The 118,056-nt window shown below is 34.1% G+C and overlaps 3 protein-coding genes across 6 annotated transcripts; 2 read left to right on the top strand and 1 right to left on the bottom strand.

Moving 5' to 3' along the window:
• Positions 1-16,870: 16,870 nt before the first annotated feature.
• LOC150101530 (cytochrome P450 2J2-like) lies at positions 16,871-44,724 on the bottom strand. 2 transcript variants are annotated; one of them, XM_090400422.1, is made up of 8 exons: positions 44,584-44,724; positions 33,031-33,158; positions 31,781-31,887; positions 29,183-29,484; positions 28,944-29,062; positions 20,311-20,566; positions 19,240-19,427; positions 16,871-19,015 (listed from the first exon to the last, which is right to left on the bottom strand). In XM_090400422.1, the coding sequence occupies exons 2-8, from the start codon at positions 33,098-33,100 to the stop codon at positions 18,840-18,842; spliced, it is 1,218 nt and encodes a 405-aa protein (XP_090256548.1). In that variant the 5' UTR covers positions 33,101-33,158; positions 44,584-44,724; the 3' UTR covers positions 16,871-18,839. The 2 variants fall into 2 exon arrangements, with proteins under 2 accessions (XP_090256548.1, XP_090256547.1); XM_090400421.1 differs by lacking the exon at positions 44,584-44,724 and adding an exon at positions 35,048-35,328 and having other exon boundaries at positions 16,873-19,015.
• Positions 44,725-48,494: 3,770 nt separating this feature from the next.
• On the top strand, positions 48,495-62,149 carry LOC150101529 (cytochrome P450 2J6-like). 2 transcript variants are annotated; one of them, XR_016549024.1, is made up of 6 exons: positions 48,495-48,727; positions 48,853-48,965; positions 54,546-54,801; positions 58,986-59,173; positions 59,480-59,776; positions 60,560-62,149. XR_016549024.1 is itself a non-coding variant. In XM_090400428.1 (5 exons), the coding sequence occupies exons 1-5, from the start codon at positions 48,621-48,623 to the stop codon at positions 59,653-59,655; spliced, it is 840 nt and encodes a 279-aa protein (XP_090256554.1). In that variant the 5' UTR covers positions 48,495-48,620; the 3' UTR covers positions 59,656-62,149. The 2 variants fall into 2 exon arrangements, 1 of the variants encoding a protein (XP_090256554.1); XM_090400428.1 differs by having other exon boundaries at positions 59,480-62,149.
• Positions 62,150-66,110: 3,961 nt separating this feature from the next.
• Positions 66,111-81,485, top strand: LOC150101528 (cytochrome P450 2J4-like). Of its 2 annotated transcripts, XM_090400425.1 has the most exons (8): positions 66,111-66,662; positions 67,025-67,149; positions 70,530-70,636; positions 70,911-71,212; positions 71,338-71,450; positions 78,744-78,999; positions 80,029-80,216; positions 80,519-81,485. In XM_090400425.1, exons 1-8 carry the CDS (start codon positions 66,454-66,456, stop codon positions 80,692-80,694), a joined length of 1,476 nt encoding a protein of 491 aa, XP_090256551.1. In that variant the 5' UTR covers positions 66,111-66,453; the 3' UTR covers positions 80,695-81,485. The 2 variants fall into 2 exon arrangements, with proteins under 2 accessions (XP_090256551.1, XP_090256552.1); XM_090400426.1 differs by lacking the exon at positions 67,025-67,149 and having other exon boundaries at positions 66,510-66,662.
• The last annotated feature ends 36,571 nt before the right edge of the window (positions 81,486-118,056 follow it).

The following is a 118,056-nucleotide window of genomic DNA, read 5'->3' as shown; positions in this document are numbered from 1 at the left end:
ACACGATTATTTCATTATCTAACACTGTTGAATTATTTACTTTTCTCCTTTTTTTTTTGAGCGTTATTTTATTTTACTTGACATATTTGTATATTATGTGTATACATTTTTGTGGATTTATGTTGATTTTAATCTTTTTTTTTTTTTTTTTTGTAATCAATAACGGTCACGTGTGCTTCCTTTTGAAATTCTCTCCAATTTTCAGTGATTCATTTCAAAACAAACTGTCAATGCAAGGCTGGTTCTTTCTGGAATCCATTTTATTCTTCTAGTAGATTTGTTATTTATAATGCTCTTCGTCTTATATTTTAATATCCCTTCCTACTGCATTTAGAAAATTCATTCACCTAAGCTACTCCAGTCATCTTTATTTCCTTATCTTTGTAAATTCGAATAATCAGTTAGATATTTTTGTGATGGACTTTACCTATTATTAAAAAATAAATAAATATCAATAAAATAGAGACTGTCTTTAAATTATTTGTAGAGTTACATGAATTTTGTCTTTTTCTGGTGTTTCTTATTTTTTGTATAACTCATTTTATTTTTTAGTTTTAGCATTCTGATATTTTCTGTTTGTTCATTCATTGTTTTTATATTTTTACTTTGTTGTTTTCAGTCCAGAGATTGTGAAAATAGGCTACGCATTGTTCAAATGCTATTGTTTGTAATTTTACATTTTCATTTGTGTCTTTACTCATTTGTTGAATTATATGTTTTCGTTTGTGACTTTGATCCAGTTCAGGTCCTATTAATAAACTGTTCCATAATTCTAATATTTCTTTGACGTGTTTTAGCAATGCCACTATTTCTTTTTTATTCTGTATTTCTCCTTCACTTGTCTTGAATTTACCCAGTTCTGGTAAATGCCTTTTTTGTGGATTTAATTATGCTTTCTGTTTCTGTGTTACAATATGTTTCAGATTTTCCCATTTTTACTGTGCCGCTTGATTCCTTTTCAATTATTTTTGCAATTTCTTTTTTTTAATGCATTTTTGATATTTCTGATAAACACTGGAATCTTGAAATAAAGCATTTTTGTAACTTAATTGTTATATATTTTCTTTTTATTAGTTATTTTTGGTTATCTTGTTTTAAATCTGATTTTTGTCATTGTGACTAATGATTAAATTTAATTCAAAATTCTGTTCTTCTCTTATATCTCGTTTTAAACAATTATTGATTTAAATCCTCAAGCTGACCAACAATCTAAAAGTTGACATATTTTGTAGATGTATCGGCTTGAAGCCTCGAATATAGACATTCTACGATAACCCTCTTCTGCGTCCTTGGTATCCCGAGCAAACAAAACGCATGTCACTCTGACTTAGCCCTCTAAAGAAGGTATGCACTTATAAATCGCTTCTAAAATTCTGGTGCTTTGTAGATGTGGCCACGCATAAATTTGTGGATGTTTGCACGAAGTAAATTTCGCAATAGAACGATAATTATCTCCATGATAGGCTATGGAGATTCCTGACCTTTCCTCAGCAACTAGCTTCCAATAGGTGTTTTATTTACTTATTTATTTATCTATTTTTGAAGACATTTCCCTGGGCTCTAATGTTACTCTATTCGGAAAGATACCTCTCTTAGCATTCTATATCCGAGACGGCAAATAATTACTAATTATTTAGTAGAAATTATAAAATCAAAATAACCGAAATGCGAGCACCTTAAAATGACTGCATTTATCTTTGGTTTCATTATGTAAACGTCCGTGTTAAAGGAGAAAATTTAATAATATGCACCTAATATATTTTTCACTTTTGATTACAAGGAATTTAGATGATACCCATCTTAATTTATATATTTGCCACCTCCCACAGTAAGTAGTATAGCAGTATCCAAGTTTCTCAGTTCAATAGGCTGGAGGATATGAATCTCAGTTCATTGTAAACTGGTATAATATACTCTATCATACGGCAATTATACAACAAAGTTATTTAATTATCAAATAATTAAATATAGGTGGCGCTTTTTTTCCTTATAGAATGCATGCTGAAATGCAATATTAACACTTGTACAGGGCAGCCAGAATCAGTGAGTACAAACATCAACTGGATGATTCTTTTAATGGCAAAATATTCCGATATTCAGAAAAAAATTCAGGAAGAGCTGCATTAAGTCATCGGAAGACAGACCTTTTTTTCATGGTGTGATCGTGAGCTACTGCCTTATACATATAACCTTTATTGAGGTCTCGAAACCGGTCTCGGTAGTGGCCCCTTGCCTTTAATACATAGCATCATACATCTCCTCCAGGAGATGTGCTTTGCATGAAGGGTAAATATTAAGAATAGTGATCAGAGCTTATTCTACCTTTACCACGAGTTGCCTTGACTTGCACTACCTGCAGGGTCAGCTAGATTTGACTGACTTGTCTGCTTACTTAGGAAATGGGATAAAAAGCCAAGTTTATTTTAAAATAGCTTGGTATCTCTAACACACACACACACACACACCACACACACACACACACACACACACACACACACACACACACACACACACACACACACACACACACACACACACACACACACACACACACACACACACACACACATATATATCGTCTTTTTCCGTGTATAAGACGATACTTTTTTCTAAAATTTTTAGACCAAAAATTGTGGATCGTCTTATACACAGGGGTAACCGATTGAGAGCCCATGATTGCCGTGGCGAAACTGCCGGTATCTTGTCTCCGCGACCAGGCTTCCCCCACCCCACTCAAAAGCCTTTGTTAACTTCGTCGATTGACGTCATTAACGGCTGATTATGAATAAACCAATCAGAACTCTGAAAGCATTCGTACGTCTGCAAGTTGTTGGCGGGGCAATTTAATGCATTAACAATATTTTGAGTATTATCTCATAAAATGTCCGAAAATAAAAAACGGTTGTTATATTCTTCAAAATTCAAAAGTCATCAGTTACGCAAAAGAACATAGAAATAAAGCTTCAGAGATACAGTTTGGTCTTCCTCCCACTGAGTGTGTGTGATAGACATTCGAGAAAACATTCGGAACAACTACTCAAGATGCCAAAAAAGAAGAGGGCTTTAAGAGGAAAACCAGCAAAATGACCAAACTTGGAGCAGAGGCTTAAGACTTGGATTATGGAGCAGCGCCAGAGTGGGATATGTGAATCAAACAAGCTTATTCAATATGAGGCTAAAAAGGTTTGCAAGAGAAATGAATATTGTTGATTTCAAAGAAAAGCAAGAGGTGATTGAAAAGTCCTTCAAGAAATGTGGAATCAACAACGCCATGGATGGATCTGAAGATGATCTCATATATATATATAGACAGTGACTCAGAACGCAGTGATGCAGTAAAGGTTGAAGAAAGTGATATGTCTGGAACTAATAGTGATGAACAAAATTTCTGATGAGCATAATTTCTTAGTGTGTATCTTAAAAATAATACTTAATTATTAAATATATTTTGTATATTTTAAAAAATATCAAATGTGTTCTATGTTTAAAATATTGATTTAATATTTGGTTCGAAAAGGTAGTGTTCGTCTTATGCATGAGGACGTCTTATACACGGAAATATATATATATATATATATTATTATTATTATTATTATTTAAGTATAAAGAGCTAATAAGCTTCATTTCGGCAATGAAAACATTACTTAAATTAAGGGGATATTAAATCCCACATAGTTTTAAAACCGAATAAGAAACTCAAAGATTAGAATCAGAGAGTTTCTTGCCGAATATAGTAAACTATATAAAGTGCCGGCGACACTAGCGTTAGCAAATGCAAGTGATCCTAGTACGTAGTACAATACCGGGCAGCTCGTAGCAACGGTTGTAAAGTTCTGATCTCTATTCTTAGGTATTTTCCATAATGTAAAAACACATTTCCTAGGAAATGTATGCTGTTATTACATTATGGAGGGAGGTCACTACCCAGACCGGTTTCAGCCTTATGAATAAGTAAAGCCGTCTCTAAAAATACGGACGATCCCTAGGCCACTCAATCGTGGGCGAAAGACCGTCCATCTCAGCGTTGGCTCCACTCAGTGATGGCCTTCCACCCACACGCCACAACCGAGCAGAACCGCTCAAATTCTGAAGAAAATCATTCACCGACAAAGCCCCTCAGCGGGCCGGGCCGGAGAACAATTTCCCCGGAGACTCAAATTGCTCCCTTAAGGCAAAAAGCCCTAAGGAAGCGAACTCATAATAGCTCCCACCGGTTTCAGCCTTTTTTGAGGCTTCATCAGTGAGTAGAATGGGAGTTAACGTCTTTCATCAATCGGCCTTTGGAGTATAAAGATTGCTGAGGGTCAGCAGGCAGTAATAGGGGAGATTAAAGAAAGGTAGAGTAGGATAGTAGTAGATAAAAAGAGGCCTCAGTCAAACCGTTTAGCTGTATAACCCAGAGGTTGTGGCTAAAAGGTCTATAAAACATCATCTCCTTACACCTGTTCTAAAAAAAAAACTTTGAAATAAACTTTTCTTAAATGTGCTCGTAAAATACTTTTAAATTAACAATTTAACTGACCAGGTGTCTTTGGAGATCATCTTCTAACACCTGTTTCAGTATAAAACTTAAATTAAATTCATTAAATTTTTTTTTGAAAAATAACAGGTTTTTTTTTTTCGGAAAAAGAAGAATGCCTAAGTTTCTTTTAAAACTTCATTTAATTTTATTGAAAAATAACAGTTTTTTTTTTATATTTTTTTTTTTAATATATATATATATATAAACAGTAAGAGAACTGGCCAACCTTACACCACGGGAAGAGCAAGATTTGGGGGAAGAATCTGGCCCGAGAGATGCCGCTCACAAGGAGCAGCACCGCCTCGCTGTAAGCCTTCGCAGCCCGGGTTCTCAGATCTGCCCCCTCCTATATGAACTGTAAGAACTCATGAAGAGAGAAAAAGAGAAGGAAAAAAAAACAAAAACAGATATTTCTTTTTAAAGGAAGAGACACGGTATGATTAAGCCCTGTCTCAGGACATAGAGGATAGGAGGTTTGCACCATTTATGTACAAACCTCCCATCCCCTAGTATATGTCTTTCTTGTGCGAAGAACCTAGGTAGGTAGAAATAGATCCCACTGAGTATTTTGGCTTGTATAGTGTTTTCATTGCTGATTTGGGACTTTTTCCGCGTAGGTGTTACTTCGTTTACGAACTTCCTGGATTTCTGTTGTATTTTTATCCTCCATGTTGCTGTCTTAGAATTTCATATCGTCGTCAGAGTCGTCTTCACTGGAGATCTGGGATTCCAGTTCCCCTGGTTCCCCCATTGTTGTTAGATTTTCCTTTGCTGGTGTTGGAGTTTCACTATTATTTTCTGTTGGATTTGGGCTGCTGGCTTTTGTCCTTTTATTTTCTTCCGTGTCCGAGTCTCTCGTGCGTTTTGCGGCACTGTTTGCTTCCATTTTTTCTTCTCTTGTTTCTGTTTTGCTAGTAGGGGTTTCTACCTTTGAGGAGCGCTGCTTCTTCTTTTCTGGTTTTCTTAGTGTGGTTTGTTTCAACACTTTAGGATCTGCTATCAACATTGTGTCGGGTGTTGGCTGTACGGATGGAGCTGCTTCTTGCTCTGCAATCGCAGGGTTTTCTGTAGGTACTGCGGAGTCAGGGGTTATATTACCTCCTGTGATTTCCGCAGCTGTTCTACGCGGGCATGCATTTACTTTGTGTTTTGTGTCCCCGCATTTTAAACATGCTTGATCGCATTTATCCAGGCCATGACCTGCTCTCAAGCAGTTTTGGCATTTGCCTTTGGGGCAGTCTGCCCCCATATGTTCGAAGGATCCACATCTGAAGCACTGCTTCTTGACACCAGGGTAATTGATCATTACCCTGGCTGAACCGATAAAGACGAAGTTAGGAACGGGTGTTTTCATCTCCATGGAGACGTATACCACCCCCGACTTCCATTCTGGGAAGTCACTGTCCTGCATTATTCTGACCTCTTTAACTGTTCCCCATTTGGAAAAAAGATTCTTAATTAGAGCGTCCCCGCTTTCTAAATATTCGACTGGGAATCTGTCTATTCTGATCGTTTTTAACATACTCCCTATTAAAGTAGGGAGGTATTTTTGTCCTTCGCATTGAATTCCTAAAGAGCGTTTTTCTCTCGTTGCTTCGTCTTTTACAACGACCTGGAACCTCCCTCCCCCGTACGGGGTAAAACCGAATATATTATTTATCCCTACCGTATCTATTAAAGCTTTCGCGAACGTCCGCTTTTCGATGCTAGATTTTACCTCGAAACCGAGAGTTTTCACTCTAGGTAAGAAGGAAGTCATATCAGAAAGTTAAGAGTATCCTTATAATTTCCCGAAAAAAAAAAAGGAAGGATCCAGTGGACCTTCCAGGGGAGGGGAAAAAAGAGAAACGCCAAGCGTTCCTCGTCCGCAGAAATCTCCTACTAACAGGCGGAAGACTGACCGACAGGCAAGATCAAAAAATATCAAAAATACCAGAGAAAAACAGGAAAATAACAAGATAAGGATCTTACCAAGTTGACTTGCAGTTATCATACAGCAGGGCTCGCACAGGATTCTCAGGCTCTCGATCTCAGGAAAAAACAGCGGCTGGACTTCACAGTAGGTGGACATCAGTGAGTAGTTCATCAGTGAGTAGGCAGACCTAGTTCAGACCTAGTGAGTAGCTAGACCTAATACCAAAGTGTATAGTGAAAAGAACTTATATACTCTGCGAACGAGTTATCCAAACAGGTGCAACCATTAAGTTACTTAAGTATAAAGAGCTAATAAGCTTCATTTCGGCAATGAAAACTTTACTTAAATTAAGGGGATATTAAATCCCACATAGTTTTAAAACCGAATAAGAAACTCAAAGATTGGAATCAGAGAGTTTCTTGCCGAATATAGTAAACTATATAAAGTATCGGCGACACTAGCGTTAGCAAATGCAAGTGATACTAGTAGGTAGTACAATACCGGGCAGCTCGTAGCAAAGGTGGTAAAGTTCTGATCTCTATTCTTAGGTATTTTCCATAATGTAAAAACACATTTCCTAGGAAATGTATGCTGTTATTACATTATGGAGGGAGGTCACTACCCAGACCGGTTTCAGCCATTATTATTATTATTATTATTATTATTATTATTATTATTATTATTATTATTATTATTAAGAAAGACCTCCAGGGAGTCAGAGACTCATCGAGGGAGGACACACACACACACATACACACACACCAGCTATCATACTTATTCTTGAATTCATTCACACTGCTTGCACTCACAACATCCAAAGGCAATCCATTCCAATCACGCACCACCCCCTCTTAGAGAAAAATCTAACCCTTACACCCTTCTTGCAAGCCTTCCTTCTCAGCTTCCAAGGATGCCCGCTCGTCCTTTCTCCACCGTCCATAAATTGAAAAATCCCATCGACTGAAATCCTTTATGACCCATTCAGCAGTTTGTAAGTCTCAATCATATCACCCCCCCTTTCTCCTGTTTGCTAGTGTCTGCAATCTACACATTCTCAACCTGTCTCCATAATCAGTATTCCACAATCCTGATATCATTTTTAACACTCGTTTTGGTACTCTCTCCAATATATCAGAATCACATCGGAAAGCAGGATACCAGACCTGCGCACAATAGTCCAAGTGAGGTCTTATCAAGGCCTTGTAAAGAGGCAAAATAACAATCTTATCTTTACATGTGAACGTTCGTTTGAGCATTACAATTTTTTTGCCACATGGCCCCTGAACTTTAATTTCCTATCTATTAACACTCCAAGATCCCTAACCCCATTAGTTTCTTCTAGCATAATCCCACCAATATAATACGACATTGGATAGGTAATCATGCCGAAGTGAATGATTTTACATTTTATGACACCCATTTTCCCATGCCCACAATTCCAGCTTATTCAAGTCATTCTGCAAGGACTGCATATCAGCAGCATTCACGATTACCCTGCCTATCTTTGCATCATCAGCAAATAACTGCATTTCGCTTGTCAAATTCTTCCCAATATCATAAATGTACAGATTGAATAACAGTGGACCAAGCACTGATCCTTGTGGTACACCACTTGTTACCCAAAACCTTGCAGACTCAGATCCCGCGTATACCACTTTTTGATATCTGTCAGTCAGCCATCCTCTTATCCATGCTAATGTTGTATATCCCAAACCCATTTTCTCCAATTTATGCAGCAGTTTGTCATGTTGTATTCTGCGAAAAGCCTTAGCAAAATCCAAATCATGGTATATCCATTCTCTTTGTCTAGTTCAATGGTAACATTTTCGTAGAATCTGAGCGAGTTGCTAAAACATGACCTTCCATTAGTAAACCCATGTTGTTCATTGCAAAGTAGAGATTTACTGTCAACCCATTTCTGAATGCGGGTCCTAAATAATTTTTATATTTAGGGCCTAAATAAATTCGTGCTTTTTAGTTCAGCATGTAACCTTCTCTGAATGGAACATTCATAAACTTAGTCACTTCCCAAGTGAGTACCGCATGATCGCTGTCACCAACTGGAGGCAGAATAGTTACGTGTTTAACTGAAATGCCCTCTGACACTATAATCAAATCTAGCACTCTTTGATCTCATGTTCCTTCTGTCACATGATACGTGAGGAAGTGTTCCCGCAACAGCTCAATAAATGCATTTTCATTCTTCTCATGAGATTCTACTAGTGCCCAGTCAATATTTGTATAATTAAAGTCTCCCATTATGATTACTCTTTTCGCGCTCACCTTTTCTATTTGATGATGCATTTCTTCATCATCAGCAACCGATCCACCAGGTCTGTAACAACACCCCCACTTTGTAATTTGTCTTATTAGATTCCACTTTACACCAGATAGCTTCAATCTCACTGCCACGTGAAATATCTTTAGTAGTATTACTACATTGATAGGTCTCAAGTCTAACTGGATTTAAGTCATCCAATGTCATTAGCAGCACGCTCTCTCCTCTCCTATCTACGCTATCCTTCCTAAAATACTCTACCCATGAGACTTGATACCAGTTAATAGGTCTGATTCTCATAGCCAGGTCTCACTAATTCCTACAATCCGAGTTTGCAAGATATTAACTAAGGCAACAAACTCTACCCCTTTGTTTCTGATACTCCTAGCATTCGTGTACAGAATTAATAATCTACCTTCATGTTCTTTAGCATACCCTTGCTTGCAGTCTTCCTGACCCTACTGGACAACTTGCAGATCTCTTCTTCTCTAATGCTTTACACATGTACAGATCTTTGCATACATATGATTGGTCCAAACCGGATGAACACAAACCCGAAATCGTTCTCACCTCGTCAACAATCCCATGACAAATCCCATTCCCATCATTAACACAGTTATATACCATTTTCGTTCTTACACTCACATTCACATCATTTCTTCCTTTATAATTTAGTTTCCCTGACTCTCTGTGTTAGGTCTCATACCAGTTGTTAGTTTTTCCAGACTCCTGATACCAAATGAATTCAAGTGTAGGCCATCCCTCTTATACAAATCCAATCTTCTTTCAAACTCACTCCACACATCCAAAAACCTCTATATAGCCACACATCCATTCCTTCTACATAGCCTACGCGTTGAACCGTTTGCCATCATAGCCCTTCTTTTGATTCATTTTTGTCATAGCGAGGTAAAATACTAACGATTTCCACTTTCTCACTCTTGACTCCCGCCTCTTCCAGCAACCCTTTCATGTCCTCTCTCATACTAAACTTATCATTAGCTAAATCTTTCGTACCTACTACAACTACCATTTCATTTACTTTTCTTTTCTGTTTTTGAATTGCTTGCGTTATATTTTTAATTTTCGCTCCAAGAAAACTCGATGTTATAACTCTCTCATCTATAGGATATTTTATTATAGAGTCACCATATATATCTTTAACATATATAAATATATATGTATATATATATATATATATATATATATATATATATGTTAAAGATACCAAGCAATTTTATACCTGGTTTTACTATATATATATATATATATATATATATATATTAAAGATACCAAAAAATTCAGTCAAAACCAATTATATACTTAATTTTAATCCATTATCGAAGGAAGGAAAGCAATGTTTTGCGCTTGAAATATATTCGAGTCTGAGCTACTTGTACTCGCACAGAGAGGCTGATGACTTTACATCAACTGCCTTCCTATGTATCCCATAACTCAAACATCCTTTCGGGCATGTAAAAGATTCTATGCATAATTGGAGGGGCCCACTGCCCTGACACGCGCAAATCATTGTTTTACTTCATAATTTAATTTAAATTTATCTGAAGAAAAATATGGAAAAATATTAGCCTGTAGAAGAGGTAGACATTAATTTTCTATTAATTGAACTTAAATTAAAATAAAACTTGTACTTTATTATTTGAACAGCTAATAAGCAAACACTAACTACAAATCAAAACAATGATTTGCTCCAACTGCCGAAATTCTTTCAGTAATCTGTAGTTCTACAAAACTGGTTCTAAGATTACTCAGGTGCCAGAATAATGTTTTAATAATGTATTTTTTAAATTATTTTATGTTTTAGAAAATCCACTTCATATAAATACAGATAGACTTCAGAACAAAGGCAAATTAAAAGAGGAATTTTTAAAATCTGGAATTTATTTTACGAGAAACTTGATGAACAAAGCGAGAATCCTTTGCCTCTAACGCAGTGGATAACTGTTCGTGGAAGAAGCGCATCACTCCATTTCTATTTGGAAAAAATTTCGTATTTAGAGGTTGTAGACAAATTCTCATAAGAGAAACGTTCATCGAAAAGCTCAGCAATTTCTCACTGTTTTCAATTGGGCCGTTCTTCTCATTTTTACATAAACATGTTTGAAACGAAAGCGTTTGGTTTGAGAGAATGCATGAAATACAGTGCCAATTAATTCAACTGATTAAGACAGTATAATTTCTTCCTAAATTGAATTATTTATTGCATTTAAATTAGAAGTGAATTATTTGTTATTTACAGGAAGATACATTTGTTTAAAGCTATATGAGAAAGTGATTTTTTAAAGATTACATTCATTGTTAAAGTCAGGTGACCAAGCTAGCAGTGATTGTTTCCAAGAGTTTTTTTATTTATTTATTTTTTACGCGATTCTCATCCACGAAAGCCTTATGGAAATCTTTAATACCTTCGTAGCGTGGATCAAGTAAGGATATTTTCATCTATTTTTACTGATTTCCTAAATTTATTTGTATTTTTATTTATTTGTTCATTTTACATCTTCAAAAATTTCGGTTCTGGAGACCAAACTTAGAACTTTCTTCGAGAAGAACCTAGAAAAAATTAATTTTATTTGTGTTTCACACAGAATTCTATACTATAGTTATTATGAAAATAATTATAGTGTAGAATCTTAACTTAAAAATTCCTCCATGCTAATTACGAATTAGTTAATTAAGGTATTATCAAGACGCCAGTTTTTTTATGGCATGCATGAATCGGCTTCTCTTCAAAGATATCCGTGATTACTCATGAATATAAAAAGAATTATTATTAATAAAATACCAAAAAAGCAATACAAAAATTATGAAATATGTGCCTCAAGAATTTTAAGAAAATTAACAATCAGCAACAGCATAAAATATCTTTTACGTTGTATTTCACAATATTCGTAGACTCAACATTAATGATGTGAACTGCCATTTTTTGAATGAATCAAAATCTGATCTGATATTTCTAAACTATCCATATTATATTCTGCATGATTTCCTCCTTTAACAACAGATTAATCTGCATTTGCCGGATTTTATATTCCATGCGACAACTTTTGTTGTCGTAGCCATAAAAAAGAAAATTCAAGGTATAAACCTTGAATTTTCTTTATATGGCTGCTCAGTTTTAAACTTTTTTTAAACATATTGTTGTTTACATTTATGATTTTACCGCTATCTTAACACGATTCTGTCTTCTTTGATTATTGATCTCAGAAGGCTAATTTTCTACAGCCTAATTACGTAAATAATGAGATCATCATCCTCTTAAAACTCAATGTTCATAAACTAAACTGGTTGCACCCTCTTCTATAAATTCAGAGATCAAGCTGGAAAAGATGTGGAAATATTTGCAGTCAGTAATAATCTACCATAGATTATACATGTTCCAACCAGAATACCAGATAATCTTTATCTTTGTCCCAAAATGAGAGTGGAGAATCGACATATATGTCGATTCTCCTCTTGTAACTGGAATCAGTATAAAGAAAAATAATATATTTTTAAAGGCTTTGATTTTGCTTTAGTGATTTTATGCTTTTATTTACTGTGAAATTACTTTAGGAAATGCCCTCATCTTTTCTCAGAGAACAGACATAAAAATAAGAAAACAATGGGTTTTTTGCGAAGGTAAGTTACATGATATCTAATCTTCTGAATGGGGTCTTAATTTCTACATTTTTAGTACCGTTCACTAGAAGTTAGCATACAATTTCTCAATCGAATCTCTGCAACTCAAGAAGCGTGGCTATGCATCGTTTATTTAACACTGGTATGATAAGTAATGGCATCTAGTATTTATGAAACAATGATAATTTTTTGTTTGCGTTTAAATAATTAACTAAAGGTAGTATTTGTTTTTTTCTTGTACAATGGAGGCTGAAACACTATGTACGGAATCAGTGAGTACAACTATCAGATGGATGGTTCTATAAATGGCTAAATATCCCAACTTTCAAAGAAAACTTCAGGAAGAACTCGATGAAGTCATCGGAAGACAGATCTTTCCTCCATAGTGCAAGCGTGAGAGAGGGCCTTATATATACCCTTCTGTAATGGAAATTCAGAGATTTTCTGCTGTTGCTTGTTCAGCCTAATTAGAATGTGAATCAAAACTCCTTAGCTCTACCCATTAGATTTAAAATTCAAATATAAAAACTAAAATTCTTCCCGTTTTTGTAATAATTCCGTTGTTCAAATTTCAACAACTGACACAGGTGACAATTGACACTGGTGTCCAGGCTAGCAGGTGAAAAGACTTAATGTCAGAGAGCTCCTGAAAGATTTGTTATTTTTGTTGATTTATGAAGTGGTTTCTTAGATTTAATTGTATATTTTAGTATATTATTGTAGATGTTAGCGTAGTTATTGTACTAAAGCAATTTATAACATAATTTCAGAAATATTATTAGTTTTTACTACTTTTAAAAATTGCACCAAAAACTCGTCGTAACAAGCAGTGACTGAAGCTGAAGTTGCTATTGAGGAGAACGTTTGTCCTGAACAAAAGTGATGATAATAATTTATCTGAGCATACGTTGACATTAGAAATAGCTCAGTTAAAAGAAACTATTAGGAAATCGACCAGGGAATTTGAAAAGGTGGAAAAACGTTTGTTTAAACTTCGACAGGTTGAGGAAAAGGATCCGAACAAGAACAGGGAGGAAAATACAGAACATGGAAATCAAAATATTAATAACAACAAGGTAAGTCAATTAATATATACGAAAAAAGAGGTAATATGGTATGATGACTCAATTTTAAAATTTGCGCTTGCCGAGGGAGTTTCAGTTTCCGGGGAGCGAAAATTAAAAATATGACAAACGTAATTGAAAACAAAAAAAAAACCTAAAAGAAAAGGTTCTGGTAGGTACTAATAATTTAAGTGGAGACAAAATAATATGAGAGAAAAATGAAAGGTCTGTTGGAAAAAGCGAGGAAGAAATATGAAAGAGTAAAAATTGTATGATTACTACCTAGATATGATAGTACTGAGTTAAGAAGAAGGGCGATGATAGCAAATGATTTCTCGCACAGGTTATGTAGAAGATATGGATGTGAGTTTTTAGATGTGTGGGGTATGTTTGATGGCAGAAAAGATTTGTATAAGAATGATGGCTTGCAATTGAATTCATTTGGTATCAGAAGCCTGGAGAAATTACTTCTTGGTTATAATAGGAAAAATGTGTGAAGGTTCAGTTACTGTATGCAAACGTGATAAAGATATGAATGCCTTTGAACATGGTTATGTATGTGGCGAAGGAGTGGAAAAATATGCCTTGGGTTCGGACCTTTTAAGTATGTTTTGGGAGGGAAAAGAGAAAATTCTAGAACAAGATCAAATAGATTGCATATTTAATTATAAGAAGAGGCTAGGTCGTAATTTATTATATCTGTAACAAAAGGGATTGAGTTTCTTGCTTAATTGAATACGATGTGGCCTAAGATTGTTGGCATTAGTGAAACCTGGCTATCAGAATCAGATATGGTAAGTGGGATCGAGTGTAACGAATATACTGTTTTTAGGAATGACAGAAGATATAGGAGTGGATGAGGAGTGCTACTAATACATCAGGTGACTTAAGTCCAGTTAGGGGAGAAATACAAGAAAATAATGTCCCATGCAGCGATGAGTTTGAGTCTATCTGGTTTGAAGTGTAGGTTAACAGAATGAAATACTGTACATGGTGGGGTGTTGCTACAGACCTGGCGGCTCCGTTGTAGGGTACGAAAATATGCATCGCCAATTTAGCATTATGGGTACCAAGCGAATGATCATTATGTATGACTTTAATTTTCCAAACATTACTTGGGTTGAAGAGAAATATCATGATAAGAAAGAACAGGAATTTATCGAATCGTTGCCAGACAACTTTCTCAAGCAGCATGTGAAAGAAGGAACTCGAGGTCAAAGAGTGTTGGATTTGCTGATAGCGTCAGAAGGGATCTCTGTCAAGAATATGACTATTTGACCATCAATTGGTGAGAGTGATCATGCTATTCTTTCTTGGGAAGTATCTGCTTGTACTGAAGCTCCGATTAAAACAAGCTACATGCTGAACTACAAAGCTGGAAATTATGATCAACTTAGAAGAATATTATCTTTGGTCCCATGGTATCAGTTACTGAATGGAAAAAATGTCAGCGATGCAATGGAATCTTTGAAAAAGCACTTGAATGAGGCGGTATATCTCAGTGTATCCCTAGTGTTCGAAGAATAAATAGGCATGGAGTAAAATGGATGTGAAATCTTATTAAGTAAGAGATCCACAAGAAGATGAGGTGGAAAGGATATCGCGAGAATAAGAGTGAGAGGAGTTATGAAATATATAAAACTCAGGGTCAAAAAAGTAACGAATATTGTGAGAAAAGCTAAAACAAAGTATGAAAAGAAATTGGCCATGCAAACTAAAGGTAATCGAAAAGAAGTTTATCGTTATGCCGCAAGCAAAAGAAAGAATGAAGGTGGAAAAATAACTGTGTTGAATGAAGGAGGTACACGAGTCTCTGAAGCTAAGGAGATTGTTCAGTTAATGAGTAATCACTTTGCTAAGATATATCAATCAGGTGTATGTAATGTGGTGCACAGTGCTTCGGCTACATTGGATTAAGAGGCAGAGGTTCATGAAAGTTAGGTTGAAGAAATCTTGCATAACTTGGATAAGATTTTGTCACAGGGACAGATGGAATATTAGCCCGTTTGCTTAACGAATGTTCAGCTGAATTGGCTAGGCCTTTCACACATTTGTATAACTTTAGTCTCAGCTTAGGAATGATACACAGGAATGTATGACAGTTCTATTGCACAAGAGTGGTGAATAATCTGATATGTCTAACTATCGACCTATTAGTATCTCTGATGTGGTAGTGAAGGTTTTAGAGAAGTTGGTAAGAACTCGCATACAGAAATGGAACAGCACGGGTTTACTAAAGGAAGGTCATGTTTTAGCAATTTTCTCATATTTTATAACAATGTTACGACCGAGGTGGATAAATGGAATTTATACACTACGATAATGTTTGCTTTTTCTAAGTCATTTGATAGGATACCACTCAAAAGGCTGTTGGTTAACTGGAGAATATTGGATTGGAATATAATCTATTGACTTCCATCATGGGATGGTTGACAGACAGATATCAAAACATGGTATACAGCGGGTGTGATTCTGCCAGATTTAAGGTAACCAGTGGTGTACCTCAGGGTTCAGTCCTTGGACCATTATTGTTCACTCTATACATTCATGACATCAAGCAGGGTCTATCATCAGATGTGCAATTGTTTGCTGATGATGCGAAGATAAGCAAGGCAATCAGGGATACTACTGATATTCAGCAATTAAAAAATGATTTGAATATACTGGAAATCTGAGCATACGAAAATGGCTAGCACTATAATGTTAGTAAGTGTAAAGTTATGCACTTTTGCGTGATTAGAGTTCCAGCGGCATATTACATTGGCGAGATTATGCTACAAGAAACTGAAGAGACAAGGGATTGTGGTGTGTTGGTGGATAAGAATTTAAAGTTCAAAGGTCCCATAGCAAAAGTTGCAAATACAACTCAGAGGATAATTGGTATGTTGAAGCGAACCTTGGCATGTAAGGATAAGGAAATAATTTTGCCTCTTAATAAGGCTTTGATAAGACCACACCTGGATTATTGTGCAGAATTGGTCTCCCGAGTTCTAAGGGGATAAAGAAGCTGTGGAAAAGGTGCAAAGAAAATTTACAAAGATTATATCCGGATTTGCGAGTATGTGGATTGCAGACTCTGGTTAACAGGGGAAAGAGGGGTGATATGATTGAGGTCTATAAACTTTTGAATGGGTGTTATAGCATTTCAACTGATGAAATTTTTCGTTATATGGAAGGCGGGAGAGAGAGAGAGAGAGCACGTGGACATCCATGGAAGTTAAGGTTGTTCACAGTCAATTAAAAGAGTAAGGGCTATGTTTTTCTCTCAGAGAGCAGTGAGTGTGTGGAATAATTTGCCCTTAGGGGTAATGAATGCATCTAGTGTAAATGAATTTAAGGGAAGGTATGATAGCTGGTTGGGATGATTTATAGCCTCCTTCTATGTCATTGACTCCCTGGGGGTCTGAGATAATAATAATAATAATAATAATAATATATTTTTGAACTGTAATAACATTTTATTTATCATTATGTAAATACAGTATTTACATTTACTGTATACAATAAAGAATAATATTACATTTTCTGTTCAGTATACAAAACGTACAGGACCCTAAATTTTTTTTTAAATGTAAATGTACATTTGTTTTCAAAATCAATATCATAGCTTATTATTATACAGCTTATTTACGTATAAATAATTTATTATATCAGTATCTTCATTATTAATTACACCGTGCTGACTGTTTTGTTACATAATTTGCAGTCTTTGATTATGAGGATTACGTGTAGTTGAATGAGGCGAATTAATCCCACCTACAATAATAATAATAAAATTATGACCATTCTTCTCTTATTGATAATAGCAAAGTTAGCGTGTAGTTAGCAAGGTGTATGTCTCTGTGGGAAAAATTTAGTTTCAAATTCTCTAAGAATGAAACTCGTATGGGTTTCTCACCTCTTCTGTGATCAGTTTGGTACGATTGCGATTGTGACTGAAAAAAACTAAATTTATGAGCCCTTGTTATTTCTTTGAGTTGTCTCTATTCTTCAAGAAGATTGTCTGGTTTGCGATATGAGAAACTGTGCCGCTTATAAGGCCGGGTAACTCACCATTATTCGGAAAAAAAAATCATAAAGGCTCTTTACGTCCTAGATGAACATTAATTCAGTTTTTTCCAACCAAATGGGGTTCAGCAAAATTTTTACTTTCCTTTGATGTTCAAAAATATCTATCAATAGGTTTACATTAAATTAAGAAAATGCAAGGTGTTTGTTCTTAAAGTAATTTTAAATTTATTTCTACACCCAAATTAAAAGCCGTAAACAATTATCACGTATATCGTAGTCATTTATTGAACACTCATTTGATCTCAAACACCTACAGATATTCACACATGTATTTATGCCTTTTCGTTTCTGTTAATACGTATTTAAGTTAAAATTCAGAAACTGTATTTTAACCCGAACAGAACCAGTGTTGATTTTATTCTTGCTAATCTCGGATCTGTTTAGAAGGAGCCTGATCAGTGGATGAATCTAGAAAGATTTCAAATAGGAAGATTTCTTTCTGGAGATAAACAGCAACTGTTTAAGACAAACGCTCAGCGGCTTAAGATCGACAAAATCCGGAAACCAACCGTACAAGATATAGATAAAGTTCCTTTAAAATATGCTGACAAATTTCCTATTTAAAGACTACTTCCAATGATTATATAAATAATTACCACGTTATATAATAATTAACCGAAAAATGTCTTTTTTTTTTCACAGTCTGAATGGGTGTTTATTATTTCGTATATTCAGGAAAAAGATTCTGTCCCGGAGAAATTATGGTTATTTTCTTGGCGTCTAAGTCAGTGGCATTGACTTAGACACCAAGGATATATTTGGCATCGTACGTTATCCATTTTAATTATACATTAAAGCTTTCTCTTATAACATGTTTTTTTTGTTTTATTTTAAACTCAATTATAATTTTTGTAAGAAATATTAATACTTTCTTATTGTTATTTAATATCAGTATGATTCTATCTTACATATACATCGTTGACAATGCATTATCCTGACGCCATTTTTAACAGAGCTTGTCTATAAAATTACATTCATTTAAATGAAACAGATTACGTTTAGTTTTAGTTCATAGATTTTATTTATTTATTTATTTATGAATGTACATGTACAACAATGACTTTATTTACAAATGAAATTAGATATTGTTTGTAATATGCTATCTGAAAGATATAATTTTAATTGTTGCTCTAATTCTACTTTACAACCACTGAAATAATACTGCTTGTTTTATTATAAAATTAATACTATAAAATGTTTAATAAAGATTACTGTTATTCAAATATTTACTGAAAATATAAACTCTTTATCTAATTTAATTAAAATGTATTGCATCCATAAAGCTTAATAAGAAATATATTGTATACTGTGCAATAAGGTACAAAAATTCAATATTTTTTATATCCTTATTCATTCTCTTCTTAAAAAGCATATGTTTTGTTTCTCTGGAGATGCTAATATATTGCTTGTGGTGAATTGCACGTGTTTACCATTTTCCGGCACAAGTTTAAATTTCTGCAGTATTCCGGTGAGAAAGATAAAGGATTCCATGTGCGCCATTGCTTCTCCTGGACAATTTCGTTTACCTATACGAAAACATAATATAATGAACAAAAATACATTAATTAAACTGCATGAATATTTTGTTTATACGTTATCCCCACTTACTACAAAAGCACCTACAAAAATTAGACATGGGATAATACCACGAGTTTAGTGTGAATCTTCCTCTGTTCGAAATCATTTTCGACAAATATGTTTAGTGTTATTACATATAATAAACTATGATAAACGTTTTACTTCAACTTACCCAGAGAAAATGGCATATACGCTTCGGGTTTAACGATACTTTTCTGATCTTTTGAAAGAAATCGTTCTGGTCTAAATTCTTCAGGAGAATCCCAGAAATCTGGGTCATTGTGAAGAGCCCAGAGATTTGGTATAATGTATGTTCCTTTAGGTATCACGTACTTTCCCACTTTGGTTGTCGTGTTGCAGCTGTTTTCACAAAATATTAACACAAAATCAATTAGTATTGACATTATCGATATGCTTATTAAATATTTTAATGGGTGTCAAGATTTCAATTAAATGTGTGCTTGAAAAATGTTAACTTTCGGTAATAACAATTTTAAAGTGATTTTTATGAAATCAACTTAAAAACTCCAGGTTTTGTAGTCAAACCTTTTACTTATTCTTATTATATCTCTGAATAGGTGTCAACATTTGAATTAATTTTCTTAAATCTCTGAATAGCTCTCACCATTTGAATGTCTCATTAAATCACTGAATACGCGTCAAATTTTAAATTAGCATTACAAAACTAAATGTAATAATAATAGGAAAAATAATAATCAACACAGTCTTTTTTTTATTTGAAATATAGTTTAAATATTTCTTAAAATTACATCAAATCCAATTTGTTTGAGAATCAACAGATGAAATTTCGCTTTAGTCTTTTTTAAAGTTCTTAAAAGAACTAGCAGATGGACTGAGTCCTTGACTTTTTATCCCGTCATCTGAATGAAGAAAATCTGTGTGGATGGGGTGTCATTGAGCTACAGCTCTAGGGGTAACAGCAATAGCCGAGCCTCAGTTAAAACTTCATTGGCTACAGCATTGCCTTTCGTTACCCTGGAAGCCCTAAAAAGGACTGTTTTACCTCATTCAGTCTTATCTTATATTTAATCTTATCAACATCCTAATGAAATCTATTAATAGGTGTGAAAAATTCGATTAACGTTTTGAATCACAAATAAATTAATACACTTTAAATTTTTATGAAATAAATATGGTTTTAGTTCTTTTGAAATAAAAAAAAAATATAGTAATAAAGAAATATTTTTATCTTAAATTATCGATTAAATATTTATCCAATTACATTCTAAAATCGCTTAAAGTAGCGACTGTTTTCCAACGCTGAATCTCGTGCAAAGTAGCCATAGTATAAGGGGTGTTCTTCCTATCTTCCCAACAGGGACATCTTGTATTTCCAGTAACAGTCTCTATTTCTTTAAATATTCGTTCTTGTACTTCTTGAAATCCAGCCATTGAAAGGAACAACCATTTTAAGGACATGCAGTAAGTGTGGAGTCCACCGAGGAAAAGGATATTTACATTTCCAATTAGCATATCCACTAAAATATAGAATATTTGATTATTAAAGAGAGGAGCATAAATATTACAATAATTATTAAAATTTTTCATGCATTTATAAAATCATAAACATGCATATGCATGGAAGAGGCTGTAAAAGTATCTGAAATGTATTGTATAAGTGTGCGAATTTGTATCTAGGTACATGAAAAATTAACTGCCTGAATGATAACTCTACTGCCTACTCCACCCTGGAAGTAGAACAAATTTGTGTGTGTGTGTGTGTGTGTGTGTGTGTGTGTGTGTGTGCGTGCGTGCGTGTCATCACATTGATATGGAAGTAAAGGTGTTGCATGTTCAAGCTTGGCCTTGGTTGTTTGGAATTATAGCCAAAGCATCGAAGTTATTAAGGAACCTTTGGCAAGCATTAAGCATTGACAAAACCAATTGTACATTGGTAACAGGTTTTTTGAATCGATATCACGAGAAAAGATATCCTTGCTAACAATAAAGAAATATGGTTCCACTACTGCTAACTGGATACAAAATAAAGAATTTGGAACGTAAATACACAACTTCCCATTTCGATGAAACGTTGTAACCAAGACAGGGGGAAAAGTAAGTCTTCTTATATTGCTAAGAGTCGTAAGGACCAATAATTGAACGTTATGTGAACTGGATACGATGATGAATTAACAACATGCCAGGAATTCAGAAAAAATACGAGGATAATTGCACAAGATGTCTTGTTGCATAACAAGATGATCCAGAATATATTTTTTAGAATAATCCAGAATAAATGTTGTCTCTGATAAATTGCATACATATGGTATAGAATTTAAGCAATGATCTTACATTTTCTTTCATTTGTTTCGAGAACAATTTCTAATTAATATCATAATTTTCATAAGGTACGATTCTATGACAGGATAACGGATGTATTATTAGTTACAATTATAATATCACCATAATTTACATGTAATATTGTTACAGTTAACATTGCAATGTAGAACTGTAACAATGCGTGTTGAAATTTAAAGTTTTGTTTTTTTGAAAGTTTGAAAAATATGATCATATATATACATATATACATAATATAGTCATTCATATGAATAATATATAAATATGTTTAATACCAATAATTTTTTAACTGTAATAACATTTTGTTTATCATCATACAGGGTATTTACATAAATACAATAAAACAAACTATCACAATTTCTATTCAGTACAAAACGTAGAGTACAGTGATATTTTTTTTAATATAAATGTACATTTTTTTTCAGTATGAGTATCATAGCTTATTTTTATACAGACTATATACATATACACAATTAATAATAATATTTTTAAATAATTTATATTTTTATTCATTGCTAAAATATTTATACACATATATAATAGTTATCTTGAAAATAATTTTACTAAATTTTTCTACATTGGATTTCAGTTAAGAATTTTAATAACTCTTTACCTCTGTATTATGCATTTACAACACGTTATAATATTAACAGTGATGATTATACATATTTCTTTTTTTTTTTAGTGAATATCCAATATAGTAATAATAATTTGGGAGGCATTTCTGATTGCTTCCTCAAAGCTTTGCAGACCTTATCTGAGGAAGGTAATAGATGGTGGTGGTTTCGTCGTTATGTTTCTATACTGGTCGCAAGCCAGGTGATCGTTTTACTGTTTGTTGGTACGTGCTTGGAAGACTTCAACTGCTATTGCACAGTTTAATTTGTTTTTGCAAATAGGGTTGGATATGGACATGGTGTGTTTGTTTGTGTTCTTGTAATGGTGTTTTTTCAGAGGGGTTTGTCATAGGTTTTTTTTTTTTGTGTGTGTGTGTGAGAGAGAGAGAGAGAGAGAGAGAGAGAAACAGGAATTTCTCTCATTTTCATTCTCGCTATAATATTTATATAGCACCTGTTTCAGCTCTGTGTATGTCCGAAGGTTTTTCTCGTCGAATGGAAGTTTGTTTATCATATCAGGTACGTAGAGGTTTCGGTTGACTTTGCCGTAGTGATTGTTGTACTTATATGTTATGTAGTTTGTTTACTGTGGTCTTGTTATCTGATATGTTGTTCTGGATACTCTATAAGTTGGGCTATAGTAATGTTTTAACATGACTGTGTAGTGGCATAAGTGTTTCACCTTAAATATTTTGTGTTTTGTCCGTGCTTACTGCATAAGAGTGGGTTGTTCCGAGAATATCAGTTTTACCATTTTATCTTGCAACCATTGTAACCTGTTAAGTCTGTAGTGTGCGCATCACAATGAAAATGATGTGATTTCGTATCTTAAAATATTTTCACATAATGCTTTATAGATTAGTAATTTTATGTGTTTTGGGGAATGTCTTTTAATTGGTATAGTATGCTTGCTATTATCCTAAGCTTGGGGTGTAGGTAGTTTATATGGCTATTTCAACTTTGATCGAAGTGAAGTCCGAGATAGCGTGTTGTTTTCACCTGTGTGATGGTTCTGGTTTTAGGTTCAGCGCTTTGTGTATAGGAGGGTGAATATCGGATAGTGAGATATGTAATTTCCATGGACAGGGTTTGGAGATTTTTGAATACCATTAGCTTTTTTTTCTCAGGGTTTATATATATGCCGTTTTCGTTTAATCGGTTAGTGATTTGATTGATGTCGTGTTGCGTATTTGTGTAATCGATCTTTGCGTTCTTGTGAATGGATGCTATCGCCGTGTCGTCTGCGTACTGGAAGATTTTACTTTTTATGGGAAGGTGCTTATGTCGTGTGTGTATATGTTAAATAGAATGGGAGATAGGACAGCTCCTTGAGGTACTCTGCAGGTTACCTTAATAATAATAATAATAATAATAATAATAATAATAATAATAATAATAATAATAATAATAATAATTGTCAGATGTTGTATCAGATAATAATAATGCGTGAGATGTTGGGGATCGTGGGAATCAGGTGACAAATGGGCTACAGAACCGAGCTCTACTTGCTGGCCAATCAGGGCAGGAAGCTGAAAAGCGATTAGAAGAAATCTAACGTAAAAAATGGATTGTAGAAGGAAACAGAGAAGTTATGATATCTTTTTACAGATCAATACCAGAAAAACGAGGTTTCGGAAAGCGTATGCATTTATTTTGGAAACAAAAATTCCAAGAATCTCCAATAAGAGAACAAAGACTTATGGAACAAAAGAATTTCATTTGCCGTAGCTAAATATTTACTGAATTCAACTCAGTAAACATCAAGCTGACGACATACATCAGAATCTTTTGACAGAAGTGTAGTGTAAAATGAAGTCAGGGATATTAGAACATATGAACTGCATAAATGAACGTATAAGACTACCACCATTAAAATCTTTACAACAATCTAAGCTAAAACAGTTCCTCTTAGACGCAAATGTTGTAACTGAAACTTTCAGGACCAACAGTATAAAGGAAACAAATCAGCTCCTATACAGCACAGTCTATATTATTTCAGTGACGCTTGGTTGCAAACCGAAAGAGCAAAAGCCGAAGAAAAAACAATCTGCACCATGGAAAATCCGGTTAGAACGAAAAGTCAACAAACTGCGAGCTGATCTAAGCAACTTAAAGAGTTTTAACGAAGAACGGTTTAAAAATATTAACATCAAAAACAAACTGATTGAGACATATAATTTGGCCAACAAAACAATTGCTGAAGTTACCGAAGATTGCGCATTTTAGATAAATGCGCAATATTTCTAAACCAAACCAATTTATCTAAACCAAACCAATTTATCTAAACCAAACCTCGTTTATCTATTAAACTAGGAAAGATTAAACATTAAATAGTTTTAATATTGATCAAGAGAAATATATAAAAATCAATTTCAGCTGGCCAACACTATAAATACCTAGGAATATTAGAAGCCAATGATATTCTCTACTCGAAAGTTAAATAACAGGCAGCATCAGAATACATCAAAAGAGTTAGACATATTCTGAAAACTAAGCTAAATGGATTAAACACAGTGTGAATTCTTGGGTTATACCAGTGATCCGATACACAGCTGGCATAATAAATCGGACAAAAGAAGACCTGGAAAAATTGTACCGCAAAACTAGAAAACTAATGACTATGCATCATGCATTACATCCACGAAGTGATGTTGACCGATTGTACTTACCGAGGACGGGGTCTGCTGCAAGCGAGACAGACTGTGGAAGAATAATAAATTAGTTTAAGAAGTTACATCGACAATAGCTGTGAGCCAATGCTTCAAGCAGTTACACAAGAGTGCCTTCTAAAAGCAACAGGAAACAAATTCGATTACAAAAAGGAACAACAAAATAACCGATATATGCGATGGAAAAATAAACCCTTGCATGGCCAATTTCTTCGAGATACTGAGGACAAAATTGACGTGAACAAGACGTGGCAATGGCTACAATAAGGATATATTAAAAGAGAAAAAGAACGATTTATTCTAGCAACTCAAGAGCAGTCATTACAAAATAATGCAATCAAAGCAAACATTTCCAACATCAATAATAACAGCAAATGCAGATTATGCGATCAGAAAGATGATTCTGTAGAACATCTAATCAATGCCTGCAGCACAATAGCTCAAAGTGACTATAAATACTGCCATAATCAGCATAAAATAGAGACAGTATTGGAAAACGAAACGGCAAAAATTCTCTAAGACATTAGAATCCAAACTGATCGGCATTTGGAACACAACGGACCTGATATCATAATTAACGAACATTGACAGCTTTCGATTATTGATATCGCAGTACCCAATGATAACAATATTAACAACAAAAAACTGGAAAAAAATTACTAAAGATCGTGATCTTGCAATCGAAGTTGGCCGACTGTGGCTTAAACACACCAAAGTCATTCCGATATTATCTGTGCGCTTGGTGCAACTTCAAAGAAGGTATCCAATTATTTAAAACAATTAAACATAATCGAAGTGACTCCATATGACCTACAAAAAAACAGCATTACTTGGAATAGCCCGTATTTTATAACGCTAGTTGATGGACTTTTCTTAGATTATTGGGTAGAATCTGAATTGTTTCTGTATCACCAGTCAAATTGTTGTTTATATGATATCTTATTTTGACTGTGTATAAATTATGTGAATAATATTAGTAATAATAATAATGATAAATGATAATATATATATATATATATATATATATATATATATGTATTTCAATTTATCATGTCTTGCATGCATATAATAATTACATCATTAAATTATAAAAATTACAAAATTTAAAAATTACATACATATGTTAATATTATTATTATTATTATTTTAATTAAAGTTATGATTGCATATTATGCATTTACAAAACACGTTGTGTAGTTTGTTTGTTTTTTTACAGTGAATTTCATACAATTTTTTCTATTTTTCGTATAATGTGTTAATGATATTTAATATAGATGGTAATATTCACAGTTTGCAATTGGATAAGATTACATTTTTAGAGCATTCATAGTATAACAGTGAGTTATATATATATATATATATATATATATATATATATATATATATATATATATATATAACTCACTGTTATATATATATATATATATATATTTTTTTTTTTTTTTTTTTTGCTTTTAATGTTTTTAACCGCTGCACTTCTATGTAATAAATAATTCTTTTTTTTTTCTGTTAATCTCGGGTGAGATATAATGTCTCTGCTTGCATCCTCAAAGCTTTTTAATAAGCTTATCTGAGGGTGACACCGGTTATATATATATATATATATATATATATATATATATATATATATATATATATATATATATATATATATATATATATATATATATATATATATATAATATAATATATAATATAGTATTTATATATAATATACTATATAATATATAATATAGTATTGTCTTCCAATGCGTTCAAGTCCTTGGCAACTGGTTTTTTCTATCTGCTGGCTTTTAAGAGATTGTCTCTTGTAGACTTGCTTGTAAGACGAACTATGACTGGTGCAGGTCAGGGCAAGCCTTGTTTTTTGGTCTTTCTAGGAATTCAATTTACGGTCTGAATGCAGTTAAGCTGTATTTAAGCTGTAGATATCAATTGCATGGCCTAATTTTAAAACTACGTCTCTGAGGTTTTCTGTAGGTGCAGTTTCAGGAAGACCGTTTTTGACAAGATCTTATTTATGTTGTTGATGATTTAAACCTTCGTATATTAGTTTTAGAGAATCAAGGTCTTGACGGGGTTCGGATGTCTCTTTCATCACTTTGTTTTGTTGTAAATTAGTGTACTAATGCTGATTTTAATGTCTTTTACCGTTTGCAACACGTCTATCACTGCTACATTATTATGTTTGACCAAATCCGCATATTCGCTAGATTTTTTTGTTATTTGTTCGTTCGTTTGTCAAAGTTCTTCCACAAGATCTACTAAGCTGGCTTTTATAGTCTACACACCGTTTTCTATTAGTATATTTAAACAGTTGAAATTATTGGACTCACCTGCATTTCTTTATCTGTTCAGTCGTTGTCTGATTTTGTCTCCAGTGTAATCGGCTGCGTCGTAGGTGCCTGCCTTTAGTGCGTTTCCGTGTTCTAACTGCAGAGTATGCACTTCCATTCCTCGTGCGTTGCACTGGATTTGCGTTGCCAGGTTTTTCTGAAAATCCGGCATATTTTAAGTGTAGAATTCTACTGCATTTCGTACAAGTTATATTATTTCCGTCGGACCATAAATCCTCCAGGTATTTGATACACTTCATGACTCACATTTCTTCCCTTAAGCAACTGTGGCGTGATTGCAAAGATGGCGACGTTCTTTGTTCTTCGCTCGTTGTTGATCGCGGTCCTCTTTGTTCACTTTTCAACACTTTAAAATTGAGTTTCTTCTTAACCGATTTCGGTGAATTTAATATCACTGTCTTCGGCGTGACAAGTAGAGTTACTTTTGAACACCTTCAATTAAAACAGGAGTTGCAACCACTTTAAAACTATTAAACAAGGGAGCAGGGATATACCGTGAGCCCGTTCGTATGCCTACACAGCAGCGCCCTCTCCTAATAATAATAATAATAATAATAATAATAATAATAATAATAATAATAATAATAATAATAGTAATTTTCAAATGTCTATGGACAAATATCATAGAGCAAACTTTAAACAACCAGAAGGTTCATGTGCTTTTTTTGAGCAATAGTGACTGCTCGTTTTGAAGACGTATATCGCAAAAGTTCAACTTTGGTTCCAATTTAATGTTCGCGGTGCACAAAGGGAACAAATAAACCTTGGAATTCTTGTTAGTGTTCCTTGCACTACGCCCAATTAATTCAAGTTTGGCTTTGATCAGATTATTTTATTAACAAAATTTGCAAAACGATTCAATGAGAGATTAAAGACTTCTGACTGGCTTGATGGTATTTAGTGAAATTTGCTATTTGGTTGTTTAAATAAAAATATGAGGTAACAAATCTCTGAGAAAATATTAACTCGAAGTGTCTTTATCATAATTGTAGGGTGCCATGCCCCTATTTCAACCTGCGATTGACTGTAAAGAACCTTCTAAGAAGAACAGAAAAAAACTCTCTAATACTGATTATAATAAAAAAGTAACGTAATTTTAATTTCATTAAATTACGCTTGACTGATTTTTTTTTAAATCTGGAAAGTGATAGATATTATGAGCAAAGTGATATATTTAGACCCTCCGAAACTCAATCGGTATAGACGAAACCCTTTGGTCGGAAAGACCTGGATTCGATTGCCGTCATTGATGTGAGGAACCTTTATCTGGTCTCTTTCGACTAAAGGGTGAGTTACTCAGTCTCTTACGGAAGTAGAGGATTTTTTTCACCCGAAAACTCGAGTTTTTTTTTTTTTCAGCCACGATGAGGCAAACCGGCCCAGTGAACACACACGGATTACGGTCATGAATACGTCCCAGCCATATGCCGGTCACGAGCCGGGATAAAATTGAGGAGTTGGGAAAAGCAAATGGCGAACTAAAAATCTCACCAGGAGTACTTTGTGGACAAAGTCGCATACGGTCGGAAACGACTGAAAGCGAAAAACAGTGAAAAATTTAAATACAAAAATGTGATGAGAGCATAATTATTATAAATGATAATCCGATGATATAATTAGTCATTCTATTTTTGTACTAGGCCGAGCACTGTTTCCTACGAGATAGTGGATCAGTATTTAGCAGGAACAAGCTATTACTACAGTTTGTGTAAAAGCCATTAAATCAAACGATGAAGCTTCACAACTACAAAATGGAAAGTTATCTATCTGGTGAATCAACAAAATAATTTTTGCATATTTCATTTTATTCTTCTTTTTATTAAACTCAACTGTTTAATAAAATCAAAAATCCAACAATGTGCACACGTATATTGTTAATAAATGATAATAATTTTCATTAAAAAAAAAACTTACCGGAAGTTGAGGATACTTTATTTTTCTCAGTACAATCATTTATCTCATTCAAATAGACTGTCAGAAAATCTTTCGTGTCTGTCGATTCCGAATTTTTTTGACGAACGGATATTTCTTTTCTGAAAATTCGTCACAGAAGAATATCATCAATAATATTTTCGAAATAAAAATAAAATAGTATAAATAACTAAACTTAATAGTGTCATATGATTCATACATTATAAAATATACACAGCTACCTAATAATATCATCTAGTTCTTTAAAACAATTCATATTCTTCGCATACTCTGCTGATCGAAACAATCTGTGAATTTTCCACAGCCATGGAATGTGTCCTATTGTGACGGTGTCGTCGAAAAAACTCTGCATGGAATCAAGATAGCGTAGTAATAACTCCAATATGGGATCATCGTGGTGTAGCCTGTTACCGAACGCCATGCTCCATATCATATTTGAAGCAGCTTTATCGAAGTGGTCACAAATTTCACACGGTTTTCCGTTGTAATTATCGAATATTTCAATAAGTTCTTCGGTTTCTTTCTGAAATAAAAAAAAAACGCTAGATGTAATTACATGTACAGATATGTTACAAACATATTCGTATGTTTCGTAGTAAGGTCTAAATGTATCCAAGTTAATTTATTACGTGCATTTTATCGAAACTCTTTTCTTACTATATTTTTAATGCGTTCTTTTTGATTTCTTAAAAATTTATTTTCAATTTGTTTATCCAGGGAAACCTTACAAGTGCTTGTGATTCCCCTGGATATAAAGATATTGAAAATAGATTACGACATAGTCTCTATTTAATTTAGAAGTTTCAAAACTACGTTAGGTCACCCACAAATTAATAAAGGTTTGAATATTAAGGTGTGGCTTTTGCGACAGAATGGCAAAAGTGCATAATATTACATATACTACTTTGTAAGTGGAGGGGTTTGAAAAAGGCTATCGAAATCCGGAACGTACAACTCAGTCCTATCCTTTCTATCAGAGCGTCAAAATATAGCTAAGAAAACCAATCGATATTGTATCTCATTTCTTGTATGATGCTAATGTATTCGAATTGTTTGGGTATAATGCTACTACAATATGACACAATAAACAGTACTGTATAATTACAACGTTATATATTATGGAGTAAACGGATTTATCAACAAAGAAATATATGTTTACACATGATGATATGTACATTCACAACTATCGGTGGAATGTTGGTCGAAAAAAAGCATTAACGAATGTAGATTAGGTGCTCTAAATGAGCACCGTGTCTTTCAAGATAGGTTTCGTACACAGTTTTCTATTACTTTGGAGAACAAGAGTTGGGACTTCCATTGAGCATATCGTGTAATTTTATCCTGAGGTACATCAAGGATTGAAAGCGGGTCATGATGGAATACCATTCCTTCAACATACCCGAAATGAAGGCATCAAGTGATGTGAGATCAGAAGAGCGTGAAGAATACGATAATTGAGTGAACTTCGAAATAGGCCTCTTGGAGAAGTGGAGAAGTGTTCTGATAAATAGGCTCTAGAACCACGCGAAGTGTCACAGTTTGCTAAGTTTTGTTGGAATACCTGTGCACGAAATGGAATGTTTTTGTACAAAACATTCTCGATGTAGCGTCTACTATTCAAATTCACGGTTACACCGCCCTCTTTAATAAATTAGGACTAAAAGTATGTCAAGGCGGAAATCGAACACTGTGCCGTGGCCTTCTCACTGTGAACAGCTTTCTCTTGGACAAATTCAGGTCTCGAGAAACGAAGAAACCTGTAGGTTCATCTGTTTACATGACCGATCTATGGAAACAAGCTTCGTTTGAGAACCAGACATTATGCAAGAACGAAGATCTTCGTAGACATTAGGCAACATTGACCCACCTAACGTACGAAAAGGTACCCAACTCCTTAAGGATTGTCTGTAGTGACCGCTATGTATTCCAGGATTTACCGCTGTTCAGAGTTGATTGGGTTTCAGAGACTGTAATACACTCCAGGAAACGCCCGTGATTCTCATTTGTATTAACTGTTCCTTGTCTCCCCGAATGCCCTTTGCATTGCGACAGAACATTCCCTGTACGCCGGAACCTCTTGATTAAGGAAATGACGATACGATTGCTTGGGGACGATTGAGGAAAAGACCAAGAAACTGCTCACAAGCATGTTGACCCTTTCCATGGACCGTTTGATCTAGCAACTCCGTATGAACGAAAATAATGCCCAACAATAAACGCATTTCCGTGTGCATTCAGGTGTACGGCATATCTCATAGTGCGTGTACTGAAGGTGGAGCTGAATTTCAGTACTGTGTTTTTTATTTTTATTTATTTATTTATTTTTTCTGCCCATACCATATATTTGAATTAACTGGGCTAGGTTTTTATGGCTTTCTTCATTTAACTCTCTCTGTTAAGGACAATCTCAGCTTCCTTGGATTGTTTTAATATTTTACAACAAATGTATTTAATTTCTGATGGACTCAGTGCGCTGGTGTCTTAATTCTTTCTAAATTTAGCGAATCGTTTTAATTAAAATGATATATAGATATATCCATAGATAGCCATTAGACTGGGAAAAAAGTTTCTTGAATATGAGCATTCTATCTAGAATAAAATGACTCATGTAATAAATTAAAGGAAATATACTTTAGTTTATAAAGTATGTTCAAAGATGTTGAACTCTGTGTGTGTGTGTGTGTGTGTGTGTGTGTGTGTGTGTGTGTGTGTGTGTGTGTGTGTGTGTGTGTGTGTGTGTGTGTGTGTGTGTGTGTGTGTGTGTGTGTGTGTGTGTGTGTGTGTGTGTGTGTGTGTGTGTGTGTGATTGTTTTACTTACTAGCAGTTCCTTTTCCAAAAGAGATTTTCCCATACCAAGCGTTTTTAAAATCGACACAAACAATCTTCTTTGTTCAGTCCATACTTTTCCACTTACGGTAAACATTCCTGAAAAGAGAATGTTTTAGGTGGATGTTGTGCAGTATAGAGTAAATAGAAACGTATGTTATTAAACATATAAACATAAATAAGGAAATCGAGAGAGAGAGAGAGAGAGAGAGAGAGAGAGAGAGAGAGAGAGAGAGAGAGAGAGAGAATATTTGACGAGTATAGTAGAGTTTAAACTAAAATGAATTACTTTATTAATTTATTTATTAATGAATTACTTATTTGGTGACGTCATAGTCACTATCAGAATAGAACGAATATTTAAATAGAACTGTTTTTGACATGTGCTATACACACAAGTCCCAGTAGTTCAGTTTATTGACGAAGCTGTTTGGTTGGAAACACCAGGTTCTAATCCCGTTTAGTATGCGAACAACGTTTATAAGATCTTTTCACCTAAATGTGGGTTAGTCGGTGTCATAGGCAGGTGATAGGTCCTTCCGCGAAAACTAGAGTTCTTTTTTTCACCCCTCAAAATAGGCAATACGATCCTCTTTACACACATATCCTACAAACTTAAAATCCTAACTATATGGTGGTCAATAGGAGAATGTCGAGTCAGCTACATTAAAATGTCGTCCAGTTTGCGTCCCTGCAATATTGGAGAGACGAAAACTGGTTGGATGGATAGACATAATTTAGTTGGTATAATTTTCCTTGTAAGAAGCGCTAATGCGTTTTGCAATGTATGTGATCCACTGCATTAGATATTTCAACGTTAATAATAAACAATTAAATTTAGAAATATTAAATTAATCATTGACGGTGTAGAATCAACTCCATGCGAATCTTTTTATAAATAAAATGAATTTCATATTTGATCTTGAAAAATTAGCAAATAATTAAACTTTTTGAAAATATGATCCAAAGATGATCAATTGCAAAATATAAATTTAACAGTAAAATAAATTACTCAAATAAGACTGAATATTAATATTAATATTCCTTATTGACCTATTAACATATACTATTTACAAGTTATTTGTATTATCTTATGCATTATAAAGGTTATAATTCTGTTCTATTTTCCGTGTTAGGTTTCAAAATCATTATGTGCTATATTCACACCAGTATTAATTATTTTAATTGTTCTTTTAAATATATATATGATGCATGATTATAAAATAAATTTTTTCTACTCACCAAAACCTCCAGGATAGAAATCGGCTGGCATTATAGGACGATCAATGAAATTGGACGAACTGAGAAACATTTCTCTGAGAATGTTCGGCTCCGATGTAACCACGGCAGGATGAGAACCCCATCTGATCCTAGAAAGAAAGTGTTTCTATTCTTCAAAGAACTTTGTTCAAGTTGAATGGACCATATTTATTGAAACACATTTATTCATATATATATATATATATATATATATATATATATATATATATATATACATGTATATATATATATATATATATATGTGTGTGTGTGTGTGTGTGTGTGTATGTGTATTATTTATGTATTATTTACTCATATAATATGTGTATATGTGTATTATGGAATATGTGTATTATCTACTCATATATATATATATATATATATATATATATATATATATATATATGAGTAAATAATACACATATTCCATATATATTCTGTATTTATTATATATAACAAATATTGAATATATATATGGATAAATTTAGTTTGTTAAAGATTTTCAACATGTGTGTGTGTGTGCGTGCAAGCACAAAAAAAAGACTCACTATCTTGCAGATGAGTGATGTAAGCTGAAAGAAGAAATTGTGACTGGTGGTACAAAATCTGTAGTAAAAATGAAATAACAGATTTAAATTAGTATTGTCACATCTTCTACTTTTGTTAATTAGCACTGGCTTTGTGGAGAAAAGTGTCAACCTTTAGCATACCACCGCTTTCCAAGAAATCTATAATAAAATTTGTCTCTTCTTCCAGTTAAGTAGATCAATATTGTTTAAATTAAGGGGATATTAAATCCCACATAGTTTTAAAACCGAATAAGAAACTCAAAGATTGGAATCAGAGAGTTTCTTGCCGAATATAGTAAACTATAAAGTATCGGCGACACTAGCGTTAGCAAAAAAAATAGTGTCGCCGATACTTTATAGTTTACTATATTCGGCAAGAAACTCTCTGATTCCAATCTTTGAGTTTCTTATTCGGTTTTAAAACTATGTGGGATTTAATATCCCCTTAATTTAAATAATGTTTTCATTGCCGAAATGAAGCTTATTAGCTCTTTATATTTAAGATCAATATTGTTTTTATCTAATCTCATTGAGTTAAGATGAACAAAAATTTTCATGAAAGATCTCTGTTTTATTTTGCCATATTTTATAATTTTTATTATTTTATTTTGCACTTGAAAATGGAGAGTTTCCACGCAGACAGCGCCAGGCAAAATTCTTGTGCTTTCTTTGGAATAATTAATATTGAAATTTTAATATTAACTAAGACAGAATATGAATACTTATAGTCTGAGACAATTGTATCCGTTTTTTGATAATTTATTAATTTTATTATACTATTTAATTTATGAAATTAAAGACCAGTTGCAATAAATAAGCCATGTTGAGTATAGAAATAACAGTAATAATACGTAATACGAATTAGTAATTGAGTGTTCCAATTAATCATAACAGGGATAATATCCGGACAAATGATGATAAATATAATACGATGATGAATGAGGACTCAAATTTCCTTCGAAGTATATAATCGACGTGTCAAAGTAATAATAAAGCTTATTACTTAAAACTTAAAATTATATTTACTTTTAAAAAATATATTATAAAAATTATATTTACTTTTAAAAAATATATTATAAAAATTATATTTACTAAAAATTATAATTACTTAAAATTATATTATAAAAATTATATCTTCTAAAATTATAATTACTTAAAAATAATTACTGGGACACATCTTGTAAAATAATCATAATAATTTAAAATTAATACATTATATTTTGTTATTTAAATTGAAAGAAAAATTCTTATTACATAAATTATAAATAAACTGTTATGCATGGTTTATTTATGAAATGCAGAATTAGAGAAAATATAAACTGAGAGAACAACAACAAATTTAACAAAAAGAATTAGAGTTGATTAAGCACTACATTCACAATATTTCTTTAATCAGACAATGTGCTACTATATAATATTGATTTAATTACCAAAATGTCTTTCCATATTTCTTTGAAAGATTATACAGAGTCATATGCGGTTCTTGACCAATAAAAGGGATGTATCCAAACAGAGGTAGACAGACGGGACCCGGAGGTAAGTCCTGACACTTTGCCCTTCTTATAACAGACATAATAGCCAGAATAATCACACCTATTACTAGGCTCACCAGTGTAGAACTATTCAAAATATCCAGTATCATTGTCGCAATATACCAACTAACTACTGCTAACTGCTAACTGCTACTAACGTTTGGAAATGTAGAGTACCCTTCACATATCAACATTTACGTCTGGCGTATTAATCGAGATCTGATAGCGGCGTTCCTGTAAACAGAAATAACATTCGGGGGATGTCGCAACTGCTTACACTACCACTACATGGCATATTAACCGGGATATTTCGTAACATTTGCCATTCATGCAAACTACATTAGTTTTATATACTTTCGATAATAGAACCAAGCGTTTAGCAGAATAAATCTTATTGGTTGCCGTGTATATTTTATCTAGTAAACAAAGTAAAGTACAAAGATGAAGAATTTATACATGCACAGACTGTCTACTTATTACTTGGACACATATTTTAAATGCACATATATTTCGGATTTTTTACAGCCTTCTTCAGGTGTTTTTATAAAAGAAAAAACCTTAACCATTGAAGATAAAAAACTGTGAATAGCACAGGAAAGTCACTATAATTATTTAACGTGAAAACGTTGAAGTTCACATATTCAAAGTAGTTCCTTCGTTGATCAGATTGTTGGGTGAGTGCTTGCGTATGGCATCTCGTGTATTTGATCACAGCAGAATGGCAGTCTGGGAGGTTATAGCTTAAATTATTATTTAAATGTACAGGGTTGAGGATGATTTCTATAGATTCTACAACTTTTCTCTCCAATTCGTCATGGCAATGGAAAATGTTGTTAATCTATCCCAAAGGATTGTATGACCATGGTTTTCATCATAGAATCGGCCGAAAAAAGGACATGGCTGGATAAAGCACTGGCACGTGTTCGCTTTTAAGCGATGTCCCTCCTGTGCTCCTTTATACGCAATTCAATAGACTTGTCCGTCTGGCCAAAGTAAGGGATGTCGTAGTCACACCATATCTTATACACACCAGGATATTTTAGATTGTGATGACTAGGCTTTGGACGGCTCACTAGGGATCGGATCTTAGGAAGAGGAGTAAATAAAGTTCTAATGTTATATTTTTTTGAGAACCTTGGCTAATTTTTGAGAAACTGTGCTTAAGTATGGAATAGATATATTGCTTTTAACATTATTCACTTCTTGAGTATGGCGACTAGGAGGATTAAAAACGAATTTTTTAGTAATTTTTTGAGAATAACCATTCAATGTGAAGGTAGATGTAAGAAAATTGATTTCTTTACGAAGTTTATCAGCGTTATCAAGAAGAGAGCGAGCTCTTTGTGCCAAAGTAAAATAATTCCAAGTTTCTGAGGAGGGAAATGATGGGACTGACTATGGAAATATCTATTAGTGTGTGTGTAGGTTTTCTGTACATTGAAATTTTAAGTTTTTCAGAAGAACGGGTTAGTTTCATGGTCAAGAAAGGCAGAGAACCATTAATTTCAAACTCAGCCGTGAAGTGGATATTCGGGTGTTGACTACTGAGATGTTCAAGGAAATCCAGAAGAGAATTACGTCCATGGCTCCAAATGAGGAAAAGGTTGTCCACATATCGTTTCCAAATTCTAGGTGCTAAGGAATAGGAAGAGATAACTTTGACTTCAAAATCTTCCAGATAAATGTTGGCATGTACAGGAGATAAAGGATTACCCATTGTTAGACCATGATTTTGCTTGTAGATGGTTTCTTGAAATCTAAAGTATTCAGATTTGACGCAATGAGTAAGTAAGGCTAACATTTGTTTGGATAACTTGTCTTTGAGAAGTGTCAGGACTTCGTCTGTAGGAATATTTGTGAACAAGGATACTATGTCAAAGCTAGCCATGATTTCATTTTCTTTAACAGTAATATCCTTAATGTATGATACAAAATCCGTACAGTTATTAATAAAAGACGAAGATTTGCCCGAAAAACATTTGAGGTATATGGAGAGATGTTTCGAAAGGTTGTATGTTGGTGAATCAATTCCTTAAACGATGGGACGAAGTGGGGTATTTTCCTCGTGGCTCTTGGGAACTCCATATATGTGTGAATAAATGGATGCAGAGAGCGAAGAGAAAGGCGAATGTTTGTAGTCATTTCAGACATCGCTTACAAGAGAACACGTGCCAGTGCTTTATCCAGCCATGTCCTTTTTTCGGCCGATCCTGATGATGAAAACTATGGTCATACAATCCTTTGGGATAGATCTAACAACACTTTCCATTGCGATGACGAATTGGAGAGAAAAGTTGCAGAATCTAGAGAAATCATCCTCAACTCTGTACATTTAAATAATAATTTAAGCTATAACCTCCCAGACTGTCATTCTGCTGTGATCAAATACTGGCGCTCACGAGATGCTATACGCACGCACTCACCCAACAATCTGATCAACGAAGGAACTACTTTGAATACGTTAACTACAACGTTTTCACGTTACATATGTATAGTGAGTTTCCTGTGCTATTCACAGTTTTTTATCTTCAATGCTTAAGGTTTTTTCTTTTATAAAAACACCTGAAGAAGTCTGTAAAAAGCCGAAACTAGTCGTGTGATACTATTAAAGCTTTTTCCTTTTTTCTCGGTTTTTTCATTCAATTATTTTATATATATATATATATATATATAAACACTGAAGTTGATTTTATTGCTGTTTCCTTCAACTAAACAATTTCAGTGTTTTTATTACTGTTTCCTATTTTTAAAAGACACCTGAAGAAGGCTGTCAAAAGCCGAAACTACTTGTGTTATAGAATTAAAACCTTACAATTATTCTCGGTTTCAGTCATTACGTTCTCATTATATATATATATATATATATATATATATATATATATATATATATATATATATATATATATATATATATATATATATATATATATATAAAGTTCTAAGAAAATACAATATCAGAACCTTGTTCACTCCACTTCCAAAGATCCGTTTCTTAATTAGCCACCCAAAACCTTGTCATCATCAACTCAAATACCCTGGTGTATATAAAATATTATGTGACTGCGATATTCCTTATTTTGGGTAGACAGACAAATCTGTCGAATTGCGTATCGAAGAACACATGAGGGACATTACTTAAAAGAGACAGCGAGCGAGTGCATTATCAAGTCATATCCTTTGTTCGGCTAAACCTAATGATGAAAGCCAAAGTCACAAAGTCTGCTGGGAAAAATCTACTGACATCTTCCGTTGCAATGATGAACTAGAGAGAAAAATCGTAGAATCTAGGGAAATCATCTTCAGTCCTATTCATCTAAATAATAAATTGTGCTACAACCTCCCAGATAGTCATTCAGCTGCATTCATGTACTGGCGTTTACGAGATACTACTAGCAAGTACTTTCCCAACAAACGAAAGAACAGCTTTAAATACAACCACAACGATTTAATGTGAATTATGTATAGAGACTCTCTATGTTGTTCATAGTTTATTTAAACTTCAGTGTTTAATGTTTTTCTTTTTTTTTTCTTTTATAATGTCACCTGATGAAGGCTGTTACAAGCCGAAGCTAGTCGTGTTTTATATGAAAACCTTTTTACTTAAATCTCGGTTCTAGTCATTCAATTATTTTTAAAAAATATGTATGATATCCGAGTTAATGATCATTCTTTCATATATATATATATATATATATATATAATAAAGCATATAATAACGAAATGTGTTGTGAATAGTAATAATATCTGTTCATTGATTATGTAGAATCCCTGAAATAAGCTTAAAACTATTAAATGAATTTTAGCATCAGGAGCCAGCATTCATCTGTCAGAATGACATTTTAATGCTGATATTTGGGAATGTCTTTTATGTAACAGATGACATTCATTTGTCCCGTGTGAGACCTAAGCTTATTATAGTGACCCCACCAGTGCCAAAATTTCCCCTATCGGCGACGTTTGGTACTAAATCTTTTTTTCTGCGGAAATCATCTCCTCATGCCTTCAAAAGTCTCAATACAAAATTTGGTCTCATTGCGTTTATTGGTTTTAGCTACAGATGCCTCCAAAGAGGGATAGTTATTTTATGACACCCTGTATTAAGAAAATTCGTTTTCCTTCTTTAAAAATTTCCTTCTTTAAAAACTCACATCATGATGTGAATTAACATCAGAACTTGAGATGAACGGCGTACTCGCCTTTTTGGATTTAAAGATCACTAGGTTACCTGATTATCTCAAATTTTAGATTTTTCGTAAAACTACTCACAGAGACAGGTACTTACATGCCTCCTCTCATCAAATTGGTATTATCTCCACTCTGGCCCATCGGGCGAGATCTCTTATTTCAGAAGAGGAAGATCTTCAAATAGAATTTGATCACCTCAAAAGCACATTCTTGAACAACAGCTATTCATCTCGAAGCATAACTAAACGTGTATACACGTCTACAACCTCGGCAAGAAAATAACTCCAATCCTATTACATATACTCAATTTGCCGTTTATAAGCTCTCTGTCACCGAAACTGGCGAAAATTATGAAGAAATTTAACATTAAAACTAACTTCACCACTCTACCAAAACTTCGTTCTTTCCTGAGTCAACCCAAACAAAACCACAACCAACTTCAGTTTCCAGGAGTTTACAAAATCATCTGCAGTTGCGGTAAACCTTATTATGGACAAACCGATAAGTCTGTCACACTAAGGCGTGAAGAACATCAGCGTAACATCTCTTACAAGAGAACCCGTGCGAGCTCCCTTTTCAGTCATGTTCTTTTCTCCGCTAACTGCAATCTAGAAGAAGGCCAACATCAGATCGACTGGAATCTTACGTCCACTATCCATAAATGCGGTGACGAACTAGAGAGACGTATCTTAGAATCCAAAGAAATAGTTCTGGACCCATCACACATAAATAATGATTTAAGCTACAGCTTACCTGACTCCCACAATGCAACGCTTCAGTTCTGACGCTATTCCCAATTTGTTTACATGAGAAGACCATGTTTTTTAACTTGTTATTTTTTCCAGTTTGTTTTGTAATTATTTACACACCTGAAGAAGTCAGCATTCAGACGAAACTAGTCATGTTTTATTAAAGTTTTGATCATACCTTTCTCGGTGTTCCTAGTCAGTATAATTAATTTTTAAAATGTCTACGAACTACGAACCGAGTGAATAGAAGCTATAATATATATATATATATATATATATATATATATATATATATATATATATTTTTTTTTTTTTTTTTAAATAATAAAATCATAATTACTTGGACACAACTTTTAAAATAATAACAATAATAATAACAATAATTTAAAATTAGATATAAATTCTATTTTGTTATTTAAATAGAAAGAATAGTTCTTATTATGTAAATCATAATGGAATTTATGAAGAAGAAAATGGATAGAAACCTAAAGAAAAGACTAATAAAATATTATGTGTGTAGTGTTGCCCTCTATGCAGCTGAAACTTGGACATTGAAGAAAGAAGAAACAAAGATTATTTTGGCAAGCTTTGAGATGTGGATTTGAAGAAGGATAGAAAAAATCAAGTGGAAAACATAACTAATGAAGAGGTCTTAAAAAGAGTAGAAGAAGAAAGAGGTCTGTTAAGGAGTATAAAAAGAAGAAAGAGAAAGTGGATCGGACATATCTGAAAGGGAATGGAATCATCAGAGATGCCATTGAAGAAAAAATAGACGGGAAAAGACCCAGAGGAAGAGTAAGGAAAACAATGCTAGATGACGTGCTGAATGGAGACGGGTACACAACCTTGAAAGAGAAGGCTCAGAACAGAAGAGAGTGGAAGGAAAGTTTCTACTACTAAAAGAAGAACCTGCTCAATTGCGAATACTCAAGACGAAGAAGATAAGCGCTATATTTACAATATTTACAATGTCATCATCATCATCATCATCATCATGCATAACAAGGATTCAGGCCTAGCGTGGCCTGTTGCGGCCTTAGAAGCCATCGTTGAATATTTTAAGAGGACGTCCAGGTTTTCTTTTTCCTAATGGCTGTACTTGAAGGCTTGTTTTGGTTATCTTTCTGTTTTCATTCTTTGAACGTGTTCCATCCATTTATGTTTATATTTTTTAATTTTTTGTATTACTGGTTCTTGATTTAACTCTTTCATAATTTCTTCGTTTCTTCTGTGATCAAATAGGGTACACTTTGCAGTTTTTCTCACAAACTTCATTTCTGCTGTTGTTAATCTTTGTTTGTCTTTTTGTTTTATTGTCCAGATTTCGCTTCCATACATTAAGACACTGGTAGGGCTAATGTATTGTATACTTTTAGCCTGGTTTGTTTTTGAACTAGGTTTGGTTTAAATATAGAATTAATTACACCTGTTATTTTTAAATATTTTGCAATTTTTACGTTTATATCTTTTTAATTTTCATATGTGGTCGTACATCCTAGGTAGTTAAATGAATTTACCTGTTCTAAGTTCTTGTTATATATTACTATTTTAGTTCTTGCTGGATCTTGTCCTTTAAAGGCCATAGTTTTTGACTTTTCTGTTGATATTATCATACCATAATCTTTGGATAACTCATTTAGATCTAAAATAGCTTTCTGTAGTTTATCTTCAGAATTTGTAATTATTATTTGATTGTTGGCAAAGAGGAGTGTGTTTAAGTTTACTGTAGAAGAAAGTTTAATTCCTTGATGTAAATTTTTATTCCATTTTATTATTATTTCATTTAAGTAGATATTAAAAAGAGTTGCTGAGAGGGGACATCCCTGTCGGACCCCTTGGTTTATCTCTCTCGTATATGATAGCTCGTGATTTAATCTTATTTGTATTTGATTATTTTCATATATACTTGTGACAGCTTTTAGAATATTATTTGGTATTTGTCTTTCTTTTAATATGTTAAATAATATGTTTCTTTTAACTTTGTCAAATGCTTTTTCAAAGTCAATAAATGCAATATGTGTTTCTAAATTATATTCTCTTCTTTTCTCTATTATTAATTTTAGGCAAAAGGCCGGGTCTATACATAATAGTCCTTTTCTAAATCCATTCTGTACTTCTAATCTAAAGTTTTCGGAATATTTCATTAGCTTGTCATTTAAGATTCTGCTATATATTTTGTAACAGGAATTTAGTATACTGATACTTCTATAGTTTTTAGGGTCATCTATATTTCCTTTTTTAAAGATAGGAATCACAATTGCTTTTTTCAATTCTATTGGGGGGATACCAGTTGAGCAAATTTTATTTAGAAATAATAAGAATATTTCTTTGAATCTAGTTCCTGCATATTTATATAGTTCTGAACCTAGTTTATCTTCTCCAGGTGATTTTCCGTTTCTTGTTTCTTTCAGGCTGATTTCTAATTCTTCTTCAGTTATTTCCTTTTCATTTTCATTAATTGTTTGCCAGTTGTCTTTTTTAAAATGTTTGTCTATCCACAATTCTGTGTAGTAATTTAGAAATTCTTATAATTTCAATTCAGTGTTTAATTTTATGTTTTCTTTGGTATCTGGATTTAAGTGTTTCAGAATTTTATATACATTGGGTCTTATTTTATATAAATCATGTTCTAAATTAAAAAGAAATTTGTTCCATGATTCTCTATGTCTTTTTCTGACTTCTCTTTTAGCTATGGCTCTTATTCTTTTATATTCTATTTCATCTTCTAATCTTTTACTGCTTAACCATTTGTGATAGGCTTGTGTATGGCCAGTGTAGAACTGTTTAAAATATTCAGTATCATAGCAGAACATCAGTACACTGATAACTGCTGCTAACTGCTACTAACTTTTGGAAATGTGGAGTACCCCCCACATATCAATATTTACTTCTTGTGTTTTAGTTCATATCTGATACCGGCGTTCCTGAAACAGAAAAATTATTCGGGGGATGTCGCCACTGCTTACTCTACCACTACATGGTATATTATCCGGGAGAATTTCGTAATATTTGACATTCATTCAAACTACATCAGTTTTGTTTACTTTCGGTAAGAGAAACAAGTGTTTTGCAGAATAAATCTTACTGGTTGTCGCCTGCATTTTATCTACTATACAAAGTACAACGATCAAGCATTTATATATGCATATTCTGTCTACTGCACTAAATTTTGAAGAAAAAAAAAAGACTTTCAATGACGTGACAAACAATGTTTGGTGTTCATTTCCGTACATTCCTGTCTCCAGCAAGGGGGACCTTTATGTTTTCATTATGTTGGCTGTCTTTTCTAATGATTTTCTTTACTAAAGATCCGCCCTTAGAATCTTCTGTAGGATTAATAAGCCACAAATAAATCACTTGTTAAAATTCCCGCTTTGATATTCCAAGAAAGTTATCTTATTATTTTATCATGATATTTCATAATATTTCTTCAGAAGAATCCCATTTGTTTTTGACTTCTTTGTTTCGGTTTTTTCACCATTATTTTCACTTGGTTCTCTAGTTCTTCTGATAGCCGTTACGTTTCCGTTCATATTTCTTAGATTAACGGTGCTTATCCGCAGTATTGATGATGTTGACTTGGGATTTACTTCAGTAGCGTTTTTCATTGTTTGCCCTAGTTTCCTGATGAACGAGAAAGAAAGAATAAAGTCGGGACTTTCCGGACTACCATTGTCTTTCAATATAAGGTGGCTAGGGCGGCTCTTGCATAGGCACTGCGGAACTGCAGCACCAGCAGTTGTTCTCGATTTTTAATATATTTATTAATTTATTTATATTTGCTTGTAATATTTAATTTTATCATCAGCAATCCTATACAATTATCTTATTTTGTATAAAAAATAATAAAAATCCCTCTTGTAGTACTTAGGAGGGCGAAAGACGTTAGCGACACTGTGATTACCACAGTGCCATATTGCTACGATCGCAAGCATATGCACGTCATAGTGAGATGCGAGCTATTAGCGTAATGCGGCACTGTCCGTCGCGCGGTTCCACTGTTGTTTATATGCAGATTGCCCCAGTAGAAGAGTGTTCGTAGTGCTTATCGTGTTTACTCCGTCTCTTTAAATATTTGGACATTACAATTAAAGACATAACATTTGTTATAGTAATTTTAAAGTAATTTTGAATTATACCAAACTGTATAATTTTATCTATAATAAACAAAATTTTTTCATGTTTAATTTTTTTTTTAATTTTTTACCATAATTTTGATATTTTATCCAAACGCGTATACACTGTACTTACAGTGTGTATGTATATTTCGAAAGTTGCACCACTCCCACGATTTCAACACACGAGCCGCTACTGTAAGGTAGTATGACATACAGTTGTGTAGGTTAAATCATAATCCATCAGCATAAACCTGTTAGTTTAGTATCGAGATCTAACGGATTGCAACAGGAGAAGTTAAGGATTAAAAATAAAGTCAAAAGACATTATTCATTCTCCGCATAGATGAGGAGTTCAACTTTAATATATGAAAACGACACTTACCACTCAGTGTCGAATAACTTTATTCTTTTCTTTTCTTTTTTTTTTTAATCTTTCTAGAGAAATAGTTGCTCATCTTAGGGGGCACTGCGAACAGGCAGGAGGTGACATATTTTGTTATTTCCGTTTCCTCGTATTCAAGTGTTGCATGTGAAGTACTTAACGAGTTTGAGCTCTTACTGAAATGCAGCTCATCGGAGCTAGTAGGATGTATTGCGAAAGAACAGATCACGTGATTAATACGACCTTCTGTTTATGTTTGAAGTGCGTGGAAACGTGGACCGAGTTTATTATGTAGTTCGGTCTGTGTCAACTGCATGTGCTTGTGTGACGAATCTCACCACGTGACTTAGCTGGAAGAAGACAGTTATACACGAGTAATGCGAATAGTGATTTTTTTTCTACGCAGGGTACACGTGAGCAGACTGCAGAATGGAGGTCTTGGATATATCGACGAATACCCTTCTGTTAATACTCGGTGCATTACTGACAGTATTGATGTTACAGAGGCTAATTAAACAACGTAGAAATCTTCCTCCCGGTCCTTGGAATTTACCAATAGTAGGATACCTTCCTTTTCTAGGTGTGGAAGGGCACTTGACTATTGATCGGCTCTCAAAGAAATATGGGAATATTATTAGGTAAATATATATTTTCTCTTGTTACTGTATTACATATTATAAAGGGTTTAATCAATTTCTATGAAACAATTTTTTTTAACTTGTATAATTCTTGTGTAAGGATTGAACATATATCCCAAAAGCTTTGTTAGTATATGAGCTCTCGTTGTATTTTTTTAAAAATAAAAAAGGACATCGTGTATAATAATTTATTTAATGTATTGCATTGTTTAAATAAAGTTCTTTGTTACGCAATTGCGCAAAAAGATTATTTTCCGCAGCGTAACGTGTACTTCATTGAAAAAAAAAGTAATAAAATATATTTAAACTACCTAAATAATAAACAGTAACAAATTTTCCTTTTTTTTATATTATTTTGATACGCAAATGGTGTTTTATATTTAAATAGCATCCAATACGGATCTTTTAATGCCGTCGTTGTTGGTGATCCTAATACTTTAAAGGAGGTTTTTGACAGTCGAAACTTCATTGATCGACCTCCCATGCCTCACGATATAATTCCTGGAGGAACCGGTAAGTCAGTTTCTCTGTTTCTTGAATATTATGTGGGGGGGGGGGGGGGGACGAGGATACGAGAAGTTCTCTTAACACTTAATCATTTCATTGCATAACTTACATAAAAGTGTAATTATGGAATTAATTTGAAATGTATCTAGAAAATTCCTTTTCTTCTTTAAAATAACGCTGGAGTTTGTTTAAATCATTGTTTATTTTGCTATTTAAGAAGGGAATCTCAAATTACGAATCATAACTTTGTTGGAAAGATAAGGTATCAAGAAACTTTAAAGTGTTGTAATATTAAAATTATTTAGTTGTTTACTTTACCCACTAAGGCAGACATTGTGCAGTGTTTATTATTATTATTATTAGTATTATTATTATTATTTTATTATTTCATTTTATCAGTCTAAACTGAGAATAAATTATACACCGAATTAACTTTTATGATTTTAGGTATTTTGTGATTTTCCTGTTTCTTTTCATGTTCTTTTTCATTCCAAAATAAATAAAAGAAATAATTTCTTCCAAAATCTTAATATTTATTGTTATTTAGTTCGGTCTGAAATATAATTTTTTTATTTTTATCTCGTTGTCATGGATATGGATTAGAACTGTTTTTTTTTTTTTTTTTTTCTTCATTAAAAAAAAAGGATTTTTGTTTGACATGATCGGTGACAATTTACGTAGTAATTTGTCACTGATCAATTTTTTTCTTATTATTATCGATAAAAGACATCGATATATACGCCAAAACAGCTTGAAAGCAAAAGGAATAGGTGCATGAGAATGTTGAGATCATAACCTTCGATCTTCCTAACGAGATGTCGGCAAAATATTTGGTGACTCATAAAACACCACTCATAAACCAGTGCAGAAAAGGCATAAACACTCGCAAACTAATTTTGGTGGGGATGGGATGAATAATTCTCCAATTGAAAGCCACAATCCTATATGTATATACATAAAGCTGTGGTATACCTGATAAACCAACAATCACTACTGCACTACCCACCTGTTTATTATATATACAGGGTGTTCGGGATAAATTTGACAGTTTCGTAAGGAAAAAGAAAATCTTCTTTGTATCTATTAAATTTAATGAATTGACAAAAAAACATTACCGGCAGAGTTAATTACAATACTATCAACAAGATTTACTCAAAATAACCACCATTAGCATCGATCACAGCTTCAATTCTGCTTCGGAACCTCGAACAAGCTGATGCTACAGTCTCCCTGGGAAGGGCCGCAAAAACTGTTTTAATTTTATCCATTAACTGGGCTTTTGTATTACTGAAAGTGCGATTGGTGTCTTTTTCAACTGCGCCCCATACAAAATAATCCATGGGGTTAAGGTCTGGGGAGTTTGGAGGCCAAACATTTGGACTGGTGAAGTCGTAGAAATTTTCAGACAACCATTTTTGACTTTTCCCAGAGGTGTGGCAAGGGGCCGAATCCTGCTGCCATACATACGGCCTACCATTGGCTACCCTTGTTATCCAGGGCTTGACTACAGTTAGCAACTCCACGAACAAAGCCCGAATTCCAATGCCAGGGTTCTTCAACACCTGTTCCTGCAGATTTGCGAGGAATTCTGCTGTACGAACGCAATCAGATCGTCTGCTAGGGATCTTTCTTCTTGCTACATCCTCGTAGTCACCATTGCAAGTCTCTAGTTCATGCCTGATTGTTTTTACTGTATTCAGGGAGCATTGGGCAGCAGTCGTAATATCCTTATTTTGATGGCGGGCACGAATCATCATGATACAAGTTATTCTCTTCCATGATTCAGGTGGGTTCCAGCTATCCATCCTTTCTGACATCTTGTATATGAATGAAGAAGGGTCCAAACTTTTAAATGAAGAGAAGTGCGTGTTAATACATGTAACTTACGGAAAAATATAATTAATTATAAATATGTCAAATTTATCCCGAACACCCTGTATATATCCTGCGTGCATTTGGAAACGCCGATGAACTCTGTGGGATGTGTGTGAAACGTCCGAATAAATACTCCACTGTAAAACGTTGCATGTGTAGTTGATTTTTATTTTTTTATTTGTATGGTCTATATCCTTGTTTCGTTAAAAATGTAATGAACAGATAACACGCATATTCTCTTCTATTTTAGATTCATATTAAGTTGTTTCCAATTCACCTTAAGTTTACGTGTTTGAGTAATTGGTGACTAACATTTGACTTAATCAGATGACTCAAATTTGAGAGTCTCTGACTTGCATTGGTAAGGCACTTGCTGACATCTTGGCCATTGACATTGGCATTTTTTTTTTTATTAAAGTTCATATAATGAAAGTGACATCATGCCTATGATGTTTCTTATTCATCTTTGAAAGGTTTTCTTTTCTTTTTAGGTATATTTACCTTAAATGGAAAGGAATGGGATGAAGAAAGAAGAATTTTTTTTTCAGTTTTAAAGACAGCTGGGATGGGAAAATCCTTTTTCGAAGAACAACTGCAGGTCAGTTTTATTATAAAATCCACGTATTTTTTGATCTAATTATGAAACTCACTTTAAGAAAATGTTTAAGATTATTTCAAGATAATAAATAACATAGAATGATTTCTCAATTATGAATCCTTTTAAAATTTTGTTTAGAAAATGAGAGAGAAAGACTTGAAATATTCTTTTTATACTTTCTTCGTCAATTGATATAATATTTTTTATTATTTGTTTCAGGACGAAATTCACGAACTTCTAACGGAGTATGACAGTTACAAAGGACAATCTGTTGACTTTACTGATCCTCTTGTTAAAGTAATTATGAACATGTTCTGGCGACTGAATTTTGGCAGGAGGTTAAGCGAGGAGCAGGACATGTATCATTGCTTAGAAAGAATACGCAAATCTTTCGTTCCATTTTTTTTTTTGATGAGGTCATGACTGTTGGCTATATTCCATGGCTGTGGAAAATCCTTCGGTTTTTTAATCTGTCAAGTTTTTGTAAATATCGCAAAGATTATCAAAGAGTATATGACTATATTAAGTAAGATTTCTTTTTAAATTTGTTGTATTCATTATTTTAAAACAAAAATATGATCCCTATTTTATGGTATAAAATAATAAGTTTTATTAATATATGATTTTGATTACTATTCCTTTATTCTTAAGAGCTGAGGTTCATCAACGTTCGATGAATACAGACGTGGAGGAAGAATCTACTTTCATAAGTGCTTATCTCAAAGAAATTCAAAAATCTAAGAACAAGAATCCATTTCTATCAAGTAGGTCTTTAATAAGTTACAAGTACCGTTTACTTTATTAAAATAATAATAGAAGTTATTCTCCACTAAATTAATTATTATTTTAATTATAAAAATTATTTAAAAGATTTTATTATGAAATAAAGTAAAACTGAGTTTTTTGATATGTGCATGTAATATTATTATTTATAAACACACCAAACCTTTTTATTTCATATATTCACTATTAGAATATGTAGAGTCATAATAAAGTTTAAGATTCCCGTGTGGTGGCCGGTATAAGAATAGCCCCAATGTAGCTCATGCGTGTCGTACGAGGCGACTAAAATGGGTACTCAGGGAGGGTAGTGGATGGCAATGCTGTAGCCAATGAAGTTTTAACTCAGGCTCGGCTATTGCTGTTACGCTCCTGCTATATGATCAGAGCTTTATATAGCTCAATAACACCCTATCCTTACACTGTCCTCTACAGATAACGGGGAATATGAAAAGCATTCTTGCTTCGCCCATCTAGCCAGTCCTTTTAAGAACTATAAAGTTTAAGATATTAGATTCCCAATTGTGAGTGGTGGGTGTATGATTTTTAGGCAGGTGTGTAATTTCGAGGTGAGCCAAATACGGTTCACGGTTTCTTCCCACAGCACTACAACATTTATTGCTTTCTTTCTCAATCTCTGCTAGTAGACCCCCCCCTCAGTCTACAGGATTTTCTGCTGGCATTGCCTAGACCTGTGGGATTTTATCAACTGTGATGAATAGTGCTGTCATCACCATGAGCGAGGAAGAAGATGACGCCAATATTGAATCACTCAACAAAGGACAGGCTCTAAGCATTCTCAACGATTGTAAGAAAATTCGAACACGAATGGCCCGGCATTCATAATTTCTACTCCTTGCCAGGAGAGGTTGAGAAGGGCAAAGACGCTGTCCAGATGGAGGAGAAGCTAGGTTTGGTATCAACTCCCACCATACTTTGAAGAGGTCCGTGCGCGCAAGAAGCGCAAAACCACCTACACAGAACCTCCCATGGATTCCGGTATGGAAGATGACACTCCCAGGTCCAATTCCTCGGCCTCCTCCCCCCGATTATCCTCGGAAAAGAAAAATGGACACCCTTAAGGTCCACCAAGACAAACCTCCAAATACAATACATGCCAGCTAAGAATATGGGTGATAGAATTAAAATCCAGCCATGATGGATAGAAATTTCCTACCATGATGGATAGAAAACTGATCAAAGCGTCAGATTCAAGTGACACTCAATACCACACTTTCTCTCTTGGCTCGGAGAAGAATCTGAAGGTGGTCCTCTGAGGTGTTACAGAGGACGTAACTACAGATGAAATAGAGGCCCACCTCCGTTACCAGCACCTACCGCCTATTAAGGTCAGTAGGGTGACTAGAGCTGACAAAAGCGCGATGCATCTGGTTTTGGTGGAGATCCACAGAGCTTACAAAAATATTTATGACCTAAGATAAGTCTCTGGACTCCGGATGACAACTGATCCTCTGAGGAAGAAAGCTTCAACTGGCCAGTGCCATAGGTGTCAAGTATTTGGCCATGCTCAGAGACTTTGCGAGGCAGAGTATAAATGTCTGAAATGTGCTGCGAACCACCCCACTAACACCAGCACAAAGCCAGAAACCACCACGGCTAGTTGCGCATATTGTGATAGCCCTTACCCAGTTAACTGTAGAGGATGTATTCAACCCCTGAATAATAGACTGCCCGAAACAAACAGACAATCTTCCGCCTCTATCAGCTCATGAACACCCACCTCTGGCTCCTAAATCTCACAGTGTTCAATAATATGTGACAAAAGTCCCACCGCCACAGTTTGCGGCCCCTAAGAGAACAAACTACCAATGGTAGGCAAGGACCTATGCAGACGTGGCCGTACCAAAACGCAGAAACAGAATCAATCAGAAGCGCAGTCAAACCAGACAACTGTCATTTCTGCCTCCCTGGCGAATATGCTACAGGGTTTCAACAGGTCGAATCCTTCACTATATGCTACAAAAGATTCCTATATGAAACACTCAATTCTCTTAGCACTTATTGGTGAACAGGAATAAACTAACTCCAGACACTCTACAGATTGTGGCGTCGAATGCCAATGGCCTCAAACACAAGATTATGAGCTCCAAGAGTTCACTTAGAGACTTCAACCAGCGTTGTTTTGATAAGTGAAACACACCTGAGGCCATCTGACAGCCCCAAAATTAGGGGATAACATCTCTACCGAACTGACAAGCCAAATTACAGAGGTGGTGGCACTTCCGTCTTCATTAAAAATTATAATGTATAACACCATACAGTACCCCCCCCCCCCCCAAAGCACTAATTGCGAGGTGACTGGCGTGAAGGTTCTTACTAGCTCGGCTGGCAGACTGAAACTTTATGCTGCATAAAACCCACCGCAAAAAACATTACTGCACACCGATCCGGATGCCATCCTAGATGCTAGAGAGCCCATCATTATTGCTGGGGACTTAAACTCCGAACACCCGGCATGGAATTGTAGAACCACAAACAACAACTGACGCATTCTCACCAACTACACAGGATTAAATTACGCTGTCGTCGCAGGTCTCACTGATACTATTCATCACAGCCCGAATGGTACCTCTGACATCTTGGAAATAGCCATCGTGCAAAATATTAAATTTCGATATAATTTAAGAACATTAAATGAGCTTTCACCAGACCATGATCCAGAACTATTACAGCTGGGAGCGAACACAACCTGTCTCTCCCCTCACGCTCATTCACATCTTGGAAAAAATGAGCAAAATCACTCCCTGAATTCAGTGGTCCTGTTCAGCCTTTAAATTCCAAGCAAGAAATTAAAACTGCAGTCAAAAATGTTACTCAGCAAATTAATTCAGCCATAACGGAAGTTACCTCTTCTAAAACTCGCTCCACACCCAATCGGTTACCGGAGGGTATTATGAACCCGATCAGAGATAAAAATAAAGCTAGAAAAATAATTCGCAATACTCGCCCGCCTCAAGACAAAGGAATCCTTAACAGATTAAATAGAGCTGTGAGAGACGCCCTCAAAGTCCACAGGGATCGGTTGTGGGAAGAAAAGTCGGCTTCCTTCTCACCTGCAGATCGCTCTATTTGGGGACTCTTGAGGAATCTCAGAACAAAAACAGATGTCTTCTCTACTACAATAGGACTTGGGCCTAGTGCAGACGGATGCAGAGAAGGCAGAAACCATTGCAAAAATTTAGAAGGGCAGCGTAGATCTACTTATGAAAACTTAAACTTTTTAACGACTTGTATAATATTCACCATCATGTCAGACTCGTACTAAAACTTCTTGATGCCTGTACTAATCAAATCAATCATAATCTTATCAATCTTCTTCATCATCAGAAATATACAAGATCATTAAGAACGTCAACTAAAAATCTTCTGTCCAGATGGCATCACCAACAAAGTCATTACTACTACCCAGCATAGCCATTGTGCACTTTACAAACATCATCAACGCGATTATGTGATTCTGATATTTCCTTTCCCTCTGGAAAAACTGCTTATGTAACCCCCATTCATAAACCAGGTAAAGACCCAGATCTACCACAAAATTATCATCGCATTAGCCTGATTTCAATCCTGGGAAAGATTGCCGATATGGGGCACCATCACCAGGCTCGAATCCAAATTATTCCTTTGGATCTATTGAGTGGATCATAGCACCACTCAACAGATCCATAGACTAACTGAATATATTACCACAGCAACAATTGGTATCAACTTACCAGAGCTGTGTTTCTGGACATGGCCAAGGCCTTCGATAATGCTCCACAAGCTCATCGCCTTTCACATCCCGCTACAGATGGTACGGTTGATCCAATCATAGCTCAGCAACTGATTTATGCAGGTCAAGATAACCCAACTATATCTACCAAGCGACGCATTCTGGCTGAAGTTCCGCAAGGATCCTTACTAGCCGCAATTCTGTTCTCGATATTTATGGCAGATATTCCCCACAACCCAGTGTTATCTATCTTGGCCCTTTACGCTGATGACACAGCGATACTAATCAGAGCTCTTCACCCAGTCACCAAAAAAAAAAAAAAAAAAAAAAAAACTTCAAGAAAACTTACAAATGTTAGAAAAATGATTCTCAATGAAATTACAAGTGAACCCCTTGAAAAGCATAGCCGTGCTCTTCTTCAGAAGAACAGTATCTCCTACAGGGGACATCTTGTTTAACGCCAAAACTTGTTGGAAAACAGAAGTCAGATACCTTGGCGTACTACTGGACAAAAGACTAACCTTCAACCACCACATCAAGGACTCGTGTGCGAAGGCATCAAAAGCCATCGCTCAGCTTTGTCCCCTAATTAACAGAAACAGTAAATTACACACCGGAATCAAACTGCTCTTCTACAAACTGATGACTCGTCCTATAATCACATATGCTTGCTTCGCTAGCATGGAGCCATACCGTCCGTTATATATACTCTTCGTATATATAACGGAGCGTCCGTTATATATACTCTTTCCTTCGGTCTCTTGCAGCAAAGTATTTCTTAAAAGCGTCTACACATCCCAATCTACTGATGCAACAATCGAATGACTGATGAAACGGATTTCTATAAACACAAAAGACCTAAATCCATCCTAATTTCAAGATATGATCTATAATCCCCTTGCCCTCTCAGAGCCAACATATTGCTCATAAACGTTTTCCTTCACTGTATCCATTTCAGATATCGTGGAATATGAAAAGCATCTACCTTCACTCTTGGATTCAGTAAAGTAGTTAAAATTTAAGAGATGATAGCCAAATCGATTCCAGAGGGTAAGAGATGGCAATGCTGTACCCAATGAAGTTTTAATTGAGGCTCAAGTATTGCCTCAACCCCGCCATGACCAGAGCTTATAGCTCAATAACACCCTATCCATACATTTTCTTCTACAGATAACGGGGAATATAAAAAGCATTCTTGCTTCACTCGTCTAGCCAAAAAAAAAATAAGAATAAAAAAATATAAATAAAGTTTAAGATGCGTGAATGTGATTTTATGAGTTAGCTGGATTTCTCATTTCTCACAGTTGTTGCTATTATTTCAGGTACACTCATTACGTGTAATTAACGCAATAAATACGTTATGTAGAGTAAGCCCCCATGAAAGACAATGTAATCCTAATAATAATAATAAAATTGAAATATGAACAGAAGTAATCAAAGATAATTTTTTAATTTTATTCAAACAAAAATGAAACACGAAGATAATTTAAATGCTGTCTTTACCATTGCAAGTACATTTCTATATCTTGAATTTATCTAAATTTCCAAAAATTAGAAAAGAAATTTGCAAAAGTACAATTAAAATTATTTGTATACAACAATTTGTAAATTAAAATGTTAACCATAATACATCTAAGATACACCTGAGTTTTTGAATAGAAATTTCAAACGATACATTCAACAAGAATTCTAAAATATCTTGTTATATACTGTTTGAATTTGAAAGTATCGATTTTTGTATTATTTTTTATGATATTCGGCATATTTGTTTAAATATTTATTAAACAAAATCGAACCTCCTGAATGTATTTTTTTTTGGTTTTCTTTTAAGTTCCGATGTTAATAGCAGACACTCAAAGTGTGATATATGCAGGCATGGAAACAACATTAATGGCTATCTATTGGGTAATATTTGCTGTTGTTGCTTATCCTCAAGTCCAGGAACGTATATACAACGAGATAGCTGCTGTTACCGGTACTTCTCGTAAAGTGTATTGGGAAGATCGCAAAAATATGCCCTACACGATGGCAACTATCAATGAAACTCACCGATGGAAAACATTAATTACATTAAGTGACTTCAGAATGTAGGTATATGAAATCCATTTATATTTAACTGTATACAATTTCTGACGGAAAAAAATTGTGAGAGGCAACAGTGAAAGAAAAGTGTTAACGAAAGAAGAATGTAACCGATTATAAGAATACTCTGGCATAATATTTAATCGAAATTACATCCAAACTCATAGTTTTAGTCACCTACAATGTATATTAAATAATGTCTTTTCTTTCTATATTATATTTTCTTGGTTAAAATAGTTATTTATATTCCAATTTTGAAAAGATATCGGAACAACAACATCATTCCCAAGTTTCTATCTTTAAAGGAACAATTCCATTCCAGATGATCTGAACAAATTTATTTTAAAATATCGTTGGCAAATTTACGTTAACGGATACAACACACTAGATTTCTATTAAACAAAATAGATTTAAATTTTATCAGTTTTTTGAAGATATCTCTAGTACTTCAGAACAAGATATATGGTCTTCTAGACAGAATGATCAATATTAGCTTTGAGAAAGCTTTTATAACAAGTAAACGGAATCAAATAAAAAAAATCCAACGATCTTTATGTAAAATGTTTTAAATCTAAACCTTCTCTGCCAGACAACAAAGTTCTTTTTAACCTATCAGATTACGTATTAACAACACCAGAGACCTCTATACTCAAGAAAGGTTTTAACTTTGTGATAACACCTGATCATATTCCTAAAGTGCATATCATTTGTAATATAGAAAAGGCAGTCTCGTTGTTACCGGAACCCACAACTAATGAACTAATGAACTAGATTAAAAAGTAGTATTATCCTCTCATCTTCAAGAACTCCTAACACAAACATCACCCCTCTGTAAAAAAGAACAATGTGTAGTTTAAAGAAAAATATTATTATATTAAAAGCAGATAAGGGCAACTGCTCGGTGATTTTAAACATCGGGAATTACGAAGATGAAATTAGCAACTTACTATCAGATACGTCCACTTACCGTGTCCTAGTCACAGATCCAACATTAAAGAATCACAATGATACCAACGGTTTATTGCGTCGCATGGTGAACTGGCCTACAGATTTAAAACGAAGACTGAAGTCTATGCATCCACTAACACCAAGACTATATGGCGCTCCAAAAGTACACAAAGATGGAATACCATTACGCCCTATGGTAGACGGTATCAACTCGTCCACCTATCTGTTATCAAAATACCTTGCAAGCCTCCTCAAACAACACATCCATATTTCGGATACTTCCATACGAAATGTGTAACATTTCGTAGAGAAATTGAACACCATATCCATCTCCAATACGGACCTACTCGCAAGCCTCGATGTTACATCTCTATTCACTAACATTCCTGTGGAAGAAGTTTTAGGAAGGTTGTTTCCGCATGATATCACTTCCCTGTTCCGCCATTGTTTAACATCAGACTTTTTCTTATGGAATAAAACCTATATCAGCAATTGACTGACCTTGCAATGGGTAACCCTCTCTCACCATCTAATGCTGATCTTTTTATGGAGGATCTTGAAAGTAAAATTTTATCTCAAGTTACCCTAAACCCACAGTATGGTGGAGATACGTAGAAGATATTTTCATTGCTTGGAACCACACAAAAAAGGACCTGTTTGATTTTCTAAACAAGATCAACTCATTACACCATACAGTCAAATTCACTCTAGATCTTGAAAAAGATAACCAATTATCATTTCTGGACACCCTAATTAAGAAGCAAATGAATGGTCGTCTCAACCTCTTAGTTTATCGAAAACTCACAAAAACCGGACGTTATTTGCACTTTACCTCCTCCCACCACATTTCTCAGAAACCCAGCGTTGTACACATGCTAAAAAGCGAGCTTTCCGCATTACAACAGATCAACAAGATCTCCAAGATGAATTATCACTCTTATCTAACAACCTCACCATGAATGGCTACCCTCGGAGACTCGTCCACAAGATACTTTTCTCTGACCCTCCACAAAGACAACGAGACGACACATAGTATATTTCCTACAAACGTCATTCCATACGTGGGGACAGTTTTTAATAAGGTTGCAAGACTCCTCAAACCCCATAGAATAAGAGACTTTTAAACCTACAGAAACGATTAGGCAACTCTTAAGATCTCCAAAAGATAGCCATCCTTTCTTCAAATATGCTGAAGTTTACAACATACCCTGCTCGTGCGGTTTAAATTATATCGGAGACACTTCAAGAAGCCTTGAAATTAGACAAAGTGAGTACATTGGAGACATTAATAACAATAGAAAAGAAAAATCGGGTTTATCCTTTCATTTCTCAAGAATTATCTATATCATAGAGTGGGATAAAAGCTCCATTCCTTACATAGAGGAGGATTTCCGCTCTCAAATTATTAAAGAAGCCACAACAGTCGCCCTTTCTGTACAAAAACCTTAACAGGATCCAAGGATTAATCTTGCCCGAGATCTGGAAGATCTTATTAGATCTCTAAACATAGAAGAACTGAATTATAATGCCAATTATAGAACGTTCCTAAATAACAACAAGTGAGATCATTGATGCGCTATGCATGTATTGTACGCGTACTGTTTTGTTAAATATAATTGAAATCGGTTGATTTATAGTCTGTAACAGTTTTTAGCTTTAAGTGCCTTATATCAGTTATGTACCCTGAATATGCCAACAGCCTGAGTTGGTGAAACTAATTGATAAAACATAGTTGTTCTAAAAAATACTTGATCAATAAATCCCAATAGAAGTCATATCCATAGTTTTCATGGTCAAGAAAATAACGTTTTAACATGATATAATTAAAGATGCTGTTAAATGACGAATAACGAATAACATTTCTGGCTAGATGGGTGAAGCAAAATAGCTTTTCCTATTCCCCTTTGTCTGTAATGAAAGAACTTTGAATGGAGTGTTTATGAGCTATATGTTCGCCCAATGATGGCAGTGAAATTAGCTATGTTCAGCTGAACTTAAGATAGACTTAGGCCTTTTGTATTTGTAGCTTTCCGCTTCATTATATTCCGAAGCTTCCTTGATCAACGGGTTTGGGTGGTTACTTGCCTTGGTAAAGAACCTTGTCAGCTAGATCTAGGTGAAGGAAAGAGATGGAAGGGATGTTGACTTCTCTATGGATCGGAGAGTTTCTAATAAACCAAGGGGCATCTAGAATCATCCTCAGGCACTTATTATCTAATCTCAGTAGTTTTAGAATATTTGTATTCGCGGTGTGGCTCCATGCAGGGTATTCTTAAGTGATGATCGGCGTATTACCATCTTGTAAATTGTTAATTTTGTTTGTTTATCCAGTTTACTTTTTTTCTGTTGATCACAGGTTAGAGCTGTGCTATGACGTTGGATGTCTCAGAGGTAATGTGTCTTATATGATTGCTGAATAGGAGTTTTCTATCAAGAATCACTCCGAGATATTTGAATTTCAGTCTGCCATGGAATCTTAACTCCCAAAAGATGAATGTCCTCCATACTATAGATTTTCTTTCATGTAAACAGTATGGCTGAGCTCATCTGGTTTACTTGGATCCTCCAGTCTGCCGGCCACCTCTCTATGTATACTGGTTTGAAGTCTTCAAGTTGCCAGTTTTCGGCTCAGAGATCTTACCATTAATGCGGTATCATTTGCATATAATGCTGTTAAATTGAACTTGAACTTAATTGGTTGATGGACTGAGTCCTTGAATCTTTATCCCTTCATCTGGATTTTAGATTGTGTGTGATGAGATTATTGTGGGTAATTTACCCGCTCATTGTGAGCATTGTGGCTGAATCAGCTTTCTCTTGCAAAGGAGGATTTCGGTTTTCTATGTTTGAAAAGATCTGAGGGCTTATAGTCCGCTGTTTGTCGAACTAGCTGATTTGGGTGATTATCCGTGATTGTGAAGAATTTCTCCCCAATGCCTGTCATGTAGGGCTTAATATCTGGAAGATTGGCTTCTAATTTTCTAACATATTCAGAATTGTACGTAGCTTATGCAATATATTTTAAGGTGTTTTGTTTTGATATATAAATTAATGATTAAAATTCTTAAGAAACTACCTCTTACTAAAATACTGTGAAATTATTTTAAATCATTCTATCTTTCTGATTAAACTGTTGCTCTTTATTAATTAACTAGTGATTATTTAAAACATAAAAGGGTCTAGAGAGTAAACCATCTTTCAAAACACCATATAATGAACACTTTGTTACTTTCTTCTATAGTGCCATATCAGACTGCCATCCTGGAGGATATTTTATTCCTAAAGGAACTTACATAATTCCAAATCTTTGGGCTTCTCACAACAATCTAGATACATGGGATAGCCCGGGAAAGTTTCGCCCTGAACGTTTCCTCACAGAAGATGGGAAAGACGTTTTGAAACTCGATGCCTTCATGCCGTTTACTAGAGGTAAGTTAAACAGCATAGCACATTGAAACGAGATAGTTCTATACTTACATTTAACAATCAGAGAAGCAAATATTAAATGTAAATATAGAGACAAAATAAACTGGTAGGTTTGGACTTTAAATCGCAAACATTTATTGCTAATGAAAATTAATTTACAATGTATTAATAAAAGAACAGAAACTTTGTTACAATCAACTACGTAATAAGTAGTGGAATTGTGAGCACAATATTAAAAATTCAATAGTAATTTGCAATTTATATATATATAATGGACGCAAATATATCACAGTTTTTATTCTTTTATAGGTAAGAGGAAGTGTCCAGGAGAAACCCTAGCAACGCTGTTCACTTATATATATCTGACTGCAGTGATTCAGCAGTTTGAGATTACGTTCCCTGAAGGGATGAAGATGTCACAGAGAGAAACAGAATTAGCGTCTTCCCCATACGAACATAAAATCCTTTTCGTAAAAAGAATGTGAAGATGTCATTTAAAGGCAGAGAGGAATTAGCATAACATTTTTTAAGAAACGATACAAAAGTTAAGGAGAATATAATGGTGTGGTCTGGCTTTTTTTTTTTACATGACCGTCACTAATCAAGGTATCAGCATAATATATGATGCTTTTTTTAAACAGAATGCGAAATAATTTATTATATAAATTTAAGTATTCTCTAATCCGCTCTTTGTATGTGTTCATGTTGGTTTCATTTCGCATTAAGAGAGGCAAGTCATTAAAGATTTTTGAAGCCATTTTTTTTCTGTGTTATTTATTTTGACTTTTGAAAATAAATATTTAAAGCCCGGTTTTCTGCAGAAGTATGTTTTCTAATGCTTACGTACTAACTATGAGACTTTAGGAAGAGTAGCATCCTTTAAATATATAATTGTCTATTTGGCGTTCACTGTAATGTCTCTATTTCTACTCTAAGATAAAATGCGTATTAATTTATTTTGTAATGAGATTAGTGGTGTCATTGTGGTGTGGTTTGATATCTTCCCAGCTTAACATAATTTTTAACAGTCTGTATCTAGACGAAATAAAATGTTTTTAACATTCTCGCAGTTAAGAATCTTTTTAAAGAGAAGATAGGAGATAGCATCAATATTATTCTGTTGCATACTTTTGTAATATATGGTTTCTATCTTCAATTGCTATCGGTTTTTAATCCTGGATAAGTCATAGTAGTCACGTCCTATATTAGATGTATTTACAACTTAGATTACCTTTATAATTCCAGTTATGGAGGAATGTATGGATGAAAAAAATGGGTTTAAAAATTATAAATTTTGTTTTCTCAGCATTGAGAGTACTTTTATTTACATGAATCAGTTTCACACTATTTTTGGATCTGTATTAACTATGTTTTGCATTTCAATTACAGAATTCGCAGTGAAAATGAATCCGATATCATCTCCAAAGATGTTTACATTACTTGATAACTGTGGATCACAGAAGCCGTTGATGTAAATTATAAATTCTACTGGCCCAAGCACAGAATCTTGGGGAACATCGCAATTTAGCTTTATGAAATTGCCATAACTTTGTTAATTTTTAATGCGTGTTATCTAGCCGTTAAATAACTTATAAACCAGCCATGAGCACAACCTCTAATTCCCATGGTCTCCATTTTTTTTTATATATACAAAATATCATGGGATGCTGTGTCAAAAGCCTTCTGGAGGTCTAGAAAAAATGCTTAAGTTAATTTGTATCGATCTTGTGATGAATAAATCAGTTTTATGAAGTTCAATAGCGCGTGTTCGGTACTTACTTTCTGTTTACATTCATACTGGTTACATGGAAATTGTTACTTTGTGAATATTTAGTGACAATTAAATATTGGTAACCTGAAGTGGATAATTTATGCCTTAATTACGTACTCTTTTTCTTTTTCTCTCTCTAGGCATCATAAGCGAAAACACTGCCCATCCAGCACAGTTTCCCACCAAAAAGACTGTGTGGGTGGCTGAAAAGGCAGATGCTATACTGATATAAGGACTGCTCTCATGGATATCATTTCGTCTTCTCATTGGATCACTGCTACCGCTAATTCTTACATAGGAATTGTGTCGAACCAGGTATTAAGAATATAGTACAATGGATCGGAATACTTCCAAGAAGACAAAGTCTAGTGTCTCAGCAAGAATGGTTCGAAAAGTATTCTGAAATTAATGAAAAATGAATCCGATATCATCTCCAAAGATGTTTACATTACTTGATAACTGTGGATCACAGAAGCCGTTGATGTAAATTATAAATTCTACTGGCCCAAGCACAGAATCTTGGGGAACATCGCAATTTAGCCTTAAAGACGTACTCTTTTTCTTTTTCTCTCTCTAGGCATCATAAGCGAAAACACTGCCCATCCAGCACAGTTTCCCACCAAAAAGACTGTGTGGGTGGCTGAAAAGGCAGATGCTATACTGATATAAGGACTGCTCTCATGGATATCATTTCGTCTTCTCATTGGATCACTGCTACCGCTAATTCTTACATAGGAATTGTGTCGAACCAGGTATTAAGAATATAGTACAATGGATCGGAATACTTCCAAGAAGACAAAGTCTAGTGTCTCAGCAAGAATGGTTCGAAAAGTATTCTGAAATTAATGAAAAATGAATCCGATATCATCTCCAAAGATGTTTACATTACTTGATAACTGTGGATCACAGAAGCCGTTGATGTAAATTATAAATTCTACTGGCCCAAGCACAGAATCTTGGGGAACATCGCAATTTAGCTTTATGAAATTGCCATAACTTTGTTAATTTTTAATGCGTGTTATCTAGCCGTTAAATAACTTATAAACCAGCCATGAGCACAACCTCTAATTCCCATGGTCTCCATTTTTTTTTTATATATACAAAATATCATGGGATGCTGTGTCAAAAGCCTTCTGGAGGTCTAGAAAAAATGCTTAAGTTAATTTGTATCGATCTTGTGATGAATAAATCAGTTTTATGAAGTTCAATAGCGCGTGTTCGGTACTTACTTTCTGTTTACATTCATACTGGTTACATGGAAATTGTTACTTTGTGAATATTTAGTGACAATTAAATATTGGTAACCTGAAGTGGATAATTTATGCCTTAATTATGCCAATTAAAATTAATTAATTCACATTATAATCATTGACAAAGAGATTTAATGCCCTTTGACTGTAGAACATGAAAAAGGTAGAATTTTCAGATTTTATCATGTACATTATTTTATCAGTCCTATTACGATCCAAATATGTGTTTATATGATATCGTAAAACTTTAAGGAGGACTGTTTGTCAAATCGATACACACACAAAAAAAAAACATATATAACTATATCGTCGCAATATTTGGATATGTCTCTGAGATTTGACGTGTAATTCTTTGTATAAAATAATTTCCTTAGCTTGTACTAAGAGAGAGCGAATTTAAGCACGTATGGACGTACTCTTTTTCTTTTTCTCTCTCTAGGCATCATAAGCGAAAACACTGCCCATCCAGCACAGTTTCCCACCAAAAAGACTGTGTGGGTGGCTGAAAAGGCAGATGCTATACTGATATAAGGACTGCTCTCATGGATATCATTTCGTCTTCTCATTGGATCACTGCTACCGCTAATTCTTACATAGGAATTGTGTCGAACCAGGTATTAAGAATATAGTACAATGGATCGGAATACTTCCAAGAAGACAAAGTCTAGTGTCTCAGCAAGAATGGTTCGAAAAGTATTCTGTGAAGTCTCGTTACTACTGAATTCTCCTGGTTTCAATTCCATTGAGCATTTGTGGGATCATTAGAACGAACGGGTGCCAGCAATTATCTCGGCCAAAGGAAACCCAACACGCTATTAAGTACTTACTTTTATGTTTCACCTCATGAATATATATAAATATTATGAAACCTGATTCTCAGAATCAGATGTAATTCAAATGGAATTTAAAGGGTATATTACTTTTCAGATATTTTAGAAGAGGTAAAGAAGGTGGTAGAATAACTAATGATATCAAATGATTTCAGTTAAGGTTGTTGTTGACAATGTGATATCCATTATATAGTATATTTTGGCATAGTTTCATCTGGGATCTAAATGCCAATACTGGCATTTAGATCCGAGATGAGTACTAGTCAGATATTACTACTTCCTAGACGGGGATCAGTTTAGACTTGGAATCAATCCCCGAATGGTTACCTGTCTGTAGAGCTGTATTCACGGGGCTTTTAATGAAAAACCCGTTTCAATAAAAATCTGGAAATTATGGTAAACTCTTCGGCGCATTATCGTGAAAACTTTTATATCAGTGAATGGTAAGAATATCAGCAGTGCATGGGAAGCAGTAAAAGGATGCTTAAGGATGCAATATCTGGACGTGTCCATAGAGTTCGAAGAACAAATGCAGTGAGAGTGAAATGGATATGCAACCTTATTAAGCAAGAGATCCATAAGAACATGATGATGTGGAATGTCGAGAAGCGTTACAAAATATATAAAGTATAGGTTAGAGTACAAGTCACGAATATCGCACGAATTATGTAAAGACATTTATCATGCAGGTTGAAGGCAACACAAAATAATTTTATGTCGTTATACCGCAAGTGAAAGAAAGAATTAGCGTGTGGAACAATAACTTTCCTGCATGTAGATGATGTGCTTGTTCAAGAAGCAGATGCGAATGTTCAAAGATCAACCTGGCCTCTCTTCTTTATCCAAGATAGTACTGTCACTTACTTGGATCAAGAGATAGAGCTGCATGAGAAAGACGTTCAAGAACCGTTGCGTAACCTGTATGAGAATTCTGCAGGGTCAGATAGTATATTAGCACACATGATAAAGGAATGGTTTTGAACTGTTATAGCCCTTACCTTGTATAACATGAGTCTTAGCTCCGGAAATGTCCAATTAAGAATGTACGATAGTCCCATTGTATAAAGACTGTTATGTCTACTTGCCGACTTATTATTATCTTTAGAGTAACGGTGAATATTTAAAAACAATAGTAAGAACTCGCTTAGAGAATGCGGTTGACACATAAGCTATATATTGAAAAGAACGGCATGAGTTCATTAAAGTGATATCATGTCTGGAGTAAGTTACTCATGTTTTGTAATAATGATAGTGTTTACTTTCTGAATAACTGTGCCAGTTAGATGGGATTGCAATATAAGCTATTAACTTGGATAAGAGAAGGATGAACACGTATCAAAAAGTGTTATACTGGACAAGTGAGGATTCCAGGTATGACCAGTTTTGTTCCCCACAGATAAGTCCTTGGAACACCAATATTGCTCAATCTATTCATTAATGATACTGGTAACAGAAGACTGTTGATAATTTGTTTTCTGTGGAATATTTCAGTTTTTCTTTTTTGAAGATACAAAGATAGACAGGGCAATTCTGGATGCTGTGATATCCAGCACTTACAGAATTGTTGTTATGGGATGGACCTGTGAACAAATCAAAATAATGGCTATCGGTTCTTTGTAAGTGTAAATTTATGCACTTTGGTGTGATGAGATATACAACAGCACATTGTGTTGGTGTTCAGAGATCAGTTAGCTAAAATGCAAACACAACTCAGAAGATAAGTGGATTCCTACAATAAAGAATGTAATATTAAGATAAGAATGCATTTTCGTCTTTAATGAAAATATTTCGATTACTGTTTGCATGTTTTGTCTCCCGAGTTCCAGGAGGTGATAAAAACTATGTAAAGAGTATAATAAAGAGTAAAGACGATATCAGAATTATGGAATGTAGACTATGAGAACAGATTGAGGCTGTGTGGACTGCAAGCTCTGGAGAAAGAGAGGTGATTCAATAGAGGTCTATAAACTTCTGATTGGGTGTCATGCAATATCGTCTGATTGAAATCTTTCGTTATATGGAAGGGTGGAAGTGAACAGGGAATATCCAATGGGAGATAAGTTTGTTCGCGTTTAAGAAACATTTTTTCTTTCTTAGAACCATGAGTGAGTGGAATAGTTTGCCTGTTGAAGTATTGAGTGTATGTATTGTAAATGAGTGTAAAAAAGGTGTCAGCGCGTATGGGTGGTGGCATGTAGCTTCCTTTGTTAATTCCTTGATTCTCTGAAGGTGCCTTTTAAAATTAATTCATTTATTTGATAAATCCGATTTATGACTCCTGAATACGGCTAAATGTTTCAGTTCAACAAGGGGCGGCTCGTGCATAGGCACTATGGAACTGCAGCATCCCCAATCTTTCTCGATATATAAATATATTTATTAATTTATTTATATTTGCTATGCCACAGTGTCATATTGCTACGCGGGCAAACATATGTACGTGAGAGTGAGATGCGAGCTATTAGCGTAAGGCGGCACTGTCCGTCGCGCAGTTCCATTGTTGTTTATATGCAGTTTGCCCCAGTAGAAGAGTGTTCGTAGTGCTTATCGCGTTTACTCCGTCTCTTTAAATATTTGGACATTACAATTAAAGCCATAACATTTGTTATAGTAATTTTAAAGTAATTTTGAATTATACCAAACTGTATAATTTTATCGATAATAAACAATATTTTTTATGTTAAATTTTTTTTAATTTTTTACCATAATTTTGATATTTTATCCAAACACGTATACCCTGTACTTACAGTGTGTATGTGTATTTCGAAAGTTGCACCACCCCCCACGATTTCAAGCCAGGAGCGGCTACTGTAAGGTAGTATTACATACAATTGTGTAGGTTAAATCATAATCCATCAGCATAAACCCGTTAGTTTAGTATCGAGATCTAACGGATTGCAACAGGAGAAGTTAAAGATTAAAAATAAAGTCAAAAGACATTATTATTCATTCTCTGCATAGATGAGGAGTTCAAGTTTAATATATTAAAACGACACTTACCTCTCAGTGTCGAATGACATTATTCTTTTCTTTTCTTTTTTTTTTTTTTAATCTTTACAGAGAAATAGTTGCTCATCTCAGGGGGCACTGCGAATAGGCAGGATGTGACATATGTTGCTATTTCCGTTTTCTCGTATTCAAGTGTTGCATGTGAAGTACTTAACGAGTCTGAGCTCTTACTGAAGTGCAGCTCATCCGAGCTAGTAGGACGTATTGCGAAAGAACAGATCACGTGATTAATATGACCTTCTGTTTATGTTTGAAGTGCGTGAAAACGTGGAACCGAGTTTATTATGTAGCTCGGTCTGTGTCAACTGTATGTGCTTGTGTGACGAATCTCACCACGTGACTTAGCTGGAAGAGGACAGTTATACACGCGAATGCGAACGGTGATTTTTTTCTGCCAGAGTGCACACGTGAGCAGACTGCAGAATGGAGGTCTTGGATATATCTACGAATACCCTTCTGTTAATACTCGGTGCATTACTGACAGTATTGATGTTACAGAGGCTAATTAAACAACGTAGAAATCTTCCTCCCGGTCCTTGGAATTTACCAATAGTAGGATACCTTCCTTTTCTAGGTGTGGAAGGGCACTTGACTATTGATCGGCTCTCAAAGAAATATGGGAATATTATTAGGTAAATATATATTTTCTCTTGTTACTGTATTACATATTATAAAGGGTTTAATCAATTTCTATGAAACAATTTTTTTTAACTTGTATAATTATTGTGTAAGGATTGAACATATATCCCAAAAGCTTTGTTAGTATATGAGCTTTTGTAGTATTTTTTTAAAAATAAAAAAGAACATCGTGTACTTTAAATTTATTTAATGTATTGCATTGTTTAAATAAAGTCCTTTGTTGCACAATGGTTAATAGATTATTCACCTCAGTGCACTGTGTACATCTTTGAAAAAAATAAGTAATAAAATGTGTTTAAACTACGTAAATAATAAGCAGTAACAAATGCTTCGATGCTGTTTTATATTTAAATAGCATCCAATATGGATCTTTTAATGCCGTCGTTGTTGGTGATCCTAATACTTTAAAGGAGGTTTTTGACAGTCGAAACTTTATTGATCGACCTCCAATGCCTCACGATATACTTCCTGGAGGAACTGGTAAGTCAGTTTCTCTGTTCTTTAACATTATTATTATTATTATGTGGGAACAGTGATCGGGATACAAGGAGTTCTCTTAATATTTAATCATTGCATCACTTACATACTGAATTAATTATGGAAATGTATTTAGAAAATTCCTTACCTTCTTTAAAATAACGCTTAAGTTTCTTTCAATCGTTGTTTATTTTGCTATTTAAGAAGGGAGATCTCAAAGTATGTATCGCAACTTTGTTGAAGAGATCAGGTATTAAGAATCTTTAAAGTGCTGTAATATTAAAATTATTTAGTTTGTTTGCTTTACCCGCTAAGGCAGACATTGTGCAGTGTTTATTATTATTATTATTATTATTATTATTATTATTATTATTATTATTATTATTATTATTATTATTTCTTTTTATGAGTCTAAACTGAGACTAAATTATACACAGAAATAACTTTTATTATTTTAGGTATTTTATGATTTTCCTGTTTCTTTTCATGTTCATATGCATCCTAAATAAATAAAAGAAATAATTTCTTCCAAAATCTTAATATTTATTATTATTTAGTTCGGTCTGAAATATAATTTTTTTATTTTTATCTCGTTGTCATGGATATGTATTAGAACTGTGTTTTTTTTATGACCCTGATCAGTGACAAATTACATAGTTGAGATAACGTCATCTCACTGAAAGAAAAAAAGAGAAAACTTCTCATAAACATAGAAGAGAAACTGAAAAACATACACGTGAAAGTAGAACAGCGTGTATCTCACAGAATCGTGACAAATAAACTGTAGTTTGTGTTGTCACGGCAGTTACATGGTAGTTTCTTTAAACACACACACACACACACACACACACACACACACACTAGTTTAGATGAGTGGATGGATGGCGAAAACAGCAACGATTATACGTGATTAGAATAGACTTTAAAAATGAATAAAATATATTGCTGTATTGGAAGCAACTTTTTTTAATCATTAATCCATTGAAACAATAATCCAGGAAATTGACTTAACAGTTCCTCAAAATAGAAAGATCAGAAAGTAGAGAATATACCGAAATCTTGGATCACATCAATCACATTAGAAAGCGATATAAATATTAGTTACAGTAGATCTAAAGTTTCTCATAATTAATGACCAAAATTATGTAGAATATAGGAGGTTAAATAACTGTTCTAGGAATCAAAATTTATCTTCATGTATAATCATATCATCGAAATTTCTTTTCATATCCCAAAACATTATTTCATATTCTTTCTCTGGTCACAATGACTAAGAATGTTCTTACTGTTAGTTATAACAGACATCGATATATACGCAAAAACAGCATGAAACCAAAAGGAATAGCGGCATGAGAATGTTGGGATCATAACCTTCGACCCTCGTAACGGGATGTGGCTTTCAAGCAAGATATTTGGTGACTCATAAAATATCACTCGTAAACCAGTGCAGAAAAGAGATAAACTACTCTCAGATATCAAAGTTTAGGTTCAAATACAGAGTTAGCTTCTCTGAATGAAATGTGCACACTAATGTTGGTGGCGATGGGATGAACAGTTCTCCAATTGAAAGCCACAATCCTATATGTATATACATAAAGTTATAGTATACCTGATAAACCAACATTTACTCCTTGACTACACACCTGGGTGTGCCAAAATTCACGCAAGATTTAAATTTACGCCATTTGTGAGGTAAAGTGTAGCCAACGAGAAAAAAAAGACAGCGTGACAGCTGACAGTTCAGGATTATTAAAAATGGAGCGCTACACGAAAGAACAACGCATTTTCATTGTTGAGCAATATTTTAAAAATAATAAAGGATTGGCAGCTACAGTTCGCAATTTTCGTACAAAATATGATCGGAATAGTGATTTAACTTCATCAACTGTTAAAAGATTAATTAAAAAATTCAAGGAAATTGGATCAATTAGTCTTATACACTCCGGCCGTCCTTCAACAAGTCGTTCAACAGAAAACATCGAAGCAGTTCCTGAGAATGTTGCTGAGAGTCCAGGAACATCAATTCGGCACCGTGGTCTTGAATTGGGCATTTCGAGAAGCTTTCTACAGCGTATTCTCACGAAAGATTTGCATCTTTATGCTTACAAAGTTCAATTGACTCAAGAACTGAAGTCCACTGACCACACACACAGCGAAGAGAGTTCGTTGAATGGATTATGGAACAACAACAACAAGTGGATGCTTATTTTTCGAACAAAATCATCTTCAGTGATGAGCCTCATTTTCATCTTGATGGCTTCGTTAATCGACAAAATTGTCGCATTTGGGGTTCAGAAAATCCATGAGTGATTGCTGAGAAACAAATGCATCCACAACGTGTCACTGTTTGGTGCGGATTTTGGCCTGGAGGCATCATCGATCCATTCTTCTTCGAAAATGCGGCTGGCAAGGCAATAACAGTTAATGGTGCTCGCTATCGCGACATGATAATCCAGTTTTTTTGTGCCTAAGTTGCAAGATATGGATGTGGACCACATGTGGTTTCAACAAGACGGTGCCACATGCCATACAGCCCCCAGAAACAATTCATTTACTGCATGAATCATTTCCTGGTCGTGTAATTTCTCGTTTTGGTGATCAGAATTGGCCGCCCAGATCATGTGATTTAACGCCGTTGAACGTTTTCCTTTGGGGTTTTTTGAAGTCTAAGGTTTATGCCAACAAGCCTACGACCACCCACGCCTTGAAGGAGGAAATTGAGCGCTGTATCAACGAAATTAAGACACATTTATGCAAAACGGTCATGGAAAATTTCGAGAAAAGAGTGCGTATGTGCCAGCAAAGCCGTGGAGGCCATTTACCCGATATGCTATTCCATGCATAACCCTATACTGTATACTTTATGAATCAATCAGAAATTACAATTTTAATTAAAAACCTGTGTTTTCTATCAAAATTACTTCTTGCGTGAATTTTGGGACACCCTATATATATCCTGCGTGCATTTGGAAATGCTGATTTATTCTGCGGGATGTGTGTGAAACATCCGAATAAATACGGTCGTCACTCCACTGTAAAACGTTGCATGTGTTTTTTTTTCCGGTTATTTGTATGATCTATATCCTTGTTTCGTTAAAAATATAATAAACAGATAGCAGGCATATTCTGTTGTATTTTAGATTCATATTAAGTTGTTCCCAATTCACCTTAAGTTTACGTGTTTGAGTAATTGGTGACTGACATTTGGCTTAAAATGAATAAGATGACTCAAATTTGAGCCTCTCTTACTTGCATTGGTAAGGCACCGCTGACTTCTTGGTCATTGACATTGGCATTTTTTTTATTAAAATTCATATAATGGAAGTGATATCATGCCGATGATGTTTCTTATTCATCTTTGAAAGGTTTTCTTTTCTTTTTAGGTGTATTTACCATAAATGGAAAGGGATGGGATGAAGAAAGAAGAATTTTTGTTTCAGTTTTAAAGACAGCTGGGATGGGAAAATCTTTTTTTGAAGAACAACTGCAGGTCAGTTTTATTATACAATCCACGTATCTTTTGATCTAATTATAAAACTCACTTTAAGAAAATGTTTAAGATTATTTCAAGATAATAAATAACATAGACTGATTTCTCAATTATGATATCCTTTTAAAATTTTTCTCACTTGAGAAAGTGAGTGAGAGAGAGAGAGAGAGAGAGAGAGAGAGAGAGAGAGAGAGAGAGAGAGAGAGTCTAGAAATATTCATTTTTATGCTTCCTTCGTTAATTGATATAATATTTTTTTATTATTTGTTTCCAGGACGAAATTCACGAACTTCTAACAGAGTATGACAGCTACAAAGGACAATCTGGTGACTTTTCTAAACCTCTTGTTAAATTAATTTTGAACATGTTGTGGCGCCTGAATTTTGGCAGGAGGTTAAGCGAGGAAGAAGACATGTATCATTGCTTAGAAAGAATACGCAAAGCTTTCCTTCCATTTTTTGCTGAGATCATGACTGTTGGCTATATTCCATGGCTGTGGAAAATCCTTCGGTTTTTTAATGTGTCAAGTTTTAGTAAACATCGAAAAGATTTTCAAAGAGTATATGACTATATTAAGTAAGATTTCTTTTTAAATTTGTTGTATTCATTATTTTAAAACAAAAATATGATTCCTATTTTATGGTATAAAATAATAAGTTTTATTAGTATATGATTTTGATTACTATTCCTTTATTCTTAAGAGCTGAGGTTCATCAATGTTCGATGAATACAGACGTGGAGGAAGAGTCTACTTTCATAAGTGCTTACCTCAAAGAAATTCAAAAATCTAAGAACAAGAATACATTTCTATCAAGTAAGTCTTTAATAAGTCACAATTACAGTTAACTAAATTAAAATAATAATAGAAGTACTAAACTAATTATTATTTTAATCATAAAATTATTTAAAATATTTTATTATATTAATAAATTAAACTGTTTTTTTTCCCTTGTATTATCATTATTATTTATAAACACACCAAATCTTTTATTTCATATGTTCTCTACTGATTATGGATGAAGCATTTTTGCTTCACCCAACAAACCAAAAAAAAAAAATAAGATATTAGATCGAGTATGATGTGGACAGATGTGTTTTATTTACTGTGCTAGAAAACCGCGCTCTTTTAGGCTGACTTACACAAATTACAGAGGTATTCCGTAGATCTCGCATTGTACTGGCTCTGACCTTGCCCAAATCCCTACTGTCCTTCCCTCTACACGAAACGTGTACGAGGTTAATGACCTCAGAGGCCCCACCCGACACGAGGACCAGCGGTGGATGTATGGTTTTTAGGCAGGTAGGTAATTTCGATCCGAGCCAAAAAACCAAATAAGTTTCTCGGTTTCTTCACACAATACTACAACATTTATTGCTTTCTTTCTCAATCACTGCTAGTAGACCACCTCACTTTTCAGGATTTTCTGCTGGCAGGTCCTTAGACCTCCGGGATTTTATCAACTGCGAGGAATAGTGCCGTCATCACCATGAGCAAGGAGGAAGATGACGCTTATATCGAATCGCTCAACAAAGGGAGGGCGCTCAGCATTCTCAAAAAGATTGTAAGAAAATTTGAACACGAATTGTCTAGCATTCATAATTTCTACTCCTTGCCAGGAAAAGTTGAGGAGTGCGAAGACACTGCTCAGATGGAGGAGAATCTTGATTTGGTGGTATCAACTTCCCCACATTTTGAAGAGGTCCGTGCGGACAAGAAGCGCAAAACCACAAACGCAAAACCTCCTATGGATTCCGGTATGGAAGATGACATTCCCTGGTCCAATTCCACGGCTTCCCCAAAAAATAGGGTATCCCCGATTGTCCTCCAGGAAAAGAAAAATTGGACACCCTTAAGGTCCACCAAGACAAACCTACAAATACAATACATCTCAGCTAAGAATATGGATGATGGCATCAAAATCCAGTCTGCTACCGTGATGGATAGAATACTGACCAAAGCGTTAGATTCAAGTGACACTCAATACCACGCTTTCTCTCTCTCTCGGCTCAGAGAGGAATCTGAAGTTGGTTTTCCGAGGTGTTATAGAGGACGTAACTACAGATGAACTAGAGCCCAACCTCCGCTACAAGGACCTGCCACCTGTTAAGGTCAGTAAGATGATTAAAGCTTATAAAAGCCTGATACCTCCGGTTTTGGTATAGATCCATTAAGCTTACAAAAATATTTATGACCTAAGATCAATCTGTGGGCTCCAGATTATCCCTGAGCCTGTGAGAAAGAAAGCTTCAATTGAACAGTGCCATAGGTTTCAAATATTTGCCCATGCTCAGAGACTCTGCAAGGCAGAGTATAAATGCCTAAAATGTACCAAGATTCACCCCACTAACATCTGCACAAAGCCAAAAACCACCTGAATAACAGACTCCGAAACAAACAGACAATTTTTCGCCACTACCAGCTCATCAACACCACCCTCTTGCTCCACAATCTCACAGTGTTCAACAAGGACCACGTCTGCAAGGGCCTATGCAGACGTGGCCCGCGCCGAAACGCAGAATCAGAATCAATTAGCAGCGCAGTCAAACCTGACAACTGTCATTAGTTCCTTTCTGGCGAATGTGCTACAGGATTACACAGGTCCAATCCTAAAAAAGATTCCTATATGAAACATGTCAATCCTCTCAGCACTTATTGATGAACAGGAATAAACTAACTGCAGACTCGCTACTGATTATGGCGTGGAATGCTAATGCCTCAAATACAAGATTATGGAGTTCCAAGAGTTCACTCAGAGATTTCATCCAGCGTTGTTTTGATAAGTGATTACACCAGAGGCCATCGGACAGCCCCAAAATTAGGGGATGTCACCACTACAGAGGTGGTGACGCTGCCGTCTTCATTAAAAATTATATCCAACACCATACAGTAAACAATCCCCCAGACCACTAACCTCGAGGTGACTGCCGTGGTGGTTCTTACTAGTTCAGCTTGCAGACTGAAACTTTACGCTGCATACAACCCACCGCAAAAAACACTACTGCACATGGATCTGGATGCCATCCTAGATGCTAGAGAGTCCATCATTATTGCTGGGGACTTAAACTGCAAACACTCGGCATGGAATTGTAGAACTACAAACAACAACTGACGCATTCTCGCCAACTACACCGGATTCAGTTGCGCTGTCGTCGCAGGTCCCACTGATCCTACTCATCACAGCTCGAATGGCACCGCTGACATCTTGGATATAGCCATCCTGCAAAATGTTAAATTTCAATATAATTTAAGAACATTAAATGAGCTTTCACCAGACCATGATCAAGAGCTATTACAGCTGGGAGCGAACAACCTGTCTCTCCCCTCACGCTCATTCATATCTTGACAAAAATGAGAACAATCACTCCCAGAATTCATTGAAACAGTAGTCAAAACCTTTACTCAGCAAATTAATGCAACCATAACGGCAGTTACCTGTTCTACAACTCGCTCTACACCCAGTCGTTTACAGAAGTATGTTATGAAGATGATCAGAGATAAAAATAAAGCTAGAAAAACATTTCGTAATACTCGCGAGCCTCAAGACAAAAGAATCCTTATTAGATTAAATGGAGCTGTTAGAGACGCCCTCAAAGTCCACAGAGATCGGTTGCTGGAAGATAAGTTGACTTCCTTCTCATCTGCGGATCACTCGATTTGGGAACTCTTGAGGAATCTCAGAAACGAAATCAGAACTCTTCCCTACTAAAATCGGACCTGGGCCTTGTGCACACGGTTGCAGAAGACAGTAACCATTGCAAAAACATTTAGAAGGGCAGTGTAAACCTGCTTATGAAAACTTAAACTTTAACCACTGGCATAAAATTCATCGTCATGTCAGACACGTACTAAAACTTCCTGATGCCTGTACTAATCAAATCGTTCCTACTTCACCAGCAGAAATCTACGAGATCATTAAGAACATCAACAAAAAAAAAACTCCTGGTCTAGATGGCATCACCTATTAAGTCATTAAACTACTGCCCCGCAGAGTCATTGTGCACCTTACCAACATAATCAACACGCTCATTAGATTCCGATACTTCCCTTCCCTCTGGAAAAAGTGCTTATATAACCCCCATTAATAAACCAGGCAAAGATCCATATCTCCCGCAACATTATCATCCCATTAGACTGATTTCAAACCTAGGAAAGATTGCCGAAAAGGTAATTCTCACCAGATTCCAATTCACAGTAAATAAGCTGAATATCCTTTCATATGAACAATTTGGATTCCGTCAACATCACTGCACCACTCAACAGATCCATAGACTAACTGAATATATTACCACAGGTTAGAACTGGCATGAAATTACTGGAGCAGTCTTCCTGGACATGGCGAAGGCCTTCGATAAAGCGTGGCATTATGGTCTGCTCCACAAGCTCATTGCCTTTCACATTCCCCTACAGATGATACAATTGATCATACCTCAGCAACAGATTCATGCAGGTCAAGATAAACGGAACTATATTTACCAAGCGCCGCATTCTGGCTCGAGTTTCGCAGGTATCCTTACTGGACGCAATGCTGTTCTCGATATTTATGGCAGATATTCCGCACAATCCAATGTCATCTATCTTGGCCCTTTACACTGATGACACAGCGATAATAACCCGATCTGTTGCCCACACCTAGTCACCAAAAAACCTCAAGAAAACCTACAAATATTAGAAAAATGGTTCTCCAATTGGAAATTACAAGTAAACCCCTTGAAGAGCATAGCCGTATCTCCTATAGGGGACGACAGTATCTCCTATAGGGGACAAATTCCTGTTTAAGACCAAAATTCCTTGGAAAGCAGATACCTTGGTGTACTGCTAGACAAAAGACTAACCTTCAACCACCACATCAAGGACTCGTGTGCGAAGGCATCAAAAGCAATCGCCCAGCTCTGTCCCCTAATTAACAGAAACAGTAGATTACACACCGGAATCAAACTGCTCTTCTACAAACTGATGAATACTATAATCGTATGATTTCGTCCTATAATCACATATGCTTCGCCAGCATGGAGCCATGCCGCCGATACTAATATCATTAAACTGCAGCGAGTGCAAAACAAGTGCCTACGTATGATTCTGAACACCCCATTGTTTCTTAAAGATGTTGAAATTCATCGGGACACCGACATCCCTTATATCTACTCTTTCCTTCAGTCTCTTGCAGCAAAGTATTTCTTAGAAGCGACTACACATCGGAATCTACTGGTTCAACAAGCTGCTGACTATGATGAAACGGATTTCTATAAGCACAAAAGACCTAAATCCATCCTAATTTCAAGATATGATCTATAACCGTCTTGCCCTCTCAGGGCGAACGTATTGCTCATAAACGTTTTTCTTTCACTGTGTCCATTTCAGGTATCGTGGAATATGAAAAGCATCTTGCTTCACCCTTGGATCAGTAAAGTTACAGTTTAAAATGATAGCCAAATCGATTCCAGAGGGTAAAAGATGGCAATGCTGTAGCCGATGAAGTTTTAATTGAGGCTCGGCTATTGCCGCTGCCCACCATGACCAGAACTTATAGCTCAATAACACCCTAAAATCATTCTTGCTTCACCCATCTAGCCAAAAAAAAAATAATAATAAAATAATAAAAATTATTAAAGTTTAAAATGTGTGAATGTGATTTTATGAGCTGTATGGATTTCTCATTTCTCACAGTTGTTGCTAATATTTTAGGTACAGTAAGCACTCATTATGTGTAAGTAATGAACGCAATAAATACGTTCATGTAGCGTAAGTCTCCAAATAAGACGTTAATAGTAATAATAAAATAGAAATATGAACAGAAGTAATCAAAGGTAATTTGTTAACTTACTTTGTTCAAACAAAGATTAAAAAACAAGATAATTTAAATGCTGTATTTACCATTACAAATACAGTCGGGCCTCTTTTCATGCGGTAGATTCGTTTCACAGAAAACCGCATATAAAAAATCGCACAAAAAAGGCCTAACTTATGTTGAAAAATTAGGAATACGTTCCATAATTTTCTAAAACCGCATAAAACCGAAGCAATGAATTAAAATAAATCTAAAATCGCATGAAAAGAGTTTATGAAAATTCAGGAAAATAAGAATGCCTAAATTTGTTTTAAAGCTTTATTCATTTAATTTTATTGAAAAGTAGCATTTTTGTTTTTTACATTTTGTCTTGTCGCTATTAGACAATATTCGGCAACATTTGCGAACTGGTGCGAAATTACTTTCATCACCAGAAAAGCTAGTCAGCGCATCAGATCTGTATGCTAAAATCAACGGTTCTTCACAAACAGAATTAGCCTCATCCTCGTTCTGTGCTGATTTTTTTTTCTTCTGACAATGCAATCAGTGATTAAACTTAGCAATGATGATTTCACTAATTTTTTATACAGCTCGCGATATCCAGACATACAGTTCTTCGGCTCACGTTGGAATTTTAAGGCTCGTTCAGAATTTGTGTCATTAACAAGAAAATGATTTTCCAATTTATTGCACAGTTCAAGACCTTCTCGAATTATATTTGCAGTGAGGGGGAGGGACAGGTTTTTCTTCGAAGATATCCAATAATATCATCATCACTTAAGGCATGATCCACAAGCAATTCGTCCACATCGTCTGGCTGAATGTATCAAAACCTTCTCCACCAATTTCATGCGCCAAAGTAATGATTTCAGCTGATAATGTAGATGTTTGCATGGTTGCACTGTTTGCAACACATCCAGGCCAAACTGCTTTCCAGCAGGCATTTAAAGTTTGTGGTCTTATTTCAGCGATAGCAGATGCAACATGATTTAAGCAGTCCAAAATAGAATTTTTTTCCAAACATCAGTTACTGTTAATGATTCATTTTCTAGTTTATTCAATATAAATTGAAAAGTGTGCTTAACGTAATATTTTTTTAAAAGTGGCAATTATGCCTTGATCTAACGGCTGAATAATGCTTGTTGTATTGGATGGAAAAAACACTACCTGCACATTTGGATGTTCTAAATGCGGATGACTTGGTGCATTGTCAAATGTTAGTGACCAATCAGCAAGAAAGTATAAAGAAAATTTTCCACTGAAATTGAAGATCAAGGTAGTCTGTATCCGGTTCTCAGATCTAGCAATACAGAATACTTTCTCCGCAAGTTCGTATTGTAGGGTGAAAGTTTCGAAACCGTAGTGCCATGATTTTTTAAAAGTAATAGGCTTGCAGATTTAAATTTTAATATGAATAAGAGACAAGCGCCTTTGTTTAATTTTGGTGTTAGGAAATCTCTTATTGAAGGTGTTTGTGACCTAACAGATAGTGATTCATCCACCTCCAGCCTATAAAGCGATCTCCAGGATGTACAAAAGGAGGGGAAAACTATCAGCACGCAGGAGAAAAAGTCTGCATTCACTCCTAAGTACTTATAATAATATAAATTTTTGGTGATCAGAATGGGATATGTCAATGAAAATCAGCACAAATTAATTTAATGATGTTTATATTTAATTGATGTTTAATTAATTAATAATGAATAATTAATGATCAATTATTAATTACTAATAAAAATCAGCAAACCTAACAATTCATTATTAATTAATACATTACAAAATAACGAAGGTGTTCCATGAAACTTTCAGGATTTGTAAAATGTTCCGTCGTAGGAAAAGTTTGGGAAACGCTGGATTACTCTATTATCGGAATGGATTCTCCTTCTATTGACATGCGCAGAAGTGTCGGAAGGTCTCGTAACTTGAAGTTGTGCACCGCACAACTTCAAATCCGCATAAAAAAGATACGCATAAAAAGAGACCCGAGTGTATGTTTCTCTATCGTGCATTTATCTAAATTTCCAAAAATTAGAAATGTTATTTGCAAAAGTACAATTAAAATTATTTGTATACAACAATTTGTAAATTAAAATGTTGACCATAATACTTCTAAGATACACCTAAGTTTTTGATAGAAATTTCAAACGATACATTCAACAAGAATTCTAAAATATCTTGTTATATACTGTTTGATTTGAAAGTATCGATTTTTGTATTATTTTTTATGATATTCGGCATATTTGTATTTATTATTTATTAAATTAATATTTATTAAATAAATTCTAACCTATTAAATATATATTTTTTCCTTTTCTTTTAAGTTCCGATGTTAATAGCAGACACTCAAAGTGTGATATATGCAGGCATGGAAACAACATTAATGGCTATCTCTTGGGTAATCTTTACTGTTGCTGCTTATCCTGAAGTCCAGGAACGTATATACAACGAGATAGCGGCTGTTACCGGTACTTCTCGTAAAGTTTATTGGGAAGATCGCAAAAATATGCCCTACACGATGGCAACTATCAATGAAACTCACCGATGGAAAACAATAATTACATTAAGTGACTTCAGAATGTAGGTATTTGAAATCCGATTATTTTTAACTGTATACAATTTCTGACAGGAAAATATTATGAGAGGCAAGAGTAAAAGAAAAGTGTTAACGAAAGAAGAATATAACCGATTTTAAGAATATCCTGCCATAATGTTTAATCGAAATTATTTCATCCAAACTCATAATTTTATTCAACTTTATCTATATTAAATCATTTATTTTCTTTCTATATTATATTTTCTTTTTTAAATTATTATTTCTACATATTTATATTCCATATTCTGGTCTAATATTTTCCCGAATATATATATATATACACACTACTACTACTATATATATATATATATATATATATATATATATACTACTACTAGTACTGCTACTACTACTACTATATATATATATATATATATATATATATATATATATATATATATACTACTATTCTGGATTCTCACCAAAATATGTCATCGATACAAATTGATCGAGTCGACTGCCTGCTAGAGATAAATGCACTAGCTTCCTTTGCACCTGAAATATCATAGGAAGTACCGAAATATAGTGTCACACTAAATGATATTATCCTAAAAAGGACTAGCGGATGGTCCTTGACTCTTTATCCCGTCATCTGAATGAAGAAAATCTGTGTAGATGAGGTGTTATTGAGCTAAAAGCTCTAGTCACGGCAGTAGCCGAGCCTCAGTTAAAACTTCATTGGCTACAGCATTGCCACATACCAAACGATATATTCTCACAGATATATTCTACCAGATAAAGGATATATTCTAACATATTCAGGATTGTACTTAGCTTATACAATATAAGTGTTTATCTTGAAATATAAATTAATGATTAAAATTCTTAAGAAATGAGCTCTTGTTAAAATATTTTGAAATTATTTTAACTCGTTTTATCTTTCTGATTAAATTATTGCTCTTTATTAATTAACTGGTGATTATTTTAAACATAAAAGGGTCTAGAGAGTAAAACGCAATATAATGAACTTTTAAAACGCAATATAATGAACAATTTATTACTTTCTTCTATAGTGCCATATCAGACTGCCATCTTGGAGGATATTTTATTCCTAAAGGAACTTACATAATTCCAAATCTTTGGGCTTCTCACAACAATCTCGATTCATGGAATAGCCCGGAAAAGTTTCGCCCTGAACGTTTCCTCACAGAAGATGGGAAAGACGTTTTGAAACTCGATGCCTTCATGCCGTTTACTAGAGGTAAGTTAAACAGCATAGCACATTGGAACGAGATAGTTCTATACTTACATTTAACAATCAGAGAACCGATTACTAAATGTAAATATAGAGACAAAATAAACTTATAGTTTTGGACTTTAAATCGCAAACATTTATTGCTAATGAAAATTAATTTACAATGTATTAATAAAAATACAGAAACTTTGTTACAATCAACTACATAATAAGTAGTGGAATTGTGGGCACAATATTAAAAATTCAATAGTTATTTGCAATTTATATGTAATGGACGCAAATATATCACAGTTTTTATTCTTTTATAGGTAAGAGGAAGTGTCCAGGAGAAACCTTAGCAACGCTGTTCACTTATATATATCTGACTGCAGTAATTCAGCAGTTTGAGATTACGTTCCCTGAAGGGATGAAGATGTCACAGAGAGAAACAGAATTAGCGTCTTCCCCATACGAACATAAAATCCTTTTCGTAAAAAGAATGTGAAGATGTCATTTAAAGGCAGAGAGGAATTAGCATAACATTTTTTAAGAAACGACACAAAATTTAAGGAGAATACAATGGTGTGATCTGGCGTTTTTTTTTTTACATAACAGTCACTAATAACACATGATGCTTTTTTTAAAAAAACAAAATGTGAAATGAGTTATTCTTATACAAATTTAAATATTCTCTAATCCGCTCTCCGTAGGTGTTCATGTTGATCTCGTTTCGTATTAAGGGAGGTAAATCATTAAAGATATTTGGAGCCATTTTTTTATGTGTCATTTGTTTTGAATTTTGGAATTAAATATTTTAAGCCCGGTTTTCTGCAGAAGTATGTTTTCTAATGCTAGTACGAATTATCAGACTTTAGGAAGAGTAGCACATTCCTTTAAATATATAATTGTCTATTTGGCATTCACTGTGATGTCTCTATTTTTATCTTAGATAAAATGCGTATTAATTTATTTTGTAACGAGATTAGGGGTGTCATTGTGGTGTGGTGTGATGTATTCCCAGATTAGCATAATTTTTAACAGTCTGTATCCAGACGAAATAAAATGGTTTTAACATTGTCGCAGTTAAGAATATTTTTAAAAAGAAGACACGAGATAGCATCAATATTATTCTGTTGAATAATATTTAAAATATTTAAGTTGCTGTCAATTTTTAATCCTGGATAAGTCATAGTATTCACGTCTTCTATTACATGCAATTACAATTTAGATTTATTTTATAATTTCAGTTATGTAGAAATATACGGATGAAAATAAAATGTTTTGCTAACTGGTGTATTTCTGAGTTTAAAAATTATAAATTTTGTTTTTTCAGCATTGAGAGTACGTTTATTCACCTGAACCAGATTGACACTATGTTCAGATCACTGTTTTATTACCAATGTTTTGCATTTCACTTACCAAATTTGCAATGAATATCTATACCGTGTCATGTCAAAAGTGTTTACCTTACTTGATAAATGTAGATAACAGAAGTCGTTGATGTAAATTATAAATACTACTAACCCAAGCACAGAACGTTGGAGAACAACGCAATTTACCTGTATAAAATTGCTTTAACTTTTGTTAATTTTTAATGCTTGTGATCTAGAGGTTAAAACACTTTTAAACCAGATAAGAGCCAACACCTAATTCCCATAGTCTCCAGGTTTTTTTTTTCTTTTAAATACAAAATATCATGGGTTATCGTGTCTGAATCCTTCTTGAGGTCTGGAAAAAATTCTGAAGTTAGTTTGCATTGGTCTTGTGATGCGTAAATCAATTTTGTGAAGTTCAAAAGCGCGTGATCGGTACTTACTTTCTGTTTAAATTCACACTGGACATGTGGCAATATTTTTGCTTTGAGAATATTTAGTGAGAATTAAATATTGGTAATTTTATATTCTTCTGGAATTATTATCTTTATCAGCGCACCCTTTATGTTTGTTGAAATTTAACGTGAAGTATAATTTATGCCTTAATTCTACTAATTAAAATTATGTAATTCACACTACAATTATTGACAAAGAGTTTAATGCACCTTGACTGTAAAATCTGAAAAAAAAAAAAAAGGTAGAATTTTGAGATTTTATTATGTACATTATTTTATCAGTTCGATTACGATCCCAATATTTGGTTTCTATGATATCGCAAAACTTTAAGACCGGCTATATTTGATTGTCAAATCGAGATACAAGAGAAAAATTATATAACTCTATTATCGCAATGTTTGGATATTGTTGAGATGTTTGGTGTAGTTCATTGTAATAGCTTTAGTAAAATGATATATCATTCCCAATAAAACAATTTCCCTAGCTTGTGCTAAGACAGCACCATTAACATATGGGTGTACTCTCTCTCTCTCTCTCTCTCTCTCTCTCTCTTACTCGCTCTTGCTCTTATAAGCCAAAACATTCCGCTATCCAGCACAGTTTCTTGTCAACAAGACTACATGGTTGGCTGAAAAGGCCAGTGATATCCTGATATAGGGATTGTTCTCATGAATATCATTGATTTTCTAATTGGCTCATTGCTACTGCTAATACTTACATGAGAATTATGCAGAACCAGTTACTGCCCAGGTACAGCATTAAGAACATAGCCCGATGGATCTAAATACTTCACGGAAGACGATGCCTAGTGTCTCAAGGCTTTGTGCAATCATGGTTCGCAAAGCATTTCCAAGCATTTTGTGTAGTCGTTTTACCGCTGAAGTCTCCTAGTTTAAATCCCATCGAGCATTTGTGGAATCATACAGAACGTAGCATCCACCGGTTGAAGCCAGCAACTAGGATAGTTACTGGTCAACAATTTCTGTTGGACAGGTGAGTCAATGCCAACGAGGGGTGCCAGCAATTACCTCGGCCAAAGGAAACCCAGCACGCTATTAAGTAGGTAGTCATATGTTTCAGCTCATGGATATACAGTATATATAAATATTTTGAAACCTGATTCTCAGATGTTGTAATTCGAATGGAATTTAAAGGGTGCAGTCCTTTTCAGATATTTTCGAAAAGATAAAGAAGGATGTAGAACATCCTTCTTTATCTCTTCGAACTAATGATATCAGATGATTTCAATTCAGTTAAGATTGTTGTTGTTAGCGGATGTGAATATTCAGGCCACCAGTGTTGCCAATGAGATCCGAGATGAGTATTAGTCAGACTACTTCCTAGACGGGATCCAATGTAGGCTACCATCAATCCTCAAAGTGCTTTCTGTCTGTAGATTTCTGTTCACAGGGCCGGTTTGTGTGTTTTCTGGGATGAAAATCCCGTTTTCGGGAGAAAAAAACCTTTCCCTACGTAAGAGACAGGTTAACTCACTTCTGGTTGCTACAGACACCGTGGTTCAGTTGCTGGGGAAGATGAAATGCATCGCAAAATTACGTCGAGGGATACTGAACAAATAATCATCATGGGTGATTTAATTTATCCAAATTAATTGAGAAGGGAGGAAAACGCTTGATAAGATTGAAGTAAAATTTATTCTACTGCTGCAAAATGACTTTCTCAAGCAGCACGTGAAAGAAGGAACTCGAAGTCGAATAGCTTTAGATGCGAGCATTTTGTCAAAAGCGGTCTCGGTTAAGCATGTGACTGTTTTCCACCATTCGATGACATAAATCATGCTATATACACATGAGAAGTAGTTCAGCACACGGATGTTTGATGTTTCAGTTGCTGACATGTTTAAACAAAAAGCTGAAAATTATGGTAAACTCTTTCGAACATTATCATGAAAAACTGGTATCAGAGTGTTAGTTACTGAATGGTAACTAACATTGATAAATACTGAATGATAAATACTGAATATTTATCTCTTCGAACTAATGATATCAGATGATTTCAATTCAGTTAAGATTGTTGTTGTTAGCGGATGTGAATATTCAGGCCACCAGTGTTGCCAATGAGATCCGAGATGAGTATTAGTCAGACTACTTCCTAGACGGGATCCAATGTAGGCTACCATCAATCCTCAAAGTGCTTTCTGTCTGTAGATTTCTGTTCACAGGGCCGGTTTGTGTGTTTTCTGGGATGAAAATCCCGTTTTCGGGAGAAAAAAACCTTTCCCTACGTAAGAGACAGGTTAACTCACTTCTGGTTGCTACAGACACCGTGGTTCAGTTGCTGGGGAAGATGAAATGCATCGCAAAATTACGTCGAGGGATACTGAACAAATAATCATCATGGGTGATTTAATTTATCCAAATTAATTGAGAAGGGAGGAAAACGCTTGATAAGATTGAAGTAAAATTTATTCTACTGCTGCAAAATGACTTTCTCAAGCAGCACGTGAAAGAAGGAACTCGAAGTCGAATAGCTTTAGATGCGAGCATTTTGTCAAAAGCGGTCTCGGTTAAGCATGTGACTGTTTTCCACCATTCGATGACATAAATCATGCTATATACACATGAGAAGTAGTTCAGCACACGGATGTTTGATGTTTCAGTTGCTGACATGTTTAAACAAAAAGCTGAAAATTATGGTAAACTCTTTCGAACATTATCATGAAAAACTGGTATCAGAGTGTTAGTTACTGAATGGTAAGAATATCAGCAGTGTGTGGGAAGCAGTCAAAGGATGATTAAGGATGCAATATCTGGTGTCCATAGATTTCTAAGAACAAACATAGGGAGAGTGAAATGGATATGCAACCTTATTAAGCAAAATACCATAAGAAGATGATGATGTGGAAGGTTGAGAAGAGTTGTGAAATATATAAACTACAAGTCATAGTACAGGTTAGGAGTATTGCGTGAAATATGTAAAGACATTGATCACGCAGTTTAAAGGAAACACAATAATTTTATCGTTATGCCACAAATAAAAGAACTATTCTGTGGAAGAGTAACTTTCCAATGCAGATGTACTAGTGCAAGAAGCAGATGCAATTGGTCAAATAACGCGTGCTCACCTAGCTAAGATCAATCAACTTGGTCCATTTCTTTATTAAAGGTAGATAGTTTTATCCAAGAATGTACCACAGTCCCCTTGCACGAGGTGGTGATAAACTGATATGTTTACCTGCCGACCTATCAGTATCTTTGGAACGGCAGCGAATATTTAAAACGAATGTTACGAACTCATTCAGAGAATTCGGTTGACAGATAAGCTATAAACTGAAAAGAACGGCATGAGTTTACTAAAGTAATTTCATGCCTGGAGTAAGTTAGTCATGTTTAATAATAATGTTACTCCTGACTTGCTGAATAACTAAAGTGTTATACAGGAGGAGTGAGGATGCCAGGAATAACCAGTTTTGTTCCCCGCGGATCAATCCTTGGAGAAGTAATATTGTTCAGTCTATTCATTAATGATAAAGACTTAACCGGAGATTGCTGATGATTTGTTTTCTGGAAAATATTTAAGTTTTATTTTTCATTTTTGAAGATGCGAAGAAAGAAGGGCAATTAAGGATGCTGCTGATATCCAACACTTACAGAATAATTTGAATAGGATAGACCTGTGAACAAATCAAAACAATGGCTATCAGTACTTTGTAAGTGTAAATGTATACCTGTTGGTGTGATGAGATTTAGAACAGAACATTGTATTGGTGTTCACAGATCACTTCGATAAAACGCAAAGACAACTCAGAGGATAATTGCATTGCTGCAATGAACAATATCTTGAACAATACGAAAGTGTCATCTTCTTCTTTAATGAAAGTATTTGGACTACTGTTTGCATATTTTGTCTACTGAGTTCCAGGAGGTCATAAAGGTTAAGTGGAATTCAAATTCTGGAGACAGAGAGGTGATTCAATAGAGGTCTATGAACTTCTGATTGGACGTTATAGAATATCTTGTGATGAAAATGGAGGGCTCGTTTTAGTTTTCTTTGGACAATGTGGAATAAAACATTTCACTGATATATGTGAGAGATTTATAATCATCCAAAGGTTTGTAAATATGATGAGTTGAGATTTATGTCTGTTTATTACAATAGAATTACGCATGAAGCGATCAGTAATTTTGCTGAAATCTGTAAATGTAAGCCTGTTGATTTGTCTCTGTGTATGGATATGAGTAGTTTATCATCTGCGCACTGATAGATGTGACTGTATAGTTGTAGGCTGGATAGATCGTTTACAAAAACATAGAAAAGACATGGCGTTAGAATTTCCCCTCGAGGAATGCTACAATCTCAGTTCTGTTGCTTTAGGTACGATTTATTTTTGCAATGTTTGTTCAGTTTTACAGAAAGGATTTGAACCGGTTGTTGAGTTTTTCTCTTATTCAACCTCTTATAGTTATTTTAAAGAATTCTGTGTTCAGTAGTGTCGAAAGTCTTAGAGAAGTTAAGAGCTAATACAAATGCGGAGTGCTTTTTTTGTCCACAGATTAGCTGATTTTATCACAGCGTTCATCCAGTGGGATTCTGGTTCCTTTATTTTTTACTCAATCCATAATAGATTGGATTTGTATAAAATGGATGGCCAAGACCTGAATACATTTGGTATCAGGAGTCTAGAAAACTAAAAACTGATGAAGAAATGCATCACCAAATAGAAAAGATGAGCGCGAAAAGAGTAATCATAATGGGAGACTTTTAATTATCCAAATATTGATTGGTAGCAGGACAGTCTCGCGAAATGAATGAAAATCCATTAAGGAGCTGTTGCGGGCCTACTTCCACAAGCAGCATGTGACAGTAGGAATTCGAGGGCAAAGAGTGTTAGATTTGATTTTAGTGTCAGAGGGCGTTTCAGTTAAAGATGTAACTATTCTGCCTCCGGTTGGTGACAGTGATCATGCAGTAATCACTTGGGAAATGGCTAAATTTATGAATGTTCTATTCAGAAAAGGTTACATGCTGAACACAGGAAATTATGACCAACTGAGGAGTATACTGAGTTCAGTGGAATGGGATCGGTTGATGGATGAGAAGAATATCGACAGTGCATAGGAAATATTTAAACAATACTTAAATGATGCGATATCACAATATGTCCCTAGAGTTCAAAGAATAAATGGAGTAGGAGTCAAATGGATGTGTAATTTTATTAAGCAAGAGATTCGGAAGAAAAGGACGATTTGGAAGGAATACGTTTTGCATAAGGATGACGTCCGTTATGAACGTTATAAGCAGAAGGCTAGAATAGTCACAACTATTGTATGGAGAGCAAAGTGTGAGTATGAAACGAAACTAGTTCTGCGTGCAAAAGACAACCCATAAGAATCCTATCGATATGCTGCAAGTAAAAGAAAGAATGAATTTGAAAGAATAACTCTTCTAAATCCAGATGGCGTGAGGGTTACAGATGCAGAAGAGGTTGTTCAGTTAATGAGTGTCCATTTTGTTTAAAGCTGTCAACCTGGTGAACTCAACATTGAGCTGTTACATCTTCACTAGATGAAGACGCAGGTGTATGAGGACGAGGTATTAGAGTTGTTGCACCAATTGAATAAGAATTCAGGAATTGCATCAGTACCTATTCCTGAATTCTTATTCAATTGGTGCAACAACTCTAATACCTCGTCCTCATACACCTGCGTCTTCATCTAGTGAAGATGTAACAGCTCAATGTTGAGTCTTTCAGCACGTGTGCTAAAAGAGTGTTCAGCTGAACTGGCCACTCCTTTCACTAGGATGTTGAATATTAGTCTCAGGAACGGGGAAGATTCCGCAGCAATGGGGGGAATGTATGGTAATTCCATCGCACAAGGATGGTGCTAAGACCGATGTATCCAACTATCGACAAATTTGTATCTCAGGAGTAGTGTTGAAGATTTTGGAAAATTGCTTAGGGCGCATATTCAGAAATGGGTAGATAGTGAATCTGTACTTTACAATGAACAACATGGGTTTACTAAGGGAAGGTCATGTTTTAGCAACTTACTCAAATTCCATAAGAATATTACCATTGAACTAGACAAGGGGAATGGATACACCACGCTACTTTTGAATTTTGCTAAAGCTTTTGATAGAATACAGCATGGTAGACTGTTCCATAAACTGGAGAAAATTGGTTTGGGTTATACAATATTAGCATGGATAACAGGAGGGTTGACTGACAAATATCAAAACGTAGTATACGGGGATCTGAGTCTGCAACGTTTAAGATAACAATTGGTGTACCACAAGGATCAGTGCTTGGTCCACTGTTATTAAATCTGTATATTAATGATATTGGAAAGGATTTGACAAGCGACATACAGCTATTTGCTGATGATACAAAGATAGGTAGGGTAATCAGGAATGCTGCTAATATACACTCTTTGTAGAATGATTTGAATAGGCTGGAATTGTGGGCATGGGAAAATGGGTGTCAGTTGTCAGTTCAATGTCAGTAAATATAAAGTCATTCACCTTGGCACGATTATATATCCAATGTCGTATTATATTATTGGGATTAGGGTAGAAGAAACTGATGAGGCTAGGGATCTTGGAGTGTTAATAGATAGGAAGTTGAAGTTCAGGGTAACTATGGCAAAGTTTGAAAATACAACCCAAACGTTAATTGCAATGCTGAAATGAACCTTTACGTGTAAAGATAAAGATGTTATTTTGCCTCTTTACAAGGCCTTGATAAGACCTCACTTTGACTATTGTGAGAAGTTCTGGTCTCCTGGATTTCTTTGTGATTCTGATATATTGGAGAGAGTGCAAAGGAGAGTGTTAAAAATGATACGAGGATTGTGAAATACTGATTATGAAGACAGATTAAGAATTTGTAGACTGCAGACACTAGCAAACAGGAGAAAGAGGGGTGATGTGATTGATACTTACAAACTTCTGAAAGGTTCATATAGGATTTTAATTAATTGAATTTTTCAATTTATGGAGGATGGGGAATGAAAACCAGGGCATCCTTGGAAGCTGAGAATGAAGGCTGCCAAGAATGGTGCGAGGACTAGATTTTTTTTTTTCGAAGGTGGTGCGTAATTGGAATGGATTACCTTTGGACGTTTTGAGTGCTAGATATAACTAGAAACTGAGTCCAATGAAGAAACATTTATCCTAACAACAAATTATTATTTTATTTCAATAAAAATTAAAATATAAAATAAACTGAGTATATAATTTAAGTTAAATTTCTGCAATAAATAAAGATATCAAACGATTTGAAGCAACTTTACAAATTAATTATTATTATTAGATATTTAGGGAGGTTTTATCCACCGATCCCTTAAATGGAAGATCAAATCAAAGTATCATCTCATTGTCCTGAACTAAATTGCCGGCTTGGTTGGCCGAGTGTTCAGTGTATTCGCTCTTCGGCCAAAAAAGGCTGCGCCGTGGGCATGGATGTTTTTGATTGTCTGTGAAAGTAGTGGAGGTGGTGAGCTAGAAATTGTAATCTTATTTTTTTTTATTATGGTATACCAAAACACTCCACTGATCTCTTAAATATTTATATAAATTGGAACGTTGCGAGGATGTTTCGAAAACTATGGTAATAGTTCATTGCACGTGATAAAAACTCGTTTGCTGGCGATAGCAAGCCTGAACGTGTTAGGAGGCATCTGTATCCCCTATTTCTGTCTTGTGCTTACATGGAAATTGGAAATCGTACATCACCGCCATCTATTGAAATATGGCAGGACTACTGTATGCATCCCCCGATTATATGACTGTGTTTTGAAGATATAAGCAGAATATTATACTGCCACGGTTCTAATATCCAGTCAATGGAACTGCACCGTAGCAAACTAATATGACGGGGAAAGGTTTGGGGAAGACATGAGTTTGTACCACATGTCTTTCCATACGAAATTTTGAATTACTGTGATCTTACGTCGATGATCATAATGTTTATAAAATGGGAGGTTTCGATCATCAACGGACAGTTCTTATTTTGTAATCAGTTCATTCCTTGTCTTTACCCACTTAACCTCCACATCCTTCTGCACTTCACTGGAAGGAGCAGGAAAATTTCGGTAACTGTCATGCGTCATATATGCAGATGTTACAACATACAAGCAGATTTTTGTAAACAACAGTATGCTTGCCAAATTTTAAAAGAATATTAAATTTTCACTTTATAATATGCTTCGTGTGCTCTTTTAGTAGGAACTGATTGGTCAGAATAAGCTCATTAATAATGGCAAATAAATATGTTTGAAAAGCAACACGTTTTTTATATAATTGAAACCTTTTTAAATATACACGCAGGAAAATCCTTACATTGCATTTTCTGGTTATCAAGCCACTGTCTGTATAATTTTGCTCTTTGGTACTGCATTACATCTAGCTCATGAAATATTTGTATTGCTCTTTCGGAAACAGATGTTGTAAACACTCCAGCACTGCTCAGATTTCCACTAAAAATCTTAAAATCAACACACAGAATTTGCCATTTTATTTGTTTTTGGATTTGTTTGGAATTTCTGGTTGATATTTCTAAGATGACTTATCTTTAATTTCATCACCTGAAGACCTAAGTGGTTTGTGCATACTTGTTTTCAGCACGAGTCCAAGGCAAAATCTGTGACGTAACAGAATTGAAATATGTAGCTACTGCAGTCTTGAGAGACATGTAATGCCAGTAAAATACATTACATACTTGAATTATATTAACTATTCAATAATATAAAAACGATAAATAATAGGGAAGAAAGGACAACTATTCGCGTTTTTAAAACGTTGATATTAGTTTTTCAAAAGCAATAATAATTACAAATAATATCAATTTAAAATTATTTACCATAAGAAAAAGGAACCAATGCTTCTGGTTTTACAAATCGTTCGCCATTTTCTGAAATAAATCTTTCTTGCATAAATTTTTCTAGTTCTTTCCAGTAACTTGGATTCTTATAAATCGAACATAAGTTTGCAATCACGAGCGTATCTTTAGGGATGTTGTATCCAGCAACGCTGGTGTTAGCTGTTATTCTGAAAAACAAATTATGAGCAACCAATTGTTGCTCATTCCATCTGCGCAGGTATAGATGTTGGATGAAATTTTGTTCTGTACTATGCAGCAAGATTTAATTCTGGCATGTTTAAAGATCTTATGAGGGGTCTTGCAAATCTCAGGCAGAATGAATCCTTGGTTTCTATTTAGGTTTTGTTTTGAACGATTAAAATCCTTTTTAATCGTATTCCTAATTATCCGATATTTTTCCTTTCCTTCTGTTGTATTTTAATTTACATCATTTTTCTATTAAATTAAGTACCTCATTTGTAATCAATGGCTTCCCATGTATTTCTTAATAATTTGCATGCTGATCATTTAAATTTTTCCATTGTGACCATCCAGTCTTTATCATGTCTGATTATATTGTTGCAATTTATGTCATTTTTGTATACTGTAGGTCCTTAGTAGTTCGATATTCTATTATTTTCTTCCTTATAAATATTTTTGTTTATTTCACATTTTCTCTTAAGGGTGGGCTGTGATTTTCTGTATTTAGCTCCAACATGACTTTAGTTGCTAAGATAATAAACCAAAAGGCTATTTTACCGGCGAATTTGTTGATTGAAAGGGGGATGAAAAATCCCGTTCTATTTTATAGCCGGGTCCGAAACGCGGATATAATCAGATACAATATATATACATCTCGTAGGAGCTGGGTTTTACATTATGAGAGAATATTAAAGTTAGTGACGGAGCTTGCTCCACCTTTGCATGAAGTTGCCCTGGTGTTGTACTACCCAAGTGATCATTTACACTTGGGCCTGCCGATAGTTTTTTCGGCATGAAACTCGATGGATTTCTATCCGAATTTCGGACCGGCTATAAAATAGAACGGGATTTTTCATCCCCCTTTCAATGACTTTAGTTGGTTTCTGAATCTCTTCATGAATATTATGAATTCCATCTGGTAACGTTACCATTCAACATTTCTCGTTATTTTCCATGTGTTTTCGCTTTGATACTTAAGAAAGTGCTTACTAACTATAAAACCACGTTATTTACAAAAACCTAATAATCATTCTGCTCTTTACTTCTTCCTAGCTAGTCCAAATTACAACTATCCAGTGGATGAAACTGTCCAGTTTCATCCATCAGCTTTAAAATCTTTCTAATGTTTTTGTTATGTTATTAGTTCCTCTAGTTACTCATATGTGTTCTTTTTTTCCTCATAATTTTCAGAGTTGCTTATATACTTTTTACAGTACTGAAAAAAAACTGTTTAATTAACTATTACTATGAGAAAATGTGAAATTTAACTCAGCTTGAGTATACTAAAAAGCATTATATTCATGTAAGTATATGCAAATAACTATTATGCTAGAAAAGGTTACCATCTGTACTTACTGCATGAATTTGATTATCCTCTTTTGTTGCTGAAGAATCTTTTCGTAACCAGCAGCTTTGATAAGCATTAAAATTTTCTTCAACATTGGAACGAAGGTACCAATATTGACTTTTGTAACAAAAATTATCAAGTCTCTGAAAGCTTCATCCATGAGGATACGTGTTGGGTCTCCGGATTTCAGCTGTTTGCCAAATATAAACGGGGTGATGTTATTTGACGCACTTTCAATTAGGTTCCTATCCATGGACACTGGCTTACCTTCTTGATCTTTTAGTTTTTCCATAAAACAAGTAATTTCATCCTTCATTTGGAAAAAAAAAAACGTGCAATGCAACAAAAATTAATTTACATAAATGTTACAGTATTGTTAGTAAAATAATAGTATTATTATTATTTTAAGAAAATGTGCATATCATACTCGTATGGCTCTAATAGACAATTAAAATCTTAATTATAAGATTTAGCAAAAGGCAATTAATCGATCATTACATGCGCAAGTTATAAAAGGCCGTACGCAATATGCAAAGTATATTATTATTATTATTATTATTATTATTATTATTATTATTATTATTATTATTATTATTATTATTATAACATGAACTCTGGAAACTATACCAACAAAGTTAATATAGCATAAACACTTATATACAGATGACAAAGCACCAGCATCCCTCCTACATTCCATTCATATACAGTACCAAACAAACAACATAAATAGTGAAGGCTAATCCTACTCTCTTCGTAAAAGCTAACCCTAGCTTCGAAGTAGGGGGGATTAGCCCTCTTCATTCAACTAATCCTCATAATCATAGACTGCAAATTATTGTAATGTATATGTGAATACTGGGTAATAATAAATGGTGATACTGATATGAAAAAAAGTGTATTTATATTTAAAGAAAAAATAGTTTAAACGCAGTTTAAAGGTACTTTAAACTGCGTACAGAATTTTGTATAGAGCAGAAAATGTAACATACCTTAATTGTACATATGTAAATACTCTGTATGATGATAATAGAAAATAATTATAGATAATAATAGAAAATCATTACAACACGGGGAATAATGATACTTACTGAAGAAACTTTGACTTCTAAAATTTTAAGATTCAAGCAAAATCATTAGACAATCGATACTAAGATTAGAAAAAAAATTTGGGAAACGCTTAAAGAAAACTTAGAAAATAGAAGAAAAATATGCAGAGAAATAAGAAACAGCAATTTGTAAGATGTTAATGAATAATAATAAATTAATAAAAATATGTTAGAAAGAAAAGTGATGTACAGCAATACCTTGAATAAAGTAGTTTTAAACAGAGCATGACTCACTAAAGCACAATTTATAATTTTTAACAATTTAATTTTTTAACAGTAGTACGATACTGTACTGCATTACCGACATTCTAACTCTACTAAAACAGAAGTATAGTGATTTACTCACCGCATTAACAGCTGTATCGATGGATGATTTCTTAGGATGATTTCTACTTTTATGTATCAAAGTCGTGGTTGCGTTACAGTTTGTTTATTACATACATGTATCCTTCTTATACGCAATTATAAGTGGAAAGAATCAATGAAACCTTCTCGTGAACCGAACGTGTGTAAACGGTTAAGACTAGAACAAAAACTTGAAATTATAAAACATCGTAAAGAAGGAGCATAGTATGCTAAAATAGCGTGCGGCAAAGGACGATGAAGTCAATGTAGGAACGCTAATTAAGAAAAAAGGATCAAATCAAGAAACTTGGGCCTTAGCATCATACATGAAAAAGGCGATCGGTATGTGAATAAGTTCTGCAATGGATAATACGGACTGAAGGCTGCAATCAGAAAAAAAATCCATTAAGTAATTTAAGTATTCAGGCTAAAGCAAAACGTCTTTAGTAGCGAATGGAGAAGAAATTGGAATAAAAGGAGGAAACACTCTTTAAGAAAAAAAGTCATGTCCACTTTTATAACGTTAAAAACGACAATGTACTAATATTCTGCTGTTGCAGAATTTCCCACTGAGTTAAAAGAATAATTAGTACTCAATAAATAGTTATAAAAACAAAATAATGTTTCCCTTTGCATATAAGATTAGATAGTTTATATATTGTAAGAGAATAAATGTTTTATTATTCTCAATACGTTTGCAATATTTTTATATAAATATAAAATTGTCATTTGCAAACACACCTTTACGCGATCTTCTAGCCATGGTCTCTTCATTCCTAAATCTTTCAGAACAGTGACTGCAAATTTTCTCTGCTCAATCCACTTTTCTCAGTTTAAAGATTCCATCCCTGAAAGAATTTGAAATAACGCACACGTAATAAGTACATTTTATTTCGCTTTCCATTAACTTATGTAAGAATTTGTTCCATACGTTTCGAAATATGTTACGAAATTATCAGATGCAAACAACACTTTCCATATTATATTGTTTGGATTTTAGCTTAGCTTATCATGTCCATCGTCTTATGGATGTCCCCGCTCTTCAATGATAATAACCAAACTTCTAATCACTTACGTGGCGTACTCTTAATGCCATTAGAAGTTTGGGTATTATCATTGAAGAGCGGGGACAGTTGTTTAAGGCAGGATTTAAAATATCATTTATCTAACAAATAACAATTAATATTTGACAGATAAAAACGCTAGATTTTACATCAGGTAGCAAAGCTGGTCAAATAATTTACTACTTTGCTAACGATACATAAACCAGTTGAATATCATAAAGATCCCGCAATACTAATGGAGATAGATATAAAATTTTCTAAGAAAGAATAGTTAGGCAAGCATAGCTACATTATATTTTTAAGTTACGTCAATTCAAGAAAGACTTGTATAAACATATAGTAGTACATTAGTAATCTCGGTGGGCTTAATTTTTTCTTTCTTTTTTTTTATCAATTCTGTATACGATATGGCTAAAAATACAACTTAGATACCCTCAGTACACGCGCTAGGAGTCATCACGTTCCACTGCATGCACATTAATAGTAGAATCTACGCCATTACATTGAACAGTAGAAATTGTTGATGTTGGAAGAAAAGCCGTTTACTGTTGAACATTATTTTCGTTCATACGGAGTTGATAGAGCAAATGGTCCAAGCCTACGACAAGTTTCTGAGCAGATTGTTCGTCATTTCTCTAAGTGTGTCTCAAGCAATAGTGTCATCACTGCCTAAATCGAGAGGTTCTGACGTACCCAGAGTGTTCTGCCGCAATGCAAAGAGCCTTCGGGGCCCAAGAATTGTTAACATAAATCAGAATCACGAACGTTTCCTGAAGCAAGTGTTAGTCTTCGAAACGCAGTCTACTCTAAATGGTTGGAGCGGTAAAACTTGGTGACCGAGGGAGTCACTACAGAAAAAAAATCCTTAAAGAGCTGGGTGTTTTTTCGTATCATTCAGGTGGATCAGTGTTGAACAGCAACGGAATATGCTGCATGATTGGAATATTGTGCTTTCGTACTGGCCAATGTCTTTGAAGGTCCGTCCATCTTCCATAATGTCTGGTTCTCGGACGAAGCTCATTTCCATCAGATCGATCATGTAAACGGATGAACGTTCAGGTTTCTTGAGACCTGAATTTGTCCAACAGACAAATCTCTTTACAGCGAGAAGGTCACCGCACGGTGTTCGGTTTCCGGCCATGGCTTAATTGAACTTTAATTCATTGAAGAGGGTGGTGTAACGCTGACCTTGAATAGCGAACGCTACATCGAGAATGTGTTTGTTCCGTTCATCCAGGATTTACATAGGATGTGACATCCAAACACATTACATTTTGTGCACAGGTATTCCAACAGGAAGGAGCAACCTGGCAGACATCACGTGGTTCTAGAGCCTATTTATCAGATCACTTCCCTGGGATGCTTATTTCGAGTTTTACAGAATTCCCGTACCCTTCACGTTCTCCTGATCTTATATCGCTTGATACCTTCGATTGGGGGTATGTTGAAGAAATATACCCAGCAGATATCCCAACAGTTGTTGTTCTTCAAGATGACAGAGTACAAAACCTGTATTGAAAGACAAGATATCCATTTCGAGCACGTAATCTATTGTTAATGCTTTATTCGACGAAGATTCCACCGATAGTTGTGGATGTACATATCATCATGTGTAAATATATATTTTTTTGTTAATAAATCCATTTGCTTCAAAACATACTCTTATATCGTTGAAGTTATTCAGTAATGTTTTTTTTTTTTTTTAGCTCAACTGTAAAAACATGGAACTTTTTCAAGCTACTTCAGGCCTTCAATAAGCTAGCCGGTGATCTCACAACGGGAGATGAAATTCATCTCCCACGGAAAGAAAATTGCAAACATTCGTCCCTTTGACCGGTTTCGAACCAGAAGCCGGTTAGAAAGGCTGCAGAGCGATACGCTAACCATCCGGCAAACTAGGGACTGGCAATGGGATACTTCTGTTGTTTTTCAACAAATTTTATATGAAACAAATGTCATGTTCGCAAGGTACAAAATATTGATTAGTGGATTTACAGATCAGTTACAAGAGTCGCTACTGTTATGAGAAAAATACTGCTACCTATAAATAAAATTCCTTCTACTTTGAATTTGAGTCAAACATATTTCTTCTGCATATGAGATCGTTAAAGGCTGTCAATTTTATTTTACTTTATTTCAATTTTTATTCAAATTCAGATATTATTTAATTGATTCTATTTAATATACTGAGGAAAAACTTTGAAGATTTTTTTATTTAACTCACCAATAAAATTCTTATTAATTTCAAATGGAGAATCGTGCGGTCTACCGAGAAATTCGTCTTTATTGAATGCTTCTTTCAGAGATGGAAAATCTCCAAGTACGACAACGAGGTGTCTTCCCAAGTACATGCTGGGAAGAAAGATAAATGCAACAATATAGTTTTTTCAGAGGTTACAGTGTATACGCGAAACTTATCTCTCAGTAGATACATTCATACCTCTCTCTCTCTCTCTCTCTCTCTCTCTCTATCTCTCTCATGACTCTAAACCTAAAGAAAACACTAGTGTATGTACACTGTTATGTTATAGAATATGTTAAACTCTCTATCAGTCTCTAATTTGTATATTAATTAGAGCACTGATAGAGAGTTTTCCGTTGTACTGATAGCACTGATAGAGAATATCCATTCATATTCTGTACATTGTTTTAAATTCATTCAAATCACGAGAACATTACTGTTTTGAAACCGAGCTCAAATTAAATTAGCATAATAAAACATTATTTACCTCATTACATTTCCATATTTTTGATACAGACGATGAAGTCTTTGTAAATTTCCTTACTAAGGAAAGGGAAATCGCCTACAAAAGGCAGTCCTACTGGTCCCGGAGGTAAACTTTTTTTCTTGTGTATCTGAAGTATGATAATCGAAATAACCAGACATAACGAAACAATAAATGACGCTACCACACTCTGCGACAGGAGTTTACTCTCGTTACGATATACTTCGGTGGACATCGTGTACAACAGTGTGCATTACAAGCAAGTTTCTAAATGCTGTATTCATATAAATTTAAGCAACGTATTTTATACGTCGACATTGATTGCAACATAAAACTTGTTGTAGCTGTTTTTGCCCTATTTGATACCAAACGATAACCTATTTATTTTCTTTTTCCCCTGTCTTGAGAAGTTATAGAATAGTGAAATGAAACTTTGTCCTCCTCCATTTGAGTAAAATCAAGATCGAATTAAATACTTTATTCTTAGCATGATTTTCAACTGTAGTTTTTAAGTGATTGTTTTTATTTCATCAGATCGAAGTTGTATTTTTTAAATGTCATTATATTTAATTTTTAATGAGGATATGATCTCGTTTTGAAGTCAGTTAAAGTTGTGTTGACGATGATGTCATGATCGACACTAGAACAAAATCAAACGACGTTTTTACGAAATGATTGCCACTAATACAATTTCTTTTCTTCAGTAGGCTGCCGACAGTTGTTTGTGAGTTTAAAGTAACCACGATAATCAATTTAAGGATAGAATGACAGATGATGTACTGCAACAAGAAAACCTACATATCGTAATAACTGCACTTTATATTTTCCTGTTTTTGTTTTCCTAATTTAACCACCTTACCGGCCGTTATGGATCAAATACGCATCCGCATACGCTTCGTATCCATCATATATTTCATTGTTGTAACAATGGTATTATAATTTTAATGAGCACTTCGCATCCATGATAACGTGAACGTCTATAGACGTCTTGGCCGGTAGCGTGGTTGTTAGCAAAATATAGTTTCTACACCGAAGATTGTTTATAAATGATGAACTGTGAAATAATAATAAAATGACATTTGTTTTTTTATATAATAATTTTATTTAATTCCAAATTGGTTACTTAATATATCCGAAAGACTTTTCCTAAAATTAAATTAAAACAAAATTTTAAGACAAACGGTCGCGGTGCATGCGATTGCAGAAGAAACAGCTTATAGCATGCTGACTTCGAACATATAAACAGTCCATTATTAGGAATGGGAGTTCTTAAGGATAGCTGGTCAAAGTATCTTGAGAAAAAAAAAACATAATTTGAAATTTATTGCATGTCATTTAAAAGTATTGTTTACATTAACAGCAGTCAACGATGAGCAACCCTCTTATTCAGTTGCCGTCTTTATCATTATGGAAAAAATTGTAAACTAACCCGACATTCTTTTCCCTATATTTCCAAAAATTAGAAAGGTTAGTTACATGTAATTGCGTGAATTTAAATACAACATTTTTCATTTCGAAATCTTCACAATAACATCATGTACGAATACAGTCCAGAATTCATAGTCTTAGATTCGTGTTTATGAGTTTAATCGAGAAATCGTACATCTTCAGTCGTGCAGTGAGCATAATCCGAGTAGGAGGGCTTGTGACCTTTGTGACTTGTGTATTTGAGTTAGGCTACTGGTGATTAAAAAATATTACCATGATTGTATGATTATCCATGGGTCCTAGAGATCATACACGCAGTGTAAACTGATGAAATTCTTACCACTAAATATGCGGCTGATGTACGTGATGTTAAGAGTGGAGAATGCACTGTTCATTTGGATAGAAGACTCAGAAGTAATTAACATCATTGGTATGTTTCTACTATAGTCAGCATTCTTTATAACTTATTTAAGCAGCAAACTCCCTGTAACAGCAGCAGCAGCAACGTGAAAATTGCATTCGATGCCAGAAAAGGTTGATACCAAAAATTCAAGAATCGTTATCCAATACGTAATGTAATGGAACAGTGGATAACGTCTCTTGATTTTGAGTAGTGGAGCGCGTATGCTTCACTACTCAAAAGCTCATCTTGAAGAAGAGATATAAACGGGGGAAGGTTTTCCATACTGATGAGAAGACATTGTTTGAAAGAAGATGCCTCTGCGCACTTATCTAGCAGCCGAACAGAAGAAGGCCCAGGATTCAAGGAAGCACAACATCGGGTTATACTTCTAGTTTGGCGCAACGCAGCAGGCTATGTGACAAAGTTTGGTCTAAATTTCGGGGTGATGAACCTAATAAGAGTTCTTATAAAATGGAACAGGAATATACTGCCTAAGTACTAAATACGGAACTCAAAAGAGTGGACAATGAGTAATGTCTTGCGAAACTAATCCGAAACTTCATCCCCCAAGTCAAGGAATACCCGGATGAAAATAAGCTCCCATTTAAAGCCTTCCTCGTGCTGGACAATGCTACAGTACACCCAATTGATTCAAAATGTATGAGCAGGAGGTAATCAAGGAATTTAAAAGCAACCTTCACGAAGTGGTGTAGGAACCGAATTGTTCAGCCTATGGATAGTGCAGACCTCAACATTGTTCTGTTTTGGAAAGACTTCGCCATAGTTGACAGTCTGTTCCTAATAAAACACGAGTTGGAAGATATCAAGGACAAGGACAAGTCTGTAAGGGTGTGTTGGAAGAACTTGTGGTTCGGGGTTGTGCATGACTTCAGTCCAAACCACCTACGAACTATTCCAAACGAAAAGAGCAAGAAAACTCATCGCAGAAATAAAGCACTTCACTAGGATAATAGAAAACGTAGATTATAGCATTGATTAATGGACAGACAACATTAACGGTTGATGAACTCGAAGAGTGTGTTTGTTGAAGCAAGTTTCAAGCAAGATTCATGCAATGAAGTTCAAGGAAACCGAATACGATATTTTAACACCTTACACAACCATGTTTAAGGAGTTCAAGGATTGGCATCTTCCTATCACGATGTTCCTGAAAATGACAACTTTTGCATCATCGAATAAAACTCCAAGTACTCCGACCCAGATGTTTCGAAGTCATCCAACCCTTCATTCGTTGTGTCCTTATAGTGAATACCCCGGGCATGTTTTGTTCTTAACTATGTAATAAAAGTTTGATGTGTATTTTCCACATGTGGGTCTACAACGTTAGGCATTATTGTAAAACAAAAGCTTTTAAACAAATAAAATCTTTAAATTAAAACATTTTAAACACATTTAACAATTTTCTGGTAATTGAAAATATTTGCGTGTTGAGGCATAAATCGGAAACATCTGAGGCTGTTCGTACTTGAGTACGAATTTTTGCAGAATCTCAAAATGTGTTCAAGTCTTCCTGCGAAAAGTTTCTCAGGAAGACTTGACACGTAATCTCCTCAAATATGAAGACATGACTGTATTAATCTAGTTTTATGTAGGCACGAGTTTTTGATTTTAAGTACACTTTTATACATCTCACATTACTTCAAGGTTGCCGTTTCAGATTTGAGCGACTTTATTTGAATGAGATGTTTATTTGAATGTTTTTTTAGATTCTTTTTTAATTAAGGAATAGTGTGTATTGTAATACGAGCTACACATATTCCATGAATGCGAATGTATTGCAGTTTTATTTTTTGTAGGTAAAAGGAAGTGTCCTGGAGAGAGACTAGGCTTTTCATCTGTTTATACCTGACTGCAATATATTCGCATTAATGGAATATGTATAGCTCATATTACAATACACAATATTCCCTAATTAAAAAAGAATCTAAAAAGAACAATATTAATTCATTTTATAGGTATTTTGGTTTGTCAAAGGCTTTCATAACAATTATTACTCGAGTGTCACGTATTTTACTATGCTTGTCCTTTCTGTATATGGAAACGCTGTTTACTCCACATTTGAGATGTAAAATGAATGAGGACAATCAGGTGGCTCGCATTTTTCCTATGCAGACCAATATAACAGTTGATTTTATTTAGGAAAGATCTTATACACTATGAGATATCATTCATTCATTGTAATTATAAATAATAACTATAAACTTCTAAGAGTAATTATAAATTACTCTTAGAAGTAATTTGTTCTGATTAACAACACTTTCTCCGTCTCCTTTTTGTCTCCCTTTTCCCTCCAAATGGTATATAGAGGATAATCTCTAAGCGAATTCTGAGGTCAGTTTTCAGTTAGCTGAAACAGCGACGTGGACCATTTCTTCCCTTGAATATAGGTAGGTTTTATTTCATGAGAACATATAAGAGTTCACAGCAAAAAGTTTAGTGGGTTTGGAGGGTGGACAGAATATGGAAAATCAATTTATTTAGTGGCCAGGATTAGAAATCTCTTAAAGATAATCATCAAAATTAGATCTAAAGAAACGATATCTCAGATAAACTATATGGAAACTTTATGTATGAAGTAATTCAAACTGAACCAATCTTAAATTCGCACAGACCAATTCATGTGTTGATATATTAGTGTCGTAAACTATCATCCAGGGATTCAGATAAGCAGTAAAAAGTCCAAGGTAATTCATATTTTCAGCGGACATTCCAGAAACATTTTTGTCCTTTAAACCCTCAAAATTTGACTACATTTTCGATTTCCTTTTGTAAATTATAATATGTAGAATATATCTGGGCTGTTAACCAGTATTTTAGCTTAATGTCCTTTAGCATTCTTTGTTAACTTGCATAATTTAGTCACGAAAAAGTGTGGATTTAGGATTGCTAATATTTAGGATTAAGTATTTGATTGTGTGTTATTTTGTGTATTATAAAATTATGTGTTCAATGTAATTTAAGCTGAAATTTGTTCATTGGTTGAAATTTACTTATAGTTAATTTTAGGATAACCGAGAGCAAAATATGCGTGAAATGAAAAAATAAAAAAATAATAAAAATCATATAGTTAATCTCGAATTACAACATACAAAATGTAAAGACAATGACAGCTAACCCATAATATTAGTCAAAGTAGCGTTTTATACTTATTTACAAATACGGTATACCAAGAGACTAAATTCACTTCGATGTCTCAGACTATGGATTCTTGTTCGAGACACATCCATTTAGATTGTAACTAATTTGTGAGAATTTCTGGAAATCCTTACTATTTTAATTCTATGCTGCAGAGAAATGTTCTTTCAGAAAGACTGTTTGTTTAATTAATCTATTCTTTAGTTTTAAAAGGAATATAAAATCAATTAAATAATTTAAAAATGAGGATACTAACATACTTCGCAGTTAAAATCTCCCTTGGCTGTTATTAACATACCTTACCAAGAATTTAAGTATTAAAACGCACTTATTTAATCCTGACAATATTTGCATTCAAATGTTTCTCTTCCAAGTTCCGTAATATGAAGTCTTAGATAAGAAATCAAAGAAACAAATACTGTATTTTTATTTTAAAAACAGTGTTATGAATAATTACACCTAAATATATATATATATATATATATATATATATATATATATATATATATATATATATATATATATATATATATATTTAGGTGTAATTATTCATAACACTGTATATATATATATATATATATATATATATATGACAAATACCAATACCAATAACGTTACTGACAGGATGGGTGAAGCACTAGTGCTTTTCATATTCCTCTTTATCTGTAATGAGAGTTGTTTGGGAGTGGGAGATTTGTGAGCAATTAAGCTCGCCCTCTGAGGGCAGTTGTGAATATGACAAATCTTAAAGTTCTTAAAAGAACTGGGCGATGGACTGAGTCCTTGACTCTTTATCCCATCATCTGAATTAAGTAAATCTGTGTGGATGGAGTGTTATTGAGCTAAAAAGCTGTAGTCATGGCGGGGTAACGGGCAATACCAAGCCTCAGTTAAAACTTCATTGGCTACAGCATTGCCCTGGAAGTCCTAAAAAGGACTTTCAGAGACCTTTCCTGATGATGATCTGAATATGCCAAATAACGGGAAAATATCTTATTTCAATTATTATCATTAATTTTAGAAAAAAGTGTGTTTTTTTAATATAAATCTGTTTTAGTAAAATTCAAATATTTTTCTTAAAATCATTAAATTTAAATACTAAATTTCAGATGCTATGGTATTTTATGAATATATTTGGTGATTCCTATCAGAGCAAGAATCTAATAAAATAATTGTGACGGCAATTTGATATAACCATTAAAATATATAATGGCCTATTAAAGAAACTAACAATTATTGCCGATTAAACAAATTATGAAAATCTTTGACAATTCTTTGACTTAAATAACACGAATCATTTGTATGCAAATTTAAATCGGCATAAGAAAGATTAACCTTCTCGGTTTTTTTTTTGTTTGTTTGTTTATTTAAGATATAACCTGATATAAGATATTTGAGAAATATCTTATATCAGGTTAGTTCTCTTATTTCGTGGTTAGCAAAAAACCTGAAAATTTTTTATTGCTTTTGTACTAAAAGTTACATTTATTTTTATTTATTCTTACATATCACCGTATGTGACACATCCTCCACTCCGAAATATGAATCATTTTATCTGAATCATGCAAACAAATTTGCTGACAAGGTTGGCCAAGCGGTTAGCTTATCTGGTTTCCACAAAATAGATTGCATAATCCAGCCATGGGCGCAGATACCTGAGATTGACTTTGAGTAGAAGATGAATTTCTTCGTCTAGTTTGGGAGCACCACGCTGTTTATCGGAGGCCTCAAAGAGCTTGAAAAAATTGACCTGCGATATCAGTTTCCTGGTCATGCAAAAGTAATAAAAATATTGAAAACCGCTCCTGCCCACGATACTGATGCATTATAGATTTACAACATTTCGACAGTGCGGGACATATAAAAGAATAATCATTTATTCTTCTCTGGTCTCGAAGCATACTTCATATGGTTTGGGATGAAGAACAATTTCAAATCTTCCTTCGATGTCTAGCAGGCGTCCTGTGGGTGCTTTGATTGTGAAGGTGTGCAGGAGCAAAGTAGTATAAAGAAATATTTTAATGATAGCAAACATTTCTCCTGGACACACTCTCTTTCCTTGAAAATACACACAAAAAAGCATAAGAAGTATTTAAAAGGAGGAACTGTGTCCAATAAATATGCCTTTTGCATTAGAACAAAATTATAAATTTATATTAGTGAAAATTAAATCTGCCAAGGAATTAATATATTAATTTTAGTTACAATAATCTTCCTATAAAAAGCTACAAAACGAATGAATGAGACTTTATCACCGAATAAGGTATTGTTACGTATTCAGATGGATGACTTCAGTAATTCATAGATATACTGAAGCTATCATGCATTGTAGCATGGTCGTAATTATTGTGTTTCACTATCTGAAATATATCTTGCAAACATTGTAACAATACTCAGACTGTTACTAATATACTAAAATAGAATTTTAGTTATCCTATTGCTTGGATCATTTTATTTTATTTGTACTTGGTTATTTTATCTTCTGAAACCGAAAGCTTAATTTACTTGTTAAAGTGCTGTGGAAATTATATTCTAAAACTTTTGTGTTTGTATACTGCACTACTTCTGTTCACAAATGTAAAACCGGGATCCCTAGAGAAATGATCCAACTTTCAGCTACAAAATTTCAAATAAGCACCACATGAGAAAAGTATATAACGGTAAGTCCTCGCATCCAAAAAAAAGAAAAAATCGCTTTTCTTTGTGAGTAATTATTTTTTTGATACCAGTACTGATTCATCACCGCCCTTCTTAAACTTATTTTCTTAAGCCTTCTGGGAACTCGTCTTGAGGTAGTTATAGTGCTTAAGGATACTGTTCGACTAAGGCGTGGAATAGGGCTTCCAATAAATATTGAAGTAACCAGGAATAATGATGAAGTTACTATTCCGAAGAGAAGAGGCCACTTCAAAAAGGAAATACCCCATTTCAGATGCCGTATGTGTTGTAGTTTTTGTTCCGTAAAGAAGTGCAGTATAGTGCATTATATGGATCTAATCTTTAGCGTTACTGAAGCAATTGTTTAATATGAATATATAATGTCTCACCTTAAATATGCTTTGAATGATATGTGTGTCCAGAGTTGATCCGTGATTGGTGCATATTGGATCCCCAAGCTGTTGTGTGGAAAAATCGCGTGTGCAATGGTTGTAATTTCGACAAGTGACGTCGTTTTTAAGCGACACTTGTTTTGGCATATCTTAGTATTCTTTCACAGATGTAATGATGGATAGTTTTCTTAGTGTTGGTCGGTATATTTTTTACATGAAATATTTCAGCAATCATGTTGCAACGTTCTCCATATACCCACGAAGAATGTGTAGGACATCTTCTTAAAACTACCTGCTTAGGTTTACAATATTAATAATCTAATATCAACAATATTCTTATTTCCACATGTGATGTGATATGTATAATACGAGAGGAGAGTGATGTAATTTTACATCAAACCAGCTTCTTATATTTCCTTCAATTCTATGTGGGGACTTACAACGTAAATATAGGCAATGTATTTCCCTCTATATTGTTCCATTTACACCATATGATTGTAGTGACTTCACAAATTATTATTGTATATGATTTAATTATTGTATACATACTGTAAATTAGGTATTTTTATGCGTTGCAGAGTGCAGTGTTATGTTGACCGCTACTAGTGGGATGTGGAATCTATTGAAATATCTATTTCTGTATGAGCAGGTGGTGAATATCTATAGTATTATTTTTGAAAGGGTGGATAATATTATTGTCATAGTATTCTTGTTATTTTTGTACAGGTTTGCGATGGAATGTTTCAGGAATGGTGTGTACTACTAAGTTTTGATACTTAACAGATAAATGCTGAACCAAGAGTGCAGCTTTCATCGGAATCCAAACGAAAATTCAAGTAGCATATTTGTTTATGAAGACTACGGAATTTGATAACAATAGGAATAAAATTTTCACTTTGTAAATACTGTATGTCATTTTTTTAAAAAACAAAACTGGCGTCATTGGAACTGATGGTGAGAATATGGTTACTCAACTTAATTCTCGTATAGCACAACATTCAAATCACTTTATAATTATTTAAAATTGCATCGTTTACTTACCGTCTGAAGATATTCACTGGAAGAATAGAGACAAATCTTTGAATTTCTAATATAGTAGCATAAGTATAGACCATTCTCTGATGGTCACTCCAAGAAGGAAGTCTATGTTTCCCAACAACGCCATCCAGTTCTTCTTGAATCTTTCTCTGAATGTCGGGATATTTAGCCATGAAAAGGATAAGCCAGCTGATTGTCGTATCCACAGGATCCGAACTAGCATTATATAGTGTAAAAATATTACACTTTAGCATCCATTCTGGAACAATAAGATATATTTATTTAAGAATGTATATTTACTTATTCAAATTTAAATTTTTCCTGATTAAGCCCTACAATCGACAATGGAGATAGCAGATAGGCCTTGGTATGAAGATTTGAAATGAAACATGTTTGAGTCAGGTTTAACTTATAAGAGTGAAATTTTGTTTATATTTTTTTTAAATTTTATATGAAATATAAATTTTAAATTGTATACATTTGTATTTAAATATTTTTAATAAAATATGACCATTAAATAACGAGTGTTTCTCTTTCCTTTTCTGTATTTATCTTAGGAAAGCATCGATATAATCTCTGTCGTTGTGTACATCTAGAGTTGCTTTATGTTATTCTATTTCTTTTCTATGTGCAAATAATAAAATCGTGATCATATCAGTCCACACAATAAGCTCTACATACAAAAGCATATTGTATACATACAAAAGCATATTGTATACACTATATATATATATATATATATATATATATATATATATATATATATATATATATATATATATATATATATATATATATATATATATATATATATATATATATATATAATGTTAAAAATACCAAGCTATTTTAAACCTAGTTTTACTTCATTTCCCAAGTAAGCAAACAGACAAACAAGTCAAGTTTGCGCCTGCACGTATTGGAAGTCTAGCTGACCCTCAAAGTAGTGCAAGGCCAAGACAACTCTTGGTAAAAGGAAAATAAGCTCTGATCACTAATCTTAATATGTACCCTTAATGCAAAGCACATCTCCTGGAAGAGATGTATCATGTTTTGCATTAAAGGCAAGGGCCTTGCCTTAATGGATGCTTTACTCATAAAATCTATTAAACATTTTCTTTATTTTTTTTCCTTTTAAGTAGCTGTAAATATTTTTATTATTACACTTTAATCTTATAGAAGAAATGACTTACTCAATGAATTTTATTAACCTCTTTTGTTGTTTAATAATCTTCTGACAATCAGCAGCATTAAGGAGCATTAAAAGTTTCTTCAAAGTTGGAAAGAAAGGACCTATTTTGACCTTTGTGACAAATGCTAACATATCTCTACAAGCTTCGTTCATGAGAATACGTGCTGGATCTCCGTATTTGAACTGTTTGCCAAATATAAATGGTGTGATGTTGTTTGACACACTTTCAGTAAAACAGCCTTCCATGGACACCGGCTTACCTTGGTGTTCTTTAAGTTTTTCCATAAAACATATAATTTCATCCTTAAGATGTAAAAAAATGGAAGAAAATATTAATAGCAATAAATATTAATTTATATTATTTTCAGTTTTGCTAATACAATTACGTATTAACAATATTGTTAATACGTAATAAAAAGTTAATAAAAAAAGGTAATAGGTTAATCTCGGACACAAGTTATTGAAGTGAAATAGTTCTTTTCACTCTTACCTTCATAGAGATTTCGGATAATTCTGCAAATACCAACAGCACTTCAGTAATGAAATTTTGTTTATTATCTTGCGATGAGTTCATCATCAGAAGGAACTCCTTACTGTATTATCTCATATTCTGCTGATAATTTTAACTGGGGGAGTAAGATACGATTTCGCCAGCGTGCTATTCTGTATTTGCTTTAGAATTCATGTATTTTATTCAGTTATCGGAGTTTAGATTGCTTTTCACAAGGATAGAGATTTGCATATTCGTTTGCATATTTTATGAATGTTAATAAATACTACTCTGGAAAGTTTTCATAGTTTTTATTTATAAAAATAACCTTGATATCGTTTATAGGAGAGTAGGAGGAAATATGGAAGTATAGTTACAATATTTTCTGACTGTAGGGGTTGCATCTAAAATAAGAGATTACAGATGCAACTCCGTCTGTTTATAATAAGCAGGTCTGTTTTCGTTTATAATGATCAAGGTTTTAAACTTTTTTTTTTCACTAAAGTATTAATTCAAAAAAAGAAAGAATAAATATGTTGATGCTTAACGGTTAAAATTATTTTAGCAGGACATGCTGAAGTCTTAACAAATAAGACTAAAATTAATTAAAGGCTCTCAAGCTTCAAATCTAAATGAATTTCTACATCGATTTCTGAATATCTATCTGAGAACTTTGCACACTCAAAACTGCCGCTTTTTCTTTTCGGAAAATCCTCATTAATTATGGAAACATTTTAATGTGTAAAAATATGATTCGAACATCTTGTTGTTTATATAGTCGGTAATAGTAGATAATAGGTGTTTTTCGTTTCTAGTATGAAAATAACATCATCATCATTATCCTTTCATGGATTTAGGCCCAATAGCATGTTTTGGTTTCATCCCATCTTTTCCTTGATCTTCTCTGACTTCTATGTTCTCTAACTGGGTGGTTGGAGGACATAGGAATCGGAGTATTTTTTTATATAGCCTTGAATTGTCCATTCTTTCAACATGTTCAATCCACTTCTTTCGGTATATGTATATTTTGTCCAATACTGAATTCATTTTAATACTTTATGTATTTCTGTGCTTCTCTTTTTTTCACAGAAAGCATAGCCTGCTGTCCTTCATAGGAATTTAATTTCTCCAGTTTCTATTGTTTTTTTTTCTGTAGTTTTTATGGTCCATAATTGAAGTCGGTACAGTAGAGAATGTTTTTCCAAAACTTATAAACTCTTATTCTCTGTCCATTTGAACGTGGTCAGCATTGAAAACATTACTGATCATTCGTACAACTGTATATTTAAGAGGTTTGGCATTTTGATATCAATGACAGCTTCTTTTGTATATGATGCAGCCATACAATGATATTTGTGTACAGTCTTCCTTCTACTCCAAATAATGGTCACAGAAAATGAGAATGCGAAAATAAGCAAAGAAAAACTGTTTAATAAGGAAAAAGAAAATAACAATAAAGTAGCTTAAAATGTTTCGAGGAAGCCACAGCACTATTCCTATTTTTTTTTCTTTTATTTTATTTTTGTGCGGCTACATTATCGACCTACCTCCAGATAATTTTATTTTTATCAGTTTTAGTTAAGATAAGCAACTTGTGGTTGCTTATATGTAACTTACTGCTTAATTTCTAACCACTTCTCAGGTGCCTAATTTAAAATTAGTTTAACTCTGCCTTTTTTTTATATAGTTAACTTAGTGACTTCGCAAAATTGTTTGTAATAATTTATGTAACTGATACCCATTCATGCCAACTTTGCATATTCTGTTGTCTGTTTCCATATTGAATTGCTATCTTCACTAAAACTAATAAAAATAAAATTATCTGGAGGTAAGGCGATAATGTATCCGCACAAAAATAAAATAAAATAAAAAAAAATAGGAATAGTGCTGTCCCTTCCTCGAAACATTTTTAAGCTACTTTATTGTTATTTTCGTTTTCCTTATTAAACAGTTTTTCTTTGCTTACTTTCACATTCCCATTTTCTGTGACCATTATTTGGAGTAGACGGAAGACTGTACACAAATAATTTTATCCAATTAGAGAACAGGAACACCAAATGGAGTCACTCAATCATTTCAGCCAAACAACAGCTATAAAAAATATACCTGCAGAACCAGCATCTAGCACAACAATATACAGTCCATTGCTTGGAAAGAAGTTAACGGATATCCCCATGGACAAGGTGCATCGTGCTATGTAAGGAGTCGCATGTTTCTAGTCAGTATAAATTTTAGGAATATGATGTTTCGAAGTCAGTGCAACTATGTCCGGATGAAAGAGCTGCGAGAAGGGAACTTACGGACCCTGAAAGAGGTATTGTCATGGGATGCCATACTGCTGATCTATGTGTTCAGCAATTTGGCAATCCTAGGTCAAGAATCAGTGACACTATACTGAGATGGAAGAGGAGGCAGTCCACTGCAATTGCTACCCGAAGTGGATGCCTCACGACAGTCACTGAACGTGATCGTAGGTTGATACGAAGGACAATATGTAAAAACCGCCATTCGTCGTCGGACATGTTGAATGGGGAGTTCCGGGCATTGACTGGACACAACCAAAAGAACATTCAGAACCGAGATTCACAACTTGGATTTCCATGGTTAGACTGCAATATGCAAGACCCGCATCACCCGAACTAACATGCATCCTCTCTTAAGTGGTGCAAAGACCGTTTAAAGTGAGAGAGTGAAGATGGGAAAGTTGTGTTACATTGACGAGTAACCCTACACCTTCTTAATTAACCCTACAATAGGGTGTTGCAATTGCCCAGTGATCATTGTCACTGGGCAATTGCTTATCAGAGTGCATAACCGCAAGTATGAAATTCAGAGGTGGTGATGTGATGGTATGGTCCTGGTTTGGCCTCGGACCTCTGTTTGTGGTGCCCCGAATATTGCAATCAGAGAGGTATCTGAACATTCTGTACAATACAATACAACGTTTCCTACTTTGTGGCGTTTTTAAGGAATTGGATATTCTCTTTCAGCAAGAAAATTCACGGGTCATAAGGCTGTTGCGTAAGTGGTTTATGGACATGAATGTTACCACACTTGACTGTCCTCCACTGAGCCCTGATCTCAACCCTATTGGACATCTGCGGAATGAACTAGAGTGTTTGGTGAAGTCAAGGGATATCCGCTCCATCACATTCCAGGATATCCTTAAATGCCTACAGGAAAAATTGGCCAAAATTCCTATTGGTCACTATCGTACGTTTGTACGATACAAGCGTCTATGGCGCTGACCTTAATATTAATGATCATTGCCTTATAACTTTCTCGGATATTTCCCCACTGCTAGATATTGTTAAATAATTTTAAAAGTCGTTTGATGAATAGGATAATAGCTGAGAAAATAACTACACTGCTTATTCTTCTGATTGTGTAACCATAAAATATTTACATTACGTTATCTAAGCTCAAATAAATAAATGAAATTAAATTGTTACAGAAAATAAATAAATAAACTAAAATAAAATAATAAAATAAATTAAATAAATAAGAGTTTTCTACTAATTTACAACTTGTTTGAAAAGAATGACTTTTTATGGTGCAAAAATAACTTTCAAAAGAATAAATTATTTACATCATTATTATGCTTAACTAAAGGCAATGGAATAAGCATATTAACCTCTTGTATTCTTAGGTCCTTAAAAGGGCTGGCTAGATGGGAGAAGCAAGTATGCTTTTCTTGTTCCCCGTTATCTGAAGAGGACAATGAAGGTTAGGGTGTTATTGAGCTATATAAAGCTCTGATCATGGCAGGAGGATAACAGCAATAGCCGAGTCTCAGTTAGAACTTCATTGGCTGCAGCATTGCCTTCCATTATCCTCCATGGGTACCGATTTTAGTCGCCTCGTACGACATGCATGAGCTACATTGGGGCTATTCTTATCCCGGCCCCCACACGGGAATCCTTATCCTTATAAGGACTGGCTTAAAGGGGAGAAGCAAGAATGCTTCATCTTCCCCGTTATTTGTAGAGGACAGTGTAGGATAAGGTGTCGTCCACATGTCGTCCACATCCATATCTTGCAATTTTGGCAAAAAAAACTGGATTATCATGTCGCGATAGCGAGCACCATTAACTGTTATTGCCTTACCAGCCACATTTTCGAAGAAGAATGGACCGATGATGCCTCCAGCCCAAAATCTGCACCAAACAGTGACACGTTGTGGATGCATTTGTTTCTCAACAATTACTCGTGGATTTTCTGAACCCCAAATGCGACAATTTTGTCGATTAACGAAGCCATCAAGATGAAAATGAGCCTCATCGCTGAAGATGATTTTGTTCGAAAAATAAGCATCCACTTGTTGTTGTTCCATAATCCATTCAACGAACTCTCTTCGCTGTCTGTGGTCAGTAGAATTCAGTTCTTGAGTCAATTGAACTTTGTAAGCATAAAGATGCAAATCTTTCGTGAGAATACGAAAGATTTGAATCTTTCGTATTCTCACGTATCTGTAGAGAACTTCTCGAAATGCCCAATTCAAGACCACGGTGCCGAATTGATGTTCCTGGACTCTCAGCAACACTCTCACGAACTGCTTCGATGTTTTCTGTTGAAGGACTTGTTGAAGGACGGCCAGAGTGTATAAGATCACTAATTGATCGAGTTTCCTTGAATTTTTTAATTAATTTTTTCACAGTTGATGAAGTTAAATCACTATTCCGACCATATTTTGTACGAAAATTGCGAACTGTAGCTGCCAAACCTTCATTATTTTTAAAATATTGCTCAACGATGAAAATGCGTTGTTCTTTCGTGTAGCGCTTCATTTTTAATAACCCTGAACTGTCAGCTGTCGCGCTGTCTTTTTTGTTTCTCGTTGGCAACACTTTACCGCACAAATGGCGCTAAATTTAAATCTTGCATGAATTTTGGGACAACCTGTATATATGAATTATATGAATTTATATTATATATAAATTCATTTTTTTATGCACAGTGTCTTTCACAGGAATATTGACTTTACATTGTTCAAGTCTGTATTATATAAAAAATTAATAATAATAATAATAGAAATAAAAGTAGAAATTAAAATGGAATAATATAAACTATCATCACTAATAGAAAACCGTGGTTGCTTGTTTATTTATTTGGTATAATGCTTGACTAAACTGCTTCTTGACTTTCTTTGCGAAACATAAAACAGAAAAAGTGTAAATCTTGACTATTCAGAGAACAATTTGCTAATAGGATGTAGGATGTAATTCACCAGCTTTTAGTAATTGTCACATGGTTATAAATGATTGGTTAGCTGCAGTCACTCTCATCCTCCTAGTGGTCTCTGACCTAACTAACCAGATGCTGAGACAAGCAAAGTTTTTTGTTTATAATAAATCGTCAGTAGTTAGACAGCATCATATACGAGGCGCTTAACCTGGAGCGATTAGCAGAGTGAATATCTGTCAATATAGGAAAATTTGGAACTGTACGATTACGTTAAGTACCATTGCTGATATGCCTTATTAGGTTATCGCATATAACCTTGTACTTTATTTGAATAATAAAAAAATAAAGAAAGAAAGAAAATCTATTATCAAGACTATATATATATCGTGCAATTAGTAGACTTTTATTCCTTTAAAGCGCTGTAAAATTAATTGACAAAATAATCATTTTTTATGAGAGATGCTTTGTCTGAGAAAACCAAAAAAATGTGCAACCATAAAATAAAAAAATAATAAAAAAACCTACTTGAGCTCTTCTGAAACGTCAGCACTCTAAGTGATTGAATTTGGGTATTAATATTATATTAGACGTTTATAATTTAATTTTAAATAATTAAAAACAAAAAATGTCCTTTGTATATATATGTTTACGAGCTTCTATAGCTCACTCAGGAGAATACATGCAATTCAAAATTATGTATAGGCATAAGATACCTAACGATGCTTAGGGTTACGAAAGCCAATCTGAGAAGGTCACTTGGGATATAACCATGTAAGTATCGTCTTATTATTAATATATACCTTTACACGATCTTCTAACCAAGGACTATTCATTCCATTCCTAACTCTTTCAGCACAGTAACTAAGAATTTTCTCTGCTTAGTCCACTTTTCTCCGCTTAAAGATTCGATCCTTGAAAGAATTTAAAATAAGACACAGGTCTTATTGTATAACCTATTATATAACAGAATCTATTAAACAATTGTTATTACATCAATCAATACATAAAAATAAACATATCTCCACTATTATAAGAAATGATTCTGAATGAATCTTATTTTTTTATATTATCTTTCAAAAGACGGGCTAGATACTTAGCTAGTAGATGTGTAGGAGAATTTCTTCCGTCGACGATCGGGCGGAGCGGAACTCCAGTTTTGTGCACTTTTGGTGCACCATATAAGCGTGGCATCAGTGGGCGTTGTAAATCCGAAGACCACCTAGTCATGTTCCATATTAGGACATTAGTCTCTTTTTGATTTTTTTTAAAGTTGGATCGACAATTAATATGCGATAGGTTTACGTGTCTGAAACTAACTCAGTCATCTTTGTTATGTAGTCTTTGGTGTTCAAAATAACCGTCGAGTTGCCTTTGTCTGCCTTTAGGATGATTATATCTTTGTTCTTCTTTAGGTTTGAGAGGGCTCGCTTCTCAGGAGGAGTTATATTAAGTTTTGGTGGTTTTGAAGTTGAAAGGAGGATGATAGTGCTTTTTAATCGGATATCATTTGCTACTGTTTCTGGGAAAGACGAAAGTGCCTTTTTTATGTTGCTAATAAAATCAATCTTTGAAATGTGATCTGGAGTGATAGCGAAGTTGAAACCTTTCTTTAGTTTGTCGGCTTCTGATTTTCATAATGTGTAGTCTGAAAGATTGAAAATATTCATGACTTAAAAGGTTATTTACGTGGTTAGCACATTTTAAAGACTTTTTGCGGCTTATTAGAAACACAGAAAAAAAAAACGAATATTTTTAATACAATATTTTACCTAACAGCAACTAAGGCATTTTTTCCAAGGATAAATATAATATTTTTTTTAATAAAAAGTAATTTCAATAAGAACATAGAATATGACGGAGGGACTCAAATATTTTAATGATGCATTCTGGGAACAGTCAAAGGTGGCAGGGTTTTTCCTTGAATTAAATTAAAGAGGAATTACTTTCTTCCAGATGTTTAAACGTTTTTTACATGTTTATGTTTATGTTAGAAGAGTTCTGTAAAGTATTGACAAATTTCCAGAATAATCTTTCTTTTGTACCATAAACGTATAAGGGAAATAGGTTTTTCTCTCGCTAAATGCAAATAAGGTATCATGAAAGAGATCTGCTAATCTAGAATGTTCTGATGTGAGATGTCAGGTGATCTTCACATCCATGCGAGAGATCACTAATATGATCTTTTTTAGAATATTTTGGCCCTTGATGGTTTTTTGTATGGTTGTAATCATTGTATAAACATTGCGTCCTTATTCCGTTTTTAGTGATAATGATAATTATAATAATAATAATGTTATGTATTATTTGAACATGGTCTTGACTATTCTGTTTTATTATTTTCGTTGTTTTTATATAATATTTAAAGTCGGTATGAATGTTTTTATTTTATTATTTTTTAAAACACTAAATATTCTCTGATATTCCGTAAGTAATTTAGTTGCATACTGAGCTAATATTTTACAGAAACATTTGTGATTTATTTATTTTTTTTTTACTCACCAATAAAGTCCTTAAGAATTTCAAATGGACTTTCGTGTGGCCTACCAAGAAATTCATCTTTACTGAATGCCTCTTTCAGAGATGGAAAATCTCCAAATACGACAACAAGGCGACCTCCCAAATACATGCTAGAAAGAAAAAGGATGTTCCAATGTAGTTTCTTAACAGGTTACAAAAGGAAATTCTGTAATCCCTTCAGAAACTCTTTAAGTAATACAGTATCTTCACTGGAAAACTCTCATAATAAATCACCGCAATAAAATAATATTCACCTCATTACGTTTCCATATTTCTGGCACAGACGATGAAGATCTTTGTCAATTTCCTTACCAAGGAAAGGGAATTAACCTACAAAAGGCAGTCCTATTGGTCCTGGAGGTAAACCTTTATTTTTCTTAAGCAGTATGGCAATCGAGATAAACAGACATGACAAAAGAATAAAAGGCGAAACTACTCTCAATGAGAAGAGATCACTCTCGTTATGAAATATTTCTGACGACATCATGCACAACTGTGTTTAATGAAAGCAAGTTTCGAAATACTGTGTTCAACTATGTGTAAGCAACTTTTTTTTATATCTCGACAGCGGTTGCAACATGGGGAGCGGTTTCAAGTTCAAGATGCGTTGTAAACACTTCACATACTGTCAAATAGGTCAGTCTATTTTTATTTATCTTAAGAAGTTACTGAACTTCTGAAATTCATTATTTACATCAAAAGATGGCTGATAAAATCTATGAAATTGAAATTGAATAATGATAGGGAATAATATTTTATAGTAATTTAATTAAAAGAAAAAAAAAGAATAATTTGCCTTTACCAAGAAGTCACGATCGAAGATTGTAGTCTATTAATATAATTATTTTTTTCCTTTATTATTCTGTGAATGTTCTTTTTTTCTTTTTAATTTGTTGTTTTTATTTTATCAAGTTAGGGTTTTATTTTCAAAAATGTTGTTACTGTTGTTGCAAAACAGCAACAACGAACAGCAAAATAGTTTCGCTAGCAGTCACCTAGAGCAGTGTTTCCCAAACGTATGGATGTAAAGGCCCCTTTGGAAAAATTAAAATATTTCACGTCCCCCATAGAAAAAAAAATCGTAATGCAGACATATATTAGTATAATATTTTTTGTATTTATATTCAATACAAAACATTCATAGCGAATATTGCAAAAACCAAATGCAGATAATACATTTTTAGCATCTTATATACACATTTGACATGGCACACTTAGTCTTAAAACATTTTAAATTTGTTTTAAAATGTGCCGCCTACAATTTGGGAAACGCTGGCCTAGAGGATTAAATCCACGACATGTTTTATTATGTTAACATTCCTCAGTAATTCAAATAAGTTCTGATTCTGGACTACAGATTATTAGCTTTATTGTTTATAAATAATAAATTATGAAATACTCATATATAATTCTAGTTTAGAAATGGATCTTGAATTAAAAAAAAATAATGTATTTCATGAAAATTCCAATTACTGCAGGTGAATATCATCTATTAGGCCATGTAGTTGTCATTAATACTATTGCAATTCAAAGAAATATTAAAAAATATCGAACGAAAAGTTGTTTATGAAACTCTAGGTTAAAATCTTTTCATATTTCTAAGTGGGTTAATTCGCACCATTCAATGGAAAATGAGTATTAGAGGTAAACTTTCAAAAGACACTAACAGGGAGGACAATGCATGCAATAAATATTCGAAAGTGAAAGCACAACATACATTCCTGTTGTTAGATTGAGCTACTTAAGGCTCTGAATAGGGGAAATTTAATTTTGGCACTCTGTACTTTTCCATCATATTAAAGGTAAATTTAAGGACATCACGTAAGTGAGGACGAGTTCTAGCAAATAAACCAGTTGATATTTTTAATGTTTTGATCGAATGGTGAGAATAACCACACTTAGAAGTATGAAAAACTTTTAACCTAAAGTTTCATAAGTAACTATTAGTTCGATATTCTTTAATATTTTT

This window comes from Typopeltis vanoorti, chromosome 11, assembly GCF_054136105.1.
Source record: "Typopeltis vanoorti isolate ZY-2024b chromosome 11, IOZ_Tvanoo_1.0, whole genome shotgun sequence".
Classification (NCBI taxonomy): Eukaryota; Metazoa; Arthropoda; class Arachnida; order Uropygi; family Thelyphonidae; genus Typopeltis; species Typopeltis vanoorti.
The sequence above is the reverse complement of the archived record's forward strand: the minus strand, read 5'-3'. Positions and strand labels throughout refer to the sequence as shown.

Bases quoted from the DNA above. Each gene is read 5' to 3' on its own strand.
- LOC150101530 (XM_090400421.1), bottom strand. From the start codon at position 35,259: ATGATACTGGATATTTTGAATAGTTCTACACTGGTGAGCCTAGTAATA. The intron at 31,888-33,030 runs GTGAGTAGAAAA...TTCTCTTTTCAG, and splicing joins TTTCTATCCTGGAGGTTTTG to GAATGTTTACCGTAAGTGGA. The intron at 29,063-29,182 runs GTAGCTGTGTAT...ACGAATTTTCAG, and splicing joins GAACTAGATGATATTATTAG to AAAAGAAATATCCGTTCGTC.
- LOC150101529 (XM_090400428.1), top strand. From the start codon at position 48,621: ATGACTGTTGGCTATATTCCATGGCTGTGGAAAATCCTTCGGTTTTTT. The intron at 48,728-48,852 runs GTAAGATTTCTT...TTTATTCTTAAG, and splicing joins AGAGTATATGACTATATTAA to AGCTGAGGTTCATCAACGTT. The intron at 54,802-58,985 runs GTAGGTATATGA...TTTCTTCTATAG, and splicing joins ACATTAAGTGACTTCAGAAT to TGCCATATCAGACTGCCATC.
- LOC150101528 (XM_090400425.1), top strand. From the start codon at position 66,454: ATGGAGGTCTTGGATATATCTACGAATACCCTTCTGTTAATACTCGGT. The intron at 66,663-67,024 runs GTAAATATATAT...ATATTTAAATAG, and splicing joins AAATATGGGAATATTATTAG to CATCCAATATGGATCTTTTA. The intron at 70,637-70,910 runs GTCAGTTTTATT...ATTTGTTTCCAG, and splicing joins TTTTTGAAGAACAACTGCAG to GACGAAATTCACGAACTTCT.